At 28.1% G+C, this 142,713-nt stretch overlaps 30 protein-coding genes across 30 annotated transcripts; 13 read left to right on the forward strand and 17 right to left on the reverse strand.

The window, feature by feature from the left end:
• Positions 1-1,462: 1,462 nt before the first annotated feature.
• On the forward strand, positions 1,463-1,912 carry GO595_009460 (TKL family protein kinase; the record flags this gene model as incomplete). Its single annotated transcript, XM_067923148.1, has 1 exon — positions 1,463-1,912. The coding sequence occupies one exon, from the start codon at positions 1,463-1,465 to the stop codon at positions 1,910-1,912; it is 450 nt and encodes a 149-aa protein (XP_067770462.1).
• A 3,552-nt stretch (positions 1,913-5,464) lies between these two features.
• GO595_009461 (uncharacterized protein) lies at positions 5,465-8,064 on the reverse strand (the record flags this gene model as incomplete). The annotated part of the gene is made up of 2 exons (XM_067923149.1): positions 5,465-5,511; positions 6,210-8,064. The coding sequence occupies 2 exons, from the start codon at positions 8,062-8,064 to the stop codon at positions 5,465-5,467; spliced, it is 1,902 nt and encodes a 633-aa protein (XP_067770463.1).
• Positions 8,065-8,343: 279 nt separating this feature from the next.
• GO595_009462 (nucleolar complex protein 4-like) lies at positions 8,344-9,570 on the reverse strand (the record flags this gene model as incomplete). Its single annotated transcript, XM_067923150.1, has 1 exon — positions 8,344-9,570. The coding sequence occupies one exon, from the start codon at positions 9,568-9,570 to the stop codon at positions 8,344-8,346; it is 1,227 nt and encodes a 408-aa protein (XP_067770464.1).
• Positions 9,571-9,857: 287 nt separating this feature from the next.
• Positions 9,858-10,433, reverse strand: GO595_009463 (ribosomal protein L13e; the record flags this gene model as incomplete). The annotated part of the gene is made up of 1 exon (XM_067923151.1): positions 9,858-10,433. One exon carries the CDS (start codon positions 10,431-10,433, stop codon positions 9,858-9,860), a length of 576 nt encoding a protein of 191 aa, XP_067770465.1.
• Positions 10,434-14,178: 3,745 nt separating this feature from the next.
• Positions 14,179-14,775, reverse strand: GO595_009464 (uncharacterized protein; the record flags this gene model as incomplete). Its single annotated transcript, XM_067923152.1, has 1 exon — positions 14,179-14,775. One exon carries the CDS (start codon positions 14,773-14,775, stop codon positions 14,179-14,181), a length of 597 nt encoding a protein of 198 aa, XP_067770466.1.
• A 2,905-nt stretch (positions 14,776-17,680) lies between these two features.
• GO595_009465 (uncharacterized protein) lies at positions 17,681-18,610 on the forward strand (the record flags this gene model as incomplete). The annotated part of the gene is made up of 1 exon (XM_067923153.1): positions 17,681-18,610. One exon carries the CDS (start codon positions 17,681-17,683, stop codon positions 18,608-18,610), a length of 930 nt encoding a protein of 309 aa, XP_067770467.1.
• A 3,172-nt stretch (positions 18,611-21,782) lies between these two features.
• GO595_009466 (Transmembrane amino acid transporter protein) lies at positions 21,783-23,027 on the reverse strand (the record flags this gene model as incomplete). The annotated part of the gene is made up of 1 exon (XM_067923154.1): positions 21,783-23,027. The coding sequence occupies one exon, from the start codon at positions 23,025-23,027 to the stop codon at positions 21,783-21,785; it is 1,245 nt and encodes a 414-aa protein (XP_067770468.1).
• Positions 23,028-24,967: 1,940 nt separating this feature from the next.
• GO595_009467 (uncharacterized protein) lies at positions 24,968-25,942 on the reverse strand (the record flags this gene model as incomplete). The annotated part of the gene is made up of 1 exon (XM_067923155.1): positions 24,968-25,942. The coding sequence occupies one exon, from the start codon at positions 25,940-25,942 to the stop codon at positions 24,968-24,970; it is 975 nt and encodes a 324-aa protein (XP_067770469.1).
• Positions 25,943-26,287: 345 nt separating this feature from the next.
• GO595_009468 (uncharacterized protein) lies at positions 26,288-27,814 on the forward strand (the record flags this gene model as incomplete). The annotated part of the gene is made up of 1 exon (XM_067923157.1): positions 26,288-27,814. One exon carries the CDS (start codon positions 26,288-26,290, stop codon positions 27,812-27,814), a length of 1,527 nt encoding a protein of 508 aa, XP_067770470.1.
• Positions 27,815-28,370: 556 nt separating this feature from the next.
• Positions 28,371-28,814, forward strand: GO595_009469 (Cell differentiation family, Rcd1-like containing protein; the record flags this gene model as incomplete). Its single annotated transcript, XM_067923158.1, has 1 exon — positions 28,371-28,814. The coding sequence occupies one exon, from the start codon at positions 28,371-28,373 to the stop codon at positions 28,812-28,814; it is 444 nt and encodes a 147-aa protein (XP_067770471.1).
• A 258-nt stretch (positions 28,815-29,072) lies between these two features.
• Positions 29,073-30,992, forward strand: GO595_009470 (RasGEF domain containing protein; the record flags this gene model as incomplete). The annotated part of the gene is made up of 1 exon (XM_067923159.1): positions 29,073-30,992. The coding sequence occupies one exon, from the start codon at positions 29,073-29,075 to the stop codon at positions 30,990-30,992; it is 1,920 nt and encodes a 639-aa protein (XP_067770472.1).
• Positions 30,993-31,680: 688 nt separating this feature from the next.
• Positions 31,681-33,099, reverse strand: GO595_009471 (serine/threonine-protein phosphatase 5; the record flags this gene model as incomplete). The annotated part of the gene is made up of 1 exon (XM_067923160.1): positions 31,681-33,099. The coding sequence occupies one exon, from the start codon at positions 33,097-33,099 to the stop codon at positions 31,681-31,683; it is 1,419 nt and encodes a 472-aa protein (XP_067770473.1).
• A 132-nt stretch (positions 33,100-33,231) lies between these two features.
• Positions 33,232-34,452, reverse strand: GO595_009472 (proline--tRNA ligase; the record flags this gene model as incomplete). The annotated part of the gene is made up of 1 exon (XM_067923161.1): positions 33,232-34,452. The coding sequence occupies one exon, from the start codon at positions 34,450-34,452 to the stop codon at positions 33,232-33,234; it is 1,221 nt and encodes a 406-aa protein (XP_067770474.1).
• Positions 34,453-34,965: 513 nt separating this feature from the next.
• On the forward strand, positions 34,966-35,193 carry GO595_009473 (ribosomal protein L38e; the record flags this gene model as incomplete). The annotated part of the gene is made up of 1 exon (XM_067923162.1): positions 34,966-35,193. The coding sequence occupies one exon, from the start codon at positions 34,966-34,968 to the stop codon at positions 35,191-35,193; it is 228 nt and encodes a 75-aa protein (XP_067770475.1).
• Positions 35,194-35,309: 116 nt separating this feature from the next.
• GO595_009474 (PHD-finger family protein) lies at positions 35,310-37,199 on the reverse strand (the record flags this gene model as incomplete). Its single annotated transcript, XM_067923163.1, has 1 exon — positions 35,310-37,199. The coding sequence occupies one exon, from the start codon at positions 37,197-37,199 to the stop codon at positions 35,310-35,312; it is 1,890 nt and encodes a 629-aa protein (XP_067770476.1).
• A 2,084-nt stretch (positions 37,200-39,283) lies between these two features.
• On the reverse strand, positions 39,284-39,883 carry GO595_009475 (isochorismatase family protein; the record flags this gene model as incomplete). The annotated part of the gene is made up of 1 exon (XM_067923164.1): positions 39,284-39,883. One exon carries the CDS (start codon positions 39,881-39,883, stop codon positions 39,284-39,286), a length of 600 nt encoding a protein of 199 aa, XP_067770477.1.
• Positions 39,884-43,715: 3,832 nt separating this feature from the next.
• GO595_009476 (uncharacterized protein) lies at positions 43,716-44,411 on the forward strand (the record flags this gene model as incomplete). Its single annotated transcript, XM_067923165.1, has 1 exon — positions 43,716-44,411. The coding sequence occupies one exon, from the start codon at positions 43,716-43,718 to the stop codon at positions 44,409-44,411; it is 696 nt and encodes a 231-aa protein (XP_067770478.1).
• Positions 44,412-51,726: 7,315 nt separating this feature from the next.
• GO595_009477 (CDP-alcohol phosphatidyltransferase family protein) lies at positions 51,727-52,281 on the forward strand (the record flags this gene model as incomplete). The annotated part of the gene is made up of 1 exon (XM_067923166.1): positions 51,727-52,281. One exon carries the CDS (start codon positions 51,727-51,729, stop codon positions 52,279-52,281), a length of 555 nt encoding a protein of 184 aa, XP_067770479.1.
• Positions 52,282-56,998: 4,717 nt separating this feature from the next.
• GO595_009478 (Clan SC, family S9, unassigned serine peptidase) lies at positions 56,999-57,967 on the forward strand (the record flags this gene model as incomplete). Its single annotated transcript, XM_067923168.1, has 1 exon — positions 56,999-57,967. One exon carries the CDS (start codon positions 56,999-57,001, stop codon positions 57,965-57,967), a length of 969 nt encoding a protein of 322 aa, XP_067770480.1.
• A 3,773-nt stretch (positions 57,968-61,740) lies between these two features.
• Positions 61,741-62,091, reverse strand: GO595_009479 (uncharacterized protein; the record flags this gene model as incomplete). Its single annotated transcript, XM_067923169.1, has 1 exon — positions 61,741-62,091. The coding sequence occupies one exon, from the start codon at positions 62,089-62,091 to the stop codon at positions 61,741-61,743; it is 351 nt and encodes a 116-aa protein (XP_067770481.1).
• A 617-nt stretch (positions 62,092-62,708) lies between these two features.
• On the reverse strand, positions 62,709-63,509 carry GO595_009480 (F-actin-capping protein subunit alpha; the record flags this gene model as incomplete). The annotated part of the gene is made up of 1 exon (XM_067923170.1): positions 62,709-63,509. The coding sequence occupies one exon, from the start codon at positions 63,507-63,509 to the stop codon at positions 62,709-62,711; it is 801 nt and encodes a 266-aa protein (XP_067770482.1).
• Positions 63,510-63,596: 87 nt separating this feature from the next.
• Positions 63,597-64,154, reverse strand: GO595_009481 (NAC domain-containing protein; the record flags this gene model as incomplete). The annotated part of the gene is made up of 1 exon (XM_067923171.1): positions 63,597-64,154. The coding sequence occupies one exon, from the start codon at positions 64,152-64,154 to the stop codon at positions 63,597-63,599; it is 558 nt and encodes a 185-aa protein (XP_067770483.1).
• Positions 64,155-65,850: 1,696 nt separating this feature from the next.
• Positions 65,851-66,951, reverse strand: GO595_009482 (uncharacterized protein; the record flags this gene model as incomplete). The annotated part of the gene is made up of 1 exon (XM_067923172.1): positions 65,851-66,951. One exon carries the CDS (start codon positions 66,949-66,951, stop codon positions 65,851-65,853), a length of 1,101 nt encoding a protein of 366 aa, XP_067770484.1.
• Positions 66,952-67,077: 126 nt separating this feature from the next.
• GO595_009483 (uncharacterized protein) lies at positions 67,078-68,157 on the reverse strand (the record flags this gene model as incomplete). Its single annotated transcript, XM_067923173.1, has 1 exon — positions 67,078-68,157. One exon carries the CDS (start codon positions 68,155-68,157, stop codon positions 67,078-67,080), a length of 1,080 nt encoding a protein of 359 aa, XP_067770485.1.
• A 208-nt stretch (positions 68,158-68,365) lies between these two features.
• GO595_009484 (LIM domain containing protein) lies at positions 68,366-69,952 on the reverse strand (the record flags this gene model as incomplete). The annotated part of the gene is made up of 1 exon (XM_067923174.1): positions 68,366-69,952. One exon carries the CDS (start codon positions 69,950-69,952, stop codon positions 68,366-68,368), a length of 1,587 nt encoding a protein of 528 aa, XP_067770486.1.
• A 4,303-nt stretch (positions 69,953-74,255) lies between these two features.
• On the reverse strand, positions 74,256-75,356 carry GO595_009485 (26S proteasome non-ATPase regulatory subunit 6; the record flags this gene model as incomplete). Its single annotated transcript, XM_067923175.1, has 1 exon — positions 74,256-75,356. One exon carries the CDS (start codon positions 75,354-75,356, stop codon positions 74,256-74,258), a length of 1,101 nt encoding a protein of 366 aa, XP_067770487.1.
• A 337-nt stretch (positions 75,357-75,693) lies between these two features.
• GO595_009486 (uncharacterized protein) lies at positions 75,694-76,722 on the forward strand (the record flags this gene model as incomplete). The annotated part of the gene is made up of 1 exon (XM_067923176.1): positions 75,694-76,722. The coding sequence occupies one exon, from the start codon at positions 75,694-75,696 to the stop codon at positions 76,720-76,722; it is 1,029 nt and encodes a 342-aa protein (XP_067770488.1).
• A 6,375-nt stretch (positions 76,723-83,097) lies between these two features.
• GO595_009487 (Calreticulin family protein) lies at positions 83,098-84,771 on the forward strand (the record flags this gene model as incomplete). Its single annotated transcript, XM_067923177.1, has 1 exon — positions 83,098-84,771. The coding sequence occupies one exon, from the start codon at positions 83,098-83,100 to the stop codon at positions 84,769-84,771; it is 1,674 nt and encodes a 557-aa protein (XP_067770489.1).
• A 408-nt stretch (positions 84,772-85,179) lies between these two features.
• Positions 85,180-87,915, forward strand: GO595_009488 (uncharacterized protein; the record flags this gene model as incomplete). Its single annotated transcript, XM_067923180.1, has 2 exons — positions 85,180-86,433; positions 87,511-87,915. 2 exons carry the CDS (start codon positions 85,180-85,182, stop codon positions 87,913-87,915), a joined length of 1,659 nt encoding a protein of 552 aa, XP_067770490.1.
• Positions 87,916-90,111: 2,196 nt separating this feature from the next.
• Positions 90,112-90,765, forward strand: GO595_009489 (uncharacterized protein; the record flags this gene model as incomplete). The annotated part of the gene is made up of 1 exon (XM_067923181.1): positions 90,112-90,765. One exon carries the CDS (start codon positions 90,112-90,114, stop codon positions 90,763-90,765), a length of 654 nt encoding a protein of 217 aa, XP_067770491.1.
• Between the last annotated feature and the right edge of the window lie 51,948 nt (positions 90,766-142,713).

A 142,713-nucleotide genomic window follows, 5' to 3' on the forward strand; every position in this document is an offset into this window, starting at 1 on the left:
CCTGATGCAAGTACTAAAATATTTGGTGGAATATTATCTTTATTAAGAAAATCTTTGATAAGATACAAATTACCATGGATCGCTGATTCACGAATAATATCATTAATCTCAATTTTATCTTCTAAAAATGAAAAAATTTGATAATTATGATATTGAATACATTTTATTATGTCACTTATATTTTTGTTTTTGATTCTTTCAAAAATTTCCAACGATTTCGTTGGAAAATCAAAATTCATTTGAATTTTTTTAATCATTTCTAAATTTATAGAATTTTCTTGATTGCCTTTTTCTAAATTTTCTAAATTATTTTCATAAAGATATTTAAAGATATCATTTCGATGAAACTTAATTGCTGTTTCATATGCACCTTCAAATGTTGAATGATTTTGTTCACATAAATGAATAATTTCTTTATTTCCACCTGCAACTGCATATTTACCTGTATTTTTTATATCCGAACCATTCATAAGTAAATATTTAAAACATTTAATTGAACCAAAAAATGCTGCATAATCAATTAATGTAACATTTCTTTGATTAACAAATGAATATCTTTCATATATTGATGATTCAATTGCTTGATTAAAATCAAAATCATTTTGTGATGATATTTCTTGAAGTTTTTCTATTTCATCTTTTCGAATTATTTTTGCAATTTCATTCGGATTTTCTCCCTCTTCAATTAATTGTTTATGAAGTTTCCAATCATTTTTCGAAAGTTCGTCAAAGTGATAATAAAAATTATTGAAAAAATCAGATGATAATTTTTTTATTTCATGAATTTCTTCATCTTTTAGAAGGTGTGCAAAATAGAGCTTTTTAAAATTATATGTAAAATTTAAATTTTTTATATCATATAAATTATGTTCAATTAGTTTTTCCGTGATAAAATATGATTCATTTGTTTCAGATGTAACAATAAAGTTTATGAACATGTTGATTATATTTGAAATATTTGGATTGATTTTTTTTTCTTTGATTTCAAGAATTTGCATAAATTTTAAATAAATTTCAAAATTTTTCCTATGTGAAACAAAAGAGTAATATACCATTTGGGATATCATAAAATTAAATGTATATGAAAATTCCTCATCATAAGTGTTCATTATTAATTCAACTGAAGATTCAACATTATTATCATCTAGGCTAAAAATAATTTGAACCATATTGCTTAATTTATTAAGGCATTCGAATTTAACCATCCAGTAAAAATGCTCGACCATGAGTGAATAAAGTATTGAAACATAAACGTCAAATTATGACGAACATCAGAATCACATTACTTGAAATTAAATAATAAACGGCACAACGATAAATTTAACGTTCTTTCAAAAGTTGATGATCGATATCGTCGTTATCGTCAAATTTATAACGATACGCCAATATAAACTGGCATTTTTTTTTGTGAATTTTGATAGGATTGTTTTTCGTGGTTTGAATATCACTTAACATTTGAGTGATGCTTGTTTCAGAAAGAAATGAGCACGAATTCACTAAGGAAGAACAACGTCGTATCATTGATTCTCTTGACTTGTTCGAAATTTCAGAAAAAAATATACATAAAGGAAAATTCTGTATTGATAGAGGAATCATCAAATACACAGGACAAATCGTTGCAATGAAAAGAGCCTTAACAGAAGATTCATATAAATCACTTGTTAATGAATTCAAGACGTTATGTAAATTATCACATCCAGCAGTCCAATCATTAGTTGGTTTTTATTCCAATCCTGATTACAAAAAGGCAGTTCTTATTACCCCGTTTTATATTAATGGTACTTTACGTAACATCATTAATTCACCTCCTTCAGAATGGAATTTACTTACAAAAACTATGATTATCTTTGGAATTGCTACTGGTTTAAAGTATCTTCATGAGAAAGGTATAATACATCATGATCTTAAATGATAATATTCTCATTGATGATAACTTTCATCCAATTATTGCAGGTTTTGGTGATTCACATAAAAATCCTAAAGGAGAACTAATGTTCACACTTCCATATATTGCACCTGAAGTTTTATCAGGAGGACAATATACACCAAAAACTGATGTATATTCATTTGGGCTTCTTGTAAATGAAATTTTTTCTGGATCTCCTCCTTATAAAGGTTTGAGTAATCAACAAATTAATGAGAACATTGCGGATGGTAATCCTCCTCAAATAGCATCTAAAATCCCGGATTTATTCAAAAAAATATTTATGAAATGCATTAAAAAGGATCCAAGTAAAAGGACAAAATCAAAGGATATATTTAAGAAGATAAAGAATGGCCTTGATGATTTACAAGTTAATAGATCAGTTCTTGACACATATAAAAATCAATTATTGGATTCAGCATTATGTCCATTAAATAATTTTATTATTCCAACACCTTTAATTGAACTTCCTGGAAAACCACATCCAACGAATAAAGAAGGATCTTATCCAATATTATTAGATGTATTTGAGTCTGTTTTGAAAAAAGCAGGAGATAGATCAATTGTTTTGGTGATGCTCTTTGGTCCATATCAATCAGGAAAATCTACATTTCTTCGGACACTTACTGGAAACGCGGCATTTTATGCAGGTAAGGGTATAAAAAGTCAAACACAAGGAATTTTAATTGATGGTCCATATATTGTTTCTGATTTAATTAATAGGCTTGATGATAATTATTGTCAACTAAAAGAGAAATGTAATTCACTTGATATTGATAAGGATACGGCAATGTTTTTCATTGATTCACAAGGTATTGGCGATGAAGATTATGAATTAAATCTTAAACCAGTATTGGATAAAGTTAATTCAGTATTTACATCAATAACAACAATATGTCTTACTGTATCTAATTTCAATGATAAAGTTGATGATATGAAAACAATATTAACAACAATTCGTCGTGCACAACTTTCTTCATCTTTTCCATTATCAAAAGTTTATTTTCTTGTGAAAAAATATCAAGACCTAAATAATGTTTTGCATTTAATGGATCCTGAAGAATATAAAGTAAATATTTCTGGATTTACAAAATTATGGTGGAATGAGCATAATATTGCAAAAAACCTTTATAGGCCAGATTCATTAATGCCATTGCCACTCGGAGATGTTGAACATAATTATCCTGGTTATGTTAATACAGTGTACCAAAGTTTATATTATATTTTAAGTTCCATACCTAAAGTAAAATTTGAATCCGACCAATACATACAAGCACTGAAATATAGTTCTTATCCATTATTTGATCCATACTTTATGAACTTTATGAATCTTGTTTTGAGATTTGAAAATGAAAAAATACCAAATACACTTGACTCATCTCTTAGATATTGTTGTTCATGTTGTATGCTTCTTAATACAATGATCACAGCAGAAATAAATTCTATTTCTAAATTTGATGATCTAAAAGAAAAAAGAGAGAATTTAGAAGGATTAATTAATATTAATACAAATATTGTATTGCCATATATTTTAGGGAGTGAAGAAATACCATTCGTTGACTTTAACCAGTATGTATGCGAAATTAAAAGTGATGTCCGTTCATATTTTTATGCAAATAAGGCAAAATCTCAAAGCACAACATTTAACCAAATTATAAAATTTTATGCTGATGTCTGGAGTGATATTGCAATAAATGCATACAAGCCAATAAACAAAGTAATTGGATATATTCCGGTTATCAGAACAATTGCAAATGTTTATTATAATGGTGTAATAATTTTAGGAAAGAGTATACTATCGTTGTTTTATGAAGGAAATAAAACACATGAATATGATTCCACAACAACCTTATATCCTTATATTTGGGAAAGAGACATTAGAGAAAGAAAATTTAGTGTAATTGATATGGGTCAAATTACAAAAAGATTGGTTAAAAGTGATCAACCATTATATGTATTTTATGATCAACCGAATCATGATTCAACACTTCTTTTTCAATCTTTAACAGGTATAAAACTTGATGCAAAAGATGATAAATATATAATACTTCATGATAATGTTACTTTATCAAAAGTGATAACAAGATTTGAACGCTATTCCAAAAAACGAACATCTACACTTCCTTCACAAATAAATTTCATCTATGCTAAAGGCATTAATGAAGAAGAACTTCGCAAGATCGAATCTACACAAGGAGTAAACACAATTTTTATTACGTCCTTTAAAGAAGGTGAGCGTTTAACAGTCTTACCGAAAAATGTACAAATGTTAAATGCTTTTATATTATCAGATAATTATTTTCATTGGGGCGTATATAAATTATTTTATAAGAAGGAAATGTGGCGCGTAAATAACTATTATAATGGAATCAATAGAAAATCTGTTAAATTTTTGCCAATTTATGCATCTGATTATCAATTTGATAAACATGGACCTCGATGCGTTACATCAATTAAATACGGGTGCAGATATATACTCAAGGATCCCAACTTAGTCTTGAAAAGTGATGAAATCAGAGAATTTGAAACAAGTACACTGGATTATGAGCCAAATAAATAAAATGATTTTTTTTTTATTTTTTACATTTTTTTTTTAATTGCACTTATTTCCACATTTAAGTATTTTGTTCCCAATATTTTTAAATTACTAATTGAAAAAGAAGGAATTGATATAAATGCTAATAATATTATTTGATTTTATTCAAAGCTTATTTTAGAAATTTCATGTTTTATAGAAATATTTGGTATTTATTTGAATCGTTTTATACAGCATCTTTTTATGGACATGATGAAATTGATAAATTATTAATTGAACTAAAAGGTATTTAATGTTAATGCTTATTTATATTATATAATGTTTCGTTCATAAATTTGATAAAATTTAGAATTTCATTTCATTCAGTCAAATGATTACATTAATTTTTTTTTATATATAGTTCATTATATATTTCTGTGTTTTTTAAAGAATTTTAGGTGGTAATGAAAGTGTTTTTGGAATTTCATATGTAATTAAATTGATAATTTTTTCTTTTATTTCTATCACATTTACAATTCCTTTATATAAGCCAATAGCCAAAAATCATATTAATAATATTTATTTAAAAAGAAGACATTCTCTGTTGAAATCTATTTATCGATGCTTGATCACCTATAAATTCACCAATGACTTCGGGGCACCCCTGTATCGTTTCTTTTACAAATTGAATCATTTGTCTTAACGTCTGCTCGTTCAATTTGAATGATCCCAAAACTTTTTCTTTGTAAGCCAACGTTTGAACGAATACTCGTAAAAATTCCTTCAAGAAAACCTTCGCGATATCAGGTATATTCTGTATTAACATCAATAAAGATTGATAAATATGTTGAGCCTCCATTTCATCACCTTTAACAGGTAATAATGTCAACATTTTTGGTAAATATTTATTGAAGTCGAAATTTTGTGGGAATTTTAACATCAAAGAACATAACAATGATATAACGTCAGTCATTGTTGCCCAATAATGAAGTTGACCAGAATTCTCTTGTTCGAATAATAATATATCAACTTTCTGGAGTATTTCCGGTATTTTTTGTAACATTAAGTTTGGCTCGTTGTCAATTACTTCACGTATAGCTATAATTGGCTCAGGTATTACAGTGAAGTTACAAATTGATATATTATCTATAAATGCTTTTAGAATGAATTTCTTTTGTAATGATGGTATGTTATTTAAGAAATTAATATAATATTGCCGTAAAACTCCAATATATTGCGATAATTCGAATTCACTTTCAACATGTTTCCGATGATCTAAAAATTCATTAATCGGAAATATGTTCGGAATTTTCGTTGCAATTGTAGCAAAGAATCGATATATTTGCATCGATAAAGTTAAAAATGCTTTTTCCGAATTATCAGTTTCTTCATTTTGACATTCCAATTTATTATTTAATCCGATTTTCCCATATTTAATTGATTCCATTATTAAGTCATCAGGTAAATTATATCCGTTCTCTAAAAATCGACTAAAAACTTTAAAACATGTCGAAACATTTATAGCACCATCTTCTTCATCGAAATGTTTTAATATGATTGTGAAAAATTGCGTTGCATTAATTTGTGGATATAAAAGATGTATATAAGTTGCAGCTAATGTCGAAGCTACAACTAAATCTTCAGTGATTGAATCCATATAAACATAACAAAACGAAAGCCATTGTGTAGGATCTGAAGGTATTAAACAATGACAACGCTTAAAGATATTTTTCATTAATAAAAATGTATTAATCATTGAATTAATTTGACTTTGATTTCCTGCAAATAACATTTCCATTTCTTCATCATCTTCATCATCATTTTCATTTTCTTCATTATTATTATTATTAGTATTTTCATCTTGTGTAATTTCTTCAGTAATAATTGATGTTATAAGTGTTTGAATTGGAACAGAAAAAGTTTCTATTTCGGGTATATCACGTGTTAATATATTCGATAATGAACTCATTACTGATGATCGAATATCATAATCATTCGTTTGACAAGATTGTAATAATAATTGCATCGACGGGATAAATATTTCATTGATATTATCTGAAAATCGGATAATGTTTGATAACGCTTCAATCGCATTAGCTTTTAATATTGGATCTTGTTCTTCTGGTATTGATGCTGCTTGGAATATGATTGGTAATAATTGTTGGATATAAGGTGTAATATCTTCACCAGAAGAAAATATTAAATATGAAATAACATCAAAGATTAATGGTAAGTTAAATTGTACTTGATATAATCGTGATAATACTGATATACATGGCTCAATTAAATTTATTGGAATGTCACAACACATTAATAACTTCTTTAATGATTGTAACGCCATTCGTAAGATATCAACATTATCAATGGTTAATACATTAATTAATAAGCCAATAAATTGACTCCCAATATCACTTTGTCCTTCTTCTAAAAGTTTCGCTAATTCGCCAATAATATCAATCGATACTTCTTTGGCACAAATGTGATCGATTTGGAATACAAGAAGAATAAATCTGGAGATTTCAGATATATGTTTTAATATCGATTCACTTGTGGTTGAGATAATACGTGATAATGCCATCGCTGATATAATCGCTTCTTGTGGTGAATTCGTTGATAATTTGGATAATAATTGATTCAGAAATATTCGAGATTTAACTTTAGTGGATAATTTCTCAAGAGCTACAAGTATGTACATTGAGTTTTCATTGTCTTTATAACTACCATCAACAAATAATTGTGATGCAATAAGTAATGTTTGCTCGATGATTTGTGGAATTTGTGGTATAAGTTCTTGCCCATGTGCTGATATTAAATCAATAATTGGTCCATACGCATAAATTGGATTAAGTGGTACATTCGCATATAAGATTTCAAGAATTGCATTGGTGGGAATTGGAAATTGAGATTTGTCCATCGCAAAACATACTTTTTCGGCAATTTGAATAATGAACCGTTCATCTCCTTGTAAAAAAGATTGCGAAAAGATTTGTAACATGGTTTGAAACGGAGGAAGAAGAAGATTTAATCCTTCACTTTCAAGTCCATCAGTGGATAAAAGAACAGAACAAAAGCCACAAGCTGTGGAGAGAAGGTTTTGATCAGAAATGGTATAAGCATTCATTATGAGTGATACAAAAAATGGAAGATTAGAAGATATAGTATTAGGAGCTAAATGTGGTGCAATGTGGCTAAGACTATATAGAGCAAATTCAATAGAATTTATTTGTTTGTCATCAGATATTAATTTGGTAATCATTTCAAAAAATTGGGGCCATCTTTCTGCTTCAGTTCGAAATATTGGACGACATGAATAAACTAAGCGATGACGGATTAAAGGGATTGTTTCTTTAAAAAATAAATTTAATATGTTGGACTTGATTGGTTCAAGAAATTGTGACTTAGAAAGTTCTTTTTTCCAATTGATTTTAAGGGATTTCCCTAATTCAATAGCTGCAAAATGTCGAAGTGTATCATTTGCTTCATTGTTGAGTAAATCAATTATTGTTAATGTTGATTGTGGATCATTATAATAATTTAAAATAATATTAAGTATTGCATCTCTATCAGCTTGACTTGTGTCTGGCGCTAATGATTTTATATAAAGATCTCTAAGATTTTCAGCCATTTTCTTTGGTCATTAAATTCTGTGTTCATTGAATTCAGTGTAAAGTATTCAACATATTTCACTTCATTTTTTGATTTGGTTCACTTTTTGATTCATCCACTTTTATTTTAACAATATTCAACTTATTCACTGCAAATATTACTACGAAAATGAATTTTTTCTATTGAAAGAAAGAAATTTAGTAAATTATTATTAATCGAAATCACAAAATAAGAAATTTTAAGAATTCTTTATTAATAAACATTTGTTGATCATGTTTAAAACATTAGAGCATTTTTCTTAGTTCAAGCTCCAAATTGTTTTATCTAATCCATTCATCCAATTACCACTTATTTTCTGTTTTGGTTGTGCTTTACACGTTTCGACTGTTTCCCTTAAGTTAAATGATCCGAAGTCTGCAGGTATCCTTCTTTGACCGAGTGTTTTTGCAGCTTCAGCGATTGCTGGCACAGAACTATTTCGCAGTGCTCTTACTTCCCATAAAGTCTGTGGTTTACAATCTTCTAATTTCCCATCGACATCAGATACAGGCGCATCGATTGGTTCTAAAAGTGCTTCAACACATTCATGTGCACGAACCAAATATTGTAATAATCCTAAAATATCTAATTGAGTATTAACTGGAACCCTTAAAAGCATTCGTGATAATTTAACAGCAAATGCTGTAGGTATTCCGGTTTGAAGTGTTTTAGAAGATAAAACACGTGATAACATATCAAAAAATTTGGCACTTTTCGGTGACGATAGGGATTCGGGTGAAATGGAATTGAACGCGATCGAATAGAACTCGGGAACATCGACTGCACGGTCGATCGAGACTTCAACAAGATAAGGAGTGGAAAGAGATGCAATTGTGGGGCCTCTGTTGACGTTTTCATGGAGAAAATCAAATGTGATAAGAGGATCATCAACTCGTGAGAGAACATTATCAAAACCTTCAATAAGGATGTGGAGCTCATCGTCTGTGAGATCGGGAAGTTTAATAAAATTCTTGAAAAGATCTGAGAAAAATGAAGATGGATGTGGATTTGGAAATCCTGTGGAAATAACACGAAGTGCAATTTTGCGTTTTTCAATTATGTTTTCTGAAAGTTTCTGGTAAACACAGTTTTGGAAATTTGCTAAACTAAGAACAGAAGGATCTGTAATTAAATCAGATTCAATAAAAATATAAGCACATGCTGAATTTAAATTTGCGCCTTCTATGAGTAGATTTGATATTGCTTGTGCTACTGTTTCATTAATAGGAAATGCAGTTGAGTTAAGATAATTACAAAATGCTAAATACTTGCCATCAATAAATGAATAAACTTGACGTTGTATTGGGGTTGGATATTTTTTGTGACTTGCAAAAGGAAGCATACCTGTTTGAAGATGACGAATAAAAAAAGATGACAATTCAGATACTGCATCATCAAATTCTGCACCATTAGATGTTACAATAGAAACAATTTGGTCTAAATTTCGAATTCCTTCATCTGTTGCTAAAGCACCAACGATCGACATTTTTGTGGTCGGCAGGAACAAACGTTCTCCATATCCATTTTCTTAATTTTTTCACAGATCCCGTTCAGTTCTATCTTGAATGAGAATAAAAATTTTGATTTGTAGTTACTGATTCTTCTAATTATTTGCTTTTGACAACATATTATTATTTACTAATTTTTCATTATATATCTGGTATTATGAAATGAATTCCCTTTTTTGTTGTTGTAAACATTTAGTAAACATAACATACTTCTCACAATTTTTTTAAAAAATCACAATTAAAATATTTCAAATTAGCATCTGGTTTATTTCTTGTGCTTGGCTGCTTCCTTGGCTTTGATGGATGCTCTCCATGCTTTGTGAGCTGCTTGCTTGGTCTTAAATAATTCTGCCTTCTTTTCTTCATCCTTGATTACTCTCCATGTAACTTTTTGATCTTGCTTTGGAAGTGCGAAAAGAGATGGAATGGATTCACCTGCTGGAAGTTTTTCAGTCTTAGTGTGAACACGAACCATCTTTGCCTTATATGCTTTAAGGCGTTCGATGTTAGCTTGTTTGATTTCATCCTTTGTATGAACACGGAATTTATCCATTGCAATACCCATGAATCTAGCGCGTGATGGTTCAAATCCAGCAGCCTTAACTTCTTCAACTGTGAAACCACGACCAAGCCTTACCTTGCGGTTGTAGCGTACTGTTGGGCAGTGAACAAGTGGACGGAGTGGTCCTTCAACTGGACGTGGAGCAATTTTCTTTGCACGAATTGCTCTTGCGATTTGCCTCCTCTTCTTACGGGCTGGGTCATCAAAATAGAACTTAATACGACGGAACCAATCCTTACGAAGGTGATCATTTGGAACTCTGTTGTTTTTGCAAACCATCTAAGCAGAAAAAGGTCAGACCAAGTCTAACCGTAAATTAACCGGTTATGAAAATTTCAAAATAAACCATTCAAAGTTCAAAAATTAAAATGTTCATTTCGAAATTAATATGGAAATTTATTTAAAGAACAGCTGCCAATTGGCAGTAATGCATTCCGGTTTGGTGGGTATTTTGATGAAAACATTTTCTTATATGCAATATGAACATCAAGCGACCGTGAAATTAGATTACTTGTGTGTAAAAACCAAAGTACAAACGCAGCAAATGACGCTTTGAAAAAGAAACAGTAAACAGTCCATGAAAAGATTTCACTTGCATAATTTGGACAACTAATGAGATGAAAAAGTAAATTGCCAGGAATTCTATATCCCGTTTCCCCAGCTGTTCTTAAAAAGCATAGAATGTAGTCATGAATTGATGCTAATGATTCGGAGGCGATAAATAAAATTGTTAAAATAATTTTAAAAATAATATTTTTCCGAGTAGTATCAAATACAACTAAGCAAGCATTAATATAACTAGCCAATATGGTTCTTAATGAATAATATAAAACACTTTTAATTGGCCATGGCTTTGAATTACTACTCCTAAACAATGAGTAAATGAGAACTCGATGAATGTAATGCACTGAATACAAAATTAATGGAAACGTCATTCTATGATAAGATAATCCGAAGTAAATTAAATAAAAAATAAAAGGCCCACACCCATGAACAAAAATAAATGCAATTCTGTCTTCTATTTCTGTGTTCTTTAAATTTCTTACATAAGTTTTTCCGTATGGAAATTTAATATATTTACGAAAAACTAATAAACTACCTGCGAAAATTGACGAGCATTTGACAATATTATCGAAGACATTTGGTGATGTGAGTTCTTTGATAACAGATTTCCAAATGAGCACATTGTTTGAACCCATTTGAATTTTGCCAATAAAAACCGTCACATTCTAAAGTTTATAAAACGGCTTTTCGATAGTTTTTTGGGGAATCCGTTATCTGTAAAATAAAAAAATTTAACACGAAGTAAATCGACCCAAAGCCAATTCTAAAGTTTACATAATCTTTATAAAATACATCCCACAGATATATGTCTACAAAAAGGACAATCATGATGCCATTTGAGTATAACAAACTAAATGGTACCTCAAATTACAATAAAATCAAAAAAGCAAGTCAAACCCAAAATCATAATTGGCTGAAATTTGAAAGGAAACGAAATTCAACAAGAATCGAACATCTTTTTATCATTGTTCAAAGGAAGAAGTATAATTACATAATTTTTTTCCTTTGCTTTTTTTTATCAATCATAGTATTTATCATCTTTTATTTACTTTCAGTTGGAATGGATCATGATAATGAACAATCTTATGCTTTTAATGTTTCTCAAATTATTTTTTCTATGTCAATTCAACAAATCAACAATCTTATATATGATACAATAGTTCTATCTAACTTTTTTATGAATTATTATTTTGCAACCGATTTTTTCCCACTTAACCTCAATAATTCACGAACCATTTTAAATGCATTTCTTTCAGCACGAATCTCCAATTTTCAATTTGGTAATAAAATTAACTTTGCAAGGCCTGATGGCTTTATTATTGGTTGTCGTTACTATAATCGAACCAATGGGAAAATTTATTATCTTAATGAATCAGGAGGTACAGTCAAACAATGGAATACTCATTTTAATGAACTAAACGAATCATTTCCATATGGTGAGCCAAGCGAAACATTTCCTGATACCCTTACAAGCTCATTATGGTTTCGGGAAGCGATTGAATCGAAATTTATCGGCGCGACGACCGTTTATTACAGTAAAGAATTTCCGCAAATTTCAATTTATTCGTCTACATCAACTGAACCTAAATCCATAGTTTCCATAGATATGCCAGTTAGTCGTTTACGTAATGCTTTAGCTAACATACCCATTAATTCACAATCACGAATTGTTGTTTATGATAATGAAAACAAAGTTATAGCCGTTCGAAGTTATCAAGTTTTAAACAATTTACTTAATTCATTTGATGACATTGATGATAACATTATCCAATGTGCATATTCACAAGGGCTCTTTACGTCCACACCAATCGAAACCACGTTTACATGTGATGGACAAGAAATGGAATTTTTATCATCGATAATACCAATTGTTAATTGGTCCGTTGGGATGATCATTAATTTTGATGGCATTACTTCCAATTTTGGCGATGATTACACGATCACATTTGTAATTTTATTATTTGTATTTATTGGCGTTTGGGTTTTCATTGTTGCGATATTATATGTAATTAAAAGTTCATTATCGAAAGTGCCCTCGAAAATTATGGACAAAGAGAAACATATTCTCAACTTAAAGCCGAATGGTATACCAATGGCAGTGATTGAGTTAAGACGAGCGCTTTTAGCGCATAATAAGAATCGAATTATTACTGATTCGATTGGAAACACAATAACATCATTGAATGAATCTTGTGGGAAATTAAACTTCGAATATACGCAAATCAATGATGGAATACCACATTTTGGTGCATATCAAAAGATGTTACAACAATTTTGTTTAAATGAGGAATATAATTTTTTGGTAACGAAACCTCAAAATAAAAATTATGATTCAAATGAAATACCAAAAAAAATATTAAAATTAATTACAAATTATCATAAAATATTCGAATTGAAATTAGAATTAAAAATCGATTTGGTGATTTCAATCGTATTAAAAACAAATACTTTCTTCAAGAAAAAAAGATTAAAAATGTTTTTGGGAAATTGTTTAAAACATATTTCAGAACTAAATTTTCCGATTTTTTTCGACTCGATTTTGTTCTTCGATTTAATTTATAAATATAAAATTAATTCATTCGTAAATAACTCCGATTTATTATTAGTAATTTATTTTCTGATTATATCGTTCCATGTATCTATGAATAAAAATAGAAATAATGAAGAAATCATAGAAAGATTCTTTTTAAAGGATACAAAAAAAATTAAAAAAATTGTTAAACAAATTTTCGAAAAATTATTTCCTTATAAAACGGTTAACGATGAAAACCGTTGGAAATGCATGTTAACGTTCGCTTATAAGTTAATTGATGTTACACCAATTGATAAACAATTCTCAATAATATCTGAAACAAATTATTATTTGGTCGAGAAATATCAGTTAAATTATAATGAAACTTTACTTTTGGTGAAATTTGTTTATATAACTTCATTAAATTCGTTCTTTTGTAATAAGGAAATTATTATAAACGAAGTAATGAAAATATTAAAATTGGATAATAATGACGAGGCAAAGCAATGTATGGCTAAATGGGTGATAATACCATTGCTGTCAACATTGTGCCAAATTGTCGGTCAGGAATTCGTTGCAAAATTAAAAGGCGGCTGAATGGAATCAATAAATGTTTCTATGTGAAATTTTTTAATTATTTTTAAATGAATATAATAAAAGATTCAAAAAAAATTATGTGCTACACATAATGTTTTTGAGAGTAAAGAACATGATTTATGAATTCTTTAGTTCAGATATAATTATTTAATTTCATCTTTCCTTAAAAATCTTTTTTAGATCAATAAATTAATTGTCCATAATAATTTAATAATAATTTATTTTCCTTGCTAATTAAATAATATTATGTTATTACTAACTGACATATGATAAAATTTGAAAAACAAAAACAATAAGAAACACATTTAAACTTATTATCAAAATAATTAAAAAAATTAAAATTTGTAAAGTTTAATCTGACACCGCATCAACATATTCAACGTCCAAATGATCTTCGAACGATTTAGCCATACCGGATGGTGGAGGTAGAGACGATGGCATTTGCTCCTTTGGTTGTAATAATTCGGATGACGCGTTTGATTTCGTTCTTCTTTTCCTTGCTTTTCGCGGAAGTTTTTTCTCTTCTTTCATTAGCGCAATGATATAATCGTCGAGCTCCAATTCTTCGTTTGTGGCACTGATGATTTCGGGATGCACAACGAGATGAGAACAGAATTCGGCGATCGATGTGATATCTGAACAAAATTGTTTTGAAATACCATCAAATAAGGATAACAATGCAATACGGAAAAGATTGGATTCTTGATGGAATTTCGTAAGCTCTTGGGAAAAGGCAATAACAGATTCTTTCTCGGCTAATAAATTTTCAGGAGTATCTTCTTTTTTAACAGCAGCAAGTTTCGCTTGATAATCATCAAATTTTTCAATGGATGCATTAAGGCGTTTAATGACTTGATCTGATTGAAGAAGAAGAGGTTCTAAGGCATTTGAATAATTTTGGAAGACTTTCGAGAGCTTGATCCCAACGGCACCAAATTTCATATACATCTCTTGAAGTTTTTCGGGGGATGAAGCTGCTAATGTCAATAGAGACTTGGTAAAAAAGTGATTTATTTCTTTAATTAATTGTTTTATACATCCGATGTGCTTTTTTAGTTTACTCTGGTATCAGAAAAAAAACATACTATCATGGAATTAAAATATTTAATGTCAAATGTTTGAGCAACAACAGACTGCTTCTTCATTTTGATTTTAAATTGCACAATTTTGGGGCGCCTTAAAAATTTAAAACGTTTTGAGGCGATTTTTTGTGTAAAAGCGGTTGAACCATCGGCAAATACTTTTTAATAAACTAATTAAATGTTGAGACTGCCTGAAACCAACTTAAAAGTTTTAGCATTTTTTCCCATTTGAAATGGTGTATAATGTTAAGTTACTTAGAAGTGCAAATTTAAAATTATATTTTAATGTTTAAATAATCAAAAAAATTATTAAATTTGACATTCTATTTTTAACAATAATTATAAAACCATATATGCAATGACATCGAAATAGCGATACTAAAAATTAAATGGTATTTGCTCAGAGTGGCACTTGCTCGATTTTTTTTTTTTTATTTTGCACAATGCTTTATCTGACATTGATTTAAAATTTCTGAACTTTATTTTTATGCATATGTCTTGAATGTGTAATCGGTCTATTCACTTTCAACAGTCATTTGATAGAAATGTGTCGGTTTGATACAAATTTTTCGTCATTCAACGGTTATCGACTCAATCATGTAAACTAGAAAATCTCTAACTATCAAAATAAAAATCAAAATATCTTATGAAAATATTGTGCTATCTTTTATTTAAAAAAATATTTTGCATAATAAATTATACATATTATTATAAATAAGTATTAAATAAATTTATCTTCTTCAAAGTAATATTTTTAAATTTTTTTTATTTTGGTTTTTCAATGATGAGTTCAAAATTTTTATTTTGTTAATGACAAAGATACAGCCAAGAACACGCTCAGCTTCCTTAGTAGCAAAGATTAAGTTTGGTGCAACAATACAATTAAAACCTATTCCAAAGGCTTCCTCAAGCTCGATAAATAGAAATAGGAGTCAATGCGTTTTCAAAATTCAATTAACTAAAAGCGTAACACCAAAGCACATATCGCTTCGTGAAAAACTCCGCTACATTAAAAATCAAAGAAGAAATGGAAGAGTTTGGACTCATTCATTACTTCCTCCAATTCCACCCGCAAAACAACAAACTAAATTCAACCGGTTCAGGCCTGAGAGAAGGAATGCACGAATTTGGTCTTGGAGATCCACCCTCACTAAGCCAATTGTTACTTATATCTTCACTAAAAAGATGCCACTCATTCAAATCAAAAATCAGCGCCGAAATGCACTTGTCTCAATACACTGCGATAATAATAGCAATATTGATGAATGAAAAACGCCACATTCGAATGCCAATTTCGTGTCAACTTTTTCTAAACTTTACATTAATCGATTTTGCGTTGAAACAGAACAATGATTTTGTGTCTTTTCATATGTGAAATTACCATGACTCCTTAAGGATTATGCAACAAACTCGGTTTTCTAAGTATTATCGTTTTGAAAATTCGATTAATTGAATCACATAAATTTTCTGAAATTGAAGTATTCACATATAATTTTTCGCCTTTTAGATTTTAGCTTCATTAACTTATCCTTTTAATTTGTGATATTATCTCCTTTGAGTTCGAAAATAAACAACATTTTGAAATAACCGTTCTGTAAACGATGACATAAGCTCACAATTGTGAAAAACGATTAAATATATTTCATTTTAGATGACGATGGAATACTAATTTGAATTCTGGTAATGTGCCATAAGTTTTAATTGAATTTATATTGTCATTGATTTTTCATTGAATTTAAATTTTGCTGCTTACAACCAATTAATGGATCCAGAAGCTTTTAAAAAACGAAATGAAGCATTATTACAAAAAAGGTTGGCTAGACAAAAAAGAATCCTTGAACTCAGGTCTTTAGAAAATGGTGAAAAACAAGAAAATCCAATTCAACAAAGCAAAGAAGTTAATACAAACATTCCAAAAGTTGTTGAAAAAAAAGAAGAACAAGACAGCAAAGAATCTCAAACCAAAGAAATTAAAGAAGTAGATGTTCCAAAAGTTGATGAAAAGAAAGATAAAACACAAGACAACGAAGGTATGCCACCTCAACAAGGAGAAAAATCAAATTGTGAGAAACAAAAAGAAGATGAAAAAGACATCCAAGAAAAATTTCAGAAAATTTCAGATGACATCAACAAAACAAATTCAAATAACGCTCAAAAGTCAAATTCACATTCGTATTTACATGCACATCTTTCAAAACAAGACAATCGAAGCATTTTTGACACATTGACTAATAATGGGAAAATAAGTAGTGCACCTACACCGATGTTTTTACGCATTCCACAATTTCTCTGTTTTGTAATTTCTGCGTTTCTTTCGATTTTTGCTCCAGATTTTGGGTTGCTTTATTTAATTTTATCTGATTTCATTGCACATTTCTTAATGCCTTTTGTATTTAGTCCTAAGAAGCAAAGTTTACTTGTTGCATGCATTAAATGGTTAATTAATGGGTATAAAAGAATGCATATATATCTGTTAATAATATTAATGACAAGAGTATTTGTAAATATTTTCGATAAAAGCACACAAATAGAGCATGAGTTGTTTAAATAAAGTAATATCTTGTTATGCATTTAAAATTTTCTGATTATCTATTGCATAAAGAATGTGAATTAAAAAAATAAGACAAATACCATTTTTTTTCAACATGTAGTATTTCTGCACTTGTTGTTACAAAATTACTTTATAAACTCTTTTCCAAATGTAATGAAAGCGCAAAAAACATTTTCAGCAATGTAAACGTTCGAAAGGTGTACGTTTATAATTTTCATACATGTCTATTTCCCAAGAACAATTAAATGCTCTCGAAAAAAGATTGCAACAAACTATAGACGAAAAAGTTAATAATCTTCGTGTCGAATTAATTTCGGAAGCACGCACAATAATTGAAAATTATCAAAGAAGTGATAAAACTGCAGCACGACTGCAAGATGCTCTTGACAAGATCAAATCTGAAGTTCTTCGGGTTGTTCGTTCTTCAGTTGCTTCACAAATATCAGCAATTCGAGCTCAACAAGATCGTGAGTTATCGCAATTAACCACTGCAGTTACCACAACTATCAGCGATCGCCTTCGATCACTCAAGTCCGAGGTTGCTGATTATTCTGCAAGTGAAAGAAATTCATCACGTAATTCCCAAGTTTCTTCTCTTGAACATCAAATTAAACTCTCTCTTCAGCAACTAGACACCACTAACACCAATTTCCAGCAACAACTTTCTAGTATCATTTCCATGATTCGAAAAGAGAAATCTGAGATCACTTCACGCGCCTCAGAAATTTCTCTTTCGCAATCACAAGTTGACGAAGAAGAGCGTAAAATCCGACATCTTCAAGCCGAAGTTGCAGCGCGCGAAAAACAGCTTGCTGAAGAGCGAAAATTTTTGCAACAACAAACCGAAGAATTTATGAAAGAAAAGCGACAAATTGAACGTTCGCGTGCAACGTCTGGAAGAAGAGGAGCACAAGATCGTGATCTTGAGAAGTCGATACTTCGCGAATTGGAAAGTATCCGAAGAAGCATCGGCGCATCAGAAGTTTCATCAGTCGTCAGAGAGCTCAGAGACGAAGTTTCCGCGATCGCAAGGGAACGAGAAAAGCTGAGAAACGCAAGAGAAATGATGCAGAGGACACTGATGAACGGGGGCGATATGTCGTATGGCGGATATCAAACAATGATCGACCCGCGGCAGTCAATGATGTGATAAAATTTGGTTTTGTGTCTAAATTTTTGTTAATGAAAAACTTTTGATGAATATAATTTGGGAAGGAAAAATATTTATATTAATGAAATTAAAATTAATTAAATTTTGTTTATTAATTTTATATTTTGCAAATCATTTTCAATTATATTAATGATTTTTATGTATCAGCGGAATTGCGATTACCATAATGGATTATGGTTTCAAAGAATAATGGTTGACAAATTCAGGATACAGAGCTAATTTCCTATTAGAGCAGGTGCATCACAAAAAAGGTTTAAACGATAATATGTATAGCTTTAATTAGAAAAAAAAATAACCAAATAATGATATTAAAACAACATTTTGCAAATAAACTTTTGATTTGTTCATATTATTTAAAATATTTTTTTTAAATTTTGGATTACATATTTCTTAATATACTAATAGCCAATTTCAATAACAAAAATAGCTTATTTTCTTTTAATCCATCCTTTTTGGAAAAGATTTCATTTATATTTTTTGATTATTTTTATCATAAAAATCTTCTTCATAAAAATCAAATGGTTCTTATCTATTTTTCTTCGATCTTAAAATATTTTCTATTTTTGCACCTTTCTGTGATTTATTCTTTTCTTATGGTCATATTGTTCACTATCACATGATTCTTCAAAGTAATGACATTCCTTCTCACTTTTAGAAGAATTTTTTGAATGCTTTCTTTTTTTTAATGGGTAAAGTTGGGCCCGATATTTTCTCTGTTTTAGCTTTTGTTATCTTTTTTGTTCTTGCTTTGATTGATTTGCTAAATGTTTTAAATTCAAGTGTTAATAATCCTACCACGTTTTTGCTTTTATTTATTGTTGATTGCTTCAAGTAAAAGTTTTTAATAATTTTTGTTATTTTGTTTAATTTTGATATTGGAAATATTATTGTGTCCACAATCTTATTCTTATGATAGTCATCAATGAATTGATATATATCAATAAATAATGAATCCAATTCAGGCTCTTTACATTTAAAAAAGAATTCATCATTCCATATTGGATTTTGTGTTTTTTCTTGAATAGAAGAAGCAAAGCAATTGGTTGGGAATTGACTTCTAAGACATAAAACAACAAATGTATTTGGTAGTTTATCATTTTCTTCATCATAATTTAAATATTGTGCTTTGGATACTTTCACATGAATTAACACTGACATCAACAACAATAAAATAATTAAAAAAAACTTATTCTAACTTATTTATAAAAAGTAAAAGCATAATTATAAGTGATTATGAGAAAATTGTTTTTTGTTCCTGTCTTCTAAATTTTTTACAAGAATAAAATATTACTTCTTGTTGTATTCACAAATATAATAAAAAACGTACATATAACACCAGACATGTAACAAAACTCAAATGATATAATAGACTCTTGAAAGAAGAAGTGAATTAAAAAAATACGTTAAGAGCTTTTAATGGAACAAGACGAAACATCCGAATTTTCCGAATCAAGTGCACCTTCAAGATTGATATCTTTTCCTCTTTCGGAAACAATGGATGACTCTTTAATTTCAACAGAAAATCAAACTGAAATTGATACAAGTGATGATTCTTTCGCTTTACAATCCGAAGATAGTGACACTCTAGAACTCCTCCTTTTAGATCATATTACAGATAAATTGCTTCTTTCCAAAATGAACCAAAGATGGAAAGAATCTGTAAATAAAAAAATCAAAAAAAGGGAGACATTTTATTTTTCCTTAACACAACCAAATTTTGACGTTGATATACGAGCAGATTCACTCAAACATTTCCACCATTTAGAAAAAATTAATCAAATTTTCAGAATATTTAGGCATGAAATCTCAATTTCCAGACAAGCCAGAACAGTTAATTTTATTCTCCAAAGACGAAAAATCAGTAAATATTTTTGTTTATGGAAGTCAAGATTAATTACTAAAATTCAAAAACAAACGAAACAAAAATCACAAAAACTCCAATCGCTTCACTCTATTCGTCTTCCAGATCTCATCAAAAAACTGCATATTTTAGTTTCGAAACAAGCTGAACTTGAAACAATTTTAGAAACCAAAGAAACAGAAGAAACGAATTTAATAGAAATATACAAAACACAAAAACGAGAAAATGAACAACTTCGCAAACTCGTTGCGATTGAAGAAACAGAAAACAAAAGAATTTCAACTTTAAAGGAAAATATTGTTAAAAATTACGAAGATCAAATTGCAACTTTACGCATTTCATTACGTAAAGAAATCGATCCAACGAACGAAATAATTAATGAAAGTCGAGAAAAACTTAAGAACCAACTTAAAATTAAAGAAGTTTCATCAATGTCTATTGATAATAATCAAAATATAATTCATAAGAAAATGAAATTTATTAAAGATAAACTGAACGAAGCGCGTGAAATCGCAATGGAGAAAAGATTAGAATTAATAAGTAATGAAGAAGAACAAAACGAATTAACTCAAAATATTTTGGAATTAAAAAATGAGATCAAGAAATTGAATAATTATTGCGAATTAATTACAAAAAATAAAAAATCAAATGATGAAATATCAGAAAAAAATTTAAAACATTTAAATAATGTATATGCGGAACTAAATAAACAGTTAAAAAACGCAAATAAAAAAATTAAAGAATATGAAGAAGAACTAAAAAATCAAGATATAAGAATAGATACAATGAATAGAGAATTAATAATTGTTAAACAAAGAGCAAGAACTGTCTCGGAAGCATTCACAGAGAATCTTTATTCGGATTCATCGAATTTTGGTTAATGTTTTTTTAATTTAAATTATATAAATAAATGTTTTTATTATTTTTAATTTTGACATTTTCACCTAAAACTAATTATAGTTCGATTAAAGAAATAACAAATAACTTAACAATATAATATTAAAGTATAAATAATGCGCTATATATTGTTTCTTATGAAATTATTGTTTTTCTCATTGATTTATGTAAATATGAAATGCTAATTGGTCTTTAGCACAAATATATTCTAATGGGCTTCAAATCAGATGAAGAATTCATATGGAAAAAGTATTTTAACTTATTTAATGCTCTGCATTAAGATCTTCTAAATAATAAAAAAAATTTAATCGAATTTGAAAAACAAAAGTATTAATATGTAAATAGTTTATATAAAACTTAATCAATTCACATATTATATAAAAGAATATTTATTTATTTGGCAAGTGATCGTATGTTATCATACATACAGATCACAATGAATGCCACTCCAATCACCAGCAAGCACCAGGCCATTATGAACTTCGGCATGGAGTCCCTCTTGCAAATCCGTATGTAATATATCGCTGGTATTATGTATGACATAACCGGACACGCCAAACCTCCGATGAACGAAAAGATGGTATTTACGCTTTGTACGTTGATCGCAATTAGCGCAGCGCAAAGAAGAATTCCGCCTCCTTCGAGAATCCATCGAAATGTCGTCATTGGCCGATCTTGGAAAATCATTGCATCAAACGCTTGACGCATGAAAAACAGGAGATTAGGGGATGTAAGAAGTAGGAGGATCGAATAAAGTGCTTTTATTATGATTGTGAACACTTCACCTTTGGGATAATATGATAAGATGACAGAATCGAGAATGCCATCAAAAAGTGTAAGATACGGAAAGATACCACCTAGGATGTAAAGGACAGTGGCGGCAAGTGTGGAAAAGAACATAGCAACGGCTTGGCGCTTTGGAGTATTTGATTGCATCTGACCTAAGGTGCCGAAAATAAAGGGATGGCACGTAAAGGAGGTGCACTGGATGGCAAGTGATGGGATGAAAATGTTATTAAGCGTGAATATCTTTAATTGATGTTGTGGATCAAACGGTTGTTTGGCAAACATAACAACGTCATGAATAATATAACACACAGCAATGACAAGAGCAGACATAGATACGTATGAAAGTGCTCCAACAGATTTGAGCATTGTAATTGGAAATGTAATTAAACCAACACTAGCAAACACAAGAAACCAACGGCTGTAACACCATGATGGAACACCTTTGATTTCATCAAGAACAGCTTGAATGATTTTACATGAAAATTGTGCATATATAATGTTGACACCAAAAAGTACGATAATTGTGGTTAATTGTGGAATAATATTAAACCTTGGTTTTCCAAATGAAACACTCATTAAATTGTAGTAATCACTTACGCCTGACTTTGCGGCTGAATCAATTAAGCAAACAAAAGAAAAATAACTTATTGCTGCAATAAAAATGATAACTATTAAATTTGTTCCAACACCACTACGGAAGCAGTATGGAATCCCAAGAAGACCAATTCCTGTAATAATATTGGTCAAAAAAATTATGGCTCGGCCCATAGCAATTTTCGGTGGTTGTTGAATCGTTGATTCTTCAGATAATAATGGTTTTTCCATACTCTGAAGTTGTTGAGAGTCCATTTTTATGTCTGCTTTGTTTGCGCCGTCGTTTTTACTGAAAAAGTAAATAATTATATAGTTTACATTTACAGCGTAATTGAATGAAAAATAAACTATTAAAATTACTCATCGTCTTGACTACCAATAAAACTAATGAAGAAAAATATTCTAGACGATAGTCTAGAATTAAAAAGGGCATTAAGTAGATCTACTCAACATAGCCCTAAAGAAAATATCAACCCAGAAGAAATTTATCAATCTTTATTAATTCCAATGAATGAAATCCTTAACGGTATAAACATTGAAAACAACATAAATGTTCTAAGTGAAATGTCGACACTAAGTAGATTTCGTGTTTTAGAACAAAAACTTGATCAAATTGATTATCCAATTGTTCAATTTTTTTCATTTGTACAAAACTTAGATGACACAATTATTCTCTCGAAGTGTTTGACAATTGTTGCTTTTTTATCATCTACAAAATTTTTCCCTTATCAATTTTTTTTTTTACCTCAAAATGTCACATATCTTATAAATGTTCTTTCAAACACCAAATTAAAAGCAACTTTTACACAAACTCTCTTAGTTCTAAAATATTTAATTAAGAGATCGATCGATTTTCGAAATCATTTACTCGAAAATGGTATACTTGAAATCCTTAGCAAATCACCATATTTAACCAATTGTCCAAGAGCTTCAAGTTTTCTTGAAACAATTGTATTTATGGGTCCACTTCCAGAAATTTTTTATCATCAGATAACAAATTTGCTTAGCACACTAATTCACTCAACTCAACCGCAAACTATTAGAAGTGTAATTAACACAACTCATCAAATTATACTACAAGGAATTAATGGAATTAATTACAATTTTATATACGAAAATTTGAATACTTTATCCGATAACCGTCAACCGTCGACTGTTCTTTGCTCTTTAGGAGAGCTTTTGTGCGACATCCCGAATGTTCCAATCACTATAGCACAAAAATATGTTGAGTACATGAAGCAATATAAAGAATTAGTATCACCTACAATGAAATTATTTCGAGTTAAATATGATGAATGGTCTGGTCCGTTTGATGATGAGCTCATAGAAATTATGATAAATCTATTCGATGTTGTTGATTACAAGGAACAAGTTGAAATTTTCAAAACGTTAATATTGTATTTCCCATTTAATATGGTTTATGACATACGAGTTGTAGCTAAACTTCTTGAGTTTCTACCAAATCCGCAGTTCACGAAAGAGTGTTTTTACAAGTTAATGACAATACTTAACTTGAATTTGAATAATGAACAAAGAATTGAATTATGCGATTTGATTGATTCAGAAATGTCAGACGTAGAAACGATTCTTGAACAATGCTCCGATGCAGATGAAGTTGGCGAAATGTTCTTTCAGATGTATGAAGAATGGAAACAAGTTTCAGTCAACTGAAATCAAAAGTGACATACCAACACTAACATATAATTCCGGTGATTTTTCAAACAAAATTATATAATACATTAGATATTTCACATGTGAATAAATTGATTTTTTACAAATAATTCAAAAAATTTGTTATTTATTAATTTTCATCAATTTTAATATAAATTTAAATTTATAAATTATTTTATGAATATAACTTTATAACAATGAGTATTTTCCAAGATATTTTGTTTCTTATCATAAATATGAAGTATATACTTCTGTATATGTTCATTACGTAATGAAGGGTTGGAAATTAATTAAAAAGATTTTTTTAAGAAAAAAAAAATTAAATGAAGTTTGCACTTTTATTTATTTGTTGTTTCTTTTTGTTCCTATTTACGAAGAGTTAAACACAAGTGCGACAAAGGAATGTTCCTTTATTTTAGTTTTGTTGACTCCATTTTTTGGAGTTATAATTTTTTTTTAGTTAATTTCTTCCCATACATTAATGGGTATGAATTTATAATTTAAATAATTTACACAAAAATAAATCAATTTGCATTTAAAACTTCTTCAATCAATTCTACATTAAATTGAACACGTGCTATCGAAAGATTTGTTGATTCCACTACTTTGTCTATATCATTTCTCGTCAATTCCTTTCCAAAGTTGACTTTTTTCATATTTTCCAAAATTTTTTCTTTTGGTTTTTCGTTGTCACTTTTCGACTTTTTTAGTGCCACTTTCACTTCATCAACCGCTTTTTGAATGTTTTTCATTTGGTTTTGATTTCCGAACAAAGCAAAACAATGAATTCTTTTGTCGACGATCAATAAATATTGCAAAAAGTTAAGCGATGTAACCAAAAGTTCTGTTTTCCCAACAGGATTTCGAGTAACATTAGGATTCATTATTAATGGAAGAAGCGTGTTTCCGACCATTGGAGACCTAAATAAGCCACTTTTACTTGAGTGGATAATACGTTTTAACTCTTGAATAATAACACATAATGTCGCTTCCGGTGTTTCGGGACTTTCAAGGACTAAACGAAGCGTATGAAACTTGTTTTCTTCGTTCATTGAATTTAAGATTTTTAATGCTGTTGACCAAGATGACCTAGCTGCTTCAATAGTGGATAGATAAGGACCACTAGTAACTATGGAAGTGAATAAGTCACGTGGAGATGTTGGATTTGTAATAAATGATGATAATTTAATTCCATCATTTTGAAGATGTGGTCGACCTGACTTCATCAAAAGAAGAGACAGACGCTCAAGAGAAAGGAGTGTGAATTTATCGGGGAAATAAAGTGCACAACGAGAAAATGATAATTGATATGAATGTGGATACTTGGAAAAAGTAACTGCTACTTCTTTAGTAACTTCTGTGGAACCATTAAGGAAAAGATTGAGAACAATTTCTGCATTTTTTTGTGGAAACTCTGGAACAAAAAGTGATAAATAAATATAATATGTTGCACTAGGATCTGTTGGTGTTTCTTCTTGAATGAATTCTGGAATTTCCATAAGTTGTTCAGGAGTGAAACTTGATGTTAATTGAAATATTAATTCTATGAATTCTTGAGAAATTAGAGGCGAACTTGTTTTAAGTTTATCGATGAGAATAATAATTAAGCCGGATAATCTCTTAAATAAAGCAAATGGAAATGAATCAAGAAGAGATAACCATTCTGAAAACATAAGATAAATTTCTTTTCCACTTTCCTCCACGAAATATTTTTTTAATTTTTCCAGTGATTCATCTTGCGGTGTTTTTATTTTTTTTATATTATCCAAAAGTTCATTAATTTCAGTATAATATTCCATATGATAAAAAGTGGCATTAATTGTGCGTTTATTTGGCCAATATCAATGTCTTCAAATCATGCGCAAAAAGCCAAAAGATGGACAAATATTCCACAAAACCCAATAATGGCTGAAGGGTTCTCTGTGTTTGATAGCACTAATATATTATCCAAAAAAAAATTCCTTTCAACATTTGAATTCAAATTTTTTTCTTCATCCAAAGATGATCAAATGGCCATTTACAATGTCCTTTTCCTCTTTTCTCGTGACCCAAGTCCACTCATTCGTGTTAAAGCATTATCAATACTCAATTCCATAGGAATTCCAACATCTTTCGTTCTTGAAACTCTCTCAAAACAAGAGAAAAATTTTTCATCGCCAAACTCTATGCACGTTGGCACCATGGAAGTCTGTTTAGAAGATCCATATCCCGAAGTTCGTGTCGAGTCAATCAAATTATTAGCGTCCACAATCAAAACGCCCGATGACAAACATTCTCAGCAAGTTATCACAGCTATTACACAAATGACAAATGACACATCACCCAAAGTACGCTCAGAAGCTATTCATGCGTTATCGAATGCATGTCGAATTCTAAATCATTTAATCACACTCGAAGATAACCAACTTCGCGTTATCCTTCCAATCATTGTGGAATCAGGATCAACTCCTGAGGAAAAGCAGAACGTTCTCGACTGCATCTCACAACTCAAAGCAATAAGCACATCACAAACTCAAAAAGTGCTCGACGAACTTAGCAACGCAGCCCGACGGTTTAACCGCGAGCGAGTGAACTTCACCGCTTATGCGTTCGGTGTCAACAACTTCTATTTCATGCGTATTGTTGCTGACCGATTTTTGAAATCTCGTTCAACAATCACAAATGAAATAGATCTTGTGAAACCAGAGAATTTCGCGAAAATTATATCGATTTTATCTGCTTGTCAACAGTCGCCATTTCCTTTACCAGAGTACTTACAAAAGTACGCATTTTGTTTCACTCCGATTTTAGCGTATTACGAGAAAATGAGAAAAGAAAGTTTCCAGCCAAAGATCGAAAACAGATTTGTGGACTTGGACAGGCTAAAGAGGTTAACAGAAAACTCAATACTGAACGTGAGGCAAATCGTGAAGGAGGATGAGGCAATGAAAGACGCAGTCGAACTGATGCTATTGAAAAAGTCGCCAAACGGTTTTCTGGTTCAGCAATTCAATGAGAATACGTTTACGGTGTCAAAATATGTCTGCACGCTGAAAAGCCCCGAGTCAAACACAAAGCTTACGCCTGCACGGCAATTCTTGCAGAACTTTACTATCCCTTTCATTGGGAAAATATCGCCGTTGCCACCGCCTGATTATAAGTTTGTAATTGTGATCGATGTACCATTACACCAATTAAATCCTCCATATCAACAAATAAGATTGGAAATACCAATCGATAACAATGGAGAGTTTAATTACCATCCGTCTTTGTCGTTCCCAGTGTTTAATCCGTATTGCATAATTCATATTTATACAAATTTGATAACACCGGAAAACGAAGAAATTAACATAAATGAAAAGCCAGTCGAAATGTGGTTTAAAGTGTACTAAGAAAATTATCATAATTCGATATATGCATTTGATCCATATAAATTCATAACTGTTATGTAAATTATCATTTGAAATATCATTAATTTTCATTTTTTGCTTTCAATGTATTATTTTTTACATTCATTCAAAAGTCATTTAAAAAGTTTTCAGAATGAACAACCAAAAGTATCAACTTTCCCCTCCAAATAAACTACGGACTCAAACATCAGAACAAATAATACAAATCGTGAGTAACATTGTATCTTCTTCTGATAACAGAGCGAGTACTATTCATTATCTGAAAAATTATAAAAATCGAATTCCAAATCTGCCATCACATCTATGGTATACGCCGGGAGTGATAAGCAGTTTGTTAGGCGAAATAATTTCTTTTTATCCGAGTGTTTCATCTGGAAATATTGATGAATCGAATACAGAAAAAGCATTAGACATATTATCCCTATTTCAGTGTATATCAAAAGACCCGGAAACAAAAATTCCGTTCATTCAAGCAAACATTCCGACGTATCTTCTTCCGTTTTTATATTCAAATATCCCAAAGAAGGAAATCGAATATATGAAATTAGCGTCACTCGGAATATTTTCGGATCTTTTACTCGATGATTCACAAGAAATCATCGATTATTACATCCAAATCGATCTCATTCCAATACTACTCAAAATTCTCAAATACGGAACAGACGTCACACAAATAGTTTCCGCTTTTATCTTAGACAAAATTATCTCAAATGCACATGGAATAGAGTCAATTTGCTCAGATATCGAAAAAATCGCTTCAGTGGTTAAAGTCCTCAGCGAAGTCGTTGTTCGGCTATGTAAAAACTTTGTTCCAAATCTTTCGAAATATATCGTAAACTCATTCAACGCACTAATTGAGAAAGATAAGGCAAAGCCAATCATCGTCTCAATGTGGAACAATTCCTTCAAAGACATTCAAGCGACCGAGGCCTGCAGCGAAGAATTTATAAATATGTTGTACACTCTCAAAAGTGGTTGTTGACAATTGCATTTCGCTTCTCATCCTTATTAAGTGTTTGTTTTGTTTCATATTCATAAAACTTTCAAATTAAAATTCTTTTTGTGAGTGAGATTTTGGCATCAAGCTTTGATGTGCCGAAGAGTTCTCTTCTATTCAAATTCAAATTATTCCATTTGAGGAGTCATCAGAGATCATTTTGAGGGCTTTTCATTAATTTCTCCACTTTTTCGTTCAAAAAGTGGGCCCATTGAAATAACAAAACTGACAAAATTAGATACAATGTCAGTTCCAACCACATCCATTCTCACAGGAAGCAAACAATCGTCGACGCCGTCCTCTCTTCCAGTATCAAATGTAATCGGCACATCGTACGATACTCCTCAGTCAAGTTCCATTCTTTCCGGTTCAGTAATTAACGAAGTATCCAGACTTTCAGATGTTTCGGAGCGGCGTTCAACTGCCGAAAGGCCGATCGACATGGAGAAGCTCAATGAAGAGCGGAGTCATTGGCTCAATCAAATCCTTGCGGAAAATCCACAAATTCTTGCGATGCGAGAGAAATCATTACAAGTCTCTGGCGGGTTTTCCTTTGCCAATGTTACGCATACTCAAACGTTTACGGCATTATCGTGTATTGATCGGAAGACAATTCTTGAGCTAATCTATCAACATCTTCAAGCAATTGGTATGTACCGTACGGCCGAAGTGTTATCTAATGAATGTGGACATGTTTTTCAAACATCAGATCAACCATGGGATCGAACAGATTTACATCTCTTGACATCAATTGCAGTTGGCCATCGCGAAGACCCATGGAATGTACCAGCGGACTTAAACCATGAAAACATTACTGAGTATTTGGAGGAAGATTTCTTTTCATCGCCATATCGAGAAGATCCGAAGACAATTTGGGACGAATACTTTAATCCGGACTTAAACTGTCGCTTTAGTGACCCTAATAATCACGACTATCAAAACCTTACTGCTGCATCATTAAAACGATTAATTGTATATCAATGTACAACAGAAGTTCATGGTATTAATGATGAATGTCAACAATTATTCTTTTTGACAATACATTCTATCACTAGTGCGCAACATTTTCTTAATCATATTGTTGAATTATTTGATCTTAACTTGGAAGGAACTAAATATGAATCAGAGAAAATCGAACAACAACAAATCTCTGACTTACGTAAAAGTATCATAAACCTATTAAAGAAATGGATCAATTATCATGGATTATTCATTGGTAAGAAGACGATTGATTTGATCCAAAAATTCTTGACAAGAATTTGTAATGATCCGCAACATGAAAAACTTAAAGTTTATGCTCAAGCAATCTTAAAGACATTAAAGACTGGATTAACTTATGGTACTAAGAAAGGTACATGTAACTTTGATCAAGAACCGATGATCAAAGATCCACAAGTCTTATTTAAGCCAAGTTTATCGATATTAGATCCAGAACCTCTTGAAGTTGCACGTCAAATAACGTTAATATATCATAAGAAATATGCGTCAATTCATTCATTAGAATTTATCGTTGCATTAAAGTCTAGAAAAGCAACAATTCAAACGCAAACATTAAATGATTTCTTCCAATTCGGTGAAGATATTACACGATTAGTAGCAGATGCTTATTTAAGTTCCACTAATAAGGATCAAGCATATGATCGAATCTTTGAAATAATTAAGCAATTTAAAGAATTATGTAACTTCGATGCAGTATCTTGTTTGACACAATTAATGTTACGAGATGATGTTTGTGCATTCTTATCAAAAGATCCAAAAGATAAAAATAATTTGGAACAAAAGAAAAATAAATTATTGGAAATGTGGAAAGAATCAGGTGAAAATGATAAATATGAAGCAAAGAAACCAACGCCATATGAAACTTGTTTGACTCAAAGATTCGAAGGTTGGGTCCCTTGTATACCAAATATGCACGCAGAAATTAAAAGAATTGATAAGAAAGTGCTCCAAATGAATGATTATATCGACGGATTAATTAATTGGGAGAAAATGAGAACGTTAGCAGAAAGATGTACAATCTTATATAGGTTCCAAAATCAAGCTTATAATTATTACACAATCCCACAAATAGAAAAGGTAATATTGCAAGGTACTAAGATGTCGGCGCAAGAGATTGTTAGTAAGTTGGAGGAGAAATTGTTGGAACAAATGGAAATTACTTAGAACATCAAAACTTTCGTGATGTAAAACCGTAATAAACGAACGAATAATTGGGTGAATTTCTTTTGAAAATAATCGTTGTATATGAAAAAGTTGTGTAAATCACTCAAATCGAAATTTTATACATTTTACAGCAATTTTAATTACAATGCAATGACTTCTAAATACCACCTACTTATAGGAGATGGGAAATTATATAAAATTCTATTGGAAAACAAGATAGAACACAAATTTGAAGCATTCCTACGATTTTTGATCACTATTTTCAATTTTTGAAATATAAACATAATGCTAAATATCATTTGAATAAAATAAAAATTAACATTATTTATTTAGATATACTTGTTGGCTATGTGAAATTGTGGTGATACACGATATGGTGATGTCACAGCTGTTGGCTAATTATCATTATTAGATTTGAGTGATGATACAATTGTTAATATTATTGATGAATCTGTATGATTTTTGATTGTTTCCATTATCCCATGGATTAATCAATAATCCTCTTCCCCAAGGAGAGCTACTTGATCCATTTCTGGTTTTGTTTTTTCGATAATTGCTATATTTCCACGCGCTATCCACAGAAGAGTCACATCACCGATTGCTTTCACTCCATTTGATAATTATCAAAGTCATTCGCCACAACTTAAAGTTATACATTAACTAAAACACCAAAAATTCAAATCAAAGTTTAGTAGAACGCAGGTATGTTTGCGTATTTCATTGGTCTATAATTCTCAGGTATTGGCTGAGCCTCGAATTGTTGGAACTTGTAATCCTTCAGTGACAAGTCCTCGTTATATTCCATGAGCACGACCGCTCCTTTGTTATCCATTTGTCCGATATAATTTGGTGCAGAGAATATTGTAATACATTTTCCGTTATGCATTACGCCATAACCATTTTCTTGTACCTGATGCGATCTAATCAACAAGTCCAAGTTATTCTTTTGTAAGAATTGTTCAGTTACATCAGGTCCAAATGTACTTGTTACACCTCTTGGCGATGGCGCGAAGCCATTTTCTTCCATAGGATCACTCCATAAGATATCATTTAATGGGCCTGTTTCAGGTGGCTGTGAAAATCGATCCATTCCATTAATGTCTTTAATGGTGATCGATTGATCTCTAAATAATCCGCCATGGATTACTAGTGTCTTACCATTAATTATATGGCCTAATGGTAAATAATTAAAGAAATCACTAAATTGCTTATAGATGTTCGAGTTGTATTTGCTAGTGCACTCACGTGAAAAGCCATACAATGAATTCATGGTCATGGTTTCATGATTCCCTCGATTCATATAGACGCATTTAGGATTATATAACTTCCAGGCAAATAAGGTTAATAGAATTTCAACACCCATTGACCCGCGATCAACATAATCGCCATTGAACAAATATGGATTATCAGTGGATGGCTCCCCAAATTGCTTAAATATATTAAGAAGATCTTGGTATTGACCATGGGTATCACCAACTATACGAATATGGCCTGGTTGTGTAAGATCAACAATATTGGCCATTTGTTGATTCATGTCTTTCATTAAGGAAATCATGTGAGTGACAACCCTGGTGGGTGGGAGCTTGTTGTTAAATAAATCTGTCATTAATTGACGGACATAATCGAGAGTGAATTCTGGAAGTTGAACTTGTTGTGTAGGTTCATCTTCAGGAACGGTAATAACAAGATTGTCATCATCGTTGCTCATTGCTTCACGATATCCTTTCATGAGTAACTGCTTCTTTGCAAATTCCATTTGGTCCCTCCAAAACTTTTCTTTGGGCTGTATTTTAGCAGCGCTAAGGAAATCATTATATGAGTCTTTCCAATCAAGAGTACAACCTAAAGCTTGGCCACGACGATAATATGCTTTTACATTTTGTGGATTTAATTCAATTGCTTTTGTTGCTGATTCTATTGACTCTGCGTATTTTTCAATTTGTAGTTGTGCTGCTGAAAGGTTTGTATAAATTGTTGATAAAACAACTTTGTTTTCAGGTGGAATCTCTTCGATAGCAAGTTGATAACACTTACAAGCATCGAAATATTTTTTAGACCTGAAAAAGTTGTTTCCTTCTGCGTGTTGGGCCGAAATTGTTTGCGACATGGTTCAAAGAATAATATCGCCGATAATATTTTTTGTGAAGAAATTCACCGTGGTCCGATCAAAAGTGACAGTTCATTGGTTTTATTGAGTAAATATAACATATATATAATTGTCTATGCCTCATTTATTTATTTAAAGAGGAAGAAATGGCTTCGCATAAGCAGTTTTTCCTTGCTCACCATTTTTAATTCCGATTTCAACGTATCCTTCGGGTGCTTTAGATCCATTATCAATGCTGATGACAGCCTTTTGGACTCTTTCCTCAAATTGCGCTTTAGCTTTTGCATCAAGTTCTTCATCATGCTTCTTTATAATCTCATTAAGCTTGTTTTCTAGAGCTGATGAATCAATTGTTTCTTCACCATTTTCTAATACAAGTGTCACTTTTCCTGCATCTGCTGGTTTAAGAGCAAAGAGTTGACCTTCTGAGATGATTTGTTTAAATGAATCAGCTGTGAAAGGTTTGTTTGTGGTATCAATACGAACATTCTTAAGATTAGTTATATCAACACCATATGATGTGCCATGAGAACGGATAAGATATGACGGGAGGATAACTTTGCCAACTTCGGAGTTGTTGGCAACAATTGCAGCAAACATCTTTGATGTGATGTTTAAATCAAATATATATGGTGGAGCAAATTTATTGTTTGCTTCAAGTACTTGGAACTCAATAGCAGCTGAAAGTTCTTTTCCATACTTATGAAGACAAGCAACTTCAAGAATTGTGAGATCTGGAAGTACTGCATAATACTTAACGCAGTTATCTTTCTCTGCTGTGAACACATAAAGGTGAAGTTTGCAAGAAAGGAATTGTGTGAACTCTTTGGTGACTTCTTCAATCTCTTTATTGTATTCTTCTTCGGTTGCAAATATACCTTCAGCATCAATGGCAGGATATTCGCGATCTGTGATAAGAGACACTTCAACAGAACCTTTGTTTTCACAATATCTGAAATAACTAAGTAAACGACGAACTGGAAGATCTCTATAAGAACGAGTTGTTAGTTTTTCAATTTGAGGAACAACAAGCTCTGGATGGTAAGAAAGATAAAATGGGTCATTAAGCTTTGTGAGACCAGTATGTGTAATTTTGAGAACTTTTTCGTCAAGATCTCCTTTAATTGCTTCTGGAATTGATTTAAATTGTGCTTTAGTGGAAATGGTTGGGACAAGCATTTCATCATATTCAAACTTATTATGAAGAACTTGACCAAATCCTTCTAAAATAGAGTTAATTCCATACCAACCATTTGGTAATTGGATTGTAGTATGATCTAGAGGATATCTATCATCAACTAAGCCAAGTCTAATAATTGCTTGATATTTATCAATGAATTCTTGATCAATCATCAAAAGAATGGCTGTGCATTGAAACGCCTTCTTAAATACGACGGTTAGATGAGGTGACCCTCAGAAAATCATTGGAAAATGGCTAGTTTTCCTTTCAAAAAGATTTTGGTCTCGCCCAATATTTGAATGAAAGACGTTTATCATCAAAGCCAAACCTTTCACTTTCACATTAAATGTTTATATATTGATTTAAACCTATAAAAACATATCATTTTACTACTGACGTTCTATCCAAAAGTATTTAATTTATATTAGATATATCATTTTTAAGCAGATCCTTATTGTTAATAAATTCAAAATATTATCTTCATTCAAATTAAAAAAAGATTACTGCTATAGATATTAAATCTTGTGTGGGCTCAAACAAGGAACGAAGAATGATTTATAAACTTGCTTGATATTGTTTCCAACTGGAAAAGACGATTAAATAAAACTGAAAAAAAGCTGCTTTGACTTTTTGAATGACACTTTTCCTTCAAAAATAGAAAACGGTTTGGCCATCCATTCCGTTACATGCCAAAATCAGTTGCAACTCCACGTAAATTCCTTGAGCTTGCTGCTCGACCAGATGCTAAATGGGTCAAGGTCAAGAAAGTTAAAAAGAGCGGTGACACAAAATTCAAGCTCAGGACTACAAAATATCTTTACACATTAACTGTTAAGCAACCCAAGTTTGTTCAACTTGTTACAGAATCAATTCCTCAAGGACTTGAAGTAATCTATCTTGACAAACGCGAATAAATAAACTTTTAATTTTTTTTTTCTCAATGAAATTATTTCATATAAATCTTTTCCTCAACTTTTTTTTTAAAACTCAAAAATTTTACCGTATAATATTTACAAAAAAACAATTATTGTTATCCAAGACCGAGTAAAAATTTCATCGACTCTATCGGGTCCCCCCTAATTAGGGGTGCATATTGGGGCACCTCATTCGACTCAAGCACCAATTCAACTTCGGGTGAAAACGAAAAAATTTCTGGTGTTATTTCAGACTTTGGCTGTTCATTTTGATTTCTTTTCACTGCTGTTTGTTGACTTACGTTGGAATTTCGAAGATAAGTTTTTGATTGTGGATTTCCACTTCTTTTTTGTGCATTATTTGTTGGTTTCTGTATTTTGACTTGCTGTTGATTTTCAAGCATCATCTGTTCGTACTGTTCAACATCATCTGTTACTGTAAACATGTAAGTACATGGACCATCGTTATCGAATAAATCAAATAATGTTAGATCTGTATTCAAAATTGGTTCACTGCCTTTCTTTGGCTTTCTCCCACGATTTTTCTTTCCGATCAGTTGGTCTTTCTTCTTTGTCTTAGGTGATTTTTGGCGACGATTATCAGTATGTCGTGTTACTGATGGAGTTTCTTTTTCCTCCCGTATTGGTTTGTTTTCTACTTTGTCATCTGGCGCTGTACAATGCCAACCAATCCATTTATTGAGCTCTTCTAAAATTCCTGGAATGAAATCAATTCCGAGTGTAAGTTCATCTCCAGCTTTAATAAATTCTTCAGTTGAGCTACCTGGGCTAAGGCTAGCATCACCGACAAAAACACCACAATAAACTGATGAGCCAACTTCGAAAAGCTTTAATACGCAATTTCCAAACATTGATCGACGCATCTTATGTAGTGGTGAGAATTCAATATGAGATGTGTCTAGAACAAGACGTGTGTCTGCTATTTGATAAAAACGAAAGTCAACACCATCATCATAATTAAACTCTTCAAGATCACCAACAAGTCCTTCGGCGACCGTTACAAACTGTCCCTTTTTCAAATCAACCGCTGTGAAGAGACCGTTTTCCTTAACGTTGGAAAGCGACGGTTCTGGCACTGATGGAAGCTTGAGCAGATTTCCCTGGATACGGCCAAGCTCAAACGTAGTATTCTCTGTTAGCTTACAGCCAGTTTCAAATGGCTCTTTTATTTCAACGTCTGTTCTATAAATGTCATTAAACAAAAGATCATTAAATATCCAGGTGAATTGCTCTTCATCCAAGCCATAAAAATGGTTACAAAGATACTTTGATCCTGTTAGAAATGATTGAAAAAGATTATGTCTCTTTTTTCGAGAAATCAAACTTGGATTGAGAGGATGACAAATAAAAAAGAATGAACGAAATCGATCATAAAATGATTCACAGAATTCTCTGTAGTTTAATGTGGCTTCATCAATATCTATAGATAAAAAATCATTAAAGGGACTGTTATAAATATGATTTGGAAGGTTCTCAACCTTATCTTGTGTGAATGTATATGTAATGTCGTTGTCAATTTTGACGTTATGTGATAATTTAATTTTTGGATAAGTTAATTTAGATTTTCCACAAAAATTGCAAACATAATCTCCACGAGGCAGAGGTCCAAAGAGCAGTCCGACACATCTGCGATGGACATAATATCCACAATGTGTACATTGAATTAGTGAAAATAAATAATTTAGATTGTTATTGCACTTACATCTGATTGGCCTATGACCGCAAGTCTCGCAAATGTATTTGTCTGGAACAGTGTGTTGATTAAGGCCAACGCAAATTGCATGCTGCCAACATCCACATTTTTCACATCCAACTAAAAGTCCTGATATTGTTTTTTCTTGACAAATACATCGCAGCGTCCACTTCTCGTCTCCTTCTTCTTCAATAATTGTTGGAGGTGGAAATTCTACCAAAAATTTAGGTTTTGGAATGGCACCTTGAAGTGATTTTGAGCGTCTCAAAGCGTTGCTTTGTGATTGTGCCATACTATTTCGTAAATTTTGTTTTGTATTATTGCTTATTTCAGAAAATGATGGGATAAATAAATATGGCATAATGTTGTTTGGTCTTCCAAGCAGATGTGGTTCTTCTGTAATTTGTTCTTTTGCTTCTGTTTCTATTTCTATTTCGTTTTCGTTCATCATTGTCACTTTTTTGTAGAATAGTTTTTTCTTTTTCTTTTTCTTCTGTTTGCGCTTCATTGGAATGCATAATACATTTAGGGATTGAATTAATAATTTTAATGTATTTTTAAATTTATAAAAAAAAATAAAATAAAAGTCTTTTTTATGATTTATAGATATGACTAATCTTTTATGAAAAATTATATGATCAAGATTTTGTAAAATCGAAACATGAAAAAACATGATTTATTAATATTATTTTTGATTATAGCTCATTTAACTTCTTTTTTTTTAAACAATATTTGTTAAAGCTCATCGAAGTGATTATGTCTTCCTTCTTATTAACTCTGAACTTGTAGACATCTAGATTTCCGAATTTTAATTTTTGGTATTTATTTGAAGTCATTATTACCGATGTTCTTATATCTGAGAAAGCACCAGAATCAATTTTTGGCTCATTTTCTCCATTGAAAAAGATGCACCCAAGTTTAGTGCATTTAGAGAATGCATATTTCCCAATATATTCAATGTTTTTACCAAATATTAATATCTCTAAATTTATACACCCTTTAAAAGCACTATTTCCAATTTCTGTTATGGAATTGTTTAATATAAGATATGTTAAGCTAATACAAGAAAGAAATGCACCTTTTTTGATCTTTCTTAATTTTTCTCTAAAGTATATATTTTTTAATTCATGACAATATTCAAACGCATAACTTCCAATTGTTGTTACAGGAAACGGAACTTCAAATTTATCTTTATTACCGCATGGATAACAAACAATGGTTTTTAAATCTTTTGTATATAAAATTCCATCATTTTGATAATTAGAAAAATTCAAATTTCTTTTATCGACATTAATGTATCGTAAATTTTGACAACATCCAAATGCATGAGATCCAACAAAAGAAACATTTATTCCAATAGTAATACCATTTAAATTCGAACAATTATAAAAAGCTTTTTTTCCAATAGAAGAAACAGAATCTGATATTAATGCCAGTAAAAGTTTATTACATTCACAAAATGTAAAATCACCAATTTTTGTAACATTTTTTCCCATAGCTATTGAATCTAAATTAGAACAATTATAAAAAGAAAAACATTCAATAATAATAAGTGAATCAGGGAATGTAACATTTGATAATTTAAAACATGAATAAAATGAATGACTTCCAATATATCTTAAACCATTTCCAAATGAAACAAAATTTAAATTAATACATAAATTAAAGGAATAATTACCTATAATTAAAAGTGAATCTGGAAATGTTACATTTGTTAACTTACTACATCCAGAGAAAGCAAATATTCCTATAATTAAAACATTTTTTCCAAGTTCTAATAATTCTAATTTCTTGCAGTTTTCGAATGAATAATCACCAATTGTTTTTATACTGTCTCCAATCTTTGCTGTTATTATTTCAGGCCATTCTTTAAATGCATAATTTTTTACATGTGTAACATTTCCATGAATGATAACATGTTTTACTTGGTTTATATCATAATTTTTATTACTTGTTTTATTATTATTACAGGAAATCTTACAGAAAAATATAAAGAAGAAAATGCTTACTGAAGATTGAATTTGCATTTTCTTCTGGGCCAATAAAAGTTAAAAAAGAAGAATTAAAATTCTTTTTTTTCAAATTGTTTTCAATAAACAAAAAAATTTATATTTTATTATATAAAAATGAGTTTTAAGTTTTTTCTCAATTTTTCTTTTTTCAAATTGTTATTTTTTAACAAGCGTATTTTGTGCAAACTCTTCTATTGATTATTACTTCAATAGAATAAAAAAAATTAATACAAGGTTTCACCACAAACACTGTGTGATAATTTCAAATTTTGAACTTTCGATATTACAATATTATTTCCATTTATATCGCGAATTTTAAAGAAAACATTTAAGAAATCTTTTTTATTAATTAACAAAAACATAATTAGTTAATATACTTAAAGATATGCGCTCTATTCGCGAACATTTTATATTCCGGTTTCACTTTTTCCACATCCAATTTATGAATGCTTCGAATCAAATCATATGATATCACAGATGAGCCGAAATTCTTTTCTATATATTTGTTCACCACCACATTTGCAGCTGTGTGATTCTTTACGTGATTTTTTTGGAGTTCATATACATAACATGAGTCCATCAGATCTCGAACAAAAATAAGATCAAGTCCGACTTCACGACAATAAAGAAAGACAGCCATTAGGCACATGTTCGTATGCTGCCCAAGGATTATAACTGTCTTCTTTCCGAGGCCGACAAATGATTCGGCTGATTCACGAAAATTCTGAACAATGTAATCTGACTCCGCAACAACAATTTGTTTGGTCAGATGGTTGTCACGATATTTGCCAAAGCGTTCTTGTTCACTATAGACGCAAACATCTTGAAATCCGGGAATATATTCATTGTGATATCGGGCAGCTTGTGCATTGTATTGTTCGAGAATAGGAAGAGCTCCCTTCTTAGCAACTTCAATACCTGCTTTTCGCATTTTGGTATGGCCAGTATAAGCATCTGCTCCCATTGATATATGGACAACAGGTAGGCCAATAGAACGAAGTAATTGAGTAAGTTCATTGATCCTTGGTGTGAAAAAGAACTCTCGGTCATTGTAATATGTACACCAGTGTGATCTCCACATATCAATATATACAACTGTTTCTGAAAGATTAATTGTTTTTTTCAGGTAGTAATATCCACTGTCACCATATTTACGAATTTTAATTCTTAGTTTATCATTTTTTTTGGACTCTGTATTAATTTTTGGTTTTGGTATTGATTGATTGTATGGTGGATTTAAAACTAAGTAAAGAATCCATCCAAGGACAATTACTACTGAAAGAATACTAAAAATATGTTCTTTTTTTCTTGAACTAAATAAATTCATTTTACCTCAAGTAACACACTTTTACGGTTAGAAAAAATAAAATGTGATTATTGCGTTAAATAATTTATAATTCTTAAGAATAACTCAAAAAATAGTAAAAACTTTGTTGTTGATACAAAGTATTAAAAATTTTTTATTATCATGAAGTCTTCATTAAAAATTCATTTATCTTCATAATAAAAATTTTCATATATTTTGATTAAAAGCAACATTTATACAATTTGCACAAAGCTAGATGGTAAATTTTTTTTAGCAAAACTGTTAAAGTATTTGTAAATTAATTTTTGTTTCAACAAATATTAATATTTAATAATTTTATGTGATAAATTGAAAAATTTAAAGTGCATTCTTGTTTCCTTAAATAGACATAAGAGTTTGAAATACAATTTGATTTCCATTACAAATTTTATTTTTTTGTTATTTTGGATTTTAAGCGCATTTCAATAGCATGGAAAATAGGGCTCAACAGTATACATTTTTAGAATAACACAACTGTTGCACTTCACAGCTGAAAGCCGCAGAACAAATTTTTAGCGGTTAATCATCCGATCAAAGACGATTCAATATTTCATTTATCTTAAATATAATTTTTTCATTAATTTCTCAAGTTAATATTGTTTTTCATATAATAGTATTTTACAAATAATATAGAGAATATAATTACATAATTTAGATTGATTTTTATTCAGAAACCATTAAGTTTCACCAATCCAAATTTTAACGTTCCAAAAATACCTTACACAAAAATTGTAATAGCGTTGAATGGGAGGTGAAGGGAATAACAACTACAAAGATATTCTTCTCCAAGCTCATCCAATTTTTCGAGTTCCGACAACCAAAATATATTGGTGTGAAAATGTTAAAAAAATTAGTTCACGTCGATCATTATCAAGGATTCTTGTAATCGCTTCACCAGGAATCTTTCTTTTAAAAAAGAAATCATTTCCTCGAAGTTCCGTTGTTGCGCGAATAATTTCATATTCAGAATTAGCTTTAATCCTCGTTGAAAATAATACATTACAAATTTGTAAGCCAAAAGTTACAATGACAATACAACACCCGAAATATCTCGAAGCCGTTGGCATTATTTGCACAGTAATTAGAGAAATGTTTAGTGAGTTAAAACCTCCGAAAATTGTAATTGATAAATCTCTTCAAGCACAAATAGATCAAATTAATTTCCACGTTAATCAAAAAACTCTTTTAGCAGATCGTTTTTTAAGTTTTTGTTTATTATTACCACCAAAATCTCTTGTCATTGATCAGGTAACAGATATATATCATAGACTTAAACGGTCTCCGAAATGTGTCAGATTTAATTCTGAGCTCGTTAGCTCTAATTTGGTGAGTGCCGTCGCTCAATCTGTTTCTTATGACACTAAAGTTCAAGCACTTCAAATTCAAAATGTGAACCTCCCTATTTTCCTTCCACATTATAATCAAATTGTTCAAAACAATCATTCTGTCAAACGCGTTTCGTTCCAATCTGTTTCCTTTACGGGTTCATATGATTCTTATATACAAGTTTTAGAGAGCCAGCCATTATTTAAGGCATCGTCATATTCATTTTTAGAATGTCAACTTAAGACAAATAATTTCATTACCTTCTTGAAGACATTTGATAAGTCATATCCCGTTAGTATACGTTCCTTTTCTATTGTCCGTGCCAATCTTAACATTGAAATTCTTTATGATATCTTCAATTTAATCAGCACATCAAAAACATTTGATGGACTTCGACGGTTTTGCATCAGTGAAATTCAAAGCAAAGATCCGTTAGAAAGCACTTTTGCGGACTTTTTCAATGACACTTTTCTGACCAATCATGAACAACTTCAAACCGTTACGCTTCACGATGACAATTTTTCGGTTGATAAGATTTTACCCATTATAACGTCAAAAGCTAACAAAATAACGACGTTAAATATTACCCGTAATCGGTTTAATTCAAATATTGAACCAATTCCAAGTTATCAACTTATTCAAGAACTTAATTTGTCACATTCGACGTTTAGTTCTGAAACCTTATTGAATTTTTTGAAGTCGTTTTCATTAAGTGAAATAACACCGCAGACGTTAATTTTGGATTCGTTAAATGTTAATTCACAACAAGAATTAGATATAATATATCAAAACTTAAAGACGATCAAACTTCCGAAAGTTCAATTTCTTTCTTGGAATTCAAATTTAATGAATTTTGAACGATTTCAAATGTTTATCGAATTTGTCAAATTACAAAATGAATTAACTGGAATTGGAATATCGAATTGTATTACACCGCATAATGAAATTAATTTATATGTTACTGAAATCATCAAATTAATTCAACAGAAACAATTAAAACGATTGGACATAAGAGGCTCAAGTACATTAATATTAAGTTCAAATATGATTCCAATACTTGAAGCATTAAATGAACAAAAAATTATTGAAGTTTTAGATGTTACTGGTCAAGAAATAGGTCAAAATGGATTAAATATATTATTAAAATTATCAAATAATTGTCTTGAAGAATTACGCTTTGATAATAATACCCCGGAAAACTTCGATTTATATTATAATTTCTTAAATGATATTATGAACTCAAAGTTGTTGAATTCAGAATGGCCCGAAAATGATATAAAATCAATTCTCCAAAAAGTTGCAACTTCTCAAAGAAAAATTATCGAAAATAAATTCGAACAATTGAAGAAAAAATTCGTAAAGAAATTTAATGATGAAAATTTGAATAAAGTTAAACAAAGTCAAAATCAAATCTCGGGAAGAACTTCGAAATCAAGATCTGCTACAGTGATGTTAATGAAGAAAAAGAATGACGATGATAATAATAACATTTCAAAACATTTGATCGATTTCGATACGTTGCTGGAAAGAAATCAATCAGTGGAAAATTACTTGAAAGAATGTATAGGTGAGTTGGATAATGATAAAGAACCTTTGCTGGTAGCAATGAAAATGCTAAATGACGAAACTTCATTGGAAATGTTTTTAGGTCAATCAAATGTTTGATGCGATGTAAACTTTAAAAAAAGTTGTGATATACGTTTAGAAATAAATAAAAATATTTTCTTCATTAACGAGAAATTTAAAATATAATTTCGTGGCAAAATGTGTTTTGGGATTCTTTATGTGTGTTGTGAATAAAGAAATATGCATATTGTTTTAAAGATTTGTTTCTTCTAAACGATCAAACAGTTAAAAACAAATATTATTTTTTAAACGACAAACATAAAACGTTTCATTATTATATTCAATGCTAATGATTGACATTACATTAACATTAATGATTATTAATAATAAACTAATTAGTTGGATTTATTTTTTCTACCCAAGCTAAAAATCATGCACTCGTTTGATAAGTGTATTTCTCTCTTATAATAGAATTATTGATTTATCTTTCTTTAAGATGCTGTTCTAAAAAGTTTTTATATTTTAACGGATTTTGGAATGGCACTTTTATAAACTTGAAATGATGCAAACAATGGATCAAGCTGATCTTCCTGACCCTGATATTACAGGATCACATGAAGAATTTTGGACATTTACACAGGTTTCTCAATGGGGATCACATTGGCCATATTCTAATAATGAACATTTAAACCAGGTTCGAAACGTTGTTATCACAGTTAGAAACTTAGGTATTAATAACGGAATAAAGCCTCGCATGGTTCATATTGCACAAATGCTTATTTGGAGATTTTATTTAAGTGAAAGTATTGCAGAGTATCCTTCCAAAGATATAATTCCACTTGCATTCGAAAGCGCAGCGCAACTTCTTGAAACTTCATTTCAATTCAAAGTAAATCAGATGCCACATAGCATGGATAACAATAAGCAATTGTCTGAATTCCAATTACATTTCAAATTAGTCAATGCTCTTAACTTTAACATCAGAATTCATCACCCTTCAGATTACCTTAGTCATTATGTTAATTCCAAATTCACAAATGAACAGTTCCAATTAGCCGAATGTATAATCTCAGATTCTTTCTTATGCCCTTGTTGCTTAGTACATAGGCCTACAACAATCGCAGAGGGGTCGGCAATAATGGCGGCCGGCATGAAGAACAATACAGATTCAGTTATCCCAAGATCAACAAAGGCCATTTCGTTTATAAAAGATATGAATTGGTTTTACAACCAAAGCTTCAACCAGAAAAAGTAAATAAATAATTTTGTTTTCAATCAATTATATCTTTTGAACATATCTATTCAAGGAAATGAATTAAATTCGAACTGATTTGGTCGAAAAGATTTGAAAAAGTTTTAATTTTCGTTCATAAGAATTGTTTCCATGTTTACCTTTAACATTCATGAATGTTTTCAAATTAGTAGAAACAAATTTTCTAACAATTGTTAACGTTAAAAAGTTTGATACTGTTAGATTCAGAAAACTATTAGTAATTTTATGTAATGTATGAATTCACATTAGCTGTTCAGGGAGTTGGCACCTCAAGAAAATCAGCAACAACATTGGTAAATATCTTCATATTAACAATATAAATGTGAACATACAGTGCTTCAAGTATTGCTGTATATTAAAAAAATCATCTTATTAAAATAAAAAATAAACATAACAAAAATACAAAATTTTCTCTAACTATTGTTTAAATTCGAGAATTATCAAACTTAAATTTTCATATTATAAAATAAAATCGAAGTTAAATTTTTGAAATTAACAGTAAATACCAACTTCGCCGAAATCATATCAAAAATAAAAACAATTAAATATATCGAATTTAATATTTATTAATAAATGTTTTGGATCGAATATGATTCAATTGATTTATAACCATTGATCATTTTCCTTAATAATGAAGTCTTTAAATTCTTTGTTGGTGACTTCTGCGTTATCTTTTGATGAACTTATCGTTGTCATTTCTTTTTGCGTATTCGAATTTCCTTTTTGTTTGCGTTGAATTAAAAAGAGAACGAGTCCAATCATAAGTAATACGATGATTACTGCACCACAGATAATACCAATTAATGCACTTTGTGGAATTGTATCATTTTCGTGTAAATCATCATGAAGTATTGTATAGAAATTAGAATAATAAATATAATACGTCGAATATTGATAAAGAATATATTCATATGTAATAAATTCCGAATAAATATAATAATATGTCGAATGAGTTAATGTAATACTAATCGAATTCGTAATCATCGATTTGGAAATAATCGTTTGCGTAATGGAATATGTGGAAATTATCGTATGAACAAATGTTCCATCGAATTGTAATGAATCAGAAAGTGAACTTAAATATGTATATGTATTCGAATTAGTAGAAATATATGATTTAGTATATGTATTCGAATCAGTAATTGTATTTGATTTAATAAATGTATTTGATTTTGTAAATATATTTGATTTTGTAAATGTATTTGATTTAGTAAATGCATTTGATTTAGTAAATGTACTCGAATCAGTAAATGTATGTGGTTGTGTAAAAGTTTGCGTTTCCATTGGACTGCATCCATCAACAGCTGTTCCTTTGAGTGCCGCCTTTGTACCAAATGTATCGCTATTGTATGAATTGAATGTCATAACATATTCTGCAGGTACACTATTAAAAATATTTGAAACAATTTCTGGTTCACTTTCACCATAATAATATATACATTGAAGATTCGAGCATCCATTAAATGCATTACTTCCAATTTTGGTAACTGATGATGGAATTATTATATTAGTTAATAATGAACATGATTGAAATGCACCACTTCCAATCGTTTTTACATTATCTCCAATCGTAATCGTTTGCAATCTAGGACAAAAGTAAAATGCATAATCACCAATAGATGTAACACAATCACCAATTTCAACTGAAGTTAATTTCATCCAATCAGAAAAAGCATTTTCTCCAATTTCTTCAACACCGCCAATGATAATAACATGTGATGCTTCTTCTAAATACACATCCCTATTGTTATATTCTTCATCAGTAGTTATAGTTAGTGTCCCTGATTGATATGTTTCAATAGATTGTGTAAAAAATAGAACAAATAAAAGAAAAAGAATTTTTGATTTGATTTTATCTATTTTGTGAATGTTTTGAGTAATTACTTTTACTTTGTAAATAACAATAAAAAACAAAATGGTCATTGGAATGATTTTGGATAAAAAAAAGCTTGAATAATTTTGATAAGAATTTAAATAATCATCAACATGTAAAAAATTTGAGAAAAGAAAATATCTCAAATGAAAGGCGATGTCAAAGGAAAATTGTGTAGTTAATAAATATTGATTTTCCAAATCAAAAAAAGGCATGTATTGAAGCAAAATGGAACGAATTATTCCTGAGATTTTTCTGACAGTAAACTATACAAAATCACTTTTCAATTGTTAATGACATTCACAAATTTGAAACGGTTTGAATACTTATCGTCTTTTTATGACAACGGTTCGTGCTTTTGTATTGAATTCGATCGTATTGTATTGAGACTGCGTTCAAAAAACCGCTACGATATGGAGGTGCAAATCCTGCTCCAAAGATAATCATCGAGTAGGAGTGGCTATCCATATGCCAAAATAATAGAAGAATTGGGGCAGAAAAGGCCGAAGGCTTTTTGCTGAACCCCTCTGCTTTGTATATAGAGTCCTCACATCCTGAAATAAATTCCGATGAATTCGCACCGCTAAAAAAAATCCATTTTATGACAACGGTTTGTATGTTTCAAAATGTTATTTGACACAATTCAATCGGCTATTTTTTCACAGATCTCAGGCATTCAGTTCGGATAGAATGTTATACTAAGGAATACCACCATCGAGTAAAGAATTAAAAAGTTAATGAAAACTTCGAAATTAATTTCAACAGTTGAAAAGATCTTTTGTCATCATCACAAATTAAGTCGATACCAAAAAAGTGTCAATCACAAAAAGAAATTGATCTTGTTTTAGCGAATTTTTTTTTTTGAATTCAAAAAAACTTATATTGAAATTTTAAAATTATCATTAAACCATTAGAGGAAAATTTACAAGCGCATTTAGTTATGTCAAATATGCGTACTCTTATTTCTTTATCATTTTAGTTTGATTATATCTTCAATTATTGATTGAAGGGAAGCCAAGCAATCGCTTTTCACCTATAGCTCATCCATATTTACCATTTTTTTCACGTTTTTTCATCCAAGACTTACAAATTATTTTTCCAATATATTTCAAGCGCTCATACGCCAAATATTGTGATGCAATTATATTTTATGACAACGGTTTATATCTTTCAAAATATTTTTGTATATATATACTACCGTTCAATATTTAAACCGTTCATTATCGCCAACCGTTGTTTTTTATGACCGGAGTATTTTTCATGTTCAGAAATGGTGACTACTTTTGATCGTTTTTTTACAAAAATAGCACTTAAAAAGTTGGATTTGGAACATTTGTTTCCTGTTTGGAACATCAGTTTAGGATTAAATTTCGGCTAATCGTTTTAGATGCAGAATAAATATTTTCCCACAAATCCCGAGCATTCAGTTTGGATAAAATATTATATTGAGCAATATCGCTTTCGAGCATAGAATTAAAATGTTAATGAAAACTAAGAAAGAAAAATTATTTTTCATTTTTTTTATCAATCGCAACATCTCATATGTCATCATTACAAATTAAGTTGATACAAGAAAAGTTTAAGTCACAAGAAGGTCTTGATCTTGCTTTTAGGAATGTTTTTGAATTAAAAACTTATATTGAATTAACACAATTTGAAATTTTACAATTATCATGTTCGAATAATTAAATCGAAAAATTACATTCTTATTTTCTTCAACCATTATATTTGTGAAACCAAACAAAACTATTTTAATTACATAAATTTTGATTGAAAATGATCACATAACGAAAAACACATGAAAAAACAATTTTTGAGCACTTTTTTTTATCAGAATATAAATATTTTGGTAAATCATTAAAATTAAGAATATAATATGTATGTTTTAATATTTATCTCATTTTAATATTATAGCTCGAAAAAAAGACCATCGCCATCTCATAGAACTTTTTAGATATGATCTAAAATAAAGCAATAATAAAATGATAAAAAGTGAATGGAAAAAATCATTTTTTAGATTTCAAGAACCACCATATATATACATCTAAAATAATTAAGATTCATAATATATATTTTGAAAATAATTGATTTCGAAATTTTCATTTTGATTTGTATTTTTTTTCTCAATTTGAAAACAGATTTTTACTTAATTGATGATAGGGAATTAATTCCCTTAAAAAACAAAAAATTTATCAGAATATGTTTATTTTCTCGGTTTTACATTTCTATGTTTTTCATCACATGTTAAAATTCTATATAATTATTGATATTCCATAAAAAATTGTTTTTTATTTTGAGAAAAAAACTTTTATTAATATTAAATTATTCATTTAATGTTTAAAACATTAATTTACAATATGAAATTGCGCATTTCATTCTCTTTGAAATTAATATAAGATGGGTGATTTTGAAAAGATGAATGATTTTGTAATGCTTGGTAATGATGTACATGATGAAAATGCACTTTCTTCAATTGTGTTCACATTATTACCAAACGTTACTATATTTAATGACTTACATAATCGAAAAACATATTGTCCAATTGTTCTGACATTATCTTTATTCTTAATCGTATCCAAATCAGAACAATCAGCAAATGCATATTCCCCTATATAAGAAACGGTACCACCAATTTCAGCTGAAAATGTTGAGGTCCACTTCGAAAAAGCTTCATATCCAATTTCTTCAACGCCGCCATTAATAATATCATGTGATGCTTCGTTTTTAAATTCATTCCTATTTTTACATTCTTCATCAGTCGTTATAGTTAGTGTTTCGATTTGAAATGTTTCGATAGATTGTGTAAAAAATAGAACAAATAAAAGAAAAAGAATATTTGATTTGATTTTATCTTTTTTGTGAATTTTTTGAAAAATTAATTTCTTATATAAAAGATCAAAAAATAACATGATTATTGGAATAATTTTAGATGAAAATATGAATGGAAAATTTTGTGTAAAATATTTGATGAATCCATCAAAGAAATGAGAAGTCAGAAAAAAACTTGTATATGAAGAGACGCCAAAATGAAGCTGTGCAATTCATGAATGTTGTACCAGATGTAGCATTGAGAAAAAATGTAAATTCATAACCAACATAAAACCATAGAGAAAACAAAAATACATTTAAACGTGCTTTTCCTGCCTCTCAAAATTTGTGTGAAACTGAAAAAATTGTTCTGGGAAAAAATTGAAAAAAATCAAAATCTGATTCGATCGTTAACTGCTATTCCAAAGAGGAATATTACGAACCTACCACAAGGTCAAAGATACCAATGATAGCTTCCAATAGATTTCATGCAGTGAATTGAACCTCCGCCTTGGGTTAAATTGAATATATTGTCTCTACACAACTTCACCTGATTAAATATTCAACCATCAGACACAGGCAGATGATTTTGGACGGCTAATCACTACCATTGAGCCAAAAAATAACATCAAAAATATATGGTGACATTATAATTTAATTCATCAACTTCGAAAATACAATGAACTTGTGCTGCCTTTTTTACTGTTTGTAATTTTTCAGTGACCTCTTGAAAAATGAATTAACAAAATAAAATATATCGAATTCGAGATTTATTAATAAATGTTTTGGATCGAATATGATTCAATTGATTTATAGCCATTGATCATTTTCCTTAATAATGAAGTCTTTAAATTCTTTGTTGATGACTTCTGCGTTATCTTTTGATGAACTTATCGTTGTCATTTCTTTTTGCGTATTCGAATTTCCTTTTTGTTTGCGTTGAATTAAAAAGAGAACGAGTCCAATCATAAGTAATACGATGATTACTGCACCACAGATAATACCAATTAATGCACTTTGTGGAATTGTATCATTTTCGTGTAAATCATCATGAAGTATTGTATAGAAATTAGAATAATAAATATAATACGTCGAATATTGATAAAGAATATATTCATATGTAATAAATTCCGAATAAATATAATAATATGTCGAATGAGTTAATGTAATACTAATCGAATTCGTAATCATCGATTTGGAAATAATCGTTTGCGTAATGGAATATGTGGAAATTATCGTATGAACAAATGTTCCATCGAATTGTAATGAATCAGAAAGTGAACTTAAATATGTATATGTATTCGAATTTGTAAATGTATTTGATTTAATAAATATATTCGAATTAGTAATTGTATTCGATTTAATAAATGTATTCGTATTAGTAAATGTATTCGAATTTGTAAAAATATTCAAATTAGTAAATGTATTTGATTTAGTAAATGTATTTGTTTGTGTAAAAGTTTGAGTTTCCGATGGACTGCATCCATCAATACTTGTCCCTTTGATTGCATTTTTTCCTCCAAATGTATTACTATTATATGAATCGATTATCATAACATATCTTGCGGGAACCTGATAAAAAACATCTGACCCAAAAATACTTGATCCAAATTCTGGTTCACTTTCACCATAATAATATATACATTGAAGACTTGTGCACCCATAAAATGCAGAGCTTCCAATTTTGGTAACTGATGATGGAATTATTATATTAGTTAATGAAGAACAGTATTGAAATGCACTATTTCCAATTGTGTTTACATTTTCGTGTATTGTTATTGATCTTAAACTTCTGCAATTATTAAACATTGCATTTGAAATTGAAGCTACTAAATTTGGAATTGTAATGCTTGGTAATGATGAACATGTTTGAAATGCAGCATATCCGATTGTATTTACATTATTACCAAATGTTACTAAATTTAATGATGAACATGTTTGAAATGCATAATCTCCAATAGAAGTAACACAATCACCAATTTCAACTGAAAATAATGAAGTCCACTCAGAAAAAGCATTTTCTCCAATTTCTTCAACGCCGCCAGTGATTATAACATGTGATGCTTCTTTTTTATATTCACTCCTATTTTTATATTCTTCATCAGTAGTTATAGTTAGTGTTCCTAATTGAAATGTTTCAATAGATTGTGTAAAAAAGAGAACAAATAAAAGAAAAAGAATTTTTGATTCGATTTTATCTTTTTTATGAATGTTTTGAGTAATTACGTTTACTTTGTAAATAACAACAAAAAACAAAATGGTTATTGGAATGATTTTGGAAAGAAAAAAATTTTGTACAGAATTTAAATATTCACCAAAAAATTTAGTAAAGAGCAAAAATCTTATATAGCAAATGACATTAAAAAGAAGGTGTGAATCTGATGAGTGCTGTTGTACCGGAAAAATCAAATTTAACATGACGAAATGGAAGGTATTTTCCTGGTCGTATTATTCAAAAAGTTTATACAAAAAGCCACTCGGGATTATTGAAAAAGTTGTTTTTTCTTGTCGTTTTTTTAAACGATAAATTTCTATTCAAAACAATTGGCTAGACTTCAAATGGTAAGTGTTTTCTTCTATGTGCCAAATCTAATCGGGTATGCACGTGTCATATTGATGTTTGCGGCTTACTTTTTTGCCTGTAGCAATCCAATATTGTTTTGCATTTGTTATGCATTATCACAAATCTTGGATATGTTTGATGGAATGGCTGCACGTAGGTTTAACCAAGCAACAAAATTCGGTGCAATGTTAGATATGGTTACTGATAGGTGTTCTACTGTTGGATTACTTATGACAGTTTCCAATAGAATTCCATCACTTCAAATTTTCTGCCATATTTTCATATGGCTTGATATCTTTAGTCACTGGGCACATATGTTGGCATCATTAAGCGCTGGTGCTGGATCCCACAAAAACGTTAGAAGTGGTCCAAAGCTTCTTCAATATTATTACAAGACAAAGTGGTTCATGGTACTTTTGATTATTGGAGCAGAAGGTCTTCCACTTGCTATCTATCTCTCTAGTTTCCATTTCAAGGAACCATTAAGTCAAATCATCAACTTTTTGATTTTGATATTTGCACCACTTTTCTTCACAAAGCATTTCATCAACGTCATCCAATTTATGAATGCAAGCGTTTCGCTTGATCATCCACCAAAGAAGGAGTAAAACATGAATTTTTACGAACATTGAAAAAGTTATTTTCTCTTTCACTTTTTGTGCATTTTAGATGGCTGTGGGTGCATTGAAATTTTTGCTTTAATTTGATTTTGTTCATCGGTTTTGAAAAACTTTTTTTAAATCAAAAAGAAAATGTTTTTTACTGAAATATCACCACTATATGTGCATTAATGTTAATAAATAACTGTATTGAAAGAATGGTTAAGGTCCTTATAAAATTATGGCTTCAATATAAATTAAAGAAGTTTGATTTTATGTGTTTATAAAACAAATAAATTTTAAATGTTTTATCACAAAAATATTAAATCACAATTTATTCACTTAAATCTTCTTACTTAATTATATTCATTATTCGAAGTCGCCAATGCCAAATTAATATGATGCAAATTTGTCGGATAAAAGTTTCGATGCACACAATCGATAATCGGATTCTTTTGACTTAAGTCCAATTTATACAATAATTCGTTTGTTCCTATTTTCTCGCAAATATATTTAACGTCATCATCAAACAATGTTTCGTTTATATTGTCATACGAATCTATTGAATATATAACTTCGTCCAATTCCAAAAGATCCAAAATCAAAATCAAATCTTGCAATGTCAAATTTGACATTTTCGAAGCTATTTCAACAATATCAATTCCGGGCTCACCATTAATTATTTCCGCTGTTTTCATAATTAACTTCGTTTTCATATCGTCATCAATTGATCCATCAGTTCTAACCCAAAAATGAGGTTTAACGAAATGATTTGATGAATCTTCGAACAAATGATTTATCCCATAAACGTAGGAAACATAAATTGGCAAAAGAGAATTTGAATTAATTCGATAAATATAATCGAATTCTTCCAAATAATTCATTGCGGTGAATATCAAATTATTATTAAAACTTTTATATAAATTTAATATTACGTCAAGTGAAATACCTTTTGAGAAATGTTGTAATATAAATGAATATAATAATCGACATAAAAGTATCAAATCAGTGTTATCTTGTGTTTGATATATCAATATAAATAATTGCATAAAAGTCGATTGAAGTGATTCGCAATAATCACCTTTATAATTCTTATAAATTGCATGAAACTCTTTCTCTGTTTGCTGTGCATAATTTACTTCAAACTCAGGCAAATTTGGATAATTAATTGCCGTAGATACAAATTGATAACATGATGAAATACGAATTTTCTTAAACGATTCAGTCATTGATGACTTTTTAGGATTACTGATTATATCTTTCGAATTAATTGTGTCGACTTTAGGTGGCTTTAATATTATAGAAACAGGTGTTTCTTCATTAAGAATATATGTACATGATCCTTCATCACTTTCTTTATGTGAAATTAATTCGGGATCTTTTGATGCTTGGATAAAACCTATGATATCTTTATAATAACTTGGACGGAAACTTAGGTTAAACTCTTGGAAAGCTTTTGTACATTTAAATGACGATTTTTGAAATCTGTTTTCTTCTTCAACGACATTTTGTGTTAAGAACCGCGATAACTTCAGAAAGAAAACGGCTTCATTCAAATCGCTTGAATCAATTTCACACAAAAGTTTCTTTGCTTTATTTACCACATAACATGAACTTGGACACATTGAAATTATTTTTAAACGTTCTATCAGTTCACCTAAATATGGATTCAATCGAAAACGTAATTGTGAAACATTAAATTTGTTAAAATATTCAATTGATGTTAATTCATAACAATCAGAATTTATATCAAACCTTGAAATCACTGAGGAAATATTTGATGTAGTATAATAAAATAAATCACGATAATCTTTATATTTGGTCATTAAAAACATATGTCGATTATTTGGGCGTACTAAATATGAATCAATTACCATTTTATTAATGGTTTGAATCATCTTTAACATCTTTTTCCATTGCCTTGGAAAAGTTCCTATATAACCATTTGGAAATATTATAGAAATTGATGCTAAATAATTAAAAATGACATTAATATCAAAATTCTTTAAAAATGTAAAATTATCAATGTCTAATTCATCTACATATAAAGTTGGATTTGGTTCAAAATTGGTTTTAAGTTCACAAAAATCTGAAATTAAACCTTGCTTTGGATATTGAATAAGCCTTTCATCTATCTTTAAGAATTTGTTTTCTATGGCTCGAAGAAGTCTAATCCAATCAAATCCAACTTTAGATATATATTGTTCAACTTGAGCATAATGATAGGGAAATGTGATGTGAAATGGTGGTACAATTGTTTTTTCGATAACTCTTTGGATCATTGGATTTGCAAAATCTCTTCCTTTCCTGTTCATAGAATATTGTTTTAGCCAAAGTTGCACAGAATGTGGGTCAACAAATTCCATCAAAGAGATTGTTTGATAAACACGATGAAAGTCTATAATTTCTGATCGATTAGTAAAATCATATGAAAGTTCATACCTACCAAAAAAGTTAAATGCGTTTGTTCTGACCATTTGATAACTTTTCTTAGATTTTTTTTTCAGATAGATATACATGAAAATTTTTGATGATGTCATTGCAGAAGCACCCTCTAGAAGATTTTTGGCAATCTGTTTAAACTCTTTGAAGTCTATTTCGTCCCTAATTCGTTTTGGCAGATTACTTACAAGAATATGCCGAAGCTTTGGTTCTCTAAGGAACACATCAGGAACATTACGAGTTCCAATTATTTTGGTATACAAATCAACAGAAAACGCATTTATAAAATCTTGAATTGTGAATTCATTAGTTGAAAATGTTTCAAAAATAAAAAGATGAGCAATCTCAAATCGAATCTTTTTCATGGGAATATAACCATTTCTGATTGTGTCTTTTGCGCGAAATTGATCTTTTCGATAAACTTTAGTTGGTGTTAAATCGCTATCTTCTATTATTTTCTGTGCATTGTCTTCACTGTTTTCAGGCTTTTTCTTTTTTCTTTTCATTGCTTTTATTTCAATTGCCTTTTTTGTAAGATCATCCAAAAGTTTCTTTGCTTTTTGTACATCACTCTCATGATCATCATCTGTTTCACCTAAAACAAAAAAAGAAGTAGATTTTAAGGAATGATGACCAGGATAAATTATTAAAGGTTTTGTATGAGGGATGGCAAGATCAATTTGAAATAATCCAAATTCAAGAAGCTTTTTGGAAAGGTTTTCGAGTTTTTCTGATGACCATACATAATTTGGTATGATTTGTTTTGTGATATTATAAACTTCAAGCATTGAAGCAATGCCATCATTAGATTTAATAAAATCCTCTATAGCATTTCCTACTTTTTCCCATAGTTTTTTTTGTGAGGGCTTTGAAGTTTTCTCTTTCATTTAATAAAATACGTTAAAAATTTAATGAAAGAAGAAAGCTTTATAAAGAGATTTGTAAAAAGTCTTTTTGAGCCAGGTATTGGGCCTCTTTTGATCAACTTTACACGAATTGTTATTTTTACCATGTTTTGCTACTTTGCTATTATACCATTCTTTGAATATAATATTCATTATGTAATTATGGCATTTTTATCATTTTGCTTTTTCCTTTCATTCGAATTTCTTGCTTACCAGCTGAAGAAGCATCCAGAAGTTCTGGTTTCGAACAAAAAAGAAGAATAAAAAATATAATATATCTTTTTCAATTTTTTTTTTCTTGGCTACCCAATGAGACTATAGAAGGCTATTAAGGACATGATATTAAACTTGATATATTTATAATAGAAGAAATAAAATTAATCTTATTACTCAGAATTAATTCTCATTTTTATTAAATGCCTCAAAAACCCAAGTGGTGCATGATATTTTTTTGTATGTGTTACATTCTTATACAATTAATTTGCTAATGAATATTCATTAGTGTTATCATTGAAAAAGATTAGTTTAAAAATAAAACCAAGCATAGCTCTGGACAGTTTACTCATCCTTTTTGCTGTTCTTTTTGATTAAGCCAGCTTTGGCACGCTTTACATTGCGAAGGAATTTACTGTTCATTCCCTTAGTGAACCAAAGTTGAACATTTCTGGCTTTCTTAATTCCGTTGCGATGCCATTGGTGACTTCTGTTGTGTGCTGATGTGTTGCTGCGCTTTGCCATGATAAAAGGCCAAACCGTTAATAAGAGACCGTTTGTAATTCACCAAAAATGTGTGCACAAAAAATTATTATTGTTATAAAAAATATATTTTTCATGGTTATGTTCTGTGCCATTATAAATATGAACGAAATGTAAAAATTTCTACTTTAGAATTACCATAAAAGTTATCAAATGATATAAAAGAAATTGTTTTGAATCTTAAAGATACAACATCAGTTTTAAGATATGTTTCAATAAAGAATTATAAAGAAGAATTGATAAACTTTTTTACTTTTGTTCAATTAATCATTAAAAGTTCGAATCTAAATTTATCTTATGAATTACTCAATAAAATGGAAAAATTTTTTGTTAACATTTTTTCATTTATACGAAATAATTTTTCTGACAAACTTTTTGAATATTTTTCAACAATATAAAATCCAACTTCTTATGACATTTATTATTTAAATATCATTGGAATGAAAGTTGCAAATGGCATTGCTTTGTGATTGCTTTTCGATTCAATGAACGTTTGCGGAATGCATTGATAAAAATGTAAAGTATATAAAAATGTTATATTTTGTGAACTTTATATTTATTTTTGATAGCTCGATAGAAACGTACCTTTCAAAAATTAAAGGAGACCGTTTTTCTAACAAGTTATGAACAAAAAAGGAAAGAAATCAAAGATTGATGAATTTGTGGAAATGGGTGTGAATGCCATCATTCGCCCACCTAGAAGTGAATATGATCCAAATTCACTTCCTCTCAAGGTTTTTATTCCTGGCTATGGAAATGTTGATCGCAAACCAATTTCTTTTAAAAATAGTCGAGGGCTGAAGATTGTTGGTTCTTTCTATGCCCCATCTTTTCAAATTCCAGAAATGTCATGTGTTGTTTATCTTCATGGCAATGCCTCTTCCCAACGTGAAGGAACATTTCTAGTTCCTGTTTTTGTTCCTTCTGGTGTTGGTGTTCTTTGTTTTGACTTTGCCGGTTGTGGTGCAAGTGAAGGTGAATATATATCACTTGGCTTATTCGAAAAAGATGATGTTGCGTGTGCCATTAATTTTGTTCGAGAACAATTTGGTGTTGGAAAAGTTGCCATATGGGGTCGTTCTATGGGTGCTGCCACAGCCTTTTATGCAATGTCAGAAGATCCGACAATTGCTGGAGCCGTTGCAGACTCTTCATTTTCATCACTTCCCATCCTAATTGGAGAGCTTGGGAAGCAATACAATGTTCCCACAGTTGTTTCCAAATCTGCTGTTTGGTATGTTTCTGGGAAAATCGAAAAACTTGCGAAATTCGACATCCGAAAAGTTGAACCAATTGAAGCAGCGAAGACGTGTTTCACGCCAGTTCTAATTATACATGGGTTAGATGATAATTTCATCAATTTCCATCATTCGCAAGATATCTATGACAAATATGCTGGCGACGACAAAGACATTTTACTTGTAGAAGGAGATCACAATAGCGAAAGGCCTATGGAGGTAAAAGTGCAAGCGATAATGTTCTTGGCAAACATTTTGGACTGTCCAATAGTTATGGACGAGATACCAATGTTGTTGCAGCAATCTGGAAGACACCATTTCTCTTCTTTCGAAGATATGTTATGTCAAATGTAAACGCCAAAATTTATTTTACTGTTTAATTATCTTGAAAATTATAACGAAGTTTTGTAAGAATAATTAAATGAATGAACGAAATAATTAAACATTATTTTATTTGCAATAAAAAAAATTTTATATTTGAGGAAATCAATTTTTACTAATTGACGAAATATATATATGTACTTGCAGCTCTATATTAAGTCCATAGTATGAACTTGAATATATATTAATAAATCTATTATTTTTATATTGAAAGATTCTATTTTTAAAACTTTAAAAAAAAAATTCATTTATTTTTAAAAATATACAAGAAGGAATTTATATTATGACAGAAGATGTTAAATTAACATGAATAATATTTATCTATATTGTTTAAAACTCAAAAATAATATTTGGAAATTATTAAATTTATTTGAAACTGCACTTATGTTGGCACCAAAAAATTCTCATGTAGAAATTGTTAAATTAATTCGTAAAAAATTAAATAAATGTACGTTTTGTTAAAACAAATAATCCGATCATTATAAATAGAAAAATAACAAACAATTTGAAATTGAGTTTACAAAATAATATAAATAATTTAAAAATGTTATTTCGAAACATAAAATTATTTTAATAAATCCAAAACAAAACATATATACAATTTTAACTATTATATTAACTTCTTTGTGTTCAGAGAATAATTTAACTATTTCTATATAACCTCTTGCAGATGTAAACATAAGTGCTGTTCTAAATAATTTAAATATTTTCCATATATTATTTTGAGATATTGGATAATTAAAATAAAAATTATCTTTAGCATTAATATCAATTCCTTCTTGTTCAAGAAGTAATTTAACTATCTCTATATAACCATAATAAGATGATAATATAAGTGCTGTTCTAAATAATTTAAATATTTTCCATATATTATTTTGAGATATTGGATAATTAAAATAAAAATTATCTTTAGCATTAATATCAATTCCTTCTTGTTCAAGAAGTAATTTAACTATCTCTATATAACCATAATAAGATGATAATATAAGTGCTGTTCTAAATAATTTAAATATTTTCCATATATTATTTTGAGATATTGGATAATTAAAATAAAAATTATCTTTAGCATTAATATCAATTCCTTCTTGTTCAAGAAGTAATTTAACTATTTCTGTATAACCTTTTGAAGATGCTAAAATAAGTGCTGTAAAAAATATTTAAAATAATTTCCAAACATTATTATGAAATATAAAATTATTAAAATAAACATTAAATAATACAAATAAATACCTTTAGCATTAATATCAATTCCTTTTTGTTCAAGAAGTAATTTCACTATTTTGTTATGACCATTTGCAGATGCTAAAATAAGTGCTGTAAAAAATAATTTAAATATTTTCCAAATATTATTTTGAGATATTAAATAATTAAAATAAAAATTATCTTTAGCATTAATATCAACTTTTTGTTCTAAAACATATATAACAAGTTCAAGATTTCCTGATTTGGAAGCAAGAACTAAAGTAACTTTGGGCATATACAAATATAATTCATTTAGAAAGTGCTTTAAAAGAAATATATTTCCAATAATCACCGATTTTTTAATGATAGATTCATTAATTTTCATGCCATTTTCTTGTAAAAATGAAAATATTTCATAATTATGATGTAAAATACATTTCTCACCTAATTCTTCTAAATTATTAATTTTACCAATTTTATTTTCATAAAGATAATGAAAAATATCATTTTGATGAAATTCAATTGCTACTTCATATGATCCATGAAATGAAGAATGATTTTGTTCACATAAATGGATGATTTCAAGATTTCCACCTGCAACTGCATACTTACCTGTATTCCGAATATAAGAATTACTTAGTAATAAATATTTAAAACATTTAACTGAACCAAAAAATGCTGCAAACTCAATTAATCTAACATTATTTTGGTTAATAAATGAATATCTTTCATAAAGTGATGGAAGAATGTATTGATTAAAATCGAAATCATTTAGTGATGATATTTCTTGAAGTTTTTCTATTTCATCATTTCGAATTATTTTTGCGATATCATTAGGATTAATTCCTTCTCTAATTAATTTTTTATGAAGTTCCCAATCATTCTTTGATAGTTTTTCAAAATTTTCCATAAAAGATTTTTGTATTTCATTTACATATCTCTTATTATGATATTTTTTGATTTCCTCTTCCGAATTGTAATGAGCAAAGAATAAGTTCCATGGAGTTTTTACATTCTTTGATGAGATAAATTTGTTTTTAATCATGTCATCAAGAAGATAATAAGATTCGTGAGTGTATTTACTAAGAAGAAAACCTTCAAATACATCGAAAATTTTTGATTTACTTTTATTATTCTCCTCGAATGTTTCAATTTCTTTAATAAAATCCATATATATTTCGGTATCATTCATTAATTTAATGGATAATTCATATATCATCTGACTAATAATTAGATTTAAAGAAAAAGAGAATTTTTCATCAAATTTATCGATTATTAAATATGCTGATTGCTTAATATTTTCGTTACATAAACCAAAAATTATTTGTTTCAGTGAAAGAAGTTTTTCAAATTCATTTTGGAATTTTTGATCTCTTCCAGTTAGTTCCATATGATGTTGATATGTATTTTGACTGGAGGTTATTTTGAGTACTGAAAATTTGAATTTCGTTCATGGAAAGAAATTATAATATTTTACTTTTAGTATATTCATTTATATTACATATGCTTATGTGACTACTAAATTAAACTTGAATAGATATTTTGGATTCCATCAAACATTCAACCAACCAATTTTTCACGCTCTTCAATAGGGGAACTTTATTTACAATAGAAAAATTTTTATTAATCTATTGAAATATGAAAATTATTTACACTTTCGTTCTACTATTCAAACAGAAAACCATTTACATTATCAGATAACATTTTATTAAAAAATGTGAGAAAAAGCTCAATCAAAGAAAAAATAGATTTCTCTAAAGTGTAAATTTTCATGAAAAGGTGTTGGTCTTTAAAAACATAAATATGATTTAAAAGTATAAACTGGTTGTAAAAAAACATCAGTGCCTTTGAATAAAAATAAGTTACACATATGATATTTCAGTTAAAAAAAATATTTTGGCAAACTCTGAAAAATAAATCAACTCAGATGCTTCTGATTTTTTACCAATCGGAGAAAACACAAAAGAAACTTGATTTAATCCGTGTGAGTATGCTTTAATTAGTTTCAGTTCAGCTGTTATAGTTGTTGAATCTACTTGTTTGCTCGATTGAATTGGGAAATTCACATGATTGTTAAATTTTGAATGCTGCCGATTTTTACAACCACATTTTTTTGAATACATAACTTTTCGGGATTTGATCTTTGTGGTGTATCGATACATTTCAAATCAATGTATCGAAGTATAGATTCTTATCGGTAGTAAAGTTTTCTAGATATGGCATCGCAGCTGTTGAAAAAATAATAGTAAAAAAAAATGTACATTTTAGAATAAGGATATTTTTATTAAACTGGATGCAGATCTCCAACGATAGAATCAATTGGAATGTTTTAAACTCAGATATCGTTACCTCAAGAACTCACTCGGTTCTGAATGGTGATATCTGCTTGCTTTTTATATAAATAATACACCTTTATACTAAAGGTTATATTTTATTTTCCCCATGCATTAATGGGTATAATTTTAAATTTATATTAGTTATTTTTCCCCATATATTAATGGGTTAAAAAATTCACCACATAATAAGTGGTCAAATAAAAATCATCATAAGATGATTGAGTAGAATTAGAAATCTTCACCAAATATATCGTGTAAATAATCGATATCATTTAGTGGATCAAAAAATGAATCTAATTCATAATTACAATCATTAGAAGGAGTGCCAATAAATATTTCTGACGGATTAAGTTCATAAGAATTATAATACTTAAATTCTTCTTTTGATGTATCATAAACTGGAACATTTTGCATAATGTCATTATCTAGCGGTTTAGGATTTATAGGTTGAGGTTGAGTTTGGTCAGTTTTGATTAACTTTCCTTTAGGATCAAGTTCATATCTCTCATTGTCATACATAATATACCGAGCACGAATGTGAAACTTAGGACGACCTGTTATAATACGCGAACGCTGCATAAATCTTAGTGAACTGAATTTAAGGTTTGCAAGAAAAAATTGATACAAACTCAAGAAAGTTCGCCAGCAGACGATCAGTTTAAACGTTGTTTGAATAGTTTAATCTCAGAAATTTTCTATGCTTAGCATTTTGAATTATTCACAATAAATAGCTCATCGGCTATCATCGAAAAAGTTGTCACATTGAAGATGTGTAAATGATTGAATAAATGAATTTTATTTAGTAAATGTTTGTGCTAGTGAAAGTAACGAAGAAGAAACATATTGTGTCAAAATACAAGGAACATATACATGAGTAATGAATATCCAAAAAAATTATGCTTCATATAATTCTTTCTGGTAAAAGATAAGTTACCTATGATTCTGAAATAACAAGACTAATACAATACATGATAAAATTTGATCATCATAACTCGACAAATTAAAACAAAAATGAAAGAAAAATTAAAATAAATTCTTGGTAAAACAAATTAACATCATCTTAAATTTTGTTATAAAATATGTTCACTACTTAATTTTGTTAAAATGATTTGATCAAACAATATAAATATAAATTTCCATAAATTTTATATTTTTTCCATAAAAATTTTAATTATTTTTAGAATTTAATGGATACTTTAATACATGAATCCGCCTCCTGTTTCTAACTCAGCTCTCCAATTTATCTTTGTCTTTGTCACCGGCATCTTCCTTCTTAAACATGCAATTCCTTCTTCACCTATCTTAGTTAATGTTTCTTGCACAGATTTAATCCATTTTTCTTCAAATGATATAATTGCTTCGATTATTTGCGCTGACTTTTGTTGAACATTATCACCGTTAATAGAAACTGGACTAAGTGTGGCACTGTTTTGACAAACAGCATTACCGCCTTCGAAAAAGTGTTGTATGGATTCGATTTTGCCAGAAAGAGTTGAATTATCTTCGAAAACATATCGACTAATTACACTCCCTGTACGAAAGTTTTCAAGACTAATCGAAGAGCTACGAAGATATATAACTAAGCTGCCTTTGGAAGTGGTATAAACACCAACAGCGGCTTGTTCATGATATGTTTGTGATAAATAATCAGTAAGTTTGGTTTGCAACTCTTCGCGAAGTTCATTAGAGGGAACTTCGGGTTCACCTCCAATTTCTTCAGCACGACGATACGCAAAATTATAATTGAAAGTTTTATATGTAATAGGATCTACAAATGATCCATCACTTTGGGCTGCTTCTTCACAAATGATAGCCGCATGTTGCGAAATTGGAACATAAGTGCATTGCTTCATATTCCATTTTTTGATGGTAGCTGCACGACTTTCAAGGAGAGTGGGTTTACTTACAAGCACAGATAACACAGATGAACACTGTTCATATTCACCTGGTGGAGACTCTTCTAAAAAGCGAGAAACAACATCAGTTTCACTTTCCATTGATAAAAACCGTTTAGAAATAACGTACACCTCTTAACGTTCTCATTCAAACAGAAAATTAAAAAAAAAATGTATTTTTTGTGGCGTTTACAAGGCCAAGTTCATGACTGCTGTGACTAAATCACCATCAGCATCACGAAGAGCTTGAACAGCACGTGCACGTGAAACATTAGATTGTTGCATGATTGTGTTGATATCTTCTTCTTTAAGACCTGTTGCATCAACTTCTCCTTCTTGTTCATCTTCAACAACTGTAGCAGCTGGTTCAGCTGGAGCAGCTTCTTGAGCAGCAGCAGAGCTTCTAAGTTGTTCAACAGCCTTTGCACCTGGGTCTTGCATTTGTGGTTCTCCGAAAACGATGTAAACATCATCTATGAAATAAACATCTGGTGATGCAAAAGTCCACATGATTTGTGCACCTTTCCTCATCATAACTGTGGAAACCTTTTCAAGTGGTTTAAGGTTGTGTTTGAGAAGAGCTTCCTTCATTTTCTTTTCTGCACGAGATACTTTGCGTGGAGCAGCAACTGGTTCTTCAGTCTTAGTTTCTTCGACTTTTTCTTCTTCCTTGACTTCTTCAACCTTGTCCTCAGCTTTGACTTCTTCAACCTTGGTTTCAACTGGAGCAGCTTCTTTTTCGGCCATTGGGTAAAAGGCTGACCATTTGCCTCAAAATTACCCCTTTAAGGGTAATTTATCATCGAAATGTGATTTGAAAATAAAAACGAAAACGAAAACAACAGAGTTTCATTCAATGTTATTTTGTTTGATGCGTAATCTGAACTCCATGTAATTCTTTTAACTGAGATCCCAAATCGCGAATTTCATTTGATAAAGCTTTGTTGGTTTCTTTTTTTTCTTGAATTATCTCCAATAAGTTCCTTCTTTTTTCATTTCTTTGTTTAACTTTAAGAGATATTTTTTCCTTAATTTTTGCTTTGCTTGAATTCCTTTCTTTTTCTAATTTTTCTGATTGAATTTGATTTTGTTGAGAGAGTAAATTAATTTCATTTTTAGTTTTGGAAATAGAATAAGACAAAATTAAATTTTCTGTTGCAATAGTTCGATTTTGCTCTCTGAGTTCTTTAAGCTGGTTTTTGATTTCTTTTAATTTTTCTTCCATTTTGGTCAAATAAACGGACTAAAATTTTATGTCTGGAATTTCTCCTGGATCTTCTCTCCTTGACAACACTGTTAAAGAATCACAATCACTCATGTACTCTTTAAGAAAAACCGATGATGCAATTGAAACAGCAAACTTAGTTACTGAAAGATTAAATAATCAGATGAGTCGCCTTCGAACTTCAAATAGCAGATTAGAGGATATAATATCAACAATTCCTGTCATTGGAAATTTGACATCAAAAATCGAAGTGAGAAGAAGAAGAGATCGTTTGATTCTTGGTGGACTTATTGGATTTTTAATGTTCTTTTGTGTTTGGTACTTATTTGGATAACGGGCGTAATTACATTAAGCATATTTTATGAAAAATTATTTCCTTTGATTAATCAAATAAATTAACAAATTCTAAAAAAAGGTTTATTTTATGATTTTTTTTAGTGGTATGTCATATAGCAAAATTAGATAATTAAAATTAAAATAACAGAAAAATTAATGTCGAATAAATTTTATATTTATTTAGAAATGTAAACTCATTTATTTCTATATTGTCCGGACTCAATAAGTTTCATACACTTATTTTGAACTTTTTTGATTTTTATGATCCATTCATCAATTTCATTTCGAGGTATATCTGCAATCATTTCTTTGAAAACACGACTCAATTCTGTAGCCATTTGATAATAAATGTCACCTTCCTTATTGAATTTTTGTGCATTTTTCCATATTAAATTCATATCATTTTTCCATTCCTCAAAACTTGCATACTCACTCTTTTTAAGTTTATCCATAACCAAGCTAAGGTCACATGGTTTTTGGATTATTTTTCCATATTCAGGAATCTCATCCAAATTTACAGGATAAAGAAAAGGAAAAGCAATTGGCATATTGCTTATCTTTTCTGTTACATGAAGACAATGTTTGTGCTGAATAGCTGTCATGAGGTTGTTTGTTGATGAAACTCCTGCTCTGGTTTGATGCAAAGGAATCATAAAAATTTGTTTTGACAGTCTGTCTGTTCATTTGAAGTAAACGGCTGTTTAAAGGGCACCCTATTTTTCTCAAAAAACGTTAAAGCACAAGTTGTACAACATAGAAAAACTTTTATTCTTGCTTGGCTTAAAGTGATGGTTTCATGCGTTCTGTTGGGATGTTTTGTTTGGCTTTGAATGATCGATTTATAAAACTTAAAGTATGTTTGTTAAACATTGTTTACTTAAATTAATTCTGTTTTTGATTAGAATTGGTTTTAGACTGCCCAAAACCAATTCCCAATGAGCCTCCTGAAGAAAAGCTTCCATTGGAATTTCCTTGTCTTGATGAATTCGAATTATTTTGTCCGAACCCATTCCATTGATTACCAGTAGTAGTACTACCAAACGAGTAAGCCTTTTGCTCAGGTTTCTTGAATTTGTCGGCATTGGTTTCCCGCTTTTCAAGATCTCTTTTCCTACCTTGCAAAAATTCATTGTACTCATTAACAATGCTTTCAGTAAGAGAAGCCTTTGACTCAGAGTCGTCTTGAAGCTCAAGACTTGTTGTTTGATCCGAATGCTCTTCTCTAAATTTTTTAACGGCGGTTTTAACGGTTGAAACTCTGCTGCTGCATCGCAAAATGACTTTGTGCTGCTCTTGGAGGAGGTTCGAAAGAGATTCATACGTGGGAGATGTATAATCATGGTTGAGGGCATTTTCAAATGTGTTGATAGTTTCATTGATTACTTTAGACCGTTTGGAAATCAAAGAGACATATCGATGAAGAAATGATGATGCTGATGAATGACTTTGCCGTAGTGCTGTACGTGTTTCGTGTTTAGAAGTTTCAAGATCATTTCGAAATTTTGAGATTTCTGAATTCCCGTTTCCTATCTCATGAGAAATAGATATCATAGAAGAAAGAAGTCGCTGCGCATCTTCAAGTGTAGACGATAACTTTTTATCAAAGGCTTCAGCTCCTTCAATGGGTGACATTTCTTTTTGAACTTCATTCGACATTTGAATAATATCATTAAGAATGCTGGCCGCATAAACATAATTGTCCTTCTTTTCTTTCGAGTCATCTTGCATTTTTTTGATTTCCTCTAACTTGGTATTTTCTGAAATTAACTGTTCTTGTTTATTCGTATTGAAATTAAAAGAAAACGCTGAAGAACCTGTGGAATTTGTATCTTTTTTCGCAAATGCATTTGTAAAATTTGAATTTGAAAACAATGAAGTACCTGTTTGACCACCTGCAAGTGATGAAGGTTGTGTATTCGATCCTCCCGCTGTGGAGTTTCCTGATTTATTATCAAATTGAGGGGTTACTGTGGGAAAGCTCATGAGCTGTTTGGTTGGGAGAAAAGTGACATAATCTTCAATTTTAACGTTCTCAATTATTTTTGAAGTTCTTCTTTAAACAAAAATGATTTTAAAAAGCATTTTTTATTATTAACATGTTTATAAAAGCTATTTGTTAGATTCTTCTATATTTTTCAAAGGTGGTAAAGGAGAAGATCTTCTTCTTACACCTGCAAGGGATCTTTGTACCCTCTCTGCTTTATAAATTTCACCAGAATGAGTAATTAAAAATCTCATCGCAGTGTTAACCTTTTCATCTCTTACAGCAGAATTTAATTCATTACTTTTTTTTATTTCATCAGCAGTATTCACTTTAACCCTTTCAAGTTCCGATTTAAGTTCTTTTAACTCAGAATCAAGTGAAAAAACTTTCATTTGTTCAATCTTAAATTCATCTTTTGCACTCTCAAGTTCACATTTCACTTTCTTTTCCTCATCCTCAAGATTCCTCAACTCATTTAAAATGACTTTCAAATCGTTTTCAGATTTTTCTTTTGTTGATGTCAATTCATTGATTTGTTCACTTATGTTATTAATTACATTTTTTGCTTGTATACTAACACGAACAGCTTTTAATATTTTATTTTGTTCAACAATTTCAAGTGAAAGTTCTTTTGATCGTTTTTCATTTGATTCTATTTCAGATTGTAAATTTTCGATTTTAGAAACTTTTGATTTTGATTCGTCAAGAGAAATCCGAAGTTTCTTTGATTTAATTAATTTGTTACGTAATTTATTTGATAATTCCAAAATTTTATTTCGTTGGTCCTTAACGGTCGCTCGAGCTTCAGATGCTTTTTTAACATAATCATGTGAAACAAGGAGATAATGTTCAACAGACGATAGTAAATCTGATCTTTCTTGAGACCATTCTAATTTAAGTTTAGTAAATTCTACTTGTTCGTTTTTAAGTTCTGATGTATTATGGATTTCGTTCTCTTGTAATAAAAGATCTGTTTCTTGTTCAAAATGATTTTTAAGTTTTTTGTTTTCATAACTTAAAGAACTTAACTCTTCTCGAGCAGATTCTGATGCTCTTAAAGCACTTTCAAGCATAGATTGTGCTTTTTGAAGTTGAGACAATAATTGGCTTGGGTTATTATCTTCTCCATTATTAAGAAGATTATATCCAGTATCAAATCCTTGGATAAAAACTGGATGACCCCATTTTGCCGGCTTATTTCTCATTTCAAGATTCTTTAACTTTTCTTCCAGTAATTTTTGTTCTTCTAAAGCATCTTCTAAAGCTTTTTGTGTTTGTTGTAATGGGGAAATACTTTCTGAATTTATTATTTCTTTATTTTCTTTGTTCATTTTTTCATTTTATAAATAACGATGACAACGATACAACATAAACCATAGAAAAACTGCATCAAAAATTTGATGTTTTTACTCATCAATCACTTTCATATGATGAAGAAGCAACGCTACTAATGTTACTAATTTGTTCAGAATCATCACTATCAGAAGTTCTATTGCTATCAGAACCAGACTTTTCAGATACTTCTTCAATATCATTAGCTTCTTCATCATCACTTGAATGCTTATGATGTCTATGATGTTTATGACCAGATTTCGATTTCTCCTTTTCTTCGATTGTACTTTCAATTTCATCATCTTGAATATCTTTAGCATATCTTGGGAATACGAAATTCTTCTTATCAAAGTAACTCTTAAATTTGTTTCTTCTTTCTTCAGATTCTTCTGGTCTATGTTTATGATTATTTACTTCTTCTTCTTCAACTCTCTTCTTATAACAATCATCACAATGAGGTCTACCATGGAAACATTTGGCATTATCTACATCACATCGAGTACCACAAATTCTACATACGAAACATCGTCCATGATAAACTTTCTTATGCCATGTTACAAGGTCTTGTTCCATTCCATCGAATTCATTCTTACAATAACTACATCTTCGAAGATAATGTTGCCCATCTTTAGGACAGAAATATTTGTCATGATGAATAATAAAGTTTCGGCCATATAAAACACATTCGCATTGACTACAAACAAAATGATCAACATGGAAATATCGTCCTCGATTCTTCACATATCGTCCAACAACAGCATTACCGCACGCGTGGCATTTACGTTTTTCGACTGCTGGTGCACAACGTGGACAAATTGGGAATCCGCCGATCATCTTAAATGAATCTTGATCAAGTTCACCATTGCATTCATAACAAGCAAAACATGTGGCATGAATTGCATGTTCAAAACCTGGTGGCTTAATACGTTCTTCGATATCATATAAGTATTGATCACAAACTTGACATTTACGAAGTTCTCCATGATAATTTGCACAACGCATGCAAAGGAGTTCGCCACGGAACATTGCGCAAGTTGGCGGCTTAAGTGGTGTTTGACAATGTGAACATTTAAGACAATTTTGATGATAATAATCTCCGCAAGTAACATAAAATGTTTCAGTAATACGTTGTTGGCATGCTGCACATGTACGGAGAAGTGTTGGTTCAGGTCCTGCATCTTGAATACGCGTATTTCCTCCGAATGCTGATATCTTCTTACTTGGGGTGTAAACACCTGTTGAAAGTGGTGGAAGTCCTGTTGATGTTGGCGGAGCAGGTAATCCTGATGATGATGGAGGTGGTGGTAATCCACCAGACATTGGAGGAGGAGGTAATCCTCCTGAACTTGGTGGTGGTGGTAAACCTCCGGACATTGGTGGCGGTGGAAGACCTCCAGACATTGGTGGAGGAGGTAATCCTCCGGACATTGGCGGAGGTGGTAATCCGCCTGACATTGGTGGAGGTGGTAAACCTCCGGACATCGGTGGTGGAGGAAGTCCGCCAGACATTGGAGGAGGAGGTAATCCACCGGACATTGGTGGTGGTGGCAATCCGCCTGACATTGGTGGAGGTGGAAGACCACCCGACATTGGTGGAGGAGGTAAACCTCCGGACATCGGAGGTGGTGGTAACCCGCCTGACATTGGTGGTGGTGGTAAGTCACTCATTAATTGATTTTGATGTTTGTGGTGATAAACAGTTATTTCACTATCAAAATGTTGGCAATGCAAACTTTTTCTTAACAATCCGTTGAAAAACTTCGTATCGTTATTTACAATGACTTTCACTAAAAAACGGTCAAACGGAATGTTACAGTAAAACGAAAAATAAATAAAAATGAAATATTTAAATATGAACGCGGAATGAGAAAAGGAATTTGTACAGATATTTATAACGTAATGTTGCATCTTTACATAAAAACTTCTGCGTTTCAAACGCTGGTCATTTTTCACATCAAATTTCTGGTTTGTATGGTTTACATAATATATAACCGTTGCTCCCGGTGTTTAGTTTACATGTAAACGAAAAGAAAAATTATTGTTTGTGGACATGAATATTTGATGAAATTTTTTAAAAGCAAGAAACATTGGAAATAATATCGTTCTTTCATGATCTAAATTTTTAGGAACTTTGAATTTTTATAAAAGTTTTTTATTTCTGATATTCATATCGATTTCCTACTTTGCTTATGTATAATTAAAAAATTTAGAAAAGCTTAAAAAGCTTTTTATCATTGATATGTATATACATATATAAATTAATTCAAAGCGATAGTTATAAACAATTTTTCGAATGTTTTTTTTTTTTTCTTTTTCCGTTCCATAATTAACTTAAAAAATTATATAAATGTTTATAAACAGAAATATATTTTATTTCACTTTCGAATATATTATTTTCATTTGTTCCTTAATATCATTTGGCAAATTCTTATTCCCGTTTACCAAATTCATCAACTTATCTATAACAACCGCTATTTCCTCATTTGGTTTTTGAAAATTTTGCACGAACACGTTCAAAGTCTGTTCCACATCTACCGACAGATCATCTGCGAACTTATTCAACACATTTACAGCCTCATTTCTCACCATCTGCGAATCATTATTTAAATAGAACGCAGCGATTGGAATTAACTTCGCCACTTCGATTTCATTTTTGTTTTCATCATTTAACAAAGAAGAAATCGACAAAAACGAAGGAACTCTAAACGACGTATCATTACTAAACAACAACGAAAACAATTTCGACAAAATCGAATCGAATTCTTTTAGATGTATTACTTTCGATATTGCATATATTGAACCCATTAAAGTAATTTCATCATCACGAGAATTCGATTTCATAAAAGATTTTATTAAAAGAGAACAAACTTTCGAATTTTGTATATATTTCCGACTAATTTTACAAGTGTTTAATGCTTGTAAAACAATGGAATAATTATTAATATGTAAAAAAGATGATAAAATCGAATAAAACTCTTTCATTTTTGATATTTTCAAAATGATTTTATTATTACTATTTAAAAAAGAATGAAAAATATCAAAATATAAATTTATGTTCTTAAGATCATATGAAATATATTCAATGATTAACTTATAAAATCGTTTCTTTAAGTTATATGTTAATATGAAATTATGAATTTTATGTTCTTTAATATGTTTTAAAGATATTTCAACAAAATATTTATCGTTCAAAATTTTTTTATCCGTTTTAATATATTCTTCAAAAATTGGTAATGAATCATTAAAATCATTAAATAAATCTTCGAAGTTTTCATATGTTATTTGTGTTCGTGCTTCAGGAAAACGAAATGTTAATGCGATACATGAAATTAATGATTTAGTTAAATTATTATTATCATTTAAATAAGTTTTCGCAGAAAATAATATTTTAATTAAATCATTAGGTAAAATATTTATATTAGAAATTAATTTCTTAATAAGAATAACTAATGAATGTGTTAAATGTGGTTCTAATGGCTTAACAAAAAATGATAATAATTGGACTAAAAATGATGGTGATGAACAAAGGAAATCAAATCTTAAATTAGATGCAATAATTATAACACTTAAAGCTTTGTTCCGTAAGTTTTGATCTTCTTCATTCGAATAATTTAATAACGATTTAAGAACATTAACATCAAATACTTCCGGAACTTTACATTTAAGTAATTTGGTTAAGATTAAATCTGTTTCATTGGATTTCTCATTTAAATTAGTAGCTATAAATGGACAAAATTCAGTGGATACTAAGTTCTTGTCAGTAATCTTTTGAAACATCATATTGATTTGTGATTCTTTTGAATTGATTTCTTCATCATTATCTGTGATGTCTAATATATTGGATAGATCTATCGAATCATTCTTTATGGGATTGATTTTTCGTGAATGATGTCGACTCGAAGCAAATTGTGATGCGGTTGACTTATGATGTGAAATGGTGCCGGCCAATGAACCAAATAAAATTTCATCTGTACCTGGGAAATGTAATTGAGGATCTGATAAGTTAATGATAATACTTGTAAATGATGGTCGTTTCGATGGATCAGAATCCCAACATCTTGTTATTAAATCTCGAAGTTTTGGAGGTGAATCATCAGGTAATTTAGGTCTAAAGCCATCAATTACAGATGAAATAAATTGCACTGGATTCATCCCATAGTATGGCATTTCACCTGTTAATAATTCCCATAAAATGATTGCATAACTATACACATCAACTTTCTGATTATATGTTGGAGATGACATTAAGACTTCAGGAGCCATCCAATGCGCAGTTCCAACTAATCCTGTTGCTGGTCCTTCAGTTTTAATTCTGACCATTCCAAAATCACAAATCTTTGCACGATAATTCTTATCCAAAAGAATATTCAGTGATTTAAGGTCACGATGAATAAATCCTTTTGAATGAAGATATTCAACACCTCTTGCGATATCAATTGCAATTATTGATTTCATTGTAGGTGTTAATGGGTTTTCTTTTTTACGAAGTGCTTGAAATAAAGAACCATTTGGCATATATTCTGTTATGAGATAAAATGGATCATCCGAATAACCGTAAAATTTCAGAAGATTGGGGTGGTTCAAAGACGATAGAGCGTAAATTTCCCTTCGAAATGATTCAAGTTCAATTGGGTTTAATGTTCTTTGATGAAGAACTTTAACTGCTACTTCTTGGTTCTTATATATCCCAAGATAAACTGTCCCTGATATACCTTTACCAATCTCTTTCTCTAACTTCACATCTTCATGTTTAATAAGAAGTTGTAAATTGTTGGGAAGATCTGGAATACTAATGACTTTTCCGTCTGAAAAATCAGCTTTGATGCCAAGTTTCTTTAAAGATTTAAATCTTTGGGCTAATTTTTCAGCTGCATCAGGTCGATTTTGTTTTGATATTTGTATTAAAATATTACATATTCGTTTAAGGTCAACAAGATCTTGTGATTTAAGCTCGCTTTTGTGAAGTTTGATTGTTGATGCAATTTGAGTTAAACCAATTTGTTCAAAATTTGTGCTTAATGTTTTCCTGAAAGACCGTATTTTATGTTTTGCATCTTTGATAGGTGTTGATAAAAGAAATTGTATGCATGTATTTTTTTGACAATGAGTTGCATATTCCTTGAATTGTTGAATTGCTTGGCATATGTGCTGGACTCCATTTTTTGTGTTTTTAATTTTTATATTTGGATCTTGAAGAGATTGTGGTATTGATTTGAGAGTTTGAAGAAGGCTATTTATTTTGGAGCAATGAATATAAGGAGAAAGGATTGGCTTTTGAAGCTCGTGAATTGAATCAGTGATTGCGACTATAACTGTTTCTTTTTGCAATGTACAAAATTCTGCAATTAAAACGGTTAGTGGTTTTTAGCAATCGTTAAACTGTTGGAGTTCTTCAGAAAACTCATTTTTTTGAATGTGACTTTTTTACTTTTTGAATACTTGGGCATGACTTTTTCACATGACATTGGCCGTTTTCCGTTTCAAGAGTGTGACTTTTTCACTTTTTGAATACCCAGTGAAAGTGTCAGAACTAAAACAAAAAGTCATCAACTTAACCAATTGGCAGCGATGATAAGAAAACTCAGCATTCTTGAAGGAAGCAGATACAACTTTGATGTACCTAAAACAATAAAATCTTTTAATAATTTGGAATTTTTTTTTTATAAATATCATATATAAAAAAAGTAAATAAAGATTCGATCATCAAAATGAAATCATTCATAATTAATAGCTTTACAATACAAAAGGTATGTACTGATTAACCTTGGTTAATGTATATTAATTTTAATTTGTTTGAATTTTTAATGGTTCAAAAAAATTCATTTAAAAAAGTCATTTATGCATAAATATATGTTATATTTACAGAAATGCGTCATTACTTCTTATGAGTCGCTCCTTTCCTTAATTAAATATTCATGTTTTCGTACTTCTCAACATTTTACACAGATAACAAAATTTGATATAATCACGTTTAGGCAGACAGTATCCTTCCCAACTTCTGCAATCTCGATATCAGTATCTCGCCACCCTTCAGCGCCTCTCTCATTTTCGTTGCCCTGCTGTCGGGTGGGTTCGTGTGTATTGTTCCACTTACTCTATCAATTCTTGCGCTCAATTTGTTGCTACTTATGAACCTTCTCATTTCAGCCTCAATGAATTGTGGCGTGACTCTAAATGCTTGTGCCATTGCAGTGATTTGTAATGCTTCATATGGCTCCAAATATTGGTTATATGCTTTAACTCGTAGCTCTTTGATCAAATATGAAAGATGTCGTGAAAACCAAATGTCACTTTTCATGCGCTGTTCAACTTCAGTTAGAGCGTCAAAGAACTCACTATACTTCAAGTGATACAATGAAAGAAGCTTTTGAACGGGTTTGCTCGCTGCTCGAACTTCCATGGATCTATCAATCTTGGCTCCAAAGTCAGCACGGTTAAGAGATAAGACACAGAGAAGAACTGTGCGATAGACAAAGTCATCATATTCCATTAATTCGGTGGCTGTAAATGTAGATAATGTGGATATGAAAAGTAAGCTTGCTGCTACAAAGTTTCGACGGACACAAAGATTAAGACCTTCATAGACTTTAAGACGGTTCTTTCGTTCCCAATCACCACCTTCTTTAATAAGAGATTGTGCTTGATCAAGAAGTTCTTTGAAGGTGACATGATCATTGTAAAAGAAAGAAATACGCATTTGACAGAAGACAACATCAAGCTTTTGTCCAAGAGCGATTGTATGAGAGAATAATTCTGAAAGCTGACGCTTACTTTCTTGGCAATCACCTATTTTGAGATAAAAGAGTGCGAGGTTTTGAAGTGCTACACGTACATCTTCTTCTCCTTTAGCTTCTTTGGCATCAGCTAATGCATGTTGAAGATCTGCAAGTTCAGCATCGTTTGAAGCTGAAAGCTCAGCCGCAAGCTTTTCGTCTACTTGCCAATCAAATTGTTGACAAAGTAAATAATAGTATGGACACATTTTATTTTCGCAAATTGCTTCCATTAAGGCCGTTTCATCTGCAGGGGATCTTGTCATTGCATAACGCTCGCGTAATTGTGCAATTGCCATGTTTGGAAATTGATCAAGGGGATTTACTTCAGACATCTTTGTAATGAACAGACCTTGTCAATTTAGTTGGTCAGGGAGAAAACCGTTTAAATAAATGATAGATATTGAAAAGCATAAACCCATAAATGAGGGTTTAATCAAAGATGAAAACAGAGAAGGTTCGCCAAAATCAATGCAAGCACTATTTGCAGAAAAAATAAATTTCTTATTTAATGAGATTCAGAAACAAACTCCAATAATTGATCAAATAGTTGGTGAAGTTTACCACATGTGCATAAACTGCACAACAAAATTTGAAATCGAAACTTTTTCTTCAAATTTTCCATTTAAACGTTTTATGGAAATTGCTTGTGCATTTCCTGATACAGATATTCAATCTTATGCAATTCAATGCATAGGAAGTGCTAGCGAATACAACTCATCCTGCTGTGAATTATTTACAGATCCTTCATCTTTTGATATAATCTTTCATTTTATTTGTTCAGAGGATACTTATGTTTCTAAGTCGGCAATGCAACTTACATCAAACGTTATTAAATATACAAGTTCTCATGAAATCCGTGATTATATTATTATGAAAGGAATTATTCCATTTCTCATGGAAAACAAGGAAATGTCGTATACGATTGCTGAACTTCTTCGACGCTTATGTTCTATTGCACCACCGCCACAAGAAATATTTCTAAATCAAATTTTGCAATTTATTTCCAATGTTTTTGACAAAGGTGCTTCCTTTGAAATCCTTGATTTACTTCTTGAATCTATTCTTTTGCTTCTTAACAATGGTACACCAATTGCAGCAGAACAATTTTATGGAATTCTACCTCAATTAATTTTGAGTGGTTTACCGTCGATCGTTACGAATTCAATTAAAATCATTTCATTTATGAGCAATCCACCATTTGAGTTTGCTACAATATTTCTTCAGGTTTTGGAAACCGAAGATTTACCTGCAGTAACCAAATTAATTGCAATGTGTTTCACGAAATTTTCTCCACTTTGGTCTGGGAAAATTGATGTTTTTAATGCACTTTCACGAAAAATTGGAAGTGTTTCATTCCAAATTAAAGTCGAATGTGTACGTGCAATGATGAGATATGCAGATGAAAGTGTTAAAGGTAATATTACTTTCTTCTCATGCGTTATTGATTGCTTAGTATCACCTGAAATAGTTTTGGACTGTCTGAATTATATAAGAATAGTAATAACATCGCCTTTAAATGACGAAATTAAAAAAATGATGTTCGAAGAAATGAATAATAATATTTCATACTTCGAAGATTTGTTGGATGGAGAATATGATGAAATTGTTATACAAGGCGCTGAATTTTGCTTGAACTGGATCGAGTCTTATGAAAATAACTAAAATAAATATATTTCATAAGTTACCAAACCTATCATTTTTCATATCAAAATTCGTTTATTTATGCTTCGATTTCTTGTCTACATCTTTGTCAAGACGTCTTGACGATTTAAAATTTTCATTCATTATTTTTTCCAATAATATATTAATAAAATAGAATTAAAAAACAGAAGCACCTGTGGCCCAATGGATAAGGCACAGCCCTTCGGAGGCTGGGATTGTGGGTTCGAATCCTGCCAGGTGCAAAATTTTTTTGCGAATTTTTTATTATAATTATCTAAAAAATTTTGAATTTTTCCTTCCAACCATTAATAATTTCTATATCATATAATATATATTTATTTATTCTTGATCAGGGAATTATACAGTTTTTCAAAGTGACAGTAGAGGAATTTTTATTAATAAAATTTTTAAAAATTTTATTAAATCTATAACTTATTTTGAGAATAATCTAACTATTTTTGTGTAACCGTTTTCAGATGCTAACATAAGTGCTGTTTGAAATAATTTAAAAAATTTCCAAATATTATTTTGAAAGATTAAATTATTATAATAAATTTTAAATAAAACAAATTAATATCTTCAGCATTAATATCAATTCCTTCTTGTTTAAGAAGTAATTTAACTATTTCTGTATGACCATTTTCAGATGCAATCATAAGTGCTGTTTTAAATAATTTAAATAATTTCCAAATATTATTTTGAAACATTCCAAAATTATTAAAATAAATTCCAAATAACACAAATAAATATCTTTAGCATTAATATTAATTCCTTTTTGTTCAAGAAGGAATTTAACTATTTCTATATAACCATTTTTAGTTGCAAAAATAAGTGCTGAACCACAAAATTAAAATAATTTTGAAATAATATTTTGATATATAAAATTATAAAAATAAATATTAAATATAACAAACAAAAAACTTCTGCATTAATATCAATATCTTTTTGTTCAAGAAGTAATTTAACTATTTCTGTATATCCATTATTAGATGCACATATAAGCGCTGTATAAAATAATGTAAATAATTTCCAAATATTATTTTGAAATATAAAATTATTAAAATAAATAAATGAAATAAATAAATAGTTTTAGCATTAATATCAATTCCTTCTTTTTCAAGAAGCATTTTAACTATTTCTGTATATCCATTATTAGATGCTATCATAAGTGCTGTCCAAAATAATTTCAATAATTACCAAATATTATATTGAAATATCAAATTTAAAAGATAAATATTAGATAATATAAGTAAGCATCACCAGTATTAATATCAATTCCTTTTTTCTCAAGAATTATTTTAACTGTTTTTATGTGTCCATTTTCAGAAGCAAAAACAAGAGCTGTTTTAAATATTTTAAATAAAATCCAAATATTCTTATGAATTATTAAATCATTTAAATAAATATAAAATAAAACAAATAATTTTTACAATTTACATCAATGTTTTTTAGTTTAAGAAGTAATTTCATTATTTTTGAATATCCATTTTGAGATGCATACATAAGTACAATACAAAATTATTCAATTTAATTTGAAACAAAATGAACGAATATCTTTTGGTGAAATATTAATTTGTTGTTTAAGAAGCAATTTCACTATTTCTGTATGTCCATATTGTGTTGCATATATAAGCGCTGAATTAAATAAATTAAATTATTTCCAAATATTATATTAAAGTTTGAAATCTTTAAGTTATATATTGTTTCTTGCATTAATATTAATTTCATTTTGTTCAAGAAGTAACTTCACTATTTCTGTATGACCATTTTCAGATGCAAAAATGAGAGCTGTATTAAATATATTAAATAAATTCCAAATATTATTTTGAGATAGCAAATTATAAGAATAAATAATAAATATAAATATTAAATAGTTTCAAAATTGATATCAATTATATTTTTTTCAATAATATATTTTACAAGTTCAATGTTTCCTGATAATGAAGAATAAATCAAAATTTCATTAGAAATTTGATTTTCATCAATATAAGGCTGAAGAATATATATATTTCCAATTTTTGCAATTTCATTTAGAGTAGAAAGAGGAAAATTCATACCTTTTTTAAATAAAAACAAAATGAGTTCATAATTATAATATATTATACATTTCTTTTGTATTGAAGATAAATCTTTAGTATCATAAAATTTATTTTCATAAAGATAATAAAAAACATCATTTTTATGATATCGTATTGCAATGTCGATTGTGTCATTCAATGATGAATGATTTTGTTCACATAAATGAATGATTTCAAGATTTCCACCTGCAACTGCATATTTACCTGTGTTTTCTAATTTTGCACCATTCATAAGCAAATATTTAAAGCATTTGACTGAAGAAAAAAATGCTGCATAATCAATTAATGTAACATTGTTTTGATTAATAAATGAACATCTTTCATAAAGAGATGGTTCAATGATTTGATTAAAATCAAAATTTTCTTGTGTTGATATTTCTTGAAGTTTATCGATTTCATCATTTCGAATTATTTTGGAAATTTCATTTGGATTAACACCTTCTTTAATTAATTGTTTATGAAGTTCCCAATTATTCGCTGAAAGTTTTTCATAATTTGTTTCAACATAATATGAAAATTGTAAACTTCTCCGAATACATATGGTTTTTTCTTTTAAATAATGGATAAAACTTAATGATTTTCTATATACCATTTTTGGCTTAATATAATTTAATTTAATAAATTTTTCAAGAAGATAAAATGTTTCTTGAGTGTTATTTCTATAAATTGATAAAATAAAAATATTAATAAGTCGATATTCATTTTTAGTGATTCCTTCTTTCTGTTCAATTTCTTTCATGAATTGATAATAAATATCGAAATCTTTTTTTTGGGAAACAAATGATGTATAAATTAATTGACTAATAACGAGATTAAAAGAATATTGATAACTGATGTCATATAAATCCATTATTGAAGATATTGATGTTAATACGTTTTCTTTATTCAAATTAAAAATTAAGGATTCGATTGTTTGCAATTTTAAAAATATTTCGTGAACCTTATTAGGTACCTCCAGAGCAACAAAATCTTTATTGCCCTTTTTACCTGAATTCTTTTTTGAATTAGAACTTTGTTGATTTCCCAAAAGCTATGTGTCTGACTAAGCCGATGATTGCATTGAATCGCTCAGAAAATAATATCGTCTTTTCAATATCGATTTTACATATAACTTTTTAAGTAAAATTTCCAATAAAGTAAAATATTCAAAAATTTCCGACCGATGAAATCTTTCGGCAAAAATATTTTTGCTGAAAAAGTTATATTTTAACGGTTATAAAAACCATTCTGATGGAAATAAGTGAAAGTAAAGATTCATCTCTTATTAACGAATACAAAAAATATAATAATTGGTTCATTCAATTAAATAATAATTATGTCTTATTTTATTAAGCATAATAATGTTAAATAATTGATTTATTAAGTTTTATTATATTAAATATTTGATATATTCGGTGGAATGTTTGGATTGTGCCAAAGAAAAAGAATGCCTTCTTGATTTTTTTATTTTTTTTTTTGTTTTTTTTTTTTGTTTCAATTTTCTCTTCTGCTATTTCATTCAATCCATCTGGTTCCTCACTTTCGTCGTCATCATTTTTCATATTTGATTTCTTTAGCACTTCTTTCAATGCATGTTACATCTTTTGTCGAATTGGAGCCCTTCTTTATCTATATTCTGTATTTGTTTAATTATTTGCGCACAATTTCACGTCGATCATTTAAACCATGTACTTCTTCATCATATCTATTATCATCGAAACTTTGCGTTTCATCTGTTTTATTATTTCACTATCATAAATTTTCATTAACTTCTTTACGTATAGGTTTCTTTTCATTAAGTGGAAAACATTCTGTAACTTTCTCTATGCAAAACATTGATATATATTTTTCTAATAATTTATAGTCTTTGTCTTGAATTTCCCAATTTGTCTTTTTACTAAAGCTAATTCCAAAGTATTATCATATTACCAACTTGGGAAGATTAAACAAATTTCGGTAGTCGAAAAATTAATGTTTTGGAAAATTGCAATACACAATGAAATACTTCTAATGTCGGATTGGAATCAGCACCCTTTAAACATATTAAACAAAAATACTCAAGATCTTCAATGTTAACATTTTATGCAAATTTGTTCATGAAATTATACATTCAATAGCATCAATTGTAGCCCTTACAAAATTACATGAGTTTGGTGTTATAGTTAGTATACTAACAGATATATGTAATAACAATGGTGTTGATGATTTCCCTTATTTTATGAAATTGCAATAGGATTAAAATACTTTCATTAACTGGTTCATGTGTTTTAGATTCATGTTCTTTTAATGCTTCAACAACTTTTGGTAAGAAAATTAATCATAACTCATATGAGTTTAGTATTTGTAATAATGTTAACATTAATAATAATCGATAAAATAATGTTGGTGTGATTGAGCTTCTGTTGTTGGATTTCATTCCATTAAGTAATACAGATGCAAGTGAAGGATTTGGTTATGATGGTTTATTTTATTTTTTTCGATTTTGTGTTTATTTGTAATTTTTAAAATTAATTTAAATATATTATTGCTTTGTACCACATAAAAAAATTCGATTTTTTAAGTAAATGCTTCTAAAAATGGTAAACTTAAAGTCAAATTTTAAAACATGGAAAAATTAATGTAAAAAAACAGTAGAAAGTAATTATTCAAAAGTTATTTAATGTTTGATAAATAACAATTCAATGTATTACAAAGTATCAAAGGTATTTGCGTTTTTAATATTTCATATTAATAATTTATACGCAATAAATCTTCATATACATGTGTGAGAATAATACATTGTAATAAAGATATGATTTTTTTTATTTAAGTTAAAGAAATTCTTTAACACTTATATGTTAATTATATTTCTTATATTTCAATTTAATTTTTTAATGTTTTAATTTTTGATTATCATATAAAATATATTTATTTGATTCATTTTGATTTGTTTACTACTACATAATATATTCAACTCTATATGGCCTCATTAAAATTGATAAATTTTACTTCATTGAATAAAAAGATATCGATATTATAAAATGTATTTATTCATTTTAATTCCAATTTATTTAAATTTGACATTGGATATTTAATTTAATAGATGGATACTTGAAAATCCTTTGAGGTCATGACCCATGAATAAAGAAGTTTGCATCCGAAATTTCAGATTACAATTCAATTAAAAACGATCAAAACCAAAAACGAGTTTTCATGTCTATTCAAGATTGTAGAACTGTGAAAAACACAAAGATAATTGACGCTTTGAAACAACAACTTGACCATAAAACTTTGATGGCATCCTATGGTAACAATTATAAAGTTAATTTCGAAAGAATAACTCTTTTAATTAATATTAAAAACACCAAAGAAAATATGATTGTTATTCCAATTTTAAACAAACCATTAACTAGGCTCATTGCTGAAACATTTATAACGGTCGAAATCGAAGATTTGGGAACTATAGATGATGTATTAACTTTTTTACATGTCAATTTATGGATAGTTTGGAAGTTAGATTAACCGATTTCAACGTAAAACCTTTCGCAGGTAACTTACCAAGATATTTTAGCATAGATAGTTTATCTGATTTTTTTAAACCGTATCTAATATTTAATTCAAATGATCGTCTTTTTTACGTAATTCCACCAGATAATTCAAGTAAAGGTGTATACATCGGAATTGAAACTCATGAAGATGGTATTCCCATCCAAAAATTTTTTAATTTGCAATCCCCTCATAAACTCACACCAATAAATATTGAAACACCAAAAAATGGGATATTCGATTACATAAGAAGTTTCTTCAGTTCATCAAAAAACTCCACAGTTAGAAATGGAAACCATTATGATAAGTTAGATTAACAACAATATATTTCTTTAAAAAATGCTTATGTTTATTTTTTATAAATGACATTGCAAAATTGAAATTAGTTTGATTGAAAAATTTTCATTAACTCAATTAGAAGATTAGGAATTTATTGATGGTAAATAACTGTTTTATCGCAAATCATTGCGCTTTAAATCACATTTAAAGTGGAGCTTAGTTGAATAATCAAAACCATTTTTAAGGCACCCCAAATATAACCGTTTGACCAAACACCAAATTTGGCGGTTTTATCCATATGGTGTTTCATTCGATAACATTTCTTCATATGTATTATAAATTTTTTTAAAAACTTATTTACAATAATCACAACCTTAAGTGATATCTTTTTGCCAAATTATATTAATTTTCATAAATTTGTTATTGCTGAAACACCCATTTTTTTACCCATTGTCAAAATGGCCGGACAAATAAAATTTCTCAAAATAAACGGTTATGACAGACCACATTTGTAATGAGCTTAATAACTCTATTACTCTTTGGCTTAGTCCTCTCGGATGAAGAAGGACAATTGCCTATGAGACCAGAAGGCAATGTTTTTCACTTCCAATCATTCAACGATCCCGATTGGGAGAAAAAGTGGATTATCACACAACTTCCAAACTACACAGGACAATGGAAAGTTGAAGAATCAAAAGAACCACAATCATACCCAGGTGAAAAAATGATTTTCATGAAAACAGCCATGGCTTATTATGGTCTTTCTACAAAGTTTGATACACCACTCGATCTTACTGATCAAACTCTTGTTGTTCAATATGAACTTCGTCTTCAAGAAACACTTGAATGTGGTGGTGCTTACATCAAACTTTTCGGAAAGGATAACTTCGAACCAACAACACTTTGTAACGAAACACGTTATGTAATTATGTTCGGTCCAGATAAATGTGGTTCAACTAACAAAGTTCACTTTATCTTCCGTCATAAGAATCCAAAGACTGGAGTAGTCGAAGAGAAACATATGACTAATGCACCATCAATCAAGACAGATAAGAACAATCATCTTTATACATTAATTGTTCGTCCAGACAATTCATTTGAAATTCTTATTGATGCTGAATCAGTTAAACAAGGCAATCTTCTTACTGACTTTGCTCCTTCTGTTAACCCACCAAAGGAAATTGATGATCCAACAGATGTCAAACCAGATGATTGGGTTGATGAAGAAATGATTCCAGATCCAGAAGCCAAGAAACCAGATGATTGGGATGAAGATGAACCAGAATACATCAAAGATCCAGAAAAGCTTTCACCACCAGAAGGTTGGCTTGTTGATGAACCTAAATTTATTCCAGATCCAGAAGCCCAAAAGCCAGACGATTGGGATGATGATATCCATGGGGAATGGGAAGCCCCAACAGTAGCAAATCCAAAGTGTGAAGCAGCACCAGGATGTGGCGAATATGAAGCTCCACTCATTAAGAACCCGAACTACAAAGGCAAATGGCACGCACCACAGATCAAGAACCCAGCTTACAAAGGTGTTTGGAAGCCACGTCAAATTCCAAATCCAGACTATTTCGAAGATTTACATCCACATAACTTCCCAACAATCATTGGCGCAGGTTTCGAACTTTGGATGGTCAACAAGGAACTTGGCTTTAACAACATTCTCATTTCCACCGATGAAGCAGTTGTTCACAAATGGAATAAGGATCATTTCACACCTAAACATACTGCTCAAGAAGAAAAGACAAAGAAAGAAGAGAAGAAAGAAAAGGCTAGCGAGAAAGCAGAAAGCTTCACAGGCGCATTAACAGATTTCGTATCAACAATTAAGGATGCTTGGACTAACCTTTACTCAGAGAACCAAATCGCAACAGTTGCTATCACAGCAATCGGTGGCCTTATCCCAGTTGTCCTTATGATCGTTATCTGTTGCCGTAAACCAGCACCAAAGGCTAAGCCAGCAGCAGAAAAGAAGCCAAAGGCTGAAGAAAAGAAAGAAGAAAAGAAGCCAAAGGTTGAAGAAGTTAAGGAAGAAACAAAGGAGGCTGAAAATAAGCCAGAATCAGAATCAGAATCTGATTCATCATCAAGCAGCGAAGATGAAAAGAAAGAAGAAGAAAAGCCAAAGGTGCAAAAGCGCAATCCAAAACGTAAAGAAAGAAAACTCGATGGATTCTAATAAACAGTAGCTAACACATCATAAAAATGTTTTTCCAAAATCAATCGAAGTGAATTCACTATTAAAAACGTTTACAAAAATTTTTTGTTTGAATAAATTTCTTCGTTGCAACGTTCTAATTTACGCAAATTTCGTTCCATTCGGTAAAATGTTTATAATTATTTTTCACCGTTAAGGAAGGATAGCCTCAAATAATGACTTTTTATTAATGCACGAGTGAAGTTGAGAGTGAACTATTTGCTTCACTTCCCCGGAGAAGTTAAAATTAAGCCGTTGGTGTTTACTACATTCTCAATTTTTTTTGCCAATGATTGAAAAAGTTCCATGTCGCTATCGTGGTATATTCAAAAGTAACGGTGATAAAGAGTGAAGGAAATTTTCGGTTTTAATCATACAGAATTTGGAACAATGATTCAAGCAAAAGAAAAATTTGTGCCTACGCCAAGCTCACCTAGAAGAAACCCATTTTGTGATGGAAATGGAAAGCAGTTTGACTTGTTTTTTGCAGAATCAATTAATGGTTTTATCTTATCACATTTTCCTATTTCAAGTAATTATCAATCTTATGAAGAATATGAATTTGATGTTGATGTATGGTACACGTCACTGGTAAATACTTTAAAAAATAATATTTATCAAAATAATTTAAGCCTTTTTTTAAGAAGACCACCTATTAACTACACAGAATATTATGGCAAAAACCAGTTTCGTATTGGGCCTCTTCATTTCAAACAAATTGAAGAAACAATATTGTTAGGATTACCATATGACAAAAATTCTATATTTGACGAAAAAATAAATAAAAACGAAGTTCCAATTAGCCAGTGGATAATCCCAAATTGTCCATGGAATAGCTGGAGTATTCCACAATTTCCTGATCCAAATTTTTATGATAATTTTGAAGATTTTTCCAAAGCCGCAAAAAATTGGTACGAAATCTCATCTCAACTTATACGATGCAAAGCACGAGATTTTAAAGAAATCAAAGAAAGCACAGAATCTTTACCCATTCGAACATGGACTGATGTCACAAACGAAACATCCAAGGAACTAGAAAACTTTATATGGCATCCATCATCATTTCCATATCAACAATATGTTGAGAAGCAACCAATTAAGAAACCAGCGCTTCCACCTCTTCCACCTCCAAGCCCCCAATTCACATTCTATTACATTGACAACCGACCAATTAACGAGTCAATGATTTCAAGTCAAATTAATCGTCTTTTAGGTGCGTACAAAAAAGGTTTCACACTTGACTTTGAAGTCCGGGTCCATCCACTTATAGTCGAATTTACTAATTATGGATGTGATGCATTTGATAGCACCACGACGATTGATGAAAAAGAATTACCACCTGCTAAGTTGACAATATTCGAATTGTATCAAATTTTAAATTTAGATTATGACCAAATTTCGTATTATGAAAAGAATCAAGTATACGTAACAATTCTTGAAATATTAAATATATCGCGACCATTTTCATTATCATCAATGTTCTTGACGACATATTCATTATATGTCATATGTCGAATATTCATTGAACATTTAGAAAAACCATTCGAAATCATTGACCCGTGTTTTGGTTGTTTACGAGATCCGACGTTTTATCCATATCATACTCAACTATTCAATTTATATTTCACACGGATTTTATTCAAAGTATTTGTCCAAATTAAAGAAAAAAAAGCAGCGAAAATAATGAGACAACGGTACATTGATTTCCGCAGAGAAACCATTTCATATTTTGAAAAAAATCCATTTGTATTTGAATTCAAATCAAATATTTTACGTACAACAAATTCAGGAGATGAATTTACTCATAGAATGAATGAACGCAAATATAACGTGATGAAGATAAGTTCATATAATGAATTTAATTCTCCGCCACATCGGAAAACAATGGTTGCGTCGAGTAGTTTTTATAACGCCGATGCACATTTGTTTGGGTTTTGGCCTAATTCAGAAGAATCTTTTGATATTATAACACCAAATAATTCACCTTCATTACAAAACCAAATGTATGCGAATGTATTCGATGATAGTTTGGTTGGTACTTTAGTTTCGTTATATTTGGTTTCCTTTAATTTGGGCATGAATGACTTAATATGTGGTAATTGTTTCATGTTTATTTCCTTCATACTCGAAAATTCAAGGCCTTGGTTTAACTACTTTACGAGCAAAGTGATTCGGAATAAGGAAATGATGCTGATGTTCATGAACGAATACTTTGATCATTATAATACAATTTCGTTGTCTTTGCCGGCGATCGTTAATTTTATGGTTTTGATATTCAAAATCAAACCGTTATACGTTAGAAAACTACCAAATAATAACCGCTGGATATTTACGATCATTTCTAAGTCAACTCAACATTTGAAAACATCGTTTAGGGGCACCCGGTTAATTGAATGCGTTCTAGAGTTTACATGCCGATACAATAGGGTGAAAAGTGACAACCTAAAATTACAACTCGACTGTACTCAGATCCATGCAATGTTGGCCGCCTTAATACCATATGAAAAGAATGTTGAAGTATTAGCTTCAGAGCTAAGGTCATTTGCGCTTTTGTTATCAGAACCAAATTCTATTGAAATTTTTAAGAACACAGAAATAACTAAGCAAATATTATACAACCTGAAAAATAGGAATAACAGGGTAAGGAAGGCTGCATGGAAGATAATTCGAAATCTGATAGTTTACAATCTTCCTAAATTAGACAAAATATTCCGCCTACAGAGCATTCGAAGGTCATTGGAAAGCGCATTCCATAATGGCGCATTAGCTACTGTCGAAATCTTGAAACTTTTGAGTAGTTTAATTCGCAAATTAACAAAAGATGATAAATTCATATCACAACAATACGCTTCGAACTTTTCGGCGATAATCAAATTCTTGAAGGAATGCGGGCTTAGTGAGTCAAAGATATTATTTACATTTGATGTCAAACATGGAACAGCTGAAAGTAATGCGCGGCGTAAACATGCGGTGGAGCAGTTCAGGAGGCTCATAGAGGCAAATCCAACAATCGCAAAGGCATTCGAGGAGATGAGTACGGAATTTGGAGCACTCAGTCCATCGAAGAAGGGCCAATCAAAAAGAAAGGAATTCTCTGTAAGGAGGAAAAAGCAAAGTAACAATTAATAAATGTTTAGAATAAAACATTTTTTTAACTACAGCTTCCAACACAAGCAGGTGTAAAGCACTCAGAAATTCTATGGGATTTGACCGTCAAAATTAGGTCACAACTGTAGGAAATTTAAGGGTGCAAGGTTTTTAAGTAGTTTATTTGCTTCCCCAGGAATCACAGAATGAAAAAAGTTTTATTGATGTTTTACCTTCTTACTTTATTTATCTTTCCAACTTGTTCATTCATTACCTCAAGCTCTCAATCATTTGTTGACTATTTTGACAATTCATTTAAATTCAATAATTTTAATTTCCAAAATTATCCAAACGCACAAATAAAATCATTTCATTGTACAATGTCCTACTCTCAGCTAAGTTGTGTTTTAGATAAGATAATGAAAACATATTTTATATTTTTTAAATTCACAAATTTAAAACATTACTCTTATTTTATGAATAAGATTCTTCATTTGAACTTTGATTTTGGACAAATTTATGTTAAATTATTAATGTTATTCAGAATTTTTTTTGGCGTTAAAATAATATTATATTTTTTTAAAAAAAATTTTAATAAAGAAAACATTTATCGAAAAAGCGACATAAAAAACAAAAAAACTTTATTTTTATTTACAATATTTTTCATACACGCATTTCAAACTTTTGATTCAGGAACAAGTACATATACAATAAGCAGTAAAAATGAAATGGATGAAGTTGATCAATATAAAGATGAAATAAAATACATTATACTTCAAAGTGGAACTACCACTATTCCAAATGAACATTTTTCATCATATCCTTTATTACAAAATGTAACAATTCAAGCAGAAATTACATTAATTGGTGATTATGCATTTAATCAATGTCCTAAATTAATGAAAATTATAGTTCCAAATTCCGTTAAATCGATTGGTACATCAGCATTTCAATCATGTAAATCATTACAATATATAACGATCCCAAATTCCGTTGAATCGATTGGTACATCAGCATTTCAATCATGTGAATCATTACAATATATAACGATCCCAAATTTAGTTACAACGATTAGTTATAATTTATTTCGATCATGTACTTCATTAAAGACTATTAATATTCCTGATTTAGTTACAATAATTGAATCTTCATCATTTTATGGCTGTTCATCATTAATAAGTATTATAATTCCAAAATTAGTTACATCTATTAGTGAAAATGTATTTCGATCATGTTCATCATTAATAAATGTAAGTATTGCAGAAGGAGTTGAAGAAATTAAAAACAATGTATTTTATGACTGTTCTTCATTAAAAAGTATTATAATTCCATGTTCAGTTATAACTATTGGTGAAAGTGTATTTCGTGCATGTACGTCATTAATAAATATAACTCTTGAAGAAGGTATTAAAGAAATTAGCGCCAATGCATTTTATGGCTGTACATCATTAATAAATATTACAATTCCGAATTCAATTACATTAATTGGTGAAAATGTATTTTCTGGATGCACAAGTCTTCAATTTATAAAAGTATTAGAAAATAATACGAATTATTCTAATTATGAAAATGATGGAATTCTTTATAATAAAAATCATACGCAAATTATTATTTATCCGCCAGGAAAAGAAAGTGAAACAATTACAATATCAAAAGACATAAATATACTTGAAAAATATGCATTTTATCAATGTACTTCATTAATATATATTACAATTCCAGGGACAATTGAAACAATTGGTGCTTCTGCATTTTATCAATGTTCTAATTTAGCTACAGTTATTATTGAAGAAGGTGTTAAGGAAATAGGAAGTTTTTCATTTCAATCATGCTATTCATTAACAAGCATTACGATACCGAAATCAGTTACAATAATAAGTGAAAATAATATATTTGCAGGATGTACGAAACTTCACTTTATAAACGTTTCTAAGTATAATATAAATTATTATAATGATGAAAAAGGAATTCTTTATAATAAAAATAAAACGGAAATTCTTTGTTTTCCTATTGGGAAAGAATATAAAATATTTGAAATTCCAAATTCTATAACAAAAAATTTGTTCATATGCATTTTATCAATGTATTAACTTAAGTACGATTTATATTAAAGAAAATGTAAATGAAATTTGTGAATGTGCATTTTCTGAATGTAGTATTCTTCACTGTATTTATTATTATGGAACAACAAGTCCTACAGTTGGATCAAATGCATTTAATTCCAATACTATTGTCATGACATCGAATGAATATAATGAAACTAAATTTGGAAATTTAGATGTTAATAAAGAAACAACAATTGAAGGATGTGATCCATGGCCTACGAAATCATTTTCGCAATCAAATACATTCTCTAATACGTTCACACAATCGAATACATACTCACATTCAAACACATATTCACAATCGAATGCATTCTCTAAATCTAACACACTCACAATGGCTAATGACACCGTCACATATTCTCTCACCATTGTCCATTCATTTTTACTCGTCACCTATCTCCATAACTCGTTCACTCTCACTATGATTGGCTCCGACTTCACGTACGTCACCACCGACTTCATATACTACGACTATTCGCTCATCATCTTCACAACCTACTTCAGCTTCATCCACAACTTCATCACTGTTGCGCCAACCGCGTCGCAGCAGTCGGGCAGCGGCCTTTCGAAGGGCGCTGTCATCGGAATCATTTGCGGCGGCGTCGTAATCGTTTTGGTCATCATCGGCATCGTCATATTTGTGGTTAAGCGCGGCAATGCGAACAAGCGAATCAACCTGTCGACCGTGGAGGAGGCCGCCACGTCATCGTACATCGAAAATTCCGTTGTAGTGGACCAGGAAGTGAACAAGTTCGTCAAGGAAGACAACGACCAGTGGATTTAATAGGGAATTCGGAACAAAAGTAGAGTAAAAGTGAATTGGAAATTTTATTATTGTTTGTTTAATAAGTTACATTGTATTGTTTTTTCTTGATTAACTTTTAATTGTCCAAATTGTAAATGATCATTTCCACGCGGGAATTGGAAATCAAATGAAACATCAAAAGATTCCGCAAAAATCGGAAAACTTTTTGTAGAAAAAACTTTTGATTTTGTTATATCGAAAAACTTCGAGTTGAATATTTTTTTTGATAGTAATAGTTTTCATTGAACAATATTTAATTTCGACAATAAAACTTTCATTTGGTTCAATGATACCTTCGATTGCATTAATATTAAAATAATCGGCTAAACTTTGAGTGTTCTTTAAATGCCAATACGCTGATAATTTTCCATTATTATATAATTCGAGTTTTAATACTCGAAATTGTTTTATTAAAAGTTTACCGAAATCGAATTCATTTATCGAAGTTTCAATAATTGGAACACAACCTTCCGCCAAAACATTAAATATTAATGGCTCCGGATTATCTTTTATCAATATTATCATTTGATTTTTATATATTTCAGCGTTTAAAGGATTAATACCAAATATAATTTCACCTTTTTCATTTGGATTTATTGTTAATTGTGGAGTTTCGATAAGAAATGAAGTTTTAGGTATTAAAAATGTCGATGTAATATCAATTGGAAATGTCGAAACATTTGTTAAATATATTGAAGTTTTATATTGTAAATTTTTTGGTTTTTCTTTACATATTAATAATGAGCCGAAATAAAATTCATTTGTTTTAATTACATAAGTAAATTTCGATTTAGGATCAAATTTACGTATTTTATTTGGAAATATGTTTTTGTATATTTCGATCTATTTCAGGATATGAACATTTAGCAAAAACATTTAATTTAAATATTTCCGATTTTGCATTAATTATCGAAAAATAAAATTGTATCTTTATAACTTCCAATGTTTTGACCAAAGAATTTAATTTGTAATTGTTTCGATGAATTAGAATCAATTTTCCAACGCGGAGTTCTTCGATTTATTTCATAATCATTAATATTTAATTCTTTAATAAGACTATTTCTTCTTGTTGACTTCGATGATCTTCTACCAACTGTATGTGAATCAGGTCTTAATGATTTATTATTTTGTTGAGGGAATTCGAAGATTTCATCACTAATAATTGTGAAATATTTTGGCATTGTAATTAATGTATTAATTTTTTTAGGTTTTTCATTAACAAATATTTTCGATGTGGAAATAAAATCATCAAATGATTTCTCTTTAATTTGTGATTGTTTTGGGATATAATTTATAATAATATTTTTGATTTGTTCTAATGTTAATGTTGATACATCAATTAAAATTGTATTTTTATTTTGTTTTATAAATTCATTTAATTCATTTTCTTCTTTTTGAGTAATAATTTCATTCGGATCAATAACTTTGAAATGTTCATTTTCTTCTTGAATTATATTTGTAATTGTTCCTAATGTATAATTAAATAATAAAATATTATTATAATATTGCGATTGATTTTTCTTTTTGTTATTATTAGTTTTATCTAATTTCTTTTTATTATTATTAATATTTTTTATTCGATTTTTGATTATGACGTTGAGTTGAACGACTCGATTTCTTGTTAATATTATTATCATGTTCAAATGCTTGTTGAAGTAATTTATTTCGTACATTTTGTCGTTTCTCATCAACAATATTCTTTTCTTCTTCATTAAGGTTTTCATATTGTGATTCAGTCATATTAAAAAGATTTTCTTTTTTCTTGATGTTGTTCAATTCTTTTTTGTTTTCTTATTAACGATTTTTGTTTTTCTTCACGTTCTATTAATACATCTTCATTAATATTTAACGCGATTTGAAATATATAATGTCCATCAAGAGAATTTATTATATAATTTAAAATGATTTCTAAAGATGTTAAGTTTTGATGTTGTATTATATAAAATGGATTTTTTTGTAATTCGATTTCAATATTTTTTTGTTTTTGACAATGAGTAATAAATTGTTGTGTAGTATTTTGTTCTTGTAATATATTCGATAATCCATCAATTATAAAACCATTAACATCATCTTTTTGATTAATTAAATCTGAAAATATTTTTATATATTCATCTGAATTTATTTCATTTTTATCTATTAAATCTTTAAATATTTCTTTTAAGTTAATAATTGGAATATTTAAATATTCCGAAATAATTTTTGCAATTGTACTTTTACCACTTATAGGTGGACCATTAATTATAATACAAATAGAAACATTCGAAATTAAATTATTATTTGTAATTAATTTTTTCATTTTCATTTTCATTTTTGTTATTAATTAATTTTTTTGGATTCAATATAATCAATTAAACGTTGCATATCATATTGTAATGCTATAACTTCAATTGGATAATTTGTTGGATTAATAATTTTGAAATTAGTTGTATATGATTCAGAATAAGCATTTATTGGAGGAATAATAATTTCATTTGGTTCGAAAGTTATACGTAATTGTATACCTGTACCTTGTAATGTTAAATATATTGGTTGATTATTATATTTTATATTTATAGGAAATTGCATTGAATATAATTTTTTCTGAAAAAAAAAAAAAAATTATTTCAATTACTTCAGTAGAAAATGGTAATAATATTCCTGTAGAAGGATTTGCAATAAAAATTTGTTGTGATTTTGTTGTGTTAATATTTCGTTGTATTAAATTAGTATATTGTGCATCAGAAAATGAGAATTCACAATTTATTGGATTTAAATTTTTGATTTGTAATGTAATTAATTTCGATTGTCCAATAATTACATTACCAAAATCGAAATGTAAATTCGAAAAATGTAAAATTGGCATTTCTAAAACGGATTTTAAGTTAATAATTGTATATAAATCATTATTAAATATAATTGGAATTTCTAATTCGACTTCACCTATAATTTCTTTATTATGTTTTAATGTATCAAACATTATTGTGATTTGTAATTCAGTATCAAATGGTACATTTTCAAATGATGTTGGCTCGATAATAAAACCAGTACCAATTAAATTATTTGTATTAATTTCAAATGAAATTGGAAAATTTGATTTTGATTTCATAATAAAAGTTTTCGATTCATTTTGTCCAAAAATAATTTTTCCCATATTAATTTCATATCTATTTGTTATAATATATGGTAATTCATTAATAGTTTTACCTAAAATTCGTTTTTTAAATCCGAGACTTTTATCATTTATAAATTTTGTTACTAATTTATTTTCAATTGAATTTAATATTTCTTCATTAATATTATTATTATTTTCATTATTTTCATTATATATTTTTTAATAATGGATCATTTGTTGATCGTGGAAGATTAATATATAATTGTGGTATAAAACAATTTACATTAATATCTATTCGTACGTCATCATAATGACCAATTTGTATAATGAATGAACCATTAAATTTATTAGGTAAACCACATAAAACATTTACATTTAATATAAATGTTTCTTGTATTTGTATTATACCTTCCATAGGTTCTATAGTTAATTTTTGGAATTTGTTATTTTTCGGTATTTTAATTTTTAAATGAAATCGATATATCACTTAAATTTTGTATTGTAACTTTTTGGTTTAAATTATCAATGAAATTCCTTGAGCCAAATTCGATATGTAATGGATCTATTTTATATTTAATAGAAGCAGATCCTCCATTTAAATGTATAACATATTCAGGTCCGCCTTTAACATGACATATTGCTGTAGCATTAAATTCCGCACTTTTACCATTTAAATCACTTAATGCAAAGAAACTAAAATGTATAACTTCATTTTGATTAGGTTCTAATGTCGTTCTAATTGGATAAATATTAAATATTTTGGTTATGTCATAATTTTTATGTGATGGTAATAATTCCCAACAAAAATCGGCTTTTAATTCACTAATGTTTTTGATTTCAATGCCTTTTGTTTGTTCTGTGTTGATTAACATATTACCAAAGTTTATATCACCTGAAGGATTAAATAATAAATTCGGAAATATTATAATTCCTTTTAAATTGAGAAAATATTTTTGACTATGATTCGGAAATGAAATTAATAATTTTTGATTTATTGTTTCTGAGATAAAATCTGTTTTAAATGATGGATCAAATTTGATTGTTAAAGATTTCTTTTCATTAGATTCAAATGAAAGATTCGTTTGTGATATTATAAATGGTAAATTACGATCGATTTTAATTGACATTGAAATCGGCGTTTTATTTGTAATAGAAATTGTTTTTTCGATTTGTTTTAATAATGATTTTGTTGGAGATATTGAATTTGAAGAATTTTCTTCTTCTAACTCAATTTTATGTAAATGTTTAAATTCTATTTGTTGCTCTGAGAATATAAAATTCGGTTTAATGATTTTACCTTTAAATAATGGTTCGAATAATGTAATTCTTTTATTATGATTTGTTCTTTTTTGGTTACTAATGTTTCATTTAAAATATAACCAAAATCAATTTCTGTTAAATCAATCGATGATATAATTGGTGATCCAATTCCAATTGCAATGATTGGTATCGTTATTAATCGTAAATATTGAAATTGTAATAATAAATTTCCTTTAAATTTTGATGAATCATTTAGAAATGCTTCGATTTGAAATGTTATTGTTTCATTTTCTTTAATTGTTCCATTATTAATAGGTAATGAAAAACAATTATGTTTCGTTTGTTGGATTTCCGCTGTAAAATTTGCTGATATTTTAGAATTATTTGTAATAGTAATTTCAATTATTTGTTTCGTTAATACTTTAACTGTTCCAAAATTAATTTCATTTTGTGAAATTATGATTTCTGGTCCAATACAGATCCCTTTAATGAAAAATGGAAGAAATTCTTTTTCATTCCCAATGATTTTAATGTATTGCGATATCAGAAATGTTCCAAGTTTTAAATTAATAATTCGAATTTTAATGTTTGATATAGAATTTGCTTTTATAATACCATTCGGTGTTTCATTGATAATTTGACTTTGTGTTGTGATTTCATTTGGTGAAATAATTTCATATTTAGCTGGAAATTCTGTATCATTAACAAGTTGAAATGTTGTTTCATACGGATAATTTATAAAAATATTCCCTAAATCAATAGTGGAATTTCTAATTGTAATATTCGGACAAATACAATTCGCCATAATTGGAATTTCAGTCAAATTTTTCCCATATTTAAAAAATATCAAAACTTAACATTAAATTATATCTTTGAATCATATTTGGAATAAATTCAATTGTAACAATTTGTTTGGAATATTTGTTAATAAATCCTTTACTATTGTTAATTTTAAATTCATGACTGCTGCATATGTACCTGTGTTATCTTTTCCATTTTGCTCATCAGAACTTTTCATAGTTTCATATGAAAAATTTTTATTTTTGTCCTTAATTTTAATGATAACAATTATAAGTATCAAAATAATTATAATTATTACAACTGCAATACAAATAGATGTGATAATTGTTATATTATTTTTATTCGAATTTGATTCTGACGAATATAAAATGGTATAAAAATTGGAATAATAACGAATGTAAATTGAATATGTAATAACTTCATAATCATAATAAATAATTAATGTTGGAATGTAAATAATATCTGTACCTTTGAATGAATATAAAAATGAATTTGTAATTGATGTAAATATTGTAACAGTTTGCGATAAGAATATAGAAAATGTTAATGAAAATGTTTTTGTAATATTTATATGATTAAAAAATGTATTTGATTGTGAAAATGAATTTGAACAAGTAAATGTATTCGGACTAGAAAATGTATTTGATAATGTAAATGAATTTGAATCAGTAAATGTATTTGAGAATGAATTTGATTCACTAATATTTGTTAATTTTTTATATTCACAAATAGCATATTTACCAATTGAAGTGATATCATAATCAATTCTTACATCTTGTAATGAAGAACATTGATAAAATTGTTCATCTGGAGTAGTTTCAATTCCATTTTAAATTATAACATTAATAATTTGATTCTTAAATAGACTAATTTCTAAATCAGTTTCCCTGTTTACTGTAAGTGTAATTGTTGCAGAATCAAAAGATTGAAATATATGAATGAAAAACATTGAAAAAACAATTAAAAATAATTCATTTTTTATATGATGTTGTGGTTGATACATATGTTTTTGGAAAATATATTGATGTTGGTTTGATTCTGATTTCATTTATGAAATAACACTTTTTAATGAGGTTCACAAACAAATAACAAAATAAGAAAACGAAAATTTTCATTGTATCTTTCTGATTTTAAATCAATGAAAAATGTCACAATATGTAATATAAATTAGTCATCTCAAAAATTGGCAATTCATTTTTATTCATGAATTTAGATGATTTTTTTTTCTTCAATATTCGCAATGTTCATTATTGCGGGATATTGACTATTATTAACCCATTTTTTTCCTCATAACTTTTTGTTGATACTTCATCAGAATTATCTTTATTTTTAATTGTTCTAATGACAATTATAATTATTATTATCATAATAATTATAATTATTATTATTGCAATTGCAATACAAATAGTTATTATAAGTTTTATATTACTTTTATTTGAATCAGAGAATGAATTTGATTCACTAAATGCACTTGATTGAGTTGGCCATGGAGGACATCCTATTTCTGTTGGATCATTTAAAATACTGAAATATTCACCAAATGTATCATCGTTATATTCATTTGTTGTGATAACATATGTAAAAGGATCAAATGATTTCGCATAAACAATAGGACTTGAATCCCCATAATAATAAACACATGAAAGATTACAGCCATAAAATGCATAATCACCAATTTCATACACATTTCCTTTAAATAAAATAAAATGTAAATTATTGCATAGTTGAAATGCGTTTTCACCGATTGAACAATTTAAAGTATCAATCGTTAAATAATATAATGTTTCACAAAAAGAAAAAGCAGAATTTGGAATATAGTTAACAGCACCATGAATCAAAACTGAATATAAATCAAGAGTTTTATCAATATTGTTCATTTGTTCTTCAGAGTTTACTATAAATGTAAATGGAGGTACCATAAACTCTTGGAATGTATGAACAAAAAATATTGCAAATATAAACAAATTGTTTTGGTTTTCTTTATAAAAAATCATCTTAATAAAAAAGATTGTTAATAAAATCATTAATATCAGGAAATTATTAAGATTAATAATATTATCTTTAATATCATTAAGAAAAGTGTAATCATATGATTTTTGAAAAACAATATTCTGTTTGATGTAAAATGTTTCATCAGAAGAGTCAATAAATGATTGTGAACATGAAGAAACAATGAAATAAGTTGAGAATAGATAAAATATAAGATGAAAATACATGAATGAAACCAAAGTGAAGTTGATTTACTTCACTCGACGATAAAATTTTCAAATAAAATTATATGAATTCGAACAATCTTTCATTTGAATTTTGATGAATTATTCAGAAATGTTTCGACTGTGAAGTTGTTACTTCCTTTGGGAAGTAAATCATTTGAATTTGTTTCGTTCAAAAATTAATTTCATGTTGGAAAATTATGATTTATGGACAATACATATCCATTTAATAAATAATGGAAGAAATTCTTTTCATTCCCAATGATTTTAATGTGTTGCGATATCAGAAATGTTCCAAGTTTTAAATTAATAATTCGAATTTTAATGTTTAATATAGAATTTGCTTTTATAATACCATTCGGTGTTTCATTGATAATTTGAATTTGTGTTGTGATTTCATTTGATGAAATAATTTCATATTTAGACGGAAATTCTGTATCATTAACATGTTGATTCGAATCCTAAATTAATCCATTGTTCAATGTTCGTGTTTCAATGTTAAAGTCAACATCAATTTTCCCAACATTTTCAAGTTTAACTGTATATTCTAAAATAAAAAAAAAAAAAAAATGTCCAATATTAATAGATTGAAGATTAAGAATCGCTTCTGGTGGTAAACCATAACCAATTAACGGTAAAATAATCCTTCCTCCCGTTTCTTTAACATATAAATAAGAAATATCTTTATGTGGTCCTGCAATATTCGATCGAAAATTAATGGTGATTTCAAGGATTCGTTTTGACCAAACTTCAAAATTCGTTGTTTCGAAAAAAAATATTTCTGAATTGAATAAAAGAAGATGTGAATATGAATCTCTTTGATTTGCACTTAAAACATCTGTTTCTTCAATAATTTTATTTTCTTTGTTTAGTTGTAATTTTTTACATTAATGATAATCATATTAAAATGATGATTATGATTGGATTCTATTTCATAAAATAACGTTTTTTAAACGGGCTGCCCCAATTAAATATCAAATAGAAAAATTTTTACAAAGAACAGAAACTCAGAAATATATTTACTGTTTTTATAGTGAACATATTTCATGTCCCTCATTTTGTTAATGCATAAAAAATTCCGCTTATCAATTTTTACTAAATTATTTAGAGAACCAATTTGTTATCTTCTTTAAAGTCTGTCGCAAATGGATCTTCTTCAATTTTTGTTAAATTCATGACTGCTGCATATGTACCTGTGTTATCTTTTCCATTTTGCTCATCAGAACTTTTCGTAGTTTCATATGAAAAATTTTTATTTTTGTTCTTTATTTTAATGATAACAATTATAAGTATCAAAATAATTATAATTATTACAACTGCAATACAAATAGATGTGATAATTATTATATTATTTTTATTCGAATTTGATTCTGACGAATATAAAATGGTATAAAAATTGGAATAATAACGAATGTAAATTGAATATGTAATAACTTCATAATCATAATAAATAATTAATGTTGGAATGTAAATAATATCTGTACCTTTGAATGAATATAAAAAATGAATTCGTAATTGATGAAAATATTGTAACAGTTTGCGTAAAAGTTAATGTCAATGTAATTGAAACACTTAAATTAGTTAAAAGTGTGTTAGATTTAGAGAATGTGTTTGATTGTGAATATATATTCGATTGTGAATATGTGTTTGAATGTGAGAATGTATTTGATTGCGAAAATGATTGCGTTGGCCATGGATCACATCCTTCAATTGTTGTTTCTTTATTAACATCTAAATTTCCAAATTTAGTTTCATTATATTCATCCGATGTCATGACAATAGGATTGGAATTAAATGCATTTGATCCAACTGTAGGACTTGTTGTTCCATAATAATAAATACAGTGAAGAATACTACATTCAGAAAATGCACATTCACAAATTTCATTTACATTTTCTTTAATATAAATCGTACTTAAGTTAATACATTGATAAAATGCATATGAACAAATTTTTGTTATAGAATTTGGAATTTCAAATATTTTATATTCTTTCCCAATAGGAAAACAAAGAATTTCCGTTTTATTTTTTATTATAAAGAATTCCCTTTTTCATCATTATAATAATTTATATTATACTTAGAAACGTTTATAAAGTGAAGTTTCGTACATCCTGCAAATATATTATTTTCACTTATTATTGTAACTGATTTCGGTATCGTAATGCTTGTTAATGAATAGCATGATTGAAATGAAAAACTTCCTATTTCCTTAACACCTTCTTCAATAATAACTGTAGCTAAATTAGAACATTGATAAAATGCAGAAGCACCAATTGTTTCAATTGTCCCTGGAATTGTAATATATATTAATGAAGTACATTGATAAAATGCATATTTTTCAAGTATATTTATATCTTTTGATATTGTAATTGTTTCACTTTCTTTTCCTTGTGGATAAATAATAATTTGCGTATGATTTTTTATTATAAAGAATTCCATCATTTTCATAATTAGAATAATTCGTATTATTTTCTAATACTTTTATAAATTGAAGACTTGTGCATCCAGAAAATACATTTTCACCAATTAATGTAATTGAATTCGGAATTGTAATATTTATTAATGATGTACAGCCATAAAATGCATTGGCGCCAATTTCTTTAATACCTTCTTCAAGAGTTATATTTATTAATGACGTACATGCACGAAATACACTTTCACCAATAGTTATAACTGAACATGGAATTATAATACTTTTTAATGAAGAACAGTCATAAAATACATTGTTTTTAATTTCTTCAACTCCTTCTGCAATACTTACATTTATTAATGATGAACATGATCGAAATACATTTTCACTAATAGATGTAACTAATTTTGGAATTATAATACTTATTAATGATGAACAGCCATAAAATGATGAAGATTCAATTATTGTAACTAAATCAGGAATATTAATAGTCTTTAATGAAGTACATGATCGAAATAAATTATAACTAATCGTTGTAACTAAATTTGGGATCGTTATATATTGTAATGATTTACATGATTGAAATGCTGATGTACCAATCGATTCAACGGAATTTGGGATCGTTATATATTGTAATGATTCACATGATTGAAATGCTGATGTACCAATCGATTTAACGGAATTTGGAACTATAATTTTCATTAATTTAGGACATTGATTAAATGCATAATCACCAATTAATGTAATTTCTGCTTGAATTGTTACATTTTGTAATAAAGGATATGATGAAAAATGTTCATTTGGAATAGTGGTAGTTCCACTGTAAATTATAATGTATTTTATTTCATCTTTATATTGATCAACTTCATCCATTTCATTTTTACTGCTTATTGTATATGTACTTGTTCCTGAATCAAAAGTTTGAAATGCGTGTATGAAAAATATTGTAAATAAAAATAAAGTTTTTTTGTTTTTTTATGTCGCTTTTTCGATAAATGTTTTCTTTATTAAAAATTTTTTTTAAAAAAATATAATATTATTTTAACGCCAAAAAAAATTCTGAATAACATTAATAATTTAACATAAATTTGTCCAAAATCAAAGTTCAAATGAAGAATCTTATTCATAAAATAAGAGTAATGTTTTAAATTTGTGAATTTAAAAAATATAAAATATGTTTTCATTATCTTATCTAAAACACAACTCAGCGGAGAGTAGGACATTGTACAATTAAATAATTTGAATTGTGCGTTTGTATAATTTTGTAAATTATAATTATGGTTGAATTTAAATGAATTATCAAAATAATCAACAAATGATTGAGAACTTGAGGTAATGAATGAACAAGTCAGAAATATATAAAATGTCGTGAGGAAATACATTTGGGATAATTTTGATGATTGATTTATGTGTTATGGTGATATTGATTTGTGTGCAATTTGACGACAAAAAATGACAAAAAATTTGCCATGTCAAATGGTATTCAAAATTATGTCAAATGAATCTTTGAGTAACACTTGTCAAAGCAAACCGATAGAACCTTTTAAGATGATCAATGCATTCAAAAAACTCTATCGTTTAACGGCCTGCGCGTATCAAATTCATCGACAATTAACCGTTCAAAATCACTATTTATGCAAATTCATTGTTCAATTCATTCGAGAATTCGGATATCATTTCCATTTAATACAACCACACACACACACAGCACTACTCCATAAAATGCTACGCAATTTATTATTTTGTGCACTTACTACAATATTAATATCAAAAATCAATATTTAGAAATGTAGACTATACAAAAATGTGAAAGTCTGGGTAGCATACCCAAAACATACCCACTTTTGTACGCTTATTCCCACAATTTTCGACTTTTTGAATTCGATGTAAAATAACCGTCTCATTTTTCCAAAATTTTGGATAAAAAAAATTTCGAAAAAATAAAGCTTAACAAAATAGAATAATTTCAACAATAGTAAGAACTATATCAATATGATTATTCATGAATAGTATAGAATTAAATAATAATGAGTATTCGTGGAAAAAAACGATTTTGAAAATAATCATAAAATATTATAAAATAAATAGTATAATCGAATTCTCCATATGTTAAAACATATTACTGTATTTTTTTTTTTGCCAAAATACAAAATGTATATTGTGTTATTAGCAAATGTTTTTGATGTCCATTATGCATTATTGAATACATGTTCAAAAAGTGGGAATTGTGAAGAAATAATTTCATTCAATTTTAATTTCAATACTTTACATTTTTTGCCACAATAAATTCTGAACAAATAAAAAATGACATTGTAAAACAAAATAATTTAAATGAATAATCAATAAATAAGAATAATTATATACATTAAGCATTGACAAACAATGAGCTACAAAATATATTCTTTAATAAGCATTAAATTACAATAATTTATGAATAACATTATTTACAATCATTGATAAATAATGATTTATAATGATTATCATTAATTAAACATTAATATACAATGATTTATAATCATTCATTTCATTAAACATTCATATACAATGATTTATAATGGTTTTCTACATTGTATATTAACAAACAATAAATTTTAATTATTTAGTTCTCTAAACATTCATTTATTAAACATTTATTAATTTTGATGAATATCTTTATATGACATTAACAAGCATTGAATTACAATGATTTTGTTAATTATATTTTTTTTAACAATAATTTTTCCTGAATTTAATTCTAAAACATTAACTAACACATATAATTTTGTGATTCATAAATTATAAATTTTTTATTGAATATCAATAAACCATATGTTAAATTTCCTTATTAAACAACATTAAATTATTATTTTTATTTAACATCAATAATATTATATATTATGATATGCTAAACTTATAAAAACAATAAAATATGATGAAACATTTTTCTTATCGTGAAATACAATAAATTTCTATAATATCAAACTGTAAATTTTGATAAACAATGAATTTGATATTCAAATTACAAAATATGTTGATTTCATGTTAAACATGATTGTCGATGAAATAATAAACGAAATCAACTTTTTCAATGAATATTTGGCCATCATATTTGTAAAAAATGATCGCGAGTTGGCCTGGGCGTTATGATGGTATGCATTGTAGAATACCCTATATGATCGAAATTAACAACTATAAATATCAGTTTGAGCGCAACGGATATAAAAAACATTGAAGGGCTTTTTATAGATGCATTCATGGCAATCGAAGCATGCCAGGTTATTGCAAATGCCGTATTTCATGTGATTTTTTCGCAGATTTATCGTCTTATTGATATATTATTCATGGAATTCATAGTTGCGATCAAAATACACAAAATGATTCACCATTTTGGAGCAAAGAAGACATCGAAAAAAAAATCATAGAATTGTTCAATGACAACAAATATCATCGGATGCCATTTTTAATTTTCAATGAATCGTTAAATTGGATCGAGAAGAAAACGCTTATAGGCAAAATCAAAAATTTCATATTTCTGCGGAAAGTACAGAACTTCGAAGTTGGAGAATTGAACAGACAATATCAATCGAACACTGATTTTAAACAAACTTTAAATGGAGATCGGTTATTGTTATTTGAAGTACCTATAGATGCTGATAAAGTTATTTATGGGTTTTCATCGGATTTCATGTTAAAAAGAGTTCAAGAATCTTCAATGATCGGTATTGATGGAACTTTCAAAATTTCACCAATAAATTCATACCAATTAGTTACTTTTATTGGAAGAACACCGATTATGAATATTCCTTTGTTATATTTATGTCTATCAAACTATGAGGAAGAAACATATAATCTTGCATTTAGTCTATATTATGCATACTTGCAAAGCTGTGGTTATTCTTTCAAGCAAGATGTTAAGTTTGTTTGTGACTTTGAATTAGCTATGATAAATTCGATCAAAAGAATATTTTTGCACAATAATTCATGCTTGCAAGTATGCTATTTTCATTATGTTCAAACTTTAAAAAAACATAAATCCGATTTTAAGAGATATCAAAATATATTTCTTATTGATCTGTTGAAAATTCTCAAGCTCCTTCCATATATCGAAATTAATTCAGCAAAAAAATTTATTGATTTTATGATTAAACTTAAATGTGGGGAAAAGCCAATTGATGAATTTATTGACTATTTTCAGAAAACATATTTAACAATATATCCTATTGATTTTTGGAATACGACTGGGAAACCAATGCCTGAAAGATCTACCAATAATGGAAACGAAAGCTTCAATAGGACGATGAATAGATACATTAATACATATAAACCTTCTCTTTATTAATTTTTCGTTCATATTCAAACATTAGAGGATGTGCAGAAAAACAAATATCTTAATCGAGAAAGAGACAATTCAGTTATTCCGAAAAAATTTTATGAAAAACCATTTCACAATGAAAGTCTAGAGTTTATTGAACAAATTAAATATATTATGAGAAACAAATATTTTTATTTCAATAAAGCGATGGAACTTGAAAACACAAATGATTTTGGTGTTACCCCAAATTTAGAAGAAATGCTGAGTTCGTTAGTATTTCGAGATATTAAAATAACACATATTAAAATAACACCAATTCTAAAGATAAAATGGGTCGTTTTACACCTATAAATACTAGAGCCAGAAAAGTGAAAAGAAATTATGGAATACCATGGACAATAGTCAAAAAATATGTGAAATCAAGTAAAAAAGATAAAAATAAAATAATTACGAAATCGTTCGATAGAGGTGGTTGGGAAAATATGTCGCAATTGGAAAAAAAAATGGAACATGAAGTTCAACTAATTAAAAGATTAGAAAAAGTATAATATATTTAATTATAGTTCAAGGTAAATTAAAGTCAATTATTATTAATGAATATTTATAATTTACTTTCATTTCATTGCATTATCATGCGTAACACAAATTCATGATTTGCTTTATTGTTGCACATTTATTCAATTAATTTGTTTTTTTCAAATTAAACAATGATTTATTTGATATATAAGTGCTTATAATATTTAGCACATACTCAAAAAACTATTGCTTTTATTCATTCATATAATGTAATTCATTGATTATTGATGTTTTACAAATGATTTTAATGCATTTATAATATTTATTATTTGTTCTCATTATCTATTATTGGCTTTTATAAATTGAACTTGCACCTTAATATTAACTTTTTTGTAGGAAAGCAAATATTGTTATTATATTCATTTGCTTATAAATGTCCATCAAATAATAAATTATTGTTTCTCGAAGTATAGTAAGATTAAAAAATGATTCATAGCTTTTTAGATGATCAATATTTTTTCGTTTACAACAAGTTGTTGTCTATTGATTCACATAATAGATTCTTATATAAGAATCGATTATTGATAAAATAATTAAAAGTTTATCATATTATATATAATATTTTATAGATTTTATCATAATTTATTGCATTTCGAATGTTAAGCATTTTGCTTTAACAAAATTGTCTGATTATTTCATTTATATATTTGATAAAAATTGATATATTAATTGATTGTTTTTTAAATGCTTGTTTTTAATTTTTATGACAATAAATATGTGCTTATTGCTTAACATTTTACTTGAAAACTTTCATTGCCTAATTGAAATTATAAATCATTGTATATTAATATTTAATGAAAGAAATGATTATAAATCATTGTATATTAATGTTTAATTAATGATAATCATTATAAATCATTGTATATTAATGTTTAATTAATGATAATCATTATAAATCATTGTATATGAATGTTTAATGAAATAAATGATTATAAATCATTGTATATGAATGTTTAATGATATAAATAATTATAAATCATTGTTTATTAATATTAAATGAAGTAAATAATTATAAATCATTGTATATTAATGTTTAATTAATGATAATCATTATAAATCATTGTATATGAATGTTTAATGAAATGAATGATTATAAATCATTGTATATTAATGTTTAATTAATGATAATCATTATAAATCATTATTTATCAATGATTGTAAATAATGTTATTCATAAATTATTGTAATTTAATGCTTATTAAAGAATATATTTTGTAGCTCATTGTTTGTCAATGCTTAATGTATATAATTATTCTTATTTATTGATTATTCATTTAAATTATTTTGTTTTACAATGTCATTTTTTATTTGTTCAGAATTTATTGTGGCAAAAATGTAAAGTATTGAAATTAAAATTGAATGAAATTATTTCTTCACAATTCCCACTTTTTGAACATGTATTCAATAATGCATAATGGACATCAAAAACATTTGCTAATAACACAATATACATTTTGTATTTTGGCAAAAAAAAAAATACAGTAATATGTTTTAACATATGGAGAATTCGATTATACTATTTATTTTATAATATTTTATGATTATTTTCAAAATCGTTTTTTTTTTTTTTTTCTCATTATTATTTAATTCTATACTATTCATGAATAATCATATTGATATAGTTCTTACTATTGTTGAAATTATTCTATTTTGTTAAGCTTTATTTTTTCGAAATTTTTTTTATCCAAAATTTTGGAAAAATGAGACGGTTATTTTACATCGAATTCAAAAAGTCGAAAATTGTGGGAATAAGCGTACAAAAGTGGGTATGTTTTGGGTATGCTACCCAGACTCTCCAAAAATGTATATACGCTACGCATAAATCTTAATAGTAGTAGTAAAACCTCTAAAATTTCTAATACTTTTGAATGTGTAGCGTTGTAGCGTCTGTAGCTTCTAAATATAATCAATATAATAAAAGTTATAATAATAAAGTATAATGGATTTCAAAAATAGCCGCTACAGATACTACAAAAGCTACACAAATAATAATAATGATAAAATTTATATAACAAATTAACAAAAATAATTTGCTACATAACGTAGCTGCTATTCAAAAACATGGAAACAAAATTAGTCAGCTACACTAATGAAAATGATATATAGGGTTAAATCAGATGTCACCGAGGGACAGACAGTCCCCGGGTGTACAATTTTTTAACAGTCATTGTGAAAATTTATGTATTTCAGCAGTGGATTTTTTTTCGAAGTTGGATAAAACCGAATAATTTGAGTCTATCGGTAATACAAAAAGTTAAAAAGACGATTAAATTGCTTTTAAAAAAAAAACACTGATACCCTACCCATGAGGTTGAACAAAAGACACTTCCAATGTTTTATTTATTAAAGAATTCGTCTAAAAATGTTTATTAGCATCACCCAATGGTCACTGCATCTAATTGTGAATGTGTGCGTTGGAACAATAAAATCTACATATATATATATATATATATATATATGAGGGTTCCATAAAGTTCTGACCCCACCCACTTTTCTCGACATCTACTTGATCCATAAAAATGAACTTCATATAAATAAAAACTACAATGAATGAGCTCGATGTGTGTTTTGTTGTTATTTAAAAATTTTGTACACTTGTTGAATTATAAGTGATTGAATTTTTTTATCCCGACTCAAAAACGTCACTTTTTTCACCACAAAATTTGATGGAAAAGTCGGAGCTCAAAATTGTTGTTAAATATTATTTTCTACAAGGAATGGGATATCGGTCAATATACGAAGAAATAAATACTGCTTATCCTGAAACTGATATATCACTTTCAAGCGTTAAACGATGGTGTAAAAAATTATCTTCAGGTGATCTAAGTTGCAATGATTTACCAGAGAGCGGAAGGCCTAAAATTAATGTAGCGGATCAAATTCGAGAAATGCTTGAAGAACAACCATTTTTATCAGCGAAATATATTGCATCAGAACTAAATCATTCTCCTACTGCTCTTAAATCAGTTTTAATTAACGACCTTGGTTTAAAAAGTATCGAAGAAGGTGGATCCCCCATATGCTATCGGAAGACGATAAGGAAAAAAGGGTTGAGTATTACAAAGAAATATTAAAAGAATTAATTAAAGCTAGAAAAAACTCTTCTGATACAATTATGACTGGTGACGAGTCGTGGTTTTTTTATGTATATGAACATAAAAAAATGTATGCAGAATCACGTGATATGGTGCCACCGATAGTCTTTAAGAAAATTCAATCCAAAAAAACAATGTTCACAATTTTCTTCAATGGGACGAAAATGCTTTGCATTGATGCATTACCTTCTAATTACAGATTTAATCAGCAATATTTTATTGATTATATAATACCACAATTTCACGAAAATGTTAATCATGACAAGAAACAACAACCTATAAAAAATATAAAGATTCATATGGATAACTCCCCTTTACATAATAGATCACTTGTTACTCAAAAATTAGAAGAAGAAAAAATTAATAGAATTCCTCACCCACCTTATTCGCCAGATCTAAGTCCATGTAATTTTTGGTTTTTTGAAATGGCGAAGGAAAACCTATAGGGTGTGGAGATAAATTCAAAAGAAGATGTAGAAAATGAAATTATACGCATATTCGACGGTGTCACTTCTGAAAAGCTTCAAATGGTGTTTAAGGCATGGATAAAAAGACTTGAATGGGTGATTAAGAATCATGGAGAGTACTACCATAGATAGAAGTTAATTAAAAAAATATATATTTTTTATTCATCAAAAAAAGGAGGTGGGGTCAGAACATTTTGGACCCCCTATATATATATATATATATTTATTAGTAGTTAATTAAGTATAGATTTCATAAATATCTTCTTTTTCAATGATTAAATCTTCGTCGTTATAACTAATACCTGTTTATTTATCGTTAATATCAAATATATCATTACTTATCACGGATTAAATACTGTTGTTATATTTAATGATTGAATTCAATCAATAATTATATTTTAATATAGGTCGCATATATTAAGTTACACTCTCCAAAATTAAATTTGTAAATAATGTTTTAGCAAAAGTGTGTGAAGCGATATCAGTGAATATTGCTCCAGCAGAACTTAATAATAAATTTTATTTTTGAAGATTTTATTAAAAAGCAGAGGTGGAAACATACGGCTAAAAGTGACAAAGTGAAGATTTGCACATCGTGAAATATTAACTTTGGTGACAACATATACGTCTAAAAATCAAGAAATAATGAATGTTTATGATTCTACTTAATTGAAAATCATTAGTTGCTCGAAATATAATCGTTAAAAATATAGTTGTGCAAAATATAATTGTTGAAAATATCAGTTGTCAAATTACGTAATTTCGCTAATGTGATAGTGTGTATTACAGTGTGATAGCGAATCAACTTTTGTGACATTTGTGTGTATTAAAACAAAATTTTACTGATTTTGAATGTAACATTATCATATATATCATTAATTTTAATTAAAATAATGCTTGCAAGCTAGCACTCGTTAGATTGCTGCGATCCGCAGATCCTCAAATTATTCAATAATGGATTTTCGGTGTTTCTCCCCTTTTACGAGATAATCCACGATTACTTTTTAATCCATCTGAACCGTTGAACTCGAAGTTGTTGTTGCTAACATATATCAAAATGTTCAAAACAGACAATATAATCGTTTGAATACCCTGGATATTCCTCCAATTGATGGTATAGGTGACCGTTAAGGAGACGTCATTTCAAATGGAAAGGAAGAAAACTTCAAAAGATAAATATAAACTGGTTTTCATGATTTTGTGTAAAGTTGGGTCCATATGATTAATGATAAGAAACTATTATGATATTTATATGATGAATTTATTTATCAATTGATAAATTTTTTAGATATTTTAAAGGTTTAGGTGTTTACTGATCTGGAAAGCATAATGACCAAGAATCCTGGATAACATGGCTCTGGAGATGTTCTCAAGCCCAGATCAAATGTTGTGCTGCAATTGATCTTGTAAGTTTTACATTTCGATCCTCGTTGTAACGTTTTCGAAATAGATACTTTGCCGTGGCCTTTAAGCAGCCATAGACCCTTTTATCCAATGGATGGAACATATCAGTCATCCCAGGAGGGATATAATATAATTTGAGCGCATTTGCTGAATTTCGAACTGTTTCACAAATATGAGCTTCGTATAAATTCAAAATCAAATGAATTTCATCATCATCGTTGAAATGCTGACGAAGGAAGATGAGATATCCAGAGAATGTTGTCCAACCGTTTTCCGAATGAGCTGACATGTGATGTGAAACATCCCCAATTTGGGATGCTTCACAAGCCTGCGTTTTGCCATTGGCTATAAAATAAGAAGGAATTTTGGTACCATCGGCTTTAATGCTCGCTATGACAGTCAAGGATTCCTTTTCATTTGACATAACATTGATATTGATCGAATCTGATCCAGTCTCTGCCCATGTAAGAATCCCATTTGGGAATGCTCTCCAACTTGTTTCGTCACAGTTAATGATCCTTCCGTGGTCAACAGTTAACAGAAGTTACCTGATTCTTTCGACAAAAGTATTTATACTATCTTGTGAGACTATTGGCCTTCGCTTCGCATTAAGGGACCTTGATGAGATGTGATTTCGTTTCTTAAAGTCGATGAGACAATTTGACGATGCCATGAATTGTTTTTTTTCATCGATGTTAATTTCGTCTTGATACTTGGTCAAATAAGCATTCATTACTATTTCGATATAATCATCGTTGGTAAAGACATACCATGGTTTCAGGAAACAATCAATGATATAATCCTTGATTGCTTTCTCTTCTGTATTGGTAAAGATTCTGTGCCCTTGTCCATGGCATGTTTGCCATGCCCTACATTCAGGGTTTTTAATCAAACACCTCTTCCAGTTCCTTGATGTTGAGTCTGGAATTCCGGTTGAAGCTGAGATTTTGTTAATTGAGGGCACTTTCCTTGAAATCTGATCCAAAATCATCGATATCTTTTGTCTTTTTGTATAATTTAAATAGTTATTGTGGAGTTTTCCTCTGAACAATGGATTTGACATCTGATTTATAATACCGTTAACTATTTTTTTTGAATAGTTTAAACGTTTTTCGATACCACCAATTGGAAGAATACCAGGGTATATCAGGACTTCAATTGACTTATGATAATCATATATGATCAAGGCTACGACATTATTAGAAGTTATTTTGCTACAAAGTCAAATATTCATCTCCAAGAATTTGACACAGATTTCGGAAATATTTTGGTTCATTATGTAATATGGAAGACATCATCCCTGGCCAAGGGAAGATTATTGAGCTCACTTCCGCCATTCATTTTATATACACTAACACCAATTTTAGAATTTAATCAAATAAAATATTTTGATTATTTTTTATATATGATTTTATCATGAATAATGCTTAAAAACTTGAATAATTAACATTTTTTGTCTTTACGATAAATTACCGTTTTTAAGATAGTTTTAAAACATAAAATTTATTTTAATATGAACGTTAACTAAGGACAAAAGATTTTGAGTGTACTTTTTAAATTTTCACAAATTTGTTAAACATAAAATCTTTGCTATTACATAAAGTTAGAGTAGTCTATCATATCACTGAAATTATGATATAGTTGTTGAAATGCGAAGTAATATGGGGAGAATATACCTGTGTTTTCAATTATTATTCTACTGTAGATTTTGCTTTGAAGAATCATAATCATGATAAAAAACGATGTATTAAAACGGCAAATGAAATATCAAATAATATTGAAAAAGTGATTCACGACGAAGACTTATTAATTCAAGCGTTAGTGTTATCATTATGTTTTGATATAGAGAATAATTCTTTGATTGTAAAAAAACATGTGTTTGCGTATAAATGAGAGTTAGTAAAACGAATTCAATTGTTCACGCAGAATCTACTTTAGAATAATAGACGTCAACAAGATTTTTTATTAAATTCATTTTGTTATTAAAATTATCAAAAACACTTTTTGCTAATTGAAAATAAGTGAAATTTCCAACATAAAAATTTACTGTATCGACGAATCCTGAAATTTCGTCTGCTTTATACGTGTATTTTATTAATACATAAAACGCGAATTCATCAATATACTTATTAACGTTATTTACAAATTTATGTTTTATAACTTTTGGCTTATGTATTGAAAAACCAAAAAATGAATCATCATGAATTTAAGTGTGATTGAGCGAATATTCGATAAAAGTGTGTGTTAAATATTTACTGTTGCAATAGAACCTTAATTCATTATATACTAATAAATCTTGTTCAATATTAGTTTAATAGCCATATTTATCATATGATATTAATGTTAAAGCCGGTTAAATCATAGTTAGTTAAATATAGATTATGAGTATGATTTGTCAAAGTAGAGTTATTGATATCTATACCATTAATAGTTGTACAATTATATTACCATTAATTATTATATTATGACTAATTGACGTGTAAATTTCATGAATATCTTCTTCCTCATTAGTTTCAATATAATCTTTATTATAACTAATTCCTGTTAATATATCGTTAATATTAAAATATTATCTCTGATCATGGGAGGACGGATGATTAATCTGAATCAATAATAACTTTATGTATTTGTACGTATATTAAATGCTATTTAGAAACGATATAAAGTTTAGAAGCAACTCGATATTTAACTAAATGAAACAACAGTCATTCAATTCTTTCCTTCGTTTATTTTTCACTATTTGATAGTGAATCGAAGATATGTAATAACCGTAAATATTGTTAAATAACATACGAAATATTTTCCGAAACTAAATAAGGGAAGAATTGTGCTTAATTTTGAGCTACAATTTGTGCTCTTTCTATACCAAACCCCTTCAAATGGATCCAATAATGTATTTATGCGTTATCTTCATCTGACCCCTCGAATTCTATAATCGGGGGTGACATGATGTCTTGTCCATTACCTAATGTATTTATAATGTCTTGAAATACATTAGGTAATAATGGTTTTTGTTACCAAACTTCATCTTCACGTAGATAATTAATAAAATAATACATACCAATTCTAATCCCACCTATATGATTATGTATATGTTGTAATATTATATTATAAAATTCACGCCTATCTATATTACCAAACCCCTGGGATAATATTGTGAAATTATTAGGATAATTATTAAAAAATTGACCTAAATTAATAAAATCATCATGAAAATCCTGACGTCTAATTGTATAATGCGGTCGGGATTGATCCCGACCTTTTATCTAACATTAGGGTCATTCCGAACTCTTCAGCATCCTGGGTCCCCTTCTACTCCCGAGGATGCATCTAAGCTCTCCATCCCTTTAAGTTGGCCCATATACAAGGGCGCTTCACTCGCTACAATAATCAAAATAATTTTTGTGAGCCATACAATTTGTTTGAAATTTTGTATACACATTCAATATTGAGAGTACGGGAAACTTTTTGGAAAAAACGATAGCGTAAGAATGAGATCTTATTTTTGACGTCAAATTTTACAAAAATGGAAGTGCTAGAGTAACAGCGAAAAATCAAAGGGATTCGACAGTAAGCCAAATCGTAATCAAAAATAATATTGACAAAAGTATTTATTTATCGATAATATTAATGCAAAACCATTTGTACAGAGATATATTTAATCAATTATATAATTCTCAAGGAAATGAGGGCAGTATTACTGCAATTACTGATATGATTAATAAATATTATGACTTTTTGAGAATATTTAATGAAGAAGAAAAACGTTTACATTAATATATAATAAACATGCATTATTTTTAACATATATATATGTTTTTTTGATTATTAAAATGTACGCTCCTCAAAATCAACAATGTAATGTTATAGATGCTATGTAAGGAAATTTGAAAGATTGGTATAACGCAGTAGATGATTGTTTAAAATTATCAGAAATTATACCCGATAATTATGAATACACTACAGCAACCTCTTACGGCAATGTAGGTGATATTAATGAAGGTGATACTACATATGTCGATATTGCTACTGATAGATTTAAAATTATTAGTTTAGATAATTCATATATTACTTTAAAACAAACTGTTAAAATAACAGTTCCTGATCAAACAAATTTATTATTTAAAGAATATTATATTGGTTATAAGTGTTCTTGTGATGCTATTGATCAATACAGAATTTATAGTAATACTGATAAAATACAAGATATTCATAATGCTAGATATGAATGGTTTATGTTTTATAACAGTTTATCTGATGAAGCTAAGTCCGGTAATGATTGTTTTGCAACAATTGATAAAATTAGAAATCATGATCCAATGGTACCGGGTGTTTATGTTGATTTATCAGCAATAAATGCTGCCAAGGTAATTACTGTTGAAATACCTTTACGTATACCGTTATCTTATTTCTTATTATTATTTGATATGAAATATTATCCTAATTGGGCAGGAAAACTATCTATAGAATTAATGCCTTCCTATCAAAATTTAGTTATAGCGCCAATACCTAATTATGATAATATTTTGTTAAAAAATGATGATAGCGATAATGATAAGAGAGAATATTATATTGATATTCGAGATATTATTAATAGCGGTGACGTAGACTTAGGATTTCGTAATATAAATGAAACTGTATATAATAATATCAAAGAAACTGATTCATCTGGATCATATACATATGCTAAACAACAACAACAATTCATATGTAATACACAAACAACTAAAGATATTAAAATTAAATTAGCAGAATATTTATTAAAAATGGATGTATTTAACGCATTAGCTGCTAAATATATACAAGTACCGTTATTATTTCCTATACATATATGTCAAGTAAGAGATTTCACACAAGAATTTATAGACGATAAATCATCAATAGATACTGCTGCTACAATTGGTATTAGACATTGTGATACATTATTTACAGTATTTCGTGTAAATCAATATTCTAGAACATGTTTCTTAAATCCACATATCAGTTACAGATTTAATATTGACGGTAAAATGTATCCACGAGAAGACTACACAACAGTAGATGATGCTAAAAATATTAATATGTTATTAGATAGTGTTAACTTAAATGGTAGTTTATTAAGCAGTCTTAATGAAGATTTAAAAACATCAATACAGCCATATTATTACAAAAATACTTATAATGCTTCTGGAGTAAAAACTACAACAAGAATTTGGCACGGTAAAGATAATAGTAATTTCTTTATAGGATTACCTTTTGCTGAGGGAGAGGATTTTCAAGGCGGTATTTCAACAACAGGTACTATACAAATAGAACTTCATGGAAATCGTGTAAATACAACTGATTATTTAGCTACAAGTGCAAATGCATCACCTGTAGGTATATATTTTGAAGATGCTATATTAAAAATACGTTCTGTAAAACCAGAAGGAAGATCACAAATTGAAATTACTAATGCATCTGTAGAACAAGTTATTAACAGATTACTAAAAATATATATTATAAAAATATATTATTAAATATTTATTTTTGTTTGTCTATATTTTCATCAGATGCTGTTATAAGTAAATTACTGTTTTTAATATCTTCATCAATGTCTTCATCAGGTATTGGTCTTATAGATATTGTTATATACATAGGTGATAACAAATGAACTTCTTGCATATTAGCGTCAACTAATTTTAATTCTAAATGTGACAAATCACGAGAATTTATTAATACTTCAAAATCAGCATTATTAACAATAACAGGATAATTATTACTGAAAGAATTATCAATTCTGAGTATTATTTTTGAAATATTGATGTTTTCATTTAGGTTTCTGTAACTACTTTTTCCTAAATTACTTACTATATATAATACAGGTGTTGATAAATAATTCCCTACAGAATCACATAATATTTCATATTTATTAGTATCTTTATTTAAATATGTTGATGTCAAAGGTAAATTTGTATTATATAAACCTGTTAATTGTTTTATATTATAACTCATATCATTTATAATAAAATTGTTAGCACTGATAAATATCAGTCTATTAGCAGAATCAGTCTCAACAATAACATTACTTTTTGTAATTAAACTTGTTAATAAACTCGCAAAACTTGTATAATTTACATCAGTATACTGTGTGTTAAAAGTATATTTTTCATTATTGATTATTATATAATCACCTTTTTCAATGACTACTATATTACAATGAGTTGTTAATGATGTAATTATCATTTTAGCAAATCTTGTATAAGGTAATGGTAAATTAACATTAATTCTGTTATAATGATTAACATCATATGATGAAATTATATAATCAATTATTTCATTAAACATTGTATTTTAATTTTTATAAAAATAATGATATTTGAACTATATATATGTGTTATATCGACAATTTATGTGATTAATTCTGTAATAAATACATTTATAAAAATATATAATATTGATATTGATAATGAGGAAGAAGAAGAGATACCTGATAATATTAAGAAATCATTATATTGTTAAAGTTTATTTTTCAACATTAGCTAATGTAATAGTTATTTTTTTGGCTTTTATGTATATATTAAATCTACTGTGTTGATCTTTTATTTTTGAATACTCATTCCATAATATATCTACGTCAAAACAACTTGCAGGTGATTTTTTAATCAAATAATAAAAGTCTTCTTTAGAGATACCCGGGAATAATACTATATCAGATGAGGTTCTTTTCAAATCTTTTGGTACAGATTTGACTGTTTGCACACATACAATAACATTAATATTGAAATGTCTTAACTTTTTTAATAATTTCATTAAATCAGTTTCTTTATTTTTTAATAACACGTGCTTTGCAAAGTCATCTAATATTAATAACATTCTGTGAGGATATGTTTTCCAATTGTAATAAGCTAATTTCAATGATATTTATTTTAATATCTTTTCTTTTGAATTTAATTTATGTTTAAAAAAGACTCTTTCTAATTCCTCATTAATTTCTTTAAAGTTACTGTTAATATATTTCATTATTGAGTTCTATTTTAAAATACGCCTCATATATTTGTTTAAGAAATTTAATATATCGTTATCAGATATCGCTATAAGTTTACTTTTTTCGATTAATACTTTGAAAGAATTAATTGTTTCATCAAACTTGTTACTTGTAGAACATATACATATTAACTCATAAAAAGGTTCATTAAATAATACTTCTTGTTGAGCTACTAATTTTAAATAAGTATAACTTTTACCCGATCCCATAGGTGCAATAAATGCACAAATACCGTTCTGAGAAAATGGATATTTTTCATGTATAGGTTTTATTAAAGCATTATCTAATAATACTTTGTTTTTGTTACTAATCTTATTAAAATTGTTATCTATTTCTTTAAACTTTTTGTCAATAGATTCATATTTATGCTTCATTTTGTTAAAAATATAAACACATCGTATTTTTAATTGTTTTAATATTTTTTCCTCATATAAATATGGAATCATTTAAAAGTTATTTGTTAAGTGATTTTGAAAATCTTAATTATAAAGCAGTAGATATTAAATTTAAACACTCTGAGAAACCAGGTATCGATAAGAAAACTAAAGAACCATATATTCGTCACAGTATATTAGTAAATATGAAGTTTTAGAATCAAAACCTCAAATTATTAAGTGCTGTTAACATTAAATTTATTAATGATAAATTAGCTCCTGTAAGTGCTAAAAAATTAAAGAACATATCACCAGATGAGCTTAATAATAAATTTATTGATGCTAAACAACATATTGTAAGTGAAATATGTAATGACATACAAAATAAAATTGAACATTTAACGTCAAAAATAAATTCTATTAACAATTATTGTCAAACATCTAATAAAACATCTAATAAAACATTTAATAATGATCTAGAAAATGATGATATTATTAAACCCACAAAATCTAAGAAGAAATTTGATATGTAAAAATGAACAAAAATAAAATAATATAATTTTTAATGACTTAATTCAAGGTTATATAATAACCCGCTGTCATTACATGACGCTCAATGTTTTTACAGGATCTTCACTATTAATACATATATTTTTATACTTATTATTAACGTGATATATATATTCATTATTAATATTCATACATTATTTTTAACATTAAATCACTGTATCTGTAATAAGCTTTAACATTAATTTTTAAACCTAAATTATTAATAATATTTTGTAATTCATTTAACCTGTAGTTAACTTCATTATCATCAATATTATACCCAAATAATTTCTTACCGTGTTTCATTCTTTTAACAAAATCAGGTATATATTTCTTATCAGGAATATTTATTAATCTATAGCTGTTATAAGGTTTATTAATAGTTTTATAACTCCAACACAATTTATTATAAGTATTAATATCCATAGGTTTTAATAGATTGCATTGTTTCATAGTATTAATTAAATAATATACAGATATAGGTTTTTCAGCAAATTCTATTGTTTTATTTTTACTATAATTTTTAATACTTTCAATTGATATATTAACACTTTCGTTTAACATATAATGATTATCTATAATGATTAATTTTATAAGTTTATTATATTGTTTACCGTAATCTCTATGAGTAAAACCTTTATTAGCCATATATCTGACATTAATATGTACTTTTAATAAATCTGATATATTATTTAATTCTGATAAAGGAACTGTTCTAGTATTTATAAATGATCTTAACATATTAATCTCATTATCTGTAAATAAATTACTTGCAATAAATGATTGTATCAAACAAGATTCATTAATATGTTCATTATTGACGTTATTGAAAATACCATATTTTGTAAGATCTATATTAGTAGTATTAATATAAGGAAAGAATCCTGGATTAACTCTTTTACCGTTTTTCAGATCTTTAAATTCAAATTTTATAGATTTAATATTTTTAAAGGTATCTAATGCTAAAGTATTACTGTCAGTAATATCATCTTTTTCATTAATTATATTATATAAGAAATCAACTGTGTTCATATTTCCATGATAATAAGAAATATTATTATTATCGTCAATAATTGTCATCCTAATATCTTTATTAATTTTTGATCCAGATGATTTAATAGCATACATTAATGATTTTAACATAACATTGTTTTTATTAGAATTCACTGTATGAGTAAAGTCTTTCTGAACCATTAATTTCTTAATTAATTCTTTAGTTATATTGTTAATAGATTTATTATGTATAGGTTTCTCTGCAGGTTCATGATCAGATAAAGCTATATTATAATAATCATCAAAATAATCATATTTACTGCGTTTATTGTGTTTGATTTTATCCTGTAGTTGATTAACTGATAAATGATCATATTTATTATTCATTTCATCATAAACTTTGTATTTGGTTTTAGTATTTATATGTTCAAAATTATCTGGTAATGTATAACCGTAAAATTATATTTTTAAAGATTGTTTACTTATATGTTAATCCTGATGTTGATTAAACAAATTTGAGTGATATTTTACGTTTTTCGATAAATTCTATAACATCTGGAAAACTGTACTTTAAATTATATGTTTCGTTATCCTTTTTAACGTATATTTTGCTAACGTAATCATAAGTATTACTCTTACAACAATATGTATCAGTATCAGCTTTTAACAGTTCAATCTCATTAGTATCACATAATAATTGCAATAATTGAATTAGCTCATCTTCGTCAGCAATTATATATTTATTAACAATTAACGGATTATTTTCAATAATATCTAAACATAATACTAATGCTTGAATTAATAAATCTTTGTCGTGAATAATGTTTTGTAAATTATTATTTAAATCATTAGCTGTTTCGACAGATCTGTTTTGAATGTTTTCGTTATTATCGTTAACGTCAGGATACTTAACTTCTATATGATCTACACTCATAGAACGTTCATAAGGATTTACTACGACATTAACATTTTGATTTTGTTGCGGACTGTTGATATTTGTATCTACTTTTGCTAAAAAGCCTTTTGAACAAGATAACACTCTTGAATGAGGCACTGACATATTTTTAAAAAAAAAAAAAAAATACTATTGTAATGGACTTATTTGATTATATCAAAGAATTAAAACTTAAAAAAGTGTTTACTATAAAACAATTACCTTATATTGATTTAATCAATTTTTATATTGAGGACTTAGTAATATATAAATATATTATAATTGCAAAAAGCAATATTTTAAAAAAGTCTAAAAAATTAGGTTTAAAACTCTATAAAATACAAAATAATGTAAATATAAAAATAAAACCTCCAATTAAAAACATTGAGAAAGGACGTTATATTTTAATGTATGATCCTAACAAAAATGAAATAACTGTATGTTCTGGTGAAGAAAAATATTAATTATAATAATATCCTTCATTTAAAAGTAATCAATACCTTCAGTTCTTGATTTAGGCTGTAATGAATCTAAATAATCTCTTATTTTAATGTATTCATCTTCAGTAATATTTGATAATTTATTATATAATTTATCATTTTTAAGTTGCATTCTTATGTTCATACTTGCGGGGAATGTATACTGAACAATAAATGTTTTGAAAGATCTGTTGTTATCAGCTGATATTCTAATAACATCATCATCCTTATATATTGTTAATTTACGATTTTTTACCGTTATTAGATCTAACAGCTTCATCATAAATGATATATTACATGAATATTCATCAATTTGTTGTTTTGCAATAAGTTCTTTATTTTTGTTTTTGTACAGCTCTAATTCATTTGTTAAATTGTTAATAACTTCTTTCATATTAGTATTATCATCTATAAGTTTTGCTTTATCAATATCATTAATAGTATCCATTATTTTTCCGACATATACTGCATACTTTGATGAACACCAAATAGCTATGTAATTTACAAGTCTTGGATCTACATAAGTACCTTGAACTTTATCAAAACCATTTTTTAATTTATAAACAGGGTTTTTGGGGTGCACCGAATTCGGAGCACCGTCATGATAACCATATTCTTTAATAAATTCATTTAAATATTCAACCCAAGATTTATTTTCAAATAGTTTATATATTCTTTTATTAAATCGTTTACATAATTTAGTAGCGTTAATAAAACCGTCTTTTTCTCTAATTAATATTTAGATATTGTTATAAGTAGAATATATAAACTTTTCATTATTAGATATTATTATTTGTTGTTGAACTTCTGACATCAATACTTTTATGAGAGTAAAAATAATGATAAAATTTTATAAACGATGTGTTTTTTAAAAATAATACTTTTATGTAATTTATCAATATTTGATCAACATAAGTGCCTCTAACTTCATTCGAATAACTCTTCTTTATATGATATATCGGTCTGTGCGAATTCGGACAAACCTTTTTTTCATAATATTCTTTAATGAATTCTTCGTAATACTCTTTCCAAGCGTGAGTTTCGTATAATTTATTTATTCTTTTATTAAATTGTTTGCATAAATTAGCAGCGTTAATAAAACCGTCTTTTTCACGAATTAATACAGATATATTGTTGTAAGTTAGATATATAAATTTTTCGTTATTAGATATTATTATTTGTTGTTGAACTTCTGACAATTTTGTCCCAACTCATTTTAACATATAAACTATGAAAATAATACTTTAACATATAAACTTATAAAAAATAATCTGTTAACAACAATACTCTTAATAAAATCATTTCAATGTAACTGCATTTCGATAATTATATATAAACATCAATTGTAGAATAAATTTACAGTATCTTGGATATATAAATTTTTTATTACTGTTTGAAAATGTTATATTAAAAGTATTACCGTCTGTTGGAGGATTAAATAATACAGTCGGTTTATCATAAAAATCATTATTTAAACCGATAAATCTGCGTTTATTATCACTAAATGAAGCATTAAATTCAATATATTCTCGGTCCCACACATTATCAAATTGCAAGCTTATATTAGATTGGTTTTTTAATTTATTAATATTTGTTTGTGAAGTATCTTGATTCAAAAACTTTAAGAAATTTGTTAGATTTTCATTAGAAGTGCTTTTGACATCTTGAAAACAAAAATTGCTTTGATCTATTGTTTGTGCATCAGATTTAAATTTACAAAATAACTTTAATGTATTGTTTTTATCTAAATCGAATAATAATATATAATTTGTTGCCTGTTTATTTAATTGATTACACATATCAAATAATATTTCACGTAATGTATTATTTGATTGAATATATAAAGTAACATTACGTGTAAGACCGCTTGATTGACTCGGACCTTTAGCCCAAATTTTTAACATAATTGTATGACATGTAGGTGTTATTTTTAAACGTCTTAAACTGATAACTTTATTTTGACTTGGACACTCAATCCAACGCTGTGGAAAACGAAAAGTATAACCTTTACCTTTATCTAATTTATCAACGTCCCTTTCATTCTTTTGAATATCAAAATTTGTATATATTTCTTCAACAGGCAGTTGTGATACACGAGTACTCATTTGACGTTCATTTTTATACATTATTTAATTATAATAAAATATGTTAAATAATAGGATTGACAGAATTGAAAACGTTGTAAAATCGTTATTAAATAAAAATAGTGTTGTATATTCTAATCACAGTAAAAACAGCAGATACTATTAGTAACGGTATATGTTCATTAACAATTAATAGTGTAGATAAATCATTTATATTTACTTACGGAAGAAATCATATAATAATTAATCCTTTAGATAACAGTATAAGAAACCTTGTTCTTATAAATGATATATTAGTAAGTGATATTATTACAGGATCAAATATTATGAATAATGCTTATTTAAAACAAATGTTTAGTGATATTGAAAAAGAATTTGTTAAAATCAATGAAGATAATAATACTGTTAATATAAGCAATTTATTAATAGATACTATTAACGGCTATTCTACAGAAGATTTTGCTTTAAAAGATCATAATCATGATGATAAATATTCTTTGATAGATCATAATCATGATAACAAATATTCTTTAATAGATCATACTCATAATATATTTAATAATGATATTACTGTTAACGGTAAAATTAATAATTATTATATTCTAAACAGTGCTGGAGGAGGATCTAATTCAACAATAACAATTCCTTGTATAGCTACTGTTAAAACAGACGGCGTTATGGAAGTAGGAGAATACATTGATTTTCATTATAGAGATGATTATAATAAAGATAATACTTGGAGGATTAGAGCTATAACTGATACATTAAGTTTTCAAGCAAAAGGCGGTAAAACAATTATTTTTAATAATAACGGCAATATTCAATGTAATTCTATAAATAATACATCTGTTGACAGTTTTTCTTTAACAACACATAACCATGATGATAGATATTCATTAATAGATCATATACATAGTGATTATTTAACAAGTGCTAATTTAGATAATATTAATAATGAATTAACTGGTATATATTATAACGAAGAATTATTAGAAACTAATGAGGAGGAAGAAGATAACATTTATGAAAAATATACATTAATAAATCAAGATCTTATTGTTAACGGTAAAATTAATGAAATTGATACTAATAATAATATAGCACTTATTGAAGACGGTATTCTAACTATTTCTGATGTAATATTATTTGAGAATGGTGTTAATATATCAACTTATGATAATATCACCGATGAAGGAATTACTGAAAACAATTTATTAATTAATTTTCCAAACGGTAATAGTATTATGTTAGAAGACAGTGGACATACTTATGGGATAGTTAATGTTGATGGAGTATTAACATCAGAATACAATTTAACAAAACAAATGATTATAGATGATGATGAGATACAAGAATTATTAACAGGAGCGCCTGGAGAAGATGGTGAAGGATATAAGAAGAACTGGCTAGAATACTTATTAGATGCCTTTTCTTTTGCTATGTCATTAGCAGAATTTGCTGAACTGGCAAGTAAAGTATATAACAGTATTAAAAACAGTTCTTGGGCTATGTCGTTAATTAGCAGATTAAAGAATGTGGTTACAGGAGCAAGGGGTTATATACCTATACCTACATTAAGATCTGTTGTATTCGATGAATTATCAATAATTAGTAATGATATATTTAATATTGACAATAAGCTAACAGGAATTACTTTTAATAAAGATAATATAGAAACTAATGAAGAAGAAGATGTTTATGTAATATATACTGATATAAATCAAGATTTAAAAGTTAATGGTAATATAGAAGTTAATTCTGTTAACAATATACCTGTTGATAATTTTTCATTAATAAATCATACTCATGATCAGTATTTAACTAATGATAATTTAATCGATATAAATAAGGCTTTAACAGGAATATCATATAATGAATACGGCGTTTGGACAAAGGTTGAACAAGATTTATTAGTAGATAATGATATTTCCTGCAGAATATTAACATCAAAACGAAATATAAATATTGATTGCAGCAAATATCCAGATGATACAAATATTTATAAAGGATTATTCATTTATAGATCTAATGCAGTGACAGGTAATTCTATCAGAATGGAAATAGGTGTATTACCATATGGCGATGATTGTAGTATAATAGAACATTACGTAGGTTCTGATGATAATATTGATACTTGTTTAAGATTTAAAACTTGTGGCGGTAATTATGTAAGTATATTTAGAAACGGTAATATTAGTTGTAATTCTATTTACGGAATTGATACTAATAATATTTCATTAACAACACATAATCATGACGATAAATATTCATTAATAAATCATACTCATAGTTATAATGATATTACTGATAAACCAACAACTTTTCCGCCAAGTTCTCATTATCATGATGAAAAATATGCTTTAATAGATCATTCTCATGATGAAAAATATTCTTTAATAAATCATACTCACAACACAATTGATAATAATTTAACTGTTAACGGAAGCATTAGTTGTACCTATATTAATGATATTGATACTGATAACATATCTTTTAAAAATAATACTCATACAGAATTTAATAATAATTTAACTGTTAATAATAATTTAACTGTTAACGGAAATATAAATTGTAATTATATTAATGATATTGACACTGATAACATATCTTTAATAAATCATACTCACAACACTATAAATAACGATTTAAAAATATATGGTAATTTAGAAGTAAATTATATTAATAACATACCTGTTGATAACTTCTCTTTAACAAGTCATAATCATGATGATAAATATTTCTAAATAAATCATACTCATAATACTATAAATAACGACTTAACTGTTAACGGTAAAATTAATAATTATTATTTGAATAACGGTTCTTCAGCAGGAAATTATTTAAACACATTGCCTTGTATAGCAACTGTTAAAACAGACGGTGTTATGGAAGTAGGTTGTTATATAGATTTTCATGATAATAATGAATTTAACAGTGATTACTCTTGGAGAATAACATCTACTGATTCATTAGAGTTTAAAAGAAACGGTTCTAGATCAATTACTTTTAATAATAACGGCAATATTCAATGTAATACTGTTAACGGAATTAACTTAAATAATTTAGCATTAACAAGTCATACTCATGAACCAAATGATATAGTTTCTTATCAAAATGCTGTATTAAAAACAGGTAGATTTTTAGATTTCGTATATCATGATCAATCAACAGAAGCACCGGGAACATATACTTGGAGAATAACTTTATATCAAAATGAATTAGGGTTTTGGCATTATTCTAATGATACTTATAGAAAAGCAATTATTAGCAGTTCAGGAGGAGGTCAAATTAATAAAACAATTATACATAACAGTCCTATTTCTGAAAATGATAATATTAATAATTTCACTATTGGAAAACCTGTGTTTATAACAGGAAATGTTTATAAATTAACTTCTGACAAAAATAATGTTAATAAATACACTTCTACAACGGATATTACTAACTGTATACCTTCTGTTAAAAGTACAGGTTCTTATAAAGAATTTATAGGAATATGTGTTGATAAACATATCGCTAACAGTGTTTTTCAAAAAGGGGATACTATAAAACAAGATATTAGTATTAATCAAGATACTATAGATTTTGCTTCTCACGGAGATTATTATTTTAACGTTAATGATTCTAGTAAATATTCTGTTGGCGATATAATATTATTTGACGGCAGTATTTTAGATGACGATACTGTATTAACAACAAAAATAAACAGTATGATTATAGGAAAAATAACTTCAACGGAATTAATTTTTTTTCATTTTTTTTATCATCGTCTGTAAGAAGAATAAGTGATGGAGATGCTGGCATAAAAATCATAGAGGTCCTTGGAAGCCATAAATATGAAACCTACATGAAAAATTATAATCCCATGTATTGAACTTGCCAAAAATAAGTTAAAGAACAAGTCAGGAAAAAAGTGGACAGATTTTATATTAGAGGATATGATAATAATCGGTTTAGATTTGATCGATAAATGTATTCGCTACCATCACCAAGAAAGATTAAAGGCAAAAAATGCCATTAAACATCCGTTCTTAGTTTCGTTGAAATTTGATTGAATAAAGTTTGATTTGATCCAAAATTTATTTATAATCAAAATGAGCTCTTTTCTTGATTTTTTCTATAAGCTAAATGAGAATAATGATTTTTTCAATACCATTCAATTATCCCGTATCGTTGAGTGGGATGGGCTTATCGTCTCCCAAGACGGTTTTCTGTCAAAATTGGATGCTATGACGAACAAAATGCATTCGAATCTTGGGAAAATAAGCTAATCGTCTCCCCAAACGGTTATTTTGAGAAAAATATGTACGATATGGGATAACGGTTTTTTTGGGCTTATCGTTCTCGAGTTAATTTCAGAAAAAGTTTAATGAGGTGGGAAACAGAGAAAAGAAGTAAAAACGGGGGAAAATGTCTCGGTTCAGAGGAAAAAAATGAAATTTATCAAATAAAGTATTGAAAAAATGGGTTTCCCATTGGGATGGGATTGGGGTTGAACTATCCCTGTGAAATTGGGACATATCCACAAGATTATTCTTTAATAGGAATTTGGGATGCAGTTGTGCTAAATTGATTTTCAATTTTGAACATTTTTATTTCATTAAAATGTCAAATTCACAGTTCGAAAAAATTGAAAATAGTCCTCGCGTCAATAAATAAGATAGAATAGTGTTGTTTACAGTGATCACAGCAAAACATCCAACATATTGTCAAATGGTACAAATTTGTACGTTACAGATTAACAATTATGATAAAAGTTATGTTTTCACATATGGCAGGAATCATGTCGTAATATCTTTGTTAGATAAAAAATCTTGAACTAATTAATAATAATATAAAAGTTGATAATATACTTACCGAAAAGAATATTATTAAAAATGCGTATATAATAGAAATGTTCAGTAATATTAATAATGTGTTAGACTTATACAAACAATTTGTAATAATAAGTGAGGATAATAATAATGTTACAATTTAATGATATCATCATTGATATCATTAATGGTCATTCAACAGATGATTTCGCATTAAAGAATCACAATAAATCTCCGTTATATCACACATGTAATTATTTTTAATGATGATTTATTAATCAAAGGTAGTCTTGTAGCAAATTCTATTAACGGATATTATATTCTGAATAGTATCGGCGGAGGTTCAAATTCAACAATAAATGTTCCATCAATCATAACTATTGAATCAGATGGTGTAATGGTAGTAGTACGATACATTGAATTTCGAAATTTGATAAAAAAGATCATCCGAAAATTAATTGAAAACGAGGTTTAATTATAACATTACCATTACTAGCAATTAGTGTATCCGATACGAAAATCTATTTTTTTGAATGTACCTTCACAAATACGATATCTTTTTTATAAATATATATCTTACAAAAGAACTCATTGGGAGTATTGAATCTTATAATTATAATCGTCCTTATTAGCTTTTGATGATTCGAATATATATTTTTTTTCTATTTTCGGATTTTCAAACATTTCTATCAGGGTCATTTTAATTGAAGTTTGATTATGAACTTTTTGAATAAAAACTGTCAGAGAATGTGAATTTTCGATGAAAACGTATACACCACAATGGAAAGTTTGAATAATAATAAAATATTAACATTGGTTCTTTTTAACATTAACTATTCGATAATCACTCAGACTACAGGTGCTTCCCATTCACTATTCGAAACAATTCAATGCGAAAAATGTAGCAATGGATCAATTATATATAATTTAGGAAATATGTATTTTAGGTGTTCAAATTGGCGATGTTCAACGACAATTATAAGGTTTTGGTTATTACCATTCGAATATGCTAATTCAGATTATTCATAAATTATATTAACTTTCGCATGTTTCAGTGCAGATTTTTCAATTATAAATACGTGCAAAATTGTTAATTTCTCAAAACCCACGGTTATTAATTCGTTCAATATATTAAATATATTTATTTAAAGAACAAATGATGAAAAAGAATTTACGAGAATAAGTTAAAAATCTATTAGATTCAAAATTTGTACAAATAGATGAAAGTTTGTTTTCAAAACAAAAATATAATTTTTAGAGATTTGAAGATAAGCGATAAGTTTTTGGTGGTTGCAGCAGTATACCAGGGGGGCGGTATATTTTTTTTCTGTTAAAAAAAACAGAACAAAATACACTTTCGCCAATTATAGAATAAATGATTGACAGAACTTCAACAATTATTAGTTACCAGTGGAGATCGTACGAATATTTAGAAAGTACAGGAAGAGTTCATTTGACAGTTAATCATCCGAAAAATGTTGTTGACCCAGAAACAGGTGCCCATACACAAATAATTGAATCTTTGTGGGCATCTGATTAATTATGGAGAAAACAAAAAGGATATAAAGATAAGGTAAAATCAGTTCAATATTTGAACGAATTTGGCGCCATGGTCAATCATGGGAGAAGTTACTAATACATATGAAAAAATTTGTTCAGATAAATTATGAATCTTATTAATGAACACTTTTTGAGATATTTCATATTATTTGAATTGATAATTATAATAAATCTTTACTTTGGATCGAAAAAATTAATTTTTTTATTGATATCTTATGTTTTTAATTGTTTCATATTATCGATATAGTTCTGCCCTAAATTCTTAACGTCTTATTATAATAATGTATACATTTCTTTTATTTCATTGATGTGTAATACATAAATTTATATTTTATTTTCAATTGTGACTATTCCAGTCTATTTATATTTGCAGTTTTTTATTTGTTATTACTTTTTTTATCTCTGATTAATTTTATTTTTATTTCTTAAACGATAAATTCTACGAATCAAAATAATAATTCATTATGTTATACTTCAGAAAAAATGTAAAATTCTTTTAGTTTTTTACTTCAACAACTTATAAATTTTTATATTATCAGAGTATAATTGCAATATGAGATGATATATCGAAAATTTGTTTGGTTAAAATTATCATATCAGATTATCAAGATCAAAATATATTACATTATAACATGTTAACAATTTATTTATGTATGAAATTCTAAATAATAATAATAATAAAAAACAGACCATTCAAAAACTTGGTGATAAAAATCGCATCATTTCTTAAATTTTGAATTCAAAATTTTTGTTTTCTAAGTTCAGAGTCATGCGTTTAGATTCAAACTTTAAATTTTGATAAGAATTTTTTAGATTTTCTCAAATCGATCTGGTATAACATCATTTCTTCGAATGCAAAATATTGTTAGTATTACATTTATTGAAGCTAATTAAATTTTTTACTTTAATATACTGCTGAATGGGTGTGAAATTGGCTTTTGTTCTTTGTGTAACAAATATATTTATTGAGATCCAGGGAATGTTTCAAAACATGTTAAAGCAAAACATTATACACCACAATTATGGAAAAATAATTTCGATAAAATAAAATAAATTTTTATGCAGTTAATGCAATTCCACATTCAATAATAGAGTCCAAATAGTTTGCCGGAATATTTCCATTTTCATCACCTTCATTAGATACATTTGAAACTGAATTTCATGAAACTTATTTAATGATTTAATCGGAAATTAAAAGTATTCTTGATCAATGTCCATATTATTCTCTTTATCTTGATGAATGGACTAGGTATAATTATAATTTGATTGGAATTTCGGTAACAATCGAGAGTGGTTATTATTTATTATGTTTAACGGTTCCGGACGATATAAGCAGAACATCAAACGTTATTTCCAGAATTTTGGATGAAAATTTAGCTCGTTATAACTTAGATAGAAATAAAATTGCCTGTACATGCACAGATTGTGCATCTTCTGTAAGAGAAGCAATCAAAATATCAGGCATTGAATGGACACCATGTTGCTCTAATATTATAAATAGAGCTTTTCTTGATTGTATATCGAAGGATTGAACTCTCATACAAATTATCAATAAATGAAGTGTTTTATATAACAATTGCCAATTAAATTATTGGAAATAAAAGATGATGATAAATTACAATGATTGGATATATTCAGATGCAATTTTGCCTTATATAACAAAAATTAGCAATATTACAAAAAAGCTTGAAAGTGATTCAAATGATATTTTTTTCTGTGCGCTAGATTTTGTAATGGAAATTCATCAAGAGATAACTCAGGGAATGCATATGAATGGATACATTCAATAATTCAACAATTTATATTCCTTGTGTAACAAAATTTCGGATGAGTATGATTTAATTAAGAATATTTATTATCATGATTATGAGTCGTACAAGAAATATTATCGATAGATATGTTGTTAATTGTATTTATTTTTATATTACCATTGACAGTTACTTCATTAAATGGTTTTCAATTGTCAACAGCAAAAGGTGGTAAATGGGATACAAAATGATTTGTACCATCTATCACATTAAAAGAAGATGGTGTTGTAGAAGTTGGTCAATATATTGATATGCATAAAAATGCAGATTATGATAAAGATAATACATGGAGAATAACTGCTAATACTAATTCATTAGATTTTAAATCAAAAACTGGTTCATTATTAAGTTTTGGAAGTAATGGTAATATTAAATGTGCAACTATTAATAATGTAGATATAACTAAAATATTATCAAATGATCATAATCATGATCATATTTATGCTATAAAAGATCATGAACATACAAACTATGCTTCGACAGATCATACTCATTATTATGATTTAAATGATAAACTCGAAATATTTACACCTTTAGAACATACACATGAAGAGTATGCTTTAAAATATCATAATCATGATACAAAATATGCTGCATCAAATTATAGTTGGGGTAATTTATATGGTATACTTGATGTATTTGTTCCTGTAGAACATTATAATGATAATAGATATTCATTGATTGATACACATACAGAATTTAATAATGATATTACAATGGATGGTAAAATTGACAATTACTATATTAACAATAGTATTGGTGGCACTTCAAATGTTAATATATATTTACCTTGTATTGCTACTATAAAAACAGATGGTGTGATTGAAATTGAAGATTGTATTGATTTGATAAAAATGATGATAGTGATTATAGTTGGAAAATTAGAACTTCTGAAAATACTATGTATTATAATAAAATTGATAATTTCGATGGTAATATCAGTTTTAATGGTAATAATGGTAATATAAATTATAATTTCATTAACTACATCAATGTTAGTTATTTTTTTCATTAATCGGTCATACACATAGTTATAATGATATGACTGATAAACCAACTAATACATTTAAAGTAAATGAAGGTCTTACACAATTAAATACAACTATTATACATAATGCTCGTGTTTACCGCGAGAATATGAAAATTTTTACACATAAATATTTCATGATTCAGATAATTCTTGCAGTATAATATTATTTGATCATAAATATCGTCAAGTTCATGTATTTTAATTTTTCTTTAACATTGTTTCCGGATCTTTTAATTTTTTAATTTGATATTCTGATTTATAATCACTCTTTGCGCGTCAATATTAATGAAAAAAGTTCCATGTGGATCTTTCATATTGTTGTATTTCTATCATAAAGCTTTATCATCAAATACACTTGCTGGTGATTCATTCAACAAATCATAAAATTCTTTTTATCCGATACCATCATACAATACAATATCCGACAAAGTTCTTTTTATATCTTTGGTATACTCTTTGTTGTTTGCACACATCTGATAACGTTAATATTAAAGTGTATGAGTATTTATTTTATGATTTTGACATCTCCATTTTTTTCCTTCTCAGTAATGGATGATGAGCAAAATCATCTAATATTAACAAGCATCTATGCAAATGAGTTTTCCATTGATACTTTTCAGAAATGTTTCGTTTTCTTTATTGCTTTATGTATCAAATCTAAAATAAACCTCTGGAAGTGAAATATACTCTTGTTGTTTTTTCATTAATCCATTTTGGCACAGCACTTCTTGTTAATTTTATCATATTTGCGATAAAAGTTCTTGAACTACAACTATTGAATTTGTTTTTCTCAACAAAATCACAATAGCAATTAAATAAATCCAGGACCAGTCATATTTTTGATTCTATCATCATTCTCTAGAGCTAAAATTTCATAACTTGACATTGGAGCTTCTTTTATATTTTCTTTTGCTTCAGTATTTGGTAATACTCTTAAATTTTTTTTTTTTTGAAACATCCATTAAAATAAATAATGTGAATAAATTTTCATAAAATTCGAGCGTAAATGTTTCCTCTAACTTTGCTAAATATTATAATATTATAATAAATCTTGTCAGTATTCATCACTTGTTTTAGTTACTCCATATCTTCTGTCGTTTCGATTATTATTGGAACATCATCATTTGTAACCATTAAATAATCGGCTCCCTTTTCTGTTTCATTGGTTCATTTTATTTATTTATATTTATTGTTTTATCTGTTATAATAACATCTTACAGAAATGATATATAACGTAATCAACATCTATAAACTATCAAAATTCTTCTTAAACATAGATAGCAGAGTTCGCAGGATTATCTATGTATTTAATTAGCGAATCAAATAATGTTTTTACTGGAGCGCAAGGCTATAGCCTTCGTGAAAGCTTTCCGCTTTAGTTTGGATAATATCGCATATTAAATAACATCGAGAAATAACTTATTGTAATTCTGAAAGGGATTTTAACAATAACTTTTTTTGCTGAGGTGATAGCGCTAAAATCACAGTTAACGCCATAAACCATTGAATCGTGAGCTCTTATATTATCGATAGTTGAAAAACAATCATTACCTGCTCTAGCTTCGTCAGATAATAATGAATTAGAAAGCATAAACCATTCATACCTTGCGTTGTGGACGTATTGTATTTCGTCAGTGTTTAATAAATCTATGTATTCATCTATAGCATCTGCAGATGAGCATTTATTATCGACAATTGGTGAATTTTGCAATATATTAATGATAATTTAAGGATATTGATGAAGAGTTAAATAGATTTTATACAAAATATCGAAAAAAAAGATGTTAAAATTATCCTCAGCTAGATCGAGTGAATACAATTGGAAAACTCATTCACATAGTAGTAAACTATTAATATTAAATGACTTTGCTAATCATATATATATAATCATTAAATGTTTAATAAATATTTATTAGTAGTGAAGATCCTATAAAAACATTGATTGAATCATATATATTAACCGATATTATTACATATTAGATTCACATATCAAATTTCTTTCTAAATATAATTGCGATTTTTTCATCTGATATCAGATAATGATTCATTTGATATTTCATCATAATTTGTAAGAGAATTCATTTTTGAGTTTAAATTATCAATTTTATATTAATGTAATGCTATTTGGTTTGAATAAATGACCAGATGGTGGACATACATTTCATATGAATCCTTATATTCAAACAAAACAAAATGATTTCGAATAAATTGTCGCTAGTTTTTGTAACAACATAACTTCTGTGTAACTGTTCTTGTGATGAATAGATCAAAAAGTCCGGAATTTAAATTAAGAGAACAAAAATAAATTGAAAGAATTTGATTTTTTTCGCAAAATATATTTCGTATCGGTTAGTGATAATGAAGAGTGTTTTGTTGAAATATTGGATGTTAAAGTCAACTACACTGTGAATACTTGTCGTTGAACTTATTCACGACTTTTTGTGTGATATCGAAAAAATTAAAGGGAGATTCCCATTCAATTTGTATTCGAATGATTTATATCTTATGTCAGAAATTATTTGAATGAAATTAGGAAATGTCAATAGCTGTAGATCATAATTAAACATTAATAATGAGCACATATATCTCATTGCAATACAACATTAAGATGGCAAAACATCATTAGCAAGCATAATCATAATATATTATATTATATATAATATATTTTAATCATATATATATAACATATTTTAATGACATGAATAACAAATTTTAATCACTTATAACATATTTTAATGGAGAATCGGATTTCCAGGTCATAACGGTCGTCATAAACGGTCCCACCAGTGGCAAAATCTCGCTGAAAACTGGAAAACTCGCCAATAATATTATCCCCGCCAAAATTGACATCACAAAACAATTATTTGTCTCTCTTATATCAGACACAGATAATTTTAAATTACAATGGACCGTAATCGCGTTATTATTCTTCAAGATTTAGAGATAAAATATGTTTCACTTATGGGTGCATTTTTACCATTAACAGAAATAATAAAACACTTTACAATATTTATTAAATCAATACAACAATGTTTTATATATGTTCAACCATAAACAAAAAACAGAATTTAACAAATTAATTATGATATTCCACCGATCATTGCAGAAGAATATAGTAATGTTGATGAAATTAAAACTCTTCGTGACGCGGTGCGTTTTTTAGTATTTGTACAATGGTATTGTTATTCATGAAAAAAAATATTATCCTGATGCACAGAAAGATCACCCTTTTTTGTACGTCAAGCCAAAAATAACGTATTTTTTGATCATTTTTTTTAAATATCTTCAAATTACGAAATCATCCAAATGTGATGTTATTTCCTTTCAAGTTATTTAAAAAGTTAATATACATATTTTGATATTATAATGAAATTACATATTAATTTTCGATATATATATATAAATATTTTTCATCACTCAAATAAAATAAGGCAGATTTTCGGTTATTAACAACTAAAGCGAAGACACCGTTATCTTCACGGCATATTCCATCGAAGATCCACACATCATTCAGGAGTCTACCTCTATGGTATTTCCTTCGACACATCAGAGTCTCATCAATTTTCACAGTTTTTCCCTCACCTCCGATTAATCTCTCAGGCATACTCAAAACGTAATCGAAACAAACAGAACGAAATTGTTAATAAAAAAATTGTGATCGTTGCAAAGGTTACACCAACTTCGTGAGCTGCATCTTTGTTTAAATAGCCATGAAATCAGCAGTATATCAAATAAATAATTTTACCAATTGGTAAATTTGAACATGAGAAAATGCTATTATATAAAACTGAACAATTTTTTCCGCATTTCGGGCACATGTGGAATTATCCAAATTTGCGGTTTCGATCGTTGTAAATATTCATTTGACCATTGCAATCATTACAGATTAATTATCTATGACTGCTTTTTCGAAAGCATGATATTCATCTGTGAAAAGTTGATGGCAATCCAAGATGTTAAGGGATTCTCGATGCATAAGTTTAGTGGCACCTCTTCACCTCACAATCATTAAATTTTTGAATACAGAAAAAATTTTTTTGTTGTTAACTGTATGATCCGACACAATTTTATTGGAATAAATCGAATTAAATTCTTAGTATATAACAGTTTCATAGAAATATTTCAATTGTAACCCTCGTGGTCATCATTTGATTTCGAACGATTTAGATATTATCACCGGACCAATTCTATCGAACAGTGAAGTATATGTTTTATATATGATTAAAATTTGTTATTCATATAATTAAAATATGTATTTCATGTAATTGAAATATGATATTTATCGTATTAAAATATATTATACATATGATTATAATATGTTATACATTAATTTGTTATATATTAATATGTTATACATAAATATGCATAAATAGATATATAATATTGAATAAATGAATGTAATACTAAAAACTTATTTCTAATGAGTGCTTATTGACATTTACTAATTTCATTCAAATGATTTTCGAAGAAAAATATGAATCATTCGAATACAAATTGAATGGGAATATTTTTTTCGAATTCATTTTTCCTTTCAATTTTTTCAATATCACACAAAGATTTGTGAATGATTGTGAAACTTTCCACTTTTTTGAAGTGCTACATTTCTAAATATTGATTTTTGCTATTAATATTGTAGTGAGTGCACAGAGAAATAAAATGCGTAGCATTTTATGGAGTTGTGCTGTGTGCGTGTGTGGTTGTATTGAATGACAATGATTTCCAATTTCTCGAATGAATTGTACAATGGATTTGCAAAATTAGTAGTGATTTTTGCTTCGAGATGAGTATTCTGAGAGTGGTTCCGACCCTCTGAGATGTACCTTCAGAAAATTTGTAATTACTTTTTCATGTATATACACTTAAAATATGAAAAAAATTTTATAGTAAAAATTATTCGTCTAGATCCGGATTAATCGAGTATATGACTTTTATATATATAAATTAAATATTTCGAAATTTGATCGAAAAATTATTTCATAATTTTTATATGATTTATACATATTAATATGCACAATAATATTGCTAAGTATGCTATTAGGTTTTTTATATAAGAAATATAATTGATTTTGAGAAAAAGTACATTTATTATGAAAATTTACATGCAGAAATATCATCAAGACTCGAGTAACTCACCCTTTTTTTTTTTTCTTTTAAGAATTTTATATGAGAATATACATATTCTATATTTTATTAGTTTGATATATTTATGCATTTCTTCTGCTGAATTTTGATTAAAAGTATTATTCTGCACGACGGGTTATAAACCGTAATTTATTATTCAAATATTTTATGGTTATGAACCTTTTGTATGAAAAATAATCGTCGGTAGAAGAAAACATGTTTTATATGCATATTCTAACAACTTTTTATCAAAACTCAGCAGAAGAATTATAATAAAACTTTGATATCATTTTAATCAAATCATAATTATAATCATATTTGAAAATGAAGGGGGAAAAAAGGGTCAATTTTTTTTTATTTATGATTTAAATAATGTGTTTTTTGTTTAAAAATAAATATATTGTCACTTTTTCTGATGAAAATTTGAATGGTTTATCAAATCCAATTGTAAGGTTTATATATTTCAATGTTAAGTATCCACTTTTTGAATTTTTCATGAATGAAATTAGGGAAATTTCTGGAAAAATACAAAATATTAATAATGATACTATATGCAGCACAAAAGACATTACGTTGAATCCATCTCCTCAATCTAATATACGAGGAATACGAGAAATGGATCAATCTGAAAAAAAATATTGTGCTTGGACAAAAAAAAAAGAAAAATAACTCAAAGATTTAAACAGCGACTTTGGTGATCTCAATAAATTAATGACATATTTTCCTGATCGCTCTCCAGAGTCAATAAAACAGAAAATAACAAGGATGAACGTATAGTAAAATTCTTAACTTTACTCCCATTTTTTTGTGATGATAATTAGTCGGAACCACTTCACAACGTGTAACTCAAAAATTAATTTGATATAATTTTGAATACCATTTGACATGGCAAATTCTTTGTCATTTTTTGTCGTCAAATTGCACACAAATCAATATCACCATAACTAATAAATCAATCATCAAAATTATCCCAAATGTATTTCCTCACGACATTTTATATTTTTCCAACTTGTTCATTCATTGCCTCAAGTTCTCAATCATTTGTTGACTATTTTGACAATTCATTAAAATTCAATAATTTTAATTTCCAAAATTTTTCAAACGCACAATTCAAATTATTTAATTGTACAATGTCCTACTCTCCGCTAAGTTGTGTTTTAGATAAGATAATGAAAACATATTTTATATTTTTTAAATTCACAAATTTAAAACATTACTCTTATTTTATGAATAAGATTCTTCATTTAAACTTTGATTTTAGACAAATTTATGTTAAATTATTAATGTTATTCATAATTTTTTTTGGTGTTGAAATAATATTATATTTTTTTAAAAAAAATTTTAATAAAGAAAACATTTATCGAAAAAGCGACATAAAAAACAAAAAAACTTTATTTTTATTTACAATATTTTTCATACACGCATTTCAAACTTTTGATTCAGGAACAAGTACATATACAATAAGCAGTAAAAATGAAATGGATGAAGTTGATCAATATAAAGATGAAATAAAATACATTATAATTTACAGTGGAACTACCACTATTCCAAATGAACATTTTTCATCATATCCTTTATTACAAAATGTAACAATTCAAGCAGAAACTACATTAATTGGTGATTATGCATTTAATCAATGTCCTAAATTAATGAAAATTATAGTTCCAAATTCCGTTAAATCGATTGGTACATCAGCATTTCAATCATGTGAATCATTACAATATATAACGATCCCAAATTTAGTTACAACGATTAGTTATAATTTATTCCGATCATGTACTTCATTAAAGACTATTAATATTCCTGATTTAGTTACAATAATTGAATCTTCATCATTTTATGGCTGTTCATCATTAATAAGTATTATAATTCCAAAATATTTCGATCATGTTCATCATTAATAAATGTAAGTATTGCAGAAGGAGTTGAAGAAATTAAAAAACAATGTATTTTATGACTGTTCTTCATTAAAAAGTATTATAATTCCATGTTCAGTTATAACTATTGGTGAAAGTGTATTTCGTGCATGTACGTCATTAATAAATATAACTCTTGAAGAAGGTATTAAAGAAATTGGCGCCAATGCATTTTATGGCTGTACATCATTAATAAATATTACAATTCCGAATTCAATTACATTAATTGGTGAAAATGTATTTTCTGGATGCACAAGTCTTCAATTTATAAAAGTATTAGAAAATAATACGAATTATTCTAATTATGAAAATGATGGAATTCTTTATAATAAAAATCATACGCAAATTATTATTTATCCACAAGGAAAAGAAAGTGAAACAATTACAATATCAAAAGATATAAATATACTTGAAAAATATGCATTTTATCAATGTACTTCATTAATATATATTACAATTCCAGGGACAATTGAAACAATTGGTGCTTCTGCATTTTATCAATGTTCTAATTTAGCTACAGTTATTATTGAAGAAGGTGTTAAGGAAATAGGAAGTTTTTCATTTCAATCATGCTATTCATTAACAAGCATTACGATACCGAAATCAGTTACAATAATAAGTGAAAATAATATATTTGCAGGATGTACGAAACTTCACTTTATAAACGTTTCTAAGTATAATATAAATTATTATAATGATGAAAAAGGAATTCTTTATAATAAAAATAAAACGGAAATTCTTTGTTTTCCTATTGGGAAAGAATATAAAATATTTGAAATTCCAAATTCTATAACAAAAAATTTGTTCATATGCATTTTATCAATGTATTAACTTAAGTACGATTTATATTAAAGAAAATGTAAATGAAATTTGTGAATGTGCATTTTCTGAATGTAGTATTCTTCACTGTATTTATTATTATGGAACAACAAGTCCTACAGTTGGATCAAATGCATTTAATTCCAATCCTATTGTCATGACATCGGATGAATATAATGAAACTAAATTTGGAAATTTAGATGTTAATAAAGAAACAACAATTGAAGGATGTGATCCATGGCCAACGCAATCATTTTCGCAATCAAATACATTCTCACATTCAAACACATATTCACAATCGAATATATATTCACAATCAAACACATTCTCTAAATCTAACACACTTTTTAACTAATTTAAGTGTTTCAATTACATTGACATTAACTTTTACGCAAACTGTTACAATATTTTCATCAATTACGAATTCATTTTTTATATTCATTCAAAGGTACAGATATTATTTACATTCCAACATTAATTATTTATTATGATTATGAAGTTATTACATATTCAATTTACATTCGTTATTATTCCAATTTTTATACCATTTTATATTCGTCAGAATCAAATTCGAATAAAAATAATATAACAATTATCACATCTATTTGTATTGCAGTTGTAATAATTATAATTATTTTGATACTTATAATTGTTATCATTAAAATAAAGAACAAAAATAAAAATGTTTCATATGAAACTACGAAAAGTTCTGATGAGCAAAATGGAAAAGATAACACAGGTACATATGCAGCAGTCATGAATTTAACAAAAATTGAAGAAGATCCATTTGCGATAGACTTTAAAGAAGATAACAAATTGGTTCTCTAAATAATTTAGTAAAAAATTGATAAGCGGAATTTTTTATGCATTAACAAAATGAGGGACATGAAATATGTTCACTATAAAAACAGTAAATATATTTCTGAGTTTCTGTTCTTTGTAAAAATTTTTCTATTTGATATTTAATTGGGGCAGCCCGTTTAAAAAACGTTATTTTATGAAATAGAATCCAATCATAATCATCATTTTAATATGATTATCATTAATGTAAAAAATTACAACTAAACAAAGAAAATAAAATTATTGAAGAAACAGATGTTTTAAGTGCAAATCAAAGAGATTCATATTCACATCTTCTTTTATTCAATTCAGAAATATTTTTTTTTGAAACAACGAATTTTGAAGTTTGGCCAAAACGAATCCTTGAAACCACCATTAATTTTCGACCGAATATTGCAGGACCACATAAAGATATTTCTTATTTATACATTAAAGAAACGGGAGGAAGGATTATTTTACCATTAATTGGTTATGGTTTACCACCAGAAGCGATTCTTAATCTTCAATCTATTAATATTGGACATGTTTTTCTTGATAGTATTTTAGAATATACAGTTAAACTTGAAAATGTTGGGAAAATTGATGTTGACTTTAACATTGAAACACGAACATTGAACAATGGTTTAATTTTAGGATTCGAATCAACATGTTAATGATACAGAATTTCCAGCTAAATATGAAATTATTTCACCAAATGAAATCACAACACAAAATCAAATTATCAATGAAACACCGAATGGTATTATAAAAGCAAATTCTATATCAAACATTAAAATTCGAATTATTAATTTAAAACTTGGAACATTTCTAATATCGCAACACATTAAAATCATTGGAAATGAAAAATAATTTCTTCCATTATTTATTAAATGGATATGTATTGTACCATAAATCATAATTTTACAACATGAAATTAATTTTTGAACGAAACTAATTCAAATGATTTACTTCCCAAAGGAAGTAACAACTTCACAGTCGAAACATTTCTGAATAATTCATCAAAATTCAAATGAAAGATTGTTCGAATTCATATAATTTTATTTGAAAATTTTATCGTCGAGTGAAGTAAATCAACTTCACTTTGGTTTCATTCATGTATTTTCATCTTATATTTTATCTATTCTCAACTTATTTCATTGTTTCTTCATGTTCACAATCATTTATTGACTCTTCTGATGAAACATTTTACATCAAACAGAATATTGTTTTTCAAAAATCATATGATTACACTTTTCTTGATGATCTTAAAGATAATATTATTAATCTTAATAATTTCCTGATATTAATGATTTTATTAACAATCTTTTTTGTTAAAATGATTTTTTATAAAGAAAACCAAAACAATTTGTTTATATTTGCAATATTTTTTGTTCATACATTCCAAGAGTTTATGGTACCTCCATTTACATTTATAGTAAACTCTGAAGAACAAATGAACAATATTGATAAAACTCTTGATTTATATTCAGTTTTGATTCATGGTACTGTTAACTATATTCCAAATTCTGCTTTTTCTTTTTGTGAAACATTATATTATTTAACGATTGATACTTTAAATTGTTCAATCGCTGAAGACGCATTTCAACTATGCAATAATTTACATTTTATTTTATTTCAAGGAAATGTATATGAAATTGGTGATTATGCATTTTATCATTGCACTAATTTAAATAATATTTTATTTAAAGAAAATGTGAATGAAATTGGTGATCATGCATTTTTTTATTGCACTAATTTAAGTTCGATTGTATTTGAAGGAAATGTCAATGAAATTGGTGATTCTGCATTTTATTATTGTACTAATTTAAGTTCGATTGTATTTGAAGGAAATGTCAATGAAATTGGTGATTCTGCATTTTATTATTGTACTAATTTAATTTCGATTGTATTTGGAGGAAATGTACACAAAATTGGTGATTCTGCATTTTATTATTGTACAAATTTAATTTCGATTGTATTTGGAGGAAATGTACACAAAATTGGTGATTCTGC

Source organism: Histomonas meleagridis, assembly GCF_020186115.1.
Source record: "Histomonas meleagridis strain 2922-C6/04-10x chromosome Unknown contig_9, whole genome shotgun sequence".
Taxonomy (NCBI): domain Eukaryota; phylum Parabasalia; order Tritrichomonadida; family Dientamoebidae; genus Histomonas; species Histomonas meleagridis.